This window comes from Chaetodon trifascialis, chromosome 16, assembly GCF_039877785.1.
Source record: "Chaetodon trifascialis isolate fChaTrf1 chromosome 16, fChaTrf1.hap1, whole genome shotgun sequence".
Lineage (NCBI taxonomy): Eukaryota > Metazoa > Chordata > Actinopteri > Chaetodontiformes > Chaetodontidae > Chaetodon > Chaetodon trifascialis.
In genome coordinates, this window is record NC_092071.1 from 21,914,157 (window position 1) to 22,058,335 (window position 144,179).

The window sequence follows — 144,179 nt, forward strand, 5'->3', positions numbered from 1 at the left end:
AATTGTTTACACCTCTATGGCCACAGGGAGCCGGAAGAAACCTTTTATTTAGACAAAGTGGGTGAATCTACAGTGTGTCAAATGGGGGATGGGCTCCTTGATTATGTTGCAAATTTGTGACCCACTTTTAGAAGATCAATGTATTTTTATATTACACCTTGTCTATTGTACCTTAAAGTCTGTGCCACCATTTCTTCTCCCTCGTTTGTTGTTTCTCCTCACATTTCTGGTTTACCAATGACACATTTAGTATAGTAGCAGTAATACAGTATGAACTGGAATGTATAAATATATTCCTTTTGCCATAGTTTCAGTTTAAAAACATCCTTCATCAAGTTATCTGTGTGCAAACATTACTGTGTCCATGTGAAACTTCCAATTTACATTGCCTATGGGTTCCACACTATGCCAAAAAATGTCATTGTTAAATGGAAAACAGCCCTCAGGTAATGAGTACATGGCTCTGACAGTACTATAATCAAGGGGATGTTATTAAACTCGCTGCAGCAAAAATGGGCTTGCACAAAGATAAATCACCAGAAATTAATATTAGATAAGACTGACTTTTTTTGTCCACCTCAATGGAAATTTGTCTCCGTTTATTTCAAAGTACAGTAGAGTAGCAGACACAAACATGATGCCATGAAAGCACATGCTGAAATCTTTCCAACTTCTTCCCAGCATATGGTGAAAATTCCTCTTTAGATGCCTCCTGGCCAACATCACAAGCCCAGCAGGATTTTTTACTTGGCCACCTGAAATCCGACCTGTATGCATCTGAGCATTTGTTAGCAGTTAAATATCACAGACAGGTGTGACGTTGGCTGGCAGGATACAGCAAACAAAATCAAATTTGGTGTGTTCTCAACCTGCTGTTGAATACGGCCATGCAGGAAATGCCAGTTCACTGTGAACCCCATCTGTTTCTTTCTAAACAGAGTGATATATCACTGTATGGAATTATCTTACAGTACCTGGCCTACAACCAATCATCTGACAGTGTTGATCAGTTGGAGGTGACAGTGCATTGGGTAAAATGAAAGTCAAATGTAGTGGGCTTCTTTTTAGCTGTAAATCTGTTATTTCGTTTATTTAGAAAGCTTTTTTGTCAAACTGAGAATAAAAAGTTTTCAGTACACAACAGTGAGGTCATAACCTCACAAAAGAAAGAAATATTCCCTTATGAAAATAAAATGAAATCTTCCAGTGCAACACTAATACTGGAGCCGCAACCTTTAGCTGTTCTTAATAACACCTCATGCAGTCAATAGGATAGCTAGCCATAGTTTGAATAAAGAAAGATCTGTGGTGTTGCTGTTTAAGAGCTGGGAAAAGTGACACTCCTGTTTTCTCATCTCATTTGGAATACAAATAGACACATGTTGTTGTGGTAAGGCACTAACTGTATGAGCATGTTTCTCCTGAATGTGATGTATTTCCTGCTGAAACAGGATGTTAGGATGTCCAGAATGCAGGGAGGAATCATTTAAAAATGCACTCACATAAGAAGAGAAAAAAGGCTTCTTCTTCTTTTTTTTTTTTTTTAATCTGTGATGATTGTACAGATTGTACAGTCAAACACTAATAATGACACTGTCCAAAGCCAGGGAATAACCTGACACAGCGGACAGAGACTAGTGTTGAAATACAGTAGGAGGACATATATTGATCAGTCTTTTTCCTCACTTCCACCAAAATAGAACAATTTATAGAAAATTTTTTGACAATGGAAGGGGACTAAATTTAATTATACCATCATCTTACAAAAAATAATAACAACAATAAAAAATAATCAGTTCCCAAGATCGTCTTAAAAACAAACAACAAACAACAACAACAAAAGTGCACAAATAAGTGCCACGGCGCTGAGTGCTGTAGTTTGGTCAGTGCAGGGGGGAATAAGGCAGTCAGGGTCGTGTCTGTATCATCACTCAGGGGAAATGAATGAATGTCTCCGCGCTGAAATGTCTGAAATGACTTCCGCACAAAGCTGGAGCGCCACCTCGGTTGTTTCCAGTGGAGTCATGTTTGGACTGCACGCGCTCAGTGGAGCAAGTGCACGGTGACACCACCGCGAGGAGGCTGCACGAGAACACACAAATGCTACGAGCTGCACGCACAACTATTCTGTCGCCATTTTCCCAAGCTAAAATACAAAAGACTTGACTGGGGGAGCACACACCCCTCTCTCAATCTCCTACCATTACACATGCCACATTTTCTTTTGTCATTCGTGTTACAAGCGCGGAATGGATTTGCTTGTAACATATATCAGAGCTACTGGTCGCATGTGGCAAATTGCAGAATTTGGTGAGGAATCATAATCGTTCTAACTGAGGCATAAGGCACATTTAAAGACATTTTTGCCCTGTTAACCAGATGGCTCCACATACAGACAAATAGCTCGCCATGTTTGCTGACTGACGTGTGACGTATCCACACAGGTAAGAGCCCAGATTTGAAATCGTGCTGCTAACCATGATATCATCCAATCAACAGACAGCAGGGGCGGGGCAAAGCCCAGTCAATCACACAGGAACTATAACGGTTTTAATAGGGAGGGAGGGGGAGAATCCAATCCGGTTTGAGCTAGTTTTTCTTCCAATGGAACATTAACGTCTCGCTGCGCTGTGTTAGACTGTACTGGCACAGCTTTATCTTGAATATACCACTGTATATTCTCCTGTATTGCGAAAACATTTAGCTCTTTTTTCTTTTTTTTTTTAAAAAAACACCCCACACAAACCAACCATGCCTAAAAGGAGCACAGTGAGTAGACCGATATCTTTAATGCATTTAGTAATACAACATGTATAAACCCCAACTGCGGTCTGTAAAACGGGCTTGTTACGCTGGCGTTCAGAGTTGTTGAAATGTTGCTGCAAATGTCTGCGTTCGTTCCGTGTGGATGTCAACAATGTTGGCGCCGTGCAGCCAAGAGTTTAGCCGCTGTGTGTCGGCTCTGTTTTGATTCTCTGAAGTGGCTGATTCTTGGTCTTATCTCTTGTGCAGTGATTATCTTTGTGCCAGTGATTTAATGTGTGCCGGGGTATTTCTTTCACCGCAGGACTGTGACATGCACAATTGCAAATGCGTATAAATAATTTAGTGTCAGTGTAGGACAAAGCGGGCTAATTTTCCCTGTCGATGGATGCCTTTTCTGCACAGAAAGTTGGCGGCATATTGATTGTTTCCTATGGGGGTCGACACGCTGGATACTAAAGTTTCTCTGAAAGAAAATCGGACCAACATCGACAACGTATATGTAACAGCGTGTAATTCGGTGGGGGTTTGGCTGTAATGTTATGGTTGTTATTTTCGTGTTGGCACTAGTTCTTGTTTTGAGCTTTCCTGTGGAGCAAAAAACACTTTTGTGATTTTGTGATTTCTTTCATAAACCGAGCGTGCATGTGTGCTTTTATTAAGACATGGCCGCCGTTATTTTCCCCGGTGAGAATGCGTTCGTGAAGGCGTTTGTCGTGTTAGCGGAGTGTCTTTCTGTGTATTGTCGGCTCAGGCCACTCGTGGGTTATGCAATGGCGAGCCTCCGTCAGCAAAGCGCTGCTCTTGTTGCTGGGGGTTCTGGTAGATTCTGCTACCAGATCGCTGAGCATCTCGGAGTGACTCTTTTCAAATTCATGGCGGGAACACTCACCACACTGCTCGGTTTTCTTCGTACACTGGCATTCCCATTTATTACCAATGAATGGATGTGTCGGGTAGGAGGCGGAGTCCGCCCCCTCCTCCGCCGGAGTTTTACAGTGGGCAAATGAGTTGCAGGAGGTGGGAGAGCACGATCACATGTAGCTGTATTAACTTCCATATGCTGTGATCTTACGACACGAAACTTTGTACTCAAGCACGCCAAAAGACACTTTCTTATCCCAGCCAATCCCACTGCGTGGTCTAAACTACAACATGCATGAAGCTGGATGTGCATCCATAGGCTAATATTCTGTCTGGAAACGCCCACTTTTTAGTTACATAACAAATGCTTAAAGCCCATAGCCCACCACCAATTAAACCCACCATAGCCACAGTAAAATGCAGGCAGTCTCTCTAACCTGGCTTTCTTTCTTTTGTTCTCTTGTAGCCAGCTGTAGGAGGTGATTCAGCGGTAAGGAATAATCAGACTACCATATTTATGTTTGGAGTAATTGTGTTTTATTCAAATTCAAAATAATGAGAGTTACTGTATACACCCACCAGGGGTCAGTAGCACCTTGTCAGTGAGAGCCTCTGTTTGATATTTTCAAAGTAATCATCCTGTCTGTTCTCCTTTTCTGCAGCCCAAGAGGAGATCTCTCAGGTTGAAAGATGTAAGCACAGGCATGCCCACAGTGTCACAGACAGTATGCATGCTGTTAAAGGTATACGTAGTGCTGACATCATTGTTTTTAATCCCCATAGAAACCTGCACCTGTAAAGGCAGAGGCCAAACCTAAGCCAAAGGTGGGACCTTGTTTTGATTACTTCTGATTAGATTCATGTATTAGACTCTCAGCTGTTGAAACAGTGACTAATGGGGTTGATATTGCTGTTTGCAGAAGGGACCTGCTAAGCCCAAGAAAGCCAAGGAGGTAGAGAAGGCCAAGCCTGAGGAGAAAGCACCAGAGGCCCCCGCTGAGAATGGCGAAGCCAAAGCTGAGGAGGAGGTAAGGGTCATCATGCCATGTATTTTCTTCAATATTACATATCTTTTGTCTTTTTCTTACCAAGCCTATGCATATACATGTTTTTTTAATATACTGAATTACATTTACATTTATCCACTGTGCAGTAGTGGAAAACACAGCTTAATTATCTTGCCATGTGCAATTTTCAATCACCACATGCAACTTTCAATTTTTCCCCCATATATAGTTTTTTATGTTCTATTTTGTATTTCTTATTCCCGTCTATGTCTCCCTTTATATTCCATGCTACTATTGCTGCTGCCTGTAACACCCTAATTTCCCATAGAGGGGATTAATAAAGTGCCGTCTTATCTTATGTCACATGTTTAGATGGAAAAATAAAGATCTTCTCCCTGGTGAAAAGACTTTGACACTCTTACACTTCTCTTACAGGCACCAGCTACAGATGCAGCTGAACAAAAAGACGAGGCAGCAGAATAACATCTCTCAAACCACGTCTTTTACCAGTGCTCCCTGTACCTCTTTTCTTGTACAATTCAGGGGAATATTTTTATCAACTATTTTCTAAATACAGGTTTTTTAGTAGTTTGATTGTAGAGAACACTTTTTTTTAATGAAAGAAAAAAGTCAATTTGGAGACGGGAATTTCATCACATCCCACAATTTTGCATCGCCATAAAAATTGCGGTCGTTGTTGTTAACTGTCAGTGGATTTCATTTCAGTTTTAAATGTGAAGGAGGGGGGGGGTGTAGGACAGGTTACCATGTCAACACGCAAGCACGGCGTTCACAGGAGCTAGGGCAACAACCGGAAGAGCTTGCCTGCGTGGATTACATTCCATATGCTTTATAAGGGACAGTGTGTGTAATCTGTGCTGGGGTGGGAATGGACAAAGTCACAGGGCAACTCATTGTTTTATTGTTTATAATGAAAAACAGTGTTTTAGAATGTTTGTAAGCTTTGTTCCTATATGTTAACTCTTGTACTCATGCAGTTTCTTAACGAATCTGATCAATAAAGCTAAAATCCCTAGTACTGGAGCTCTCCCTATCAGAACTGTGCATCGCGTGTGTTGGTTGTGTCTTTGTTCTGTGATAGCATCGCAATAAATTTGTATAGCTGCTGTGAAAAAGGTTTTCAATCTTTCTATATGCAGTGTGTAATGGTACATTGTAAGGTTGTAAGGATGGTAAAAATGGAATTTGTTTTCTTAGCCAAGCTAATGAGCTGTATAACCATAAAAAAGCTAACTGTTGAGACTGGCTTCTTAAAGGCCAACAGACAAAATGTACATTTATTTGAGATGTCAAATGCATACCAGCAGTAGCAATATTCATGTGAGTTTTAGGTATCTGTATCAAGTACAAGTGTGCAGTTTCTTTTTATTTGTTTATAGATGTACCTGTGTAATGATTGTTATCAACAAACCAATAAAATTTGGTTGGTAGTTGTTATGCGGTTTCATTCTGAAAAGTTGCTGATACAAGGGTATAGGAACATTAAGTGTGAACTAAAAGGCAATGCTTTAAAATACACCAAAGGGAAAATAAATTGTGCTCATGAGGCTGAAAAATACTGTACTAACAGAAAACATGTCAGATACACTGCAGGATTCAGCGCTGATACTGATGATGTACTAAAACATACCAGGGGGTGTTATAAACATTTAATTCATTGACAAGTATAGGCTATTTAAATTTTAAAATAATGCATTGTGGTCCAGGTATATAAAAAAAATGTGCTAGCGAGGAGGAAAAATTCATAGAAAGCAGATTCGGCTCAGTCCAACGTGAATAAAGACAGTAGAGAAGTAGCTGATTTCAGATATTCTGTCAGCCTCAAAGTCACTCTCCTAAGAGCAGATGAAATGCTTTCAGCACCATGGACAGCTTCTCTTTGCTTTCAGCTGTTTTTTTCTGCCTAACCTTTCACTTTTTCTCGCATTACGATGTATTCACGCAATTTACGCTACTTTTCCTAAAATAATATTGAGCTTCTATTACCAAACGTCGTGCCGCTCTTACGGGTCTGCTGCCACAGCGGCAGCACGTTCACTTCCGGTCCTGCTGTGATTGGTCTGCTGAGCAGGTGAGGAGGAAGGCGCACGGAAGATTCACTTTAACTAATGACTCTGGTGTCCACAAATATCTTTATTCCGTACATATTTTGTCCGTGTATCATACAAACTACTGCCTTTCATCGCTAAAATATCGACTGCCGGAACCGCATACCACGATCACTCTTCAGCTGGAAAAACAAATAAACGCATTTAGTCCATATGGAAGATTAAAAGTCAACCTGAAATGCAGTAATCCAGTAATCTGGTTGTAAAATGTTTCCCTCTTTTTGTAAAATCTTCAAATATACATGCCCAAGACATGCAGGTGCATACACTGTGATTTGGATATTGCACCTGGCCCTGTTGTGATTTCTATACTATTTAGATTACTTGTTCAGCCCTACCGGCCATGAAGAGACCCCTACCTATTGTTAATTTAATGTGGGTGATGGGGACAAATTCCATAGTCCGTCACACAAAGTTCAACTGAAGCTCCCTGTGTTCCCCTGCTGTGCTGCAGAGGAGTGGCAGCAACACAAAGAGAAGTTTTTGTAGAGAAAACTCTAACTTTGGAAGCTAACATGATGTGTGTAAGTCAGACTACTTAAGCATCTTATTAGCTTCAGCTGAACTTTGGAATGCATTTTTGCACATAAAGACTGCAGATTTCGTTTCTCATCACTTACACTGGAATTGCAGGAGGAAGGAAGCGGTTCATGGCCAGTATAGACAGGAGGAACACTTACTGCAACCTTGAACTGTTCCAATAGACGTATGGGCATGTGAGTATTGTTTTAAGACAGCAACTTTCCTTTAGCTGTCGACATGACATGAGCAGACATTCCCCTTCCAGCTTGAGGAATGTTTATGCATCTTTAGCGCAAATGCATTTTAAGATATTTTCAGAACTGGCTGAAGTAAGAGATCAAATCTTACTGTGAGGCTGTGGGTGCCAACTTGAATTCCTGCCAGTTTACAAATAAACATACACAAACAAGGTGATCTTCACATTTATTAGATGTCCTTAACCCTTTCAGGTCCATTGTATGATTCCAGTATAGATATATGCCAACATGGCACTGAGCGTAAACCCATTATTATGTGAAAACACAGATTTTAAAGATGAGAAAGTTAACTGCTGTACAAACTACCGTGGCAGTGACAAACCACCTGTTACAAAGGTTTCATGTTACTCAATCTTTAAAAACATGTCAGATCACCAAAGCTGACGTGGCCTAACAAGTGTGCATCATGTAGCACAGACTGTGTATAAAAATAACTTCAGTGCTTCATTTCATGATGAGCCCACTACATTTTTTCAAATACTTGAGGTATAAGTAAAATGTCCATGGAACATGCTACCACATTTGTGCAAATACCTAGACAAATACTAGTCTAGAGTATACAGGCCCATGAGTGCACATTCAATATGTTAATTTAACTGAAGGCAAGAGATGCAACGGGCAGCATAAATCCACCTTATCTTGCCAAAATCAACAACAACCTTTACATATTTTCATGTCTAGGGTCTTCTTTACATACATTTGTCATACAGCAACTTTTAAAAGTCTCGATGTGAAGACTGCCCATAGGATCAAGTGGAAGCACTAAATTGTTTGCTTGTGATTAACAATATCTACTCTGGTGAATATGAGGAAGGAGTATGCGACTGGATGACTGTGAATCTAAAGTGGTTTAATGGCTCACACACACCCTGAGCATCTACATCAACCCAATTAATCAGGAAAAAGTATCTGAGATGAGTCTGTGTCGTTTTGTTTGGTCAAATTGAAATTGAATTAATGTGCAGTATTCTGTATTCAGAGCCGTCGACAGTCAAAGAAATCAGTCCATATAGTCACATATCAGGGCATCAGCAGGTGGCTCATTTCAGGAAGTTACATTAGTCCATTTTCTCTGCGATCCGTCCCATTTTGGTGCGCATGTTGCGCACAAGGAAGAACCCAATGGTGGCAATGGCCATTATCACCTCGGCTATCCAGAAAGCCATGTCCCAGCTGTGCTGTTTGGCAATAGTGCTGAAGGGAAGCCCTGCCATAAAAGCCCCCACTGAAACAGAAGTGAGCTTGTTTTATCATATGAATGAGTCAAAGCAGGAATACTGTAGTCAATCACACAGATGTTTTTGCTGGTCATGCTGCAGCTTACCATTAGCCATCAGTGCTACAACAGCATGAGAGGTTCCACAAAAATTTGAAGGAGCACTTTCGCTGGCTATCACCCCAAACAAGGCAATTGGTCCGTATGAAGAAAATCCAAAGAGAGCACCGAGGAAGAGGATCCAGATCTGTGTATGACACAAAGAAAATGAGGAACAGTGTTCTTGAAAGCATTCCCAACATTCAGTACATAAAATGTTTATCCCCTACGAACCCTAAAAAATGTCTGAGCGTACCTCTTTTTCTGACACACCAATGAGGACAGAGACAGGATGAATGACTTGGACCCAAAGAGGAGCCTCCTAAGCAAAGAAAATAAGGTCTTATGACATTTTCAATACTGGCAACATGTACAGTTGTGCTCATAAGTTTACATACCCTGGCAGAATTTATGATTTCTTGGCCATTTTTCATAGAATATGAAAGATAAACACAAAAACTTTTCTTTTAGTCATGGTTAGTAGTTGGGTGAAGCCATTTATTGTCAAACAACTGTGTTTACTCTTTTTAAATCATAATGAAAACAGAAACTACCCAAATGACCCTGAAAAGTTTACCTACCCAAGCTCTTAATACCGTGTATTGCCCCCTTTAACATCAATGACAGCTTCAAGTCTTTTGTGGTAGTTGTGGATGAGGCTCTTTATTTTCTCAGATGGTAAAGCTACCCATTCTTCTTGGCAAAAAGCCTCCAGTGCTGTAGCCAATGACAGGTCGACTTGGCCTTGTGTTTTGGATCGTTGTCATGTTGGAACATCCAAGTACGTCCCATGCACAGCTTCCGGGCCGATGAGTGCAAGTTTTCCACCAGTATTTTCTGATAACATGCTGCATTCATCTTGCCAATTCTCAATTCTGACCAAGTTCCCTGTGCCTTTGTAGCTCACACATCACCAAAACATCAGTGATCCACCTCCGTGTGTCGCAGTAGGAATGGTGTACCTTTCATCATAGGCCTTGTTGACTCCTCCCCAAATGTAACAGTTCAATTTTGGTCTCATCATTCCAAATGACTTTGTTCCAGAAGTTTTGAGGCTTGTCTCTGTGCTGTTTGGCGTATTGTAAGCTGGATGCTTTGTGGCATTTGCGTAGTAATGGCTTTCTTCTGGCGACTTGACCATGCAGCCCATTTTTCTTCAAGTGCCTCCTTATTGTGCATCTTGAAAAAGCCACACCACTTTTTTTTTTTTTATTTGTGGGTTTTTCTTTGCATCCGGAACAATTTTCCTGGCAGTTGTGGCTGAAACGTTTGTTGGTCTACCTGACTGTGGTTTGGTTTCAACAGAATCCCTCATTTTACACTTCTTAATTAGAGTTTGAACTAGGGCTGGGCGATAAAACAATAACGATATGTCTCACGATAGGCACGTAATCAATATCAATAAAAAACGTGTTCGATAAAACAATTTTTCTTTCTTTGTCGGAAGAAACAAGAAGTTGCGAAGCAAGGTTGGTTGCATGAACAAAGGCACTCGCTCTCAGGTAACCGAGCAACGTAGGGAGTAATCACTGAACAGAGGGAGTGACACGCAAACACGCCAATCATGTAACAGTATCAAGTTTGGTTGCGCCATCTCGTTGTCTCATGTTTGATGCTTTCGCGAGGAGTGAGATGAGAAATAGAAAGTGAGTGCTGCAGCGAGTGAAGAAATTGTCGATAAAACAGGCAAAGTCAGCCAGTATGGCAGTTTTTTGGATTTTATAAGTCGGACTGTAGTCAGACCAATGTGGTCTGTAAATTATGCAAGACTGTCGTCCCCACCAAGACCGGTAATACCACAAACTTGTTTAACCACCCTAGCCGCGCTCACTCTCTGGAGCACAGCCTTAGTCACCAATGTCCAACAACATCTGCAACCGCAGCACCACCGCACAAGCAGCAAACCACCATGCAGAGGTGCTCTGCTTCAGTGCCTGATGACAAATCATCTAAAAGGCACAAAGACATAACAGAGGCAGTGGCATATCATATAGCTAGAGACATGCTTCTGCTGAGCACTGTGGAGAAGCCAGGTTATAAAAATTTCTTACATGTGCTTTTTTTTTTTTTAACACACTTGCAATAAAAATATAATTGAATAGTTCATGTATGTTTAGAGTAAGAAGAGTGACTAAAGTTGTTCGTATGTCTAGGCTGGTTTTAGAGTTCAAACAGTCTTACTGTACTGTCTATTGTGTTTGTTTGTCTGTTTGTATGTTACAGATGTCAAGTCTACCTCAGTTTCTGCTAATGTTTACAAAACACTGCACATATGTGGAAACATTTTATTCAACAGAAGGTGAATCAGCTTGTGAACTTCCTGCACTAAACCTGCAGAAAAAGGTTCTCAGGTTTCTCTCTGTTTACATTTTTACACTTTTATTTACATTTATTATTTGAGTGTTCTCCATGGTTGTGTTGACAGGAAGGTTAAATTTAAAATAAAAATGTTTAAATTTAATGTATTTTTCTCCTGTTCCTTATTTTAAATAGGTCACAAAAAATATCAATAATTATCGATATCGACCGATATAAAACACTTATATTGTGATACAGTTTTCAGCCATATTGCCCAGCCCTAGTTTGAACATTGCTGATTGGCATTGTCAAGTCCTTATCTTTTTATATCCCTTTCCTGTTTTATACAGTTCAATTACCTTTTTCCGCAGATCCTTTGACAATTCTTTTGCTTTCCCCATGACTCAGAATCGAGAAACATCAGTGCAGTACTGGATGAAAGATGCAAGGGTCTGTCAGGAGCCCAGAAACTGACCTTTTATACACACACACTTACTACAAGCAAACAGATCACAGGTGAGGATGGTTACCTTTAGTAGCCAGGGTATGTAAACTTTTGATCAGGGTCATTTGGGTAGTTTCTGTTGTCATTATGAATTAAAAAGACTAAACACAGTTGTTTGACAATAAATGGCTTCACCCAATCACTAACCATGAGTGAAAGAAAAGTTTTTGTGTTGTCATTCATATTCTCTGAAAAATGGCCAAAAAATCATAAATTCTGCCAGGGTATGTAAACTTATGAGCACAACTGTACATTCCACACACTTTACACAGTAACAAAAAACATTAAGGCGTAATTACCTTTGGGATTTCAGGTGTGATGGTGACTCTGAAGAGGTACATGGACACATACATACCAGCCATCATGAGAATGAGCAGACCATGACGAGGGTTGCCATGGGTGCCCAAGCCTTGCTGAAGAGAGTCAAAGAGAGGATGTTTTTAACACTGACCTTTACTCAATAATCCCAGTCACTTTTTCCCTGTATGTTACTCACCTGAGCTACAGCTCTGTCAGTGAGGAACCCGGAAGCAAGGCTGCCCACAAAACCTCCAACCTCCAAGGCACTCATGTAGGTGCTGCCTGTGAGCAACACAGCTCATATCAGCACCCCTGACCCATTCTATTGAGTGAAAATCAGTGAGAAGCAATGGACAGTTAAAATGCACACCCATGAGAGCAGTCTGGCCTTTTTCCTGCATGAGGAACAGCTGGCCCCAGTCAGTGGCAGCCGTCTTCACCCCAAACACAACCAAGTACCCCAGAGACAGCACCCACAGGAAAGGAGAGAGGAGGAATTCACTCAGGGTGCTCTCACTGTTGCCTGATGAGTACAAGTACAAACAGAGACACATTTACTCACTTTAAAGAACAAGAGAACAGCAACAGGTCAATTTACATACACTACAGTATACAGTAAGTGCATGAGTATGTATGGGTTATAAAACTATTTGAATTACTTAAACATGCCCAAACATGGTGGAGCCAAATCCATCGAAATCACAAAGTGTTATATCAATGGAGTGAGTCCTGCTTAAACTGTATTTCAGGTCCGAAATATTCAATCAGCCACACAGATCTGTTGAAAACTCCAGTAATGTCCAGCCATCCACACCGCCATCTTGTGGTAACAACAGATGAGAGATTTATTTGTCCCATACTCATATTTACAATATGTGCAGTACAATGTGGAGTGGCATACTGTCGAGCAGGAGAACTCAAACAAAAGTCTTAAGGTTCATTTCCACTGTTCCAAGAACTCCGCAACTGTGTACACAAAACACAGGCAGACACTGATCCACTGTGTGCATCAATGATTTACGGCAGGAGAAGGTTTTCACTGTATTCATAGTTGAACATTTTGCCGGTAGATTGACATGACGGTTTCAGCTGGTGAAGTTTTGCAGTTCTCACCTCTGCACAAGGTTGTTGAAAACAGGCACCTCCAGTGCCACAGTGGTATTTTACTACTCTTCAATTGACCAGCGGCTGGTCGCAGATTAAGTAAACTGGTCTCATGCTTTCCTTGGTAAAATGAACATGTACTTCTGTACTGACTCATGTTTAGACACAGTTGACCTTTATCGGCATCCGCTACTTTTGAACATGCCTTTTGACCTCTGAACTCTGATAACATTCTTGCTAACATCAGGTACTAGTCAGATTGCTTCAGGTCAAAATTAAATTGCATTTTGGTCCAGGTCTGGATCCAGCCCGGAGTCTGTGTATTATGAACATGGCCTCTAAGAGATAAAAAAAATACAAGAGGACATGTCATATTTGTATTAAAATGATAAGTGCATCATTTCATTATAGGAAAAATGTAGAATGTACATTAGGGCTGGGCGTATCGATCTAAATATCGATAGCATCGATACCAAGGTGGCAAGATACCAAGGTAATTCGCCACTGTGGTAACACCACAAACTAATACATTAAAGCAGCTCACCCTTGGGAGAACTCTGAGCTACAAAAAAAGTTAAGGAAGGAGAAGTAGGAGGGGGGAGAAACACAAACACACACAAGACCCCCGGCACAGAGACGAGACAGAGGTCTCTGGCAGAGGCTTTTCAGCCCAAAAATCCACGTATCCACGTATCCATGTAATCTCCAGCATTAGGTCACGTTTTTCACAGTGTAATTGGTGATCAGAGAGGCCATTTCAGCAGACTGATTTAACTATTATCATATGTTCAGCCAGTTGAAAAAAAATCTTAATTGTTTTACTGGAACTCAAAAATAAACACTTATATAAAGATATATACCTCAAACCTGAAATATGAATATGGCTGAATATAATAACCCTTGGTGTTAACTCTTGAAGGAAAATTAGTATTCCTATTTAGGCTACATGCAGATTACAGTTACAGACTTAATTATCTTAATCATTTTGTTATTTCACCTAGATAAGCCACAACGAGCCATGGATATTACAAGGACCATTGCTGATAGTTACATTATTTTATTATTTTTATAAATATATAGTTAATAAAAAACCTGATTATTTGTCAAAAATCTTTGTCCTGTGTTTTATCATAATCATAATCAGCCAACTAAAGGCAAAATCACAAAATTATTCAATGATCATGAAATTTCAAGTAAAAAGTATCGTATCGGCGATACTAGCCCTGTATTTACTTGGTATCAGATCGATACCAAAATTCCCAGTATTGCCCACATCTAATGTACATGTGTATCATTTATAGGCAGACAATTGCAGATGCTCAGAGAAAGGCACTCTGGACACCTGCAGCTCAGTCAAACAGCTCTGTGAGCGGCGTCAGGAGGCTAGTGAAAGCTATGGTGGAGCAACAGCAACCCACAAAGAAGAAACTGTCCATACCGCCGCTGCCAACAACAGCACATACGGCTAAGACAACAAATAACCAGAAAACTAATGTGGTGATTGTTACAGTAACGCTCCACAGCGCATTCAGTATGTTAGCGACTGTGATGTAGCGACTTGGCAGAGTTAGCTTGTTTCCGATGCTAAGGCTAACATTACTGGTCGTCACGGTTTTTCACTGTCATCTGATTGGAAGTGTAACATTGTGCACTTACTTGTTCATTATGTTGAATTTATATAAACTCACTGAAGCATTTGAGCTCATTTCAGCCATGTGTCTGTACTTGTGCATGCCATGAGATATACTTCTTAACCAAGCGTGTGCCAGTGAGCACTCATAAACCTTCACACACTGTGGTCTGGTGGGTACTGGTGCTGTTCCCAGAACTTCATCATACAGTTGGCATGTGACCACTCACAAATATTGCAAGTGTGGGAGCTGAGACAGACCCAATGTTGGGATGTTTTAATCAAAACGGAGCTAACTTGGCATCATGTGACCAGCATGCTTTGAGGTAACTGTCGTTACTTACCTCCCTTAGTCCCTTTCTTGGCTGCGGCCTCGATGCTGGGCAGGCCCACATCCTTTGGCTCATTCTTTACCAACACCAGACAAACAAATGAGAAGGCAGCACAGAAAATGCCTGACATTGACAGGATGGTCCTCCAGTCATAGTATTGCAGGAGCACTGTGACCAAGATTGGACCCAGACTCCCAGCCAGGTTCATACTGCAGGACAGGACAGACCACCATGTTCCAAACTGGGAGGGCTCAAACCACTGATGGACAGGAGACACAGGAGAAAACAGTGGTCAACACGTCCAAAATCCAACAATGCAGGCAGGGGCAAAGAATGTACACTTAAATTACCTTCATATGTATGTTTACTACGATATTGCACATATTACTGGATACTTTCCATGTTCCACTTTCCTGAAGCAAACCACATGGTCAAAACATGTTGATTCACTTTATTTAATTATCTTTAAGAGAGGATTAAGGCAAGAACCAAATAGAAGAAACATTCTGACCAAATAATGAACAGCCCTTCCTTTTTCCTAAGTGCGACACAGATTCTTCTCTTATTTTAGTGCTTCTGGCAACATGGCATCAGAACCACACCCCCTCATGATGTAATACAGCTGACCGCAGCCAGAAGCATTCCTCACACAGTATACCCAACAGAGCAACAGAATGACCAGTAACTTAAGAATCCACTGGGCAAACAGCTCACAGGCAGGTTTAACGCCATGCTGTGCTCCGTGCACACAGTGTGTGCATGTTGACTCAGCTGTGGATCAGGAGCTGCAGAGCTGTAGCAAACTGGTGCAGACTTGGAGCCATCAAGGATGTTCTTTCTTACCAGAGAGGGAAAACACCTCTGGTCAAAGTTGTTCTTCTTTTGGAAAGATCGACTGAGGATCATCTATAAATACATTCTACTGTAATTTGATCCCCTTCAGCAGACTGAACACATGTCAAAGCCTGTTTATTTATTCCCCACTTTGAACACTGCTACTTTTAAGGCAGCTTCTCACAAGCCTCAAGTTGTCTCAGAGCAGAGAGTTGCAGAATGCTTTAGGGTTTGCTTTAACGGTGTTAAGTCCCATTATGCATATCATTCAGCCGGCCTTGATGATCCAAAGCCATCTGTCAATGAGGCCTTGCAGATAGTTGGTCAACACTAATTTCTCAAATTGCCAGAACTGCCAATATCACCACTTTGGACTTGGACAGTCAGTGCCTCACACAGCTGCCACAGGCTGACACCTCCTCAAACCAGTGATACCTCTGGTCCACAGGTCAGTGCTGTCTGAAAGCAAAGGGCCAGGATTCCTCCAAACACTTCCAACAACCAAGAGACAGGTGCACTCTCTCCCCCACAGTTCAGAGTAAAAACACAGACGGTATGTCTGGCAGCAGATGGCTTACACTCCAGAGTTACACCCTTTCACTAGCTGCCCAGAATTATCACAGGCATCACAAACAGCCTGTGGGCTAAGAGTGGGACTTCCCTTGGCTCTGACCATTACAATTACTCTGAATAAGGGATCTGTGTTGCACGTGATGGCAGACGGATGATATTACCTTGCGCAGCACCTTCCCACAGGGGGGCCAGCCACAGCCTTGCCCCAGGCCGTTGATGAACCAGAGCAGTGAGAACATGGACACAGTGGAGGACCAGGAGAAGGCTACGTTGATGCTCCCCACCAAGAAGAGGCCGATGGAGAAAAGCCAGCGGGCGCTGATCTGATCCGACAGCACGCCGCTGATGAACTTACTGATGGCATAGGCCATGGTCTGGCTGCTGGTGATCAGACCTGCAGAGACACCATGAGGGTTACTGTTGCAGCAATGTAGAGAGAGACTATGCTACAGGAGTCATGGACTGAAGCTTCATACTAGTGAAGGCAACAACAGTTGGATGACATCTAAGAATCAAGTCATTTCACTGCCAAGAATACAAAATCAGAAACTGTGGAGAGAAACTCATGGTTCCCAGAGGATCAACCCTCCGGACTAAAGTGATCCCCATCAACTCCCTCTAGAACCACTGTGAGGTTGACATTTGTGGTTAAGAGTGAAGCATCTCTACAGCTGTCAGATGGACAGCCATGACCACCTATTATAGGTGGATGAGAGTGAAACTGACAATTCAGCATTTCTAATAATATACTTTTGGATGAATAACCTTGAAAAGAAGCAGTTTTATCTGTGTAAAGCAGTTTGCAGTTTGCCACAGTGCATGCTGACACTTTTGCGCTGTGTATGTTTGGCAAACTAAGGCAGATTTAGAATTATTGCAAAATGTTTCTGTCAAACATCATCACAGATCTGATCATTGCTTACGGAAATCTTTCTTCAACCAGACAAAAAGAAAATGCTCCATTAATGCCACTGTCTCACCTAAGTCATCTTTGTCCAGTTCAATCTCCTCCATCACAGAGGGCATGACGAAGGAGAAGGTCTTCCTGTTAAAGAAGTATAGCGAGTAGCCGATGAACATGCAGAAGAAGATGGCGGCACGATAGTAGCCATAGCCTGTGGCCCCCATGGTTACACTTGACAACTTCAAGGATGATGAGGAAAAACAAGAATTATTTTCTCAGTCTTTTCTTCAGTGGAGTCTTGAATTTCGGTCCTCTGGCATCTAAATTATAGCCAATCAAGGTGTGTTCTGTCTATCTGTGAGGCTGCTGCTTGTAGAAGCCAGGGAAGAGGAAGGAAACCTTACACCAGCCTGGAAAGGAAAACAACACAACAAAAATGACTTCAGACAGAAGCAACTACCACTGGTCTTATAGAGGTGAGATATTTAGCACTTTGGTTTAATGGGCTAAAGAGGCAGATAAAGATAATTTTATGATCTTATGTTTAGACACGCTGGCCATCAGGCTCTTTACAGAGAGACTTGGAACTCCGTATGTAACACAGTTCTGACTAAATAGTAGCCTACACACTTTCTGCTCAGGATAATATTGTATCTGGGTGTGATGCTGTGATGGTCAGCTGACCTGCCACCTGGTCATTTATGGTGCCACATGTCACAGGTTTAGGTGCAGGTCCAAAATAAAGTGGCATTCTGGACCTGCAGTTTGGTTTAGGTTACACTTGTCTAGTGGGCGGTCACATAAATGTCAAAGTTGTCCTTTAACTGGCTTGGGCATCCTGTTTGGAGGTGTCCAGTCAGCAAGTCTGCAAATATCAGGTGTCGTCCAAGGAATTAAACTGAGAAGGCTGGCGGGGTTGTAGTCCCGTTTTAAAGTAATTTAGAAGTTAAGATGACTTAAATGACTGGTAAATATCTTTTCCATCCAGCCAAAAACCAGTAGCAATTCTGCTCCATGTTCGTGTCAGCTTTTACTCTTAAATGATTTCCGTGCTGCAGCGTCTAATCCCATTTCAACTCACCGAGCTTCCCCTCTGACGGCAGCCTGTGACAGACAGTGAATACAACAACATTGCAGATGGAGATGGACTGATACATTGACAAAACAGGACGTTTCCTGCTAACTCTGCCACCCGCTCCCCTCAGGTGTCCGCAGCACACTGATTTGTGCGGCGCTCCATGTATCTGAGCGTCCTTCAGGCCTACAGCTAACCACATGCCGACATAAAACAACACATCGATGCTCTGTCGCCCATTACCGCCGTTTACCGTCTCGTGGCCACATTCAATTAGGAAATGCATGTAAAGCAAGCTACCTTTCATCGGCGCCCCTCTTGCTGATCCCATCCACGCAGGGAGACGACGCGCGTTCATGAGCGCGCAGCACATGAACGCATCACTGTGACGCACAGAGGCGAGGGGGACCTCAGCCACCGTGGCAGAAACGACACCGCGCTGCAGGCTACGGTTTCAAGCGCACCGAGATTCAGGATTTAATGCTGAAATGTCGAGTCATATTCCTGGTGCTGTCTCCAAACTCCTTAAGCTATATCTTTAAAAATTGCCACGACGGACGCAACAAGCAATCCATTATGACTTCATATCGTTTCGTAATCAGTTGGACCTGCAGGTCGATTCGGCCTACTCGACGATCGATTATTTGTGACTTTTCTACATTTATTAAATAAAAGCTCAACATTTAGCTCATGTTGCTCACTGCTGTCCTCTGTCGGATTCATAACGCAGGTAGTTGAAATGCAGCCGAAATGGGTTTAGTGTGTACATGTAGAACCAAGATTTGCATTATTGTAGCCCTGTTTCATGTCTGTGGATTTGCCCACTTAACTCCTTAGTCCTTAGTAGAGGACTGAGAAGACCTGCTTGAATAAAATGAATTTCAAGACACATTGAGATAACAAGTCCAAGACCTACAAGCAGCCTTGAAACATTAGGAATATTCTTCCCTCAGACAAAGATCTGATTTGGCATGGCTAAATATCAGCCTGAAAGAAGGATTACTGTGTTATGAGTGTTGTTTAGAATCTGGTTAGTTTCGTGTCTTTTCTTTTCCCCGTTGATTCCTAATTAAAAGTGACCGTCTACCAACCCAGCACTGAAGTCATTCATGTGACATTCAACGGCGGTGGGATTTATGACTTACAAAAGCTCATCAGTCAGAGCCCAGGAAACAGATCAGAGGTCAGTCTAAAGATTTTAAACACGACAATCACTGCCACTAGATGTCACACTAGAGCACCAGCATATCAGAAACAGCCATGATTTTGCTCTCCGCAAAGCCACCAGACTCCATTCACAAAATCAGTCCTTTTACCTCGCAGACCAGCATAGAAGACACTTCATTCAAACTCCACAGCATCAAAATAAAAGTATGAAAATGAGTATTTCCACTGTTCCAACATTCACCAGCTGAGAATATTCTGGCTCTGGTTCCACCTGTTTGTTGTACATTAGTAATATATTCAGCTTGGTAAGGAGCTGAGTGACTGAAATCCATGTAATGTAATTTTGAGCTTGCTTGCTACCCTGCTATTGCTTCCTACTCTGCCATCTAGCTGTTACAATGCTGTGGAGAGCGGGGGAGCTCTGAAAGAGAGAGTTGCTCTCACTTCTGAATCTGTGCAACAGCATCCTGGGAACAAGGTGCAGTAATAAGGAGGGTCTGTTGAGTGCTGAGAGCCATCACAACAGGAAATTGGGGTGGTGCAGCACCCAAGAATGTCTTGACCCTAACCTACATACTTCTTCTTCTTCAGCCCTGCCAAAAAGGCCACATGAGGAATTTTGTGATGCAGGTGGTAAGACAACCTTTTTTTTTGTTGCTTTTTTCCTTTATGGTGCCACCGCACAGCATGTATTTGTCTTTGGGGACTGGACTTGACTATTTGTTTTATGTTCTGGGAGCTGACACTTATGAGAAAGTTGCCAACCTAGAGAGTTGCATGTTTAATCCTTTTGTTCCCTCTGTGGGAAAGTGCGTGTTCATTCATGCAACTCTGGTTTATACAAAAAGAAGAAGACATTTGGGCTGAGATTTATTTAACATAACATAAAAAGGAAAAATTGATTGAAAAGGTATAGGCTGCTGTGACACATGTGTCCAGGCACTCAAGCCACGCTGGTATATTTTATCAGTGTTGTTAGTTAAGGGTCAATATACACAAACATTCCTGCAGAAATTCGCCACACTTTCTGTGCAATGTGGTGATGTGCCATGTGTGAACAAGTCAAATCCTTTAAAGTTCATGAAAAAAAAGGAGCTTCCTCCAGATCTGGTCAATCAATGACATTTCAAACTCTCTACCTCACTGTGGCTGCTCCCAGCTCCAGTGGTACAGTTATAAAGACTCAAATCAGGATATGATCTTACTGTACGTGTATGTTTCAGTCAGTTCAAGCTGTTAGAATGACTGATATAATGCCTTTATGATTTCCTCCCATCATTCAGAGTCTTGTGGCCTGGATGTCTGTTTGACATTTCTCATCTTCCTCCAGAGAATATTTCTGCCTTAAAAATAGCTTTTTTTAATCACACTCATATGTTTTGTGACCAAAATACATCTACCTGTAGGTGTACATACTTCATTTCTAATTGTTTGTTTGTAGATCAGCTCTGTGTTGCCTTGATGATATATAGACAGCGAGACTGCTGTAGATCTGTGTCTCTGAGAGGAAAACTATTCCGGTACATTGTGTTTAGGGGAGGAGTGAGAAGTCCACACAAGAAACCTCACAGTGTGACTGCATCATACAAGTTCTAGCTTGTATCTTCAGTCTGTCTCTTCAAGCTGTAACTCCCTGCAGAGAGTGCAATAAATGATGACTACAACACTGAAGTGAAATGCAATAGTTGATCAAAGTATCAACATATTCTTTGTCTTGTATTGACTCCTGATGTTCATCCAGGCAGGTCAGGATAGTGATGGTGGAAGTCTTCAGTCAGTCTCCTATAAATCTCCTATCAACAGTCCCAATCCAGCAGGCGCCGGAGACCCCCTCAGTGACAATGGGGCTCCAAAAGTAGTCAAAAGGAGAAGCTGGCTTGCTGTCAATGAGCTGACATTTTCCTCTGCACCCCAGCCAGAGAGGAGTCAGATGACGTGTCTTTCTGGATTTCTTCTCTGTCCTTTTTCTATCACTAAATCCAGTTGCTGATTTGTTAATTATTAACAGGGGTGATGGCACAGTGTGATCAAGTTAATTTCCTCTGTCACGTCACCTGTTTCACTCCCAGGTTACACCAAATTCTCCTGAAATAATTGGTTCCAGAGGTGGTTTTTATTTGGGGATGTATTTTCAGCAGCACAGACGCTACTGAACGATCAGAGAAATGATGTAGAAATGTTATTGGAATACTACAGGCAGCAGTGTTTGTCTTCTCTCTTATGTGACAACACATTGCTACTTGTCACTTTGATCATGAAGGTGACACTGCTCTATAGAGCACACATGGCTACAATGTAGATATGAACTGAGTATTTACAGTATTTGGTACAGAAAATATTACAGATCTAAGATGAACCTGAAAGAAGGACAGGACTGAGAGAAAAAGGCATTATTACAAATCAATCCACTATTTCAGCACCACAGACAGCACCATGGATTCATCAGTACAAAGCTCAGTTAGGCTACTGATATTTCAGTGCCATGGTCGGTGCCATAGATTCCAACGTGCACAAACTTCAGTCAGATCAAAGATCAATGAGTCAGGCAGACTAGACCAACATATTCAACTCAACAACCACTCTGTCCCTGCACTGTCTGCAACCAGGGGATGGATGCATTTTACTAACAGGAGGGATGGCATCCCCCTCAAATCATCTACTGACTAAATGCTCACATTATCACCTGGTGTGGCTTCTGCCCCTCCCATTTCTTTACCTTCTCTCCTTCAGGTTGGGATGATAGCTTCATATCATCCTGCCCCACGCCCCTCCCCACTCTTCATCCTTTGGGGAGTTCCCATCCTATCCATGAATACATTGGGACTGAGGAAGGCATTTTTTGTTCTGAACTGATCAAGTTGAGAATAATGACTGATATCACCTGAGCACTTTGGCTGTATGCTGGCCTCGACCGTAATGTAAAACCATAAAACACTTCAACAACTGTGTTTCGTCACTTTTTGCATGTGGGAAGGTAAAACTAATGTCAGTATATGAAAGAAACAAAAGCTTGATATCACAAACCATTTCTCTGCACCTCAACAGGCTCATTCCTACCACTTTGTGACCATTGAACATTTAGGTGTTGCTGTTACATAGTTTGTCCACCAGAGAGCGTTGATACGTTTATTTTTGCACTCAAAACTGTCCTCCTCAGTACACATGATCACAATCCTCTAAAAACATAAATTTATGGGACCCATGTCATGTTTTTCATATATAGGACAATCTGTCATTTTTGTACATTTAAAACCCTCAAATATTAATGCTGGTATGTATCTCAAAACTCCAGTATACTGACGTGAGCTGAATGAAATGCAGCAATTCATTTATTATTTCTGAATAGTAATAGTAGGGTAAAAAATGAACAAAGAAATAATTCATCTGAAAAATCTCAGTCTGTGCATTAAAAGAGGAAACAGCTGTGGGGTGTTTTTTGGAATCAGCCAAAGAAGCCTCGGTTTCTAGCCTCAGTCTTCATTTCAGCCTCATGCTGCCTGATGATATGGTTTTTCTGCTCTGTACTGAAGACTGGAGAGAGACGAGGTACTGGAGCCGTAACCACAGGAGAGTCTAGATCTCTGGTGGGCTCCTCACGAGGCTTAGCTCTGGGGATCTCAAGAAGCGGTGGAGCTTGAACCACAGCAGAGTTTGCTTCTGGGCTGTGTGCTGGTTTGTTCATTAGCAGCCACAGTAGAGGCTGGTTCTGGACTGGGCTCTGGTTTGTCCTCTGTTTCCCCCAGGCCAATGTTGGAAGGAGCTTCAGCACTGGTGAGGTCATCATGGACTGCATGGATGACTGCAAGCTGGTCAGGGTGGGTCTGAGTGGGTGGTGAAGCTGAGGCCACAGCAGAGTCTGGTTCAAGCAGAGATGGTGGCTGTCCCTCTATTTCCTCCACACTACTGTTCAAGCCATCATGAATAGCAGTGTGGGCAGCAGGTCCAGCACTGGAGCTCAGAGGAGCTGGTGGAGGAGTAATGACACCAGATACTCTTTCTCTGAAAGGTATGGTGTCTTCCTCCAGACCAGGCTCCTCATCTTCAGCAGGGCTGGTTCTGGCCTCTGCTCCATCCACCACGTTTGCTGGCTGGATGTCATCACCTTTCATACTGACATTCACAAACACTGGAGTGTGACTGAGGCTGAAATAGTGCACAGATCTCTCCTGCTATCTCTCTCCTCAGTTATGGTGTTGAGCACCTCCGCTGCAAAGCTGTTGAGCCTCTTCACCAGGACCTCTTGACTGTAACCCTGTCGAACCTTGCCTGGATAGACAGGACTGTGGCATCTCTGGTGGAGGGGGTGAAGGTGATCTGACGCAGCATGGAGGACAGAGCAGTGGACACCCGGTCCTCAACTGTTTTTGTTACTCCAGCAGCCATTTTACGGAGCTGCTTGGAAGGCATGTTCAAGACGGTGTTAGATGGTGGCAACCTGAAGCCCTGCAGGATTTTGGAACCACCTCCCGTGGGTGGAGCAGTTTGGAGCTGTGGACCTCCTGCAGCTGCTCTGTCAAGCTCTTGGTATATTTCTGAGCCTGGCTGATGATCTTGTAAGTTGTCTGTAAGTTAGAGTCATTGAAAGTTAGTTTTAAAATCACTTCAGAACACCACAGACACGTCACATCCACTGTACCTGACTGACAGCAACTGTGTGTCTAATATGACTCACTGAAATTGAGGAGGGACGGCCTCTGGGGATCTGAGCAGCCTTCTGGCTTCAAACGTCCCTCAACTTCATGCTGGTGTTCACTTCCCACACCTGAAACAGAGTGAGAACAGATTAGACATATTTAAAGAAGAAATCAAGTCTTAACTCCAAACTGTTATAAACTGTAACTTTGAATCTTTTCAAGATCATGCTCTTACTGTCTTGAGAAGAGGTTTGACGTCAGCCTCATCAAAGTCCTCCTTCAGACTCCCAGAGCCTTCAAACAGAAAGAAAACACATGCTTCATTTTCACTGTTACCCTCTTCCTCATTACAAGCAGGTTGGTGTAATGATGGACCGTGTGTATGTGTGTGTATGTGTGTAACGGGGGCACGGGGGGGGGGGGGGGTGTCGAATGAGGTGTAAATAATGACTCAGGTGTAGTTTTCCTCCATTTATTTTCTGCAAAAGACAATAAACAGACATTCATGTCTTCTGAGTCTGGCTCTCTCTCCCACACTGCTCTCCCTCATCAGTGTATGTCACTGTGTGAGGTCGATTGATCTCTTTTCTTAAAATACAATTTACAATACATTAAGATCAAACTAGCAGTAGTATCAGCCATTTAAAACATCAGAAAAACACTTATATTAAACAATTTCAACTCAAGGAATAATGAACAGGGATAACAGTGCCGTCTACTGGACAAAATAAGGACATACACGTGGGGGTAAGACTAAGCAAAATAATAGTAAAAATAATCACATTTAACAATTAAAACATACCTGCAAAAGACAACAAACAGACATTCATGTCTTCTGAGTCTCGCTCTCTCTCCCACACTGCTCTCCTAAGCAGGCAAAATAAAAGCATAGGGACGGGCAGCAACACGTTAGCTTTCCTGCACTAGCCACCTAGCCTGTTACCGCACTACAGGCGCGAAAACGAAGTATCAATAAAAGTGTATATAAACTATTATAAATAACACAAAACAGCCTCGTAGCCTTATTACTACTTATATATAATTAATTAGCGCCAGCAGCAATCTTAATAGATCGTGTTTCTTCTTACCCTCATCAGTGTATCAGCGCACTGTGAGGGGTTGTCGTGCTGTGGTATGGAAGCCCAGGAGGCACAGAAAGAGGTAAGAGCCAAACGCAAATAAAAATAGTAATGAAATAAAATAACACATTAAGATAAAATCCACAATTATACACCAAAATAAATACATAATAAATAAAATCCCCACATATACTCTGAACATGAATGAATTGAACAAATTACATTTTTCCAACTCTGTTACATGTGCAGGGCCGTGCAGAGACCTTTGGAGGGGCAGGTGCTCAAAGTTAAAAGGGGGCACATGGAGCACCAATTTGAAACACCATACAGAAACATACCTCGCAATATAACCGGTTGAATGGTAGCAACCCATATTCATAAAGAATATAACATGGAATCACAACATACCATATCATTGTCCACACCTCATATATCTGTTAGAGGCCAGCGCAAAGCAAAATTAGTCTCTGTTTTACCTGATGGGGTACATTGAACAGCTTCTGTTGAGGGGGTTGGTGAGGAGGCTGCTGCTGCTGATATGACATTTCATACCTTTTCAAAAATTGTACTGTATAGCCACAAATTTAATCTATTCATAATCTGCCCTTTATTATTCCTAGTACTAAATTAATAAAGTAAAAAAATGATATAGAAATCATGTATTTAAATATTTTGTGCTTTTTTTCAGTTTGACTATCAGTAGGTTCTGAAAGGTATGTCTGCATATTATATTTAATTTGTGTGTAAATGTTATAAACAAACAAGTACTGATATGTTTAAATGAGAGGTTGAGAAAATCAAAATTCAAATTCTTCTATTATTGTTGTATTTATACTGTAATAGTCCAAATTTATGTTAATATGCATATTGCATAGTTTTAGTAAAATAACATAGTCTATGCCTCATTGCCTCTAGAAACATAGGAAAAAACAGCTTGACAGTAAAATAACACGATAGCTCTCTAATGCACTTTGCCCATGACAAGAGAAACATACAGAAACAAACAAACAAAAAAGTCGGACATACTTTTCCCTCACAGAACGCTGTGTGTGCTTAACTAGGGGCTATAATTCGGGAGAGGTGTGTGTGCAGAGTTGGACGACACAGAGGATGCTCATTGCTCACTTCACGTCAGTCATCTTGCAAGAATACACCGTGCACAAGCAAATACGCTGCAAAACCTATTCATCGGACCAGTTGTTTGCTGCCTCGGGTCTTCTTCGGTTTCACGAGACTAGCAGTGGCCGTACGTCTCCAGCAGCTCAGCGATTAGCAGAAGGGCACGTCTGGGCACGTCAAGGCAGCGACGGCAGAGTGAGGGCAGGTTGTGGATCATGTGACCGACCAAGGTCTAAATTATTATTATTTTGTTTTGTTTTATTTATTATTGTTTTGGGCCACACAAACAGACTTTCACACACACACACACACACACACACACACACACACACACACACACACACACACACACACACACACACACACAAAATCACTTTGGCAAAAGGGCACTTTAGGCATCAAGGGGCAAAGGGGCCCCTTGAAGCCCCCCCGCGCACGTGCAGGCTGCCATCAGGCGCCTGGGGACCCAGTTCCTGTTCGTCACCATTGGTCAGGTGGTGATCTTCTCATGTTTTTAGTGGGGTTTTTTTGAGGAGGAAAGCCCAGGTGAACACAGGGAGAACATGCAAACTCCACACAGAAAGGCCCCATTCCTCGAGCAGCAGGCACTGAAGGCATGGTGGAGGACATGCCCCCGGCGCCCACAGCGGGAATCAAACCTTGATTGGGACCTTCTAACAGTGTTTCCACACTGTTAGAAGCACCATGCCACCTCACTTTTAACAAATATTATTGGTCATTATTTCAAACAATGACCAATTTTATATTGGATGATATTTCTCTTTTATTTAATACAAAAAGTTAACAGGTTCCATAATTTATTTTGCAAAAAATGCAAATTATATATTGGAATTTGCAGTTTTTGTGCTGTCCGATTTCTTAAATGTCAAGTTTGCTCTTTAAACTTAACAATAGAAAACATGTTTTTATATATTATTTCAGCATTAATTGTTCAAAAATAATCATTAAAATATGATAAAGCTGTTTTAAAATCTATTTGAAACATTAATATACATGAAGTTATTCACTTTATGTGTGTCTGAGAAATCATTGTCAACTGTGTTACCCACTGATAAAACTCGTATAAATCAGCAATGGTTTGCTCCAAAGTCACATGACTCACATTGCTGGAGGGCACATCCTTTTTGGCGGGAACCTTGAAGACAATGGGCTCTATTCTCGACTCCGCCACCAGCGCAGCGCAGGCTGTGCACCCTGCGGAGTGGTATTTTCGTGCAGTGCGGGCAGGCGCACGGCGCACTTGGTATTTTGGTACACCGAGGCATACAGAGGTGCGCCAGGATGGGCGTTGCGGCGCAGTAGGGGGAGGTGTCGGCATAATCAGCTGGCGGATTTGGATTTTCGTGCCATTTCGGTCTGTGCCGGCAGTGCAAAAGTGCGCTGAAAGTTCGCCACCACAAAGCTGGTCAACTCTGTGCACCAGTGGCCGGCGCCGGGCAAGTGGATTTTCATAAACTGGCAGAATCGTGCGCTCACTTCACCAGTACCTCACAGACAGGTTTCCACAGTGTCTGGCATTTCACTGCGATTAATAATTAGCAACGGCCACGATTCAATGCAACTATCTGAGTCAGCACATACAGTCAGACCTAAATTTATATATTTTGATTAGTATCTCATCTGACCACATCGCAAGCGCGTTCGGCATGCGAGATGGTCACTCAACCTGACTGAATGTACACAGGTGAAACAGGGATGTGAACTAATCAATTAACGTCGCTGTGCCAGCCAGAAACAGCCGTGGCATCCTACAGAGCATATATACTGCATCTATCTCAGAGCACTCAAGAGACAGAGAGAGACAGACACATGGAAAAAAACGTAAGTGAAGTGTTATCATTGCAATGGTTAACATTATCTACAAAGACTGAGTACATCATTGCTTTGAGGAGGATGAGGAGGAGGCCGAGGATTTACCATCTAAGGACCTCATATTTAGACATGAGTGGCGTCAGTCTCAGGGGTGGCTGGCCCATAGTCGGCAATAGTGCACCGTCCTCCTTAAGCCACACGAGAAAAATAGAGAGAAAGGAGTTTATTTTGCCAGTCTAAGTCTTAATATTATTGTCCAATCAGCAGCCTGAATATTGCTGTGACACTCAGCAGCCTGAATATCACTTTCCAACCAGAAGCCCCACCCCCCTCGGTGATTTCAGTCAGATTGAATGATTGAATCGCCCCAGGCGATCTCATAGACTTACATGTTGAGATTTTTTTTTTTTTTTTTTTTTCAATTTTTGGACCCTACAATTCATTTCTATGGGCTCCGGGAGGGCTTGCCCCAACGTGGTTTCGTCATACGCACTGATGCGTGCTCGGACAATACACACAGCGCACGCATGTGTCGGGACTCTGGAGACTGCAAGATAAACATGGCTAGCAACTGTAACATTGGCCATGCTTTCCATGGAGAGAAAACTTGTCAGGAAGATGCCTGATTTCAATGAGAGGGTAATTGATCACTGCCCTGCAATCGGCTGGCGACTGGTTTAGGGTGTACCCCGCCTCTCGCCCATTGACAGCTGGGATAGGCTCCAGCACCCCCGCAACCCCAAAAAGGGATGGTCGGGTATAGACAATAGATGGAGGGTAATTGATCACTTTGCCTGCTTGAAAGAGAGGCGAGCAAAATTTCAGTACAAGTGATGAGTGTGTTATTAAATGGTGAGTTACATTGTAAATAGTGTATTGATTGCATATTGCCAGCCAAATACTGTGTATGCTGAATATGTTCTTAAAAGATTTGATTAATTACAGTTTTGATGATAGTATAATTTGATTTGATTTGATTTGATTTGATTTGATTTGATTTGATTTGATTTGATTTGATTATTGCTATGGCATCCATGGTGCCTATAAATTGTAGACTAAAGTTGTAAGTTAGCTATCTGACTTTGACTTAATATTATTTTACCCATTGAACAGGTCATCTTAGCCATCATCGGAACAGTTGCAACCCCTGAGAAATTTGTCAGGAGCCGCCACTGGTCAGTCTCCTCCTGGAAGAAGTTTGGGCGTCAGACACTTTCCTGCACGGGCTCAGTCATCCTCGAAACTTGCCATGTGCCTGGCCAGCGGCGTATTTAAAGGTGAGGTGAGGAGCTGGTGTGATTGGTGAAGATTTTACTCGGCTGTGTCAAACCCACTCCACGCCTTCTCCCCTCCCTCTTTCCGATTGTGCTGCTGGGTGGGACTGAGATGAGAGGCGCGACGCCGGCAGCGAATTGGAAATAAAGTCCAGTGTGGTAAGTTTCACCTCCTCCTTGTCAAAATTTCATCAAAATGATTGTCTACACCTCACAGCAACAAGGTTGCCGGTTCGAGTCCCAGGTTGGGCAGGGCCTTCCTGTGTGAAGTTTGCATGCTCTTCCCGTGCATGCGTGGGTTCTCTCCGGGCACTCCGGCTTCCTCCCACAGACCAAAAACATGCTCATTAGGTTAATTGGTGACTGTAAAATTGCCCCTAGGTTCCCCCTAGGCTCCAGCACCCCTGCAACCCCGAAAGGGATACACGGTATAGAAAATGGATGGATGGATTGTCTACACATGGAGTGGATTATCAACATTTTCTTGTGTACTTTAGATGTTTTAATGACAAAAATGGAAAGAAAGCACACAGAAATATGAGTTGATAAACAACATCAGTTCAACCAACTCTTGTCTAAGTGGCAACATGTATTTTCTGCTCACGAAGAAGGTTATGGCCACACTAACATTGCTAAATATCACATTCCTACAGGTGACGCTGCCCCTATCCAAGAGAGGTTTAGACCGCTGCTCCCTACCCTCTACAAGGAGATGTGCACCTTGTTACAAGGTATGTTAGATAAAGGTGTTATCAAGGAGAGCTGCAGCCCCTGGGCCGCACCAATTGTCTTAGTACAAAAGAAATGTGGTGGCTGGCGGTTTTGTGTGGATTACCGCAAGCTGAATAGTGTGACACACAAGGATGCTTTCCCCTGCCACACACTGAGGACTTTCTCACCAGCCTGACGAGAGCTGAATGGTACACCACGTCAGATCTTGCCAGTGGCTACTGGCAGGTGGAACTGGAGGAAAGAGACAAGGAGAAGAGTTTACAACTCCACTTGGCCTCTTCCAGTTTGAACAGATGACGTTCAAGCTATGCAATGCACCAGCAACATTCCAGAGACTGATGCAAAAGTGTTTGGGTAATCAATTTACTGAATCTGCCTTGGTTTATCTTGATGTGCTAATCTCTTCCCCTGATTTTGCAACACATTCTGGAGACAGTGTTCTAGTCCCTGGTGCATTATAGCTTGAAGCTCAGACCAGAAAAGTGCCAATTCCCTCAGAAAAAAGTGAAGTTCCTGGGACATGTGTTGAGTGGACAAGGTGTTTCACCTGACCCTGAGAAAATGACAGCAGTCTAAGAATGGAGCCCACCAACAACAGCAAAGGAGGTACACTCCTTTTTGGGGTTTGTGGGGTATTACCGGTGCTTTGTTAGGGACTTTTCTAAGATTGCTAAGTCCTTTCATGAACTTTTGGTGGATAGAAGACACAGACAAAGGGGCGGGTCGCTGCCCATTAACTGGACTAATGAGTGTGAGACGGCCTTCCAATTGCTAAAACAAGAACTGCTTAAAGCACCAACATTGGCCAATGCTGATTTCACATGCCCCTTTACCCTTTACACTGATGCTAACCATCTAGGTTTGGGGGTGGTCCTAGCACAAAACAGGATGTCGTCCTGCAGAATGTAATGACTCTAATTACAGTTGATTTGAGTTTGAATTGCTTCCAATGCAATGGGCCATTGTGGAAAAATTTAAGGACTGTATGTGGGGTGCAAAAGTGACTGGTAACTGACAATAACCCACTCATACACTTGCAGACCTCAAAACTGGTGGCTGTTGAACAAAGGTGGGCTGCCCAGTTGGCAAATTTTGATTACACCATAAAGTACAGACCAGGGAGGGACCACACTAATGCAGATCTACTGTCCAGGCTGCCTATCTCACACCCAGAAACAGGACTCAGCAGAACCGGTACCCGAAGATTGTCCAGAGACTTTTTACTTAGATCGAGGCCCCAATTTTGATTCAAAAGTGATCTCAGAACTGTGCAACCTTTATGCCTGCTGCAAGAGTCGTACTACTCCTTACCATCCCCAGGGCGATTTAACGATTTAACCAGACCCTGTTAAATTTGCTTGGCACTCTAGAAATGGAGAAGCAAAACAGATGGCCTGAATACTTACCTGGAGTAGCCCATGCCTACAATAAGAGTATTCATAGTTCCACAGGGTATGCACCAACGTACCTAATGTTCGGCCGCCATATGAGGCTATTGATTGAGATGGTGACCAGCATAACAGGGGCACAGGCAGTAATCACTACTGTTGAGTGGGTTGCAAGGCATGCAGAACAGCTGTCATGCTTATAGCAAGACATCTGAGAACCTCAGAAAGGCAACAGAGAAAAATAAGAGACTGTATGATAAAACTACTTGAGATGCCCCACTGCTTCCAGGTGAACGGGCCCTAGTACTGGAAGAAGATAGGACAAAGGGAAGCTGAGTGACCGGTGGGAAAACCAAGCTTACGTGGTAGCTGCCATCAGTCATTATATGGACAATTTCAGTAACTTTGGACTGGGCTTTATTTTTTTTGAGTTGTAGTGGATTTAGTTTTCAATTGAGTGATTTATCTATTTGATTTATTTCCCCTTGTGTGGGACTTTTGACTTTGCTGTGTTTATTTGTATATTATTTCCCTACCCAAAAGTATTGTTTTTGTTTGTAAATTAGCCATAACAGCTGGAGACTGATAGGTCGTTGATTACCCTGATGGATATTTTGTTGTTTCTTTCTAAAGCAAAATCATTGGCAGAATGCATGACACTTTGTCCCTAAGCATGCAACTTCTTCTGGCTTCTGCTATTTTTCTAAATAAAAATATCTGCTGGATTTATGTGTGCATTCATTGTTAGAGGTGCATAAATGCATGTACATTTTCTTCCCCTTCAAGAAGCTATGACAGCTGTTGTCTTGCTTCTTTTTTTCACTTTGAAACTGGGAAACATGATCACTGTAATGAATCCACTGCCCCCCCCAGCACAAGTATGAGGAATCAAAGTGTGTGTGTGTGTGTGTGTGTGTGTGTGTGTGTGTGTGTGTGTGTGTGTGTGTGTGTGTGTGTGTGTCTGTGGGTGGGTGGGTGGGTGCGCGCGCCCATGTATTACTCAGGTCCCCATAATTTAAATCATTACATTTTAGGGTCAAGAGTGAGGATAGGGTTACGGGTTAGGTTCGGTTTAGGGTTAGGAATAGGCAAACAGTGGTTAGGGTTCTATGCAATGTCCCCACAAGTGATGAAAACCCCCTTGTGTGTGTATGCGTGTGTGTGTGTGTGTGTGTGTGTGTGTGTGTGTGTGTGTGTGTGTGTGTGTGTGTGTGTGTGTGTGTGTGGGTGTGTGTGTGTGTGTGCGCGTGTGTGTGTGTGTGTATGGTTTGATTTTTCAGACTTACAGTCCCTGACAAAAGTCTTGTCACTCCTCCATTTTGTAGAAACAACAGCTTAAAACCTGACTTTTAATTAATCCATTGGTTTTAGAAATGGCTCATATGAAAGCTAAAACCCTCCCAAATTATGTTTGCTTCACTGAAGAAAGATTGATCATTTAATGAACACAGAAAGGTCAGATTTTGGCAAGACAAAAGTTTTGTCGCCTACAGAGAGTAATGTGAAAAATGAACAAATAATGTACTTCAAATACAAAAATACATTGCAGATCATCAGTGAATTAAGTAGTGGTGCTGTGAGATCTATATTTATTATCTTGTATGACTTCCGTGAGCTTGAAGGACTGCATCCATGCGGTTCGGCAATGATTCATACAATTTATTGATGAAGTCATCAGGAATAGCAAAAAAAGCAGTCTTACACGCCTCCCAGAGTTAATTAAGATTCTTCGGTTTTGTCTTCCATGCTTCCTCTTTCATTCTACCCCAGACATGCTCAATAATGTTCATGTCTGGTGACTGGGCTGGCCAGTCCTGTAGCACCTTGATCTTCTTCACCTTGAGGAACTTTGATGTAGAGATGGAAGTGTGCGATGGAGCACCATTCTGCTGCAAAATTTGACCCCTTTTATGGTTGGGAATGTAGCTAATCCTTCTTTGAGGCTACTGATGTTGCCTTCCACCCTGCAAATCTCTCGCAAACCTCCATACTGGATGTAACCCGGGACCATGATTTTTCTGCCACCAAACTTAACTGTTTTCTGGGTGAATCTCGGATCCATGCGGGCTCCAGTAGGTCTCCTGCAATATTTGCGGCGGCTGTGATGTAATTCAATTGAAGTTTCATCTGAGAAATCCACCTTTTGCCACTTTTCCAGCGTCCATCCTTTTAGCAGGCTGTGGGCCTTGGCAAATGCCACACATTTTTTTAATTGCCTTTTGTTTAGTGCTGGTTTCTGGGCACTGATTCGACCATGGAGGCCATTTCGAGACAGAATTCTACAAACTGTTCTGGTTGACACGGGGACTTGAGGTGACCAGGCCTGGTGGAGCTCTGCGGCAGTGGAAAAGGGGCTGGCCTTGGATTTTCGAGCCAACAAACGGTCCTCTCGAGCAGTTGTCTTGCGGGGTCTGCCGGACCTGGGCTTGTCAAAAACATCTCCAGTCTCTTCAAATCTTTTCCTTATTCTTTGTACTTGACGCTGAGACACATTGAAGGTGTCAGCTACCTCAGCAGTGGATCTGGTCTTCAGCCTCTTGATAATCAATGTTTTGGTCTCAGGATGAATCTTAGGCATGTTGTCAGAGGTCAAGTTGCAGTTGATGTGAACGTCTGGTGTGCTGGGGTTCATTTTATACACACCCACTAATTGACTGATCACTGATTGATCACAGGTGAGGTTGTAATCTAGGAGTGGGTGCATCATATGACAACGCGACAAGACTTTTGTCTTTGCAAAAACTGACTCAGTGGGCTTTACCAAGCTGTAAACATTAGAATACTTTTCAGCAGTTTGATTTGGCACCAAAACATTATTTCAAAAGCTGTTGGGATTGAAATTAACCATTTCTTGTAAAAAAAGAAAAAAAAGATTAGAAACATATTTGAGGGGCACTTAAGGTCAACCTGTACCCAAGCGACAAGACTTTTGTCAGGGACTGTATATGGCAGTAAGGGCTATTTTTATCAGCCATATTTGGCAGATCAGGGCAGGCTTCCCTCAGACTTTATGCCATACATTTGTGATTCTACATTGTATGTTTATGTTGTCTATGGCATAAAATATTGTGAACTTTGTTGTGTCAGCAGACTGTGTGGGGGAAATACCTCTAGTGAAAAACGACAGAGGGGATTCTGGCAACCGTTGGCTAACTTTATTAGCAGGTGGTTAAAAACACAGTTCGTCTGCACTTCAGCAGTTCCCAGTAACATTGGCAACTCTATAGCCTGTTGGCGCCCTCTATAGGAATTAACAAGTTGCAACATAGCACCCTCAAACAGTGTGGCGCCCCTGTATAAGAACATGTTCTTCACAATGTTATCTCTTACTTGCTTCTTCCTTTTAAACACCACAGCTCCTCCCCTGTAGATTTAGATTTAACCATGTTTCTGTTTTATGTTCCCTAACTATGAACTTTTGTTTTTTTCATGGAAAAAAAATAACTGCCATTAACTGACACACCTACAAGGTTCCCAACTTAACCACCTTGCATACAATAATGGTGCTTATCCAAAATATGAGACTTCTATGCATAGTCTCTTCCTAACAGTTCATCATAAGTCCAAATGTTGAGGAGGGCGCACGTTTATTTTAGGGCGCTCCAGGCTGACTGATGTTGAAGAGTTTTCCAGAGCTCAGTCAGGGCCCACTGAGCTCTGGTGGTCGTCAGGCATCTGCTTACAGACAGGAGTGACTGTCTCTGTGGCACTCAAATCATCTCCAGAGTCAATATGGTAATCCCAGTCTCCTTCAGGGTTAATCACAGTCTGTTCTGGAGACACATTGTTTCTCTTTGCATCCAACATCTGGTTTACATGTCTTTTCACACGTTCCATTTACAGACACCATGTATGTTCCAAGACTCAACACATCAGTTATCAAACCATCCAACCACTTCTCTCCTCCCCTTGTAGTTTTTTTACAAGTACAGCCTGACCAACAGAGAAAGATCTGAGTTTTCTCTTCCTAAGTTTCTGGCTCGGAGCATTCGTTGGGAAAGACTGAGACACTTCTGGTTTCTCAAGGGAAAGTCTAGTATGGACCTGTCTCTTTAAAAACAGCTCTGCCGGCGTTTTCTTGGTGGTTGTGTGTGTCATGTTGCCGTAGCTAAACAAGAAATTAGCAGTACAATGCTGCAATGTCATGCCACTGACTGCTCTGTTCTTTTTAAGACTTTTAAAGACTTTTTAAGACTTTTTTTCGTTTTGGACCAACCTTTCAGCCAATTTAAGGCAGGATGATAAGATGGAGTTTTAATGTGGTTAACAGCATTCATCTTGAGGAATGTCTCAAATTCACTTGAAGTAAATTGGGGTCCATTGTCTGTCACCACCTCTTTTGGCAAACCGTATGCTGCAAACAGGTTTCTCAATGCTTCAATAGTTTTGCGCGCTGTTGTGGTTTGCATGTGGATTATTTCAGGCCAGCGAGCATATGCATCCATGACCACCAGAGACATGTGCTTATTGTCCTCTGCAAAATCAAGGTGTATTCTCTCCCATGGACCTGAAGCCCATTTCCATGTATGCACAGGCGCTGTGGCAGGAATGCTACGCTGCTGTTTACATATGTCACACAGATTCACCTCACTTTCAATGTCCTCATCAATTGTAGGCCACCAAAATAAGCTTCTGGAGAGAGACTTCATTTTCACCATGCCCCAGTAGCTGTCATGTAACTCTGATAATAAACTGCTCTGTAGTTTTTCTGGAATGACCACTCCAGTGCACCCCAATGCACACAACCATCTTGTTTAGGAAGCTAACCCCAATGCACACAACCATCTTGTTTAGGAAGCTAACCCCAATGCACACAACCATCTTCCACTGTGAGGTCAAACTTGCGTTTCACATTTGGCTGCAGAGCCTCATCTGGAACATATTTTGGCCAACCAGACAAAACGTGTTGTTTCACTGTAGCCAGTATTGGGTCTCTGTCCGTTTCTTGTGTGACAACTTTTGCAGTTAAGGGCAGACTGTCTAAGTAAGACACCCTGAACACTGCGTTTGGTTTAGGAAAGCTGTTGTCTGGTATTGAAAGTCTGGATAATGCATCAGCATTTCCATGCTGCTCAGATGGTTTTTACTGGATCTCATATGTATACGCTGCTAATATCAGGGACCATCTCTGCACCCTAGCTTCGGCTAAGGGAGGTACCCCTGTTTTTGGACCTAAGATCTTCATTAGTGGTTTGTGGTCTGTTATCAGTGTGAACTTGCGACCAAACAAATACTCATGAAACTTTATCACTCCAAAAAACACGCCTAATGCTTCCTTTTCTTTCTGAGAGTAGTTTTTCTCAGCTTTGGTAAGCATTCGAGAGGCAAAAGCTACAGGTTTTTTACTTCCATCTGGCAACTGGTGAAATCACTGCACCTACCCCTACTAGTGAAGCATCACAAGCGAGTATGAGTGGCAGCTCTGGGTTATAATGTGCAAGGACTCTGTGAGAGAGAAGCTGTTTTTTAGCTTCATCAAATGCAATTCTGGCATGATGCTTACCACTCCCACTTAGTATCTTTTTGCAGTAACTCTGTCATAGGCGCTATCAGGGTAGAAAGGTTTGGAATAAACTTTCCATAATAACTCAGCAATGAGAGGAAAGACTTAAGTTCAGTGGTAGTAGTGGAAACTGCTGCCTAGGCAATAGCCTCACATTTCTCCTGCATTGGGTGAATTCCCTCTGCATCAATGACATGTCTCAAATAAGACATGCCCTGCAGAACCTGATCCATTAGCGTCTGAAATATTGCAGGTGCACTGGCTACACCGTAAGGAAGTCTGTTTACTTGATACAGCCATTTGTGTGTGTTTATGGTCAAGTACTGTTTAGAACTTTCCTCCAGCTCTACTTGTTGGTAGGCCTGTGATAAGTCAAGTTTGGTGAATTTCTCACCCCCTGCTAGTTTTGTGAACAAGTCCTGCGGTTTTGGTATGGGGTATTGATCTACCTCAAGCCAGGGGTTGATAGACACTTTATAGTCCCCACAAATCCTCACTGTCTGATCAACTTTTGGGATGTTTACAGTAGGTGCAGCCCACTCACTGTAATTAACAGGTGTAATAACCCTGTCAGTCTCCATCTTGTTTAACTGGGCTTCAACTGCCTCCCTAAGTGCGTATGGCAGAGATCGGAGTTTCCAAAACTTGGGAATGGCCCCTGACACCACGTGGAGTTTTGCTTTGATCCCTGTCATCTGTCCTAGACTGGGCTGAAACACCTCTGGGTATATGTCACATAGCTCCTCGAAACTCTCAGGTGCTACTCTGTTTATAAAGGACCAATCCAGTTTTAACTTCTTTATCCAGTCTCTTCCCAACAAGGCTGGACCGTTACCTTTGTCCACAAGCAAGTTAAGTGCGCGAGTGTTCCCATTACACTTAACTTGAACAAAAATGCTCCCTCTCACTCTAAGTGACTGCTTACTGTAGGTTCACAGCACACAAAACCTACGTTTGTACAGTGTTTCTGAAGTCACAGACATGACTGCTCCAGTGTCTACTTCCATTTTTAGCCTTTTCTCATTTACTCTTACATACACATGTAGAGTTTTTCAATCTCTGTATCAGTTTCAGATGCAGTGTCCTCACCTTCAGTCACTATTGAAAACAGTTCAACATCTCTGACGTTACCTGCCCGGTACTCCATGACAAAACCCTGTGCTGGTTTAGTCTTTGATGTCCCGGCTTTAATTTGCTCCGGCTTGACAGGCAGGGCAGTTGGCTCCATCTGCAGTGAAGCCATGTCCTCAGGCACACCAGCAGGAAGGTTGTTCACACCCGACGGTGTCTTGCGGACTTTATCCCGGTCGCTGTCATCTGCCGGGGCTGTAGCATCCAGGTGCTTAGTCCACTTGGTCTGCTTCTCTTTTCCCCCTTCTGGTCATGACCGGCAAGCCTTGGCAATGTGTCATTTCTTCTTACATGACTGGCATTCCACATCTTTAAAGTGGCATTCCTCCGGTGCATGCCCCTTGCCGGTGCATCTGTAACATGGCTTCCTGTTCTCATCCTTTTCTGCGCAACCGTCATGGAGATTGCGTTAGCTTTAAAAGACTTTTGTGACAACTGCTGTGTATTTTGTTTTGTCACTTCATGTGACAGTCCTGTCATAAGCTCTGGTCAGTGTCAAGTCTTTTGTGTGGGCACCAGTCAACATGCGGTCGCAGAGCTCTGCACTTTTAACTCTGCACACGAATCTGTCTCTGAGAGCATCCTCTAAAAATGTCCCAAACTTGTTAGTTGCAGCTAGCCTCCTCAAACTAGCCATATACTCACTTATGGGCTTGTCTTCTCTCTGGTTTCTCGTGTTAAACTTATATCTCTCTGCAATGAAGTTTGTCTTCGGCACAAAGTGTGTGCGCATCAACTCAGTAGCTCTGACAACCTTTTTTCAGATTGCTTTAACAGCGCACACAAGTCCATAAGCAGGGTGTGGTTCTTTTTTCCAACCACACTCAGGAACAAAAGTCTGTTGTGTCAGCAGACTCTGTGGGGAAAATACCTCTAGTGAAAAACGATAGAGAGGGGATTCTGGCAACCGTTGGCTAACTTTATTAGCAAACACTGGCAACTCTATAGCCTCTTGGCGCCCTCTACAGGAATTGTGCCCTCAAACAGTGTGGCGCCCCTGTATAAGAACATGTTCTTCACAATGTTATCTCTTACTTGCTTTTTCCTTTTAAACACCACAAACTTGAACTCTGGCTAATTACTCTGCAGGTTTGATTTAGTGGCATGTTGATAAGGAGGGTTTGATTTGCAAGTTGAGAGCATGTATGGAAAGAAAACAGGAATTCTTAGTTGAAGGTGGCACAGCTCCAAGTTCTCTGGTGTGTAGCCAAGGGAATAAAGAAATGTTCTGCTCACAGTCAACGATTTATGCGATTCCAGAGTTTTAATGGTTTACTCTGACACATCTCCATTGCTTCATCACTGCCAAGGCTCACATGTTAATAACTTTATCCTCTTTTGGATCATAAAATGATCATAAATTGCATCAATTCATGTGTGACTGTCATGTGAAAGTCCTGTATGTGTTGTGGGCCAAGAGTTGAGCCATGAAGTATGCTAAACGTCAGCTGGCGTGACATTCAATATGTATTCCCTTTCTGCACGGGAACCATATGATCTTCAGATATCATCCATGTATGTTCTGATTTTACATTACTCATGAGTTTGAGTTGGAGTTCAGTGAGCAAAGACAGAAGGCCACAGTTCATTAGAGTACAGATTAGAGCAGTTCACAGGCAGCCATGAAGAGAAACAAGAAACTGTGCTCAATGTTAAAGAAAAGAGACTGACAGTGACTTCATGCTAAAGGTACTCATGACCTGGCAAGGTCAACAATTGCATTTTAAGGTAAGAATAAAGTAGTAGACGTGTGTAACACGTCCACTTTTCGTATTGTTATAGTGCAAATATTATGTTAACGTAACCGTAGGCTTTTTGTTAGGACTATGTTAGCATGTGACTTTATGGCTAACTGTTGAAGGTCTGTAGTGTGATGTTAATAAATTAATGTAACAGGGTTTCCGTTAAGTACCAGTAATTGCTGGTTTTGCATGGTAAAATGTATTTTAAAACAATAACTGTTAACAAACATGGAATAGATATGCCCTCGATTGTACTGGAGGAACTTTTATTTTATAAAACATGTCTTGAGTAGGTGATGGCCAGTCGTATGTGTTGATAGGGACATGTGATGCATATGTATAAAACTGTGTGCGCTACAATAAACACTATTCTTCCTTTAGTTGTTGAGCAGTTTATTCCTCCGTATTATTAGCCTCTAGGTTATACCAATGTAACTAGGTATGTACGAGTCTCTGTGCGATTCTACTCTGACAACAATAACGTCAAGTTAAAAACATGCCGGTCAAAAAGTCTGGTCATAGTATCTTTGCCTGCAGGCGCTAAGTTAATGTTAGCTTAGCTGCTAGTTCATTTGGTTCAATGGGATGCGCTTTAATTTGAGAATCCAACTTTTTCTTGAATATGTGACTTACGTACGTCATTTGCAAGTATTATCTTCATCCTTGGTTGAAATCAATAGCACTTCTGTCGAATTGTCCAGTCCTGTTGCACCATATTTTCATATGAAAATTATGTTTGAGAGCCTTTTTTTAAGGCCCAAGTGTTAGGATCCACTGACCTGTCTGTTCCTAGTGTTCTCTATTTCCCTTTTCTCTTAGTGTTATGTGTCTGTCTGTGTGTTCCCCTGTCTCAGCTGGGTGTTTCCCTGCAGCCAGCTGGCTCCACCTCTCCAGCAGCACCTGAGCACATGAGCCTGATTAGGGCTCAGTATATAAGGAAGACGCTCAACTTGGTTTGTTGCTGGATTATCCTGATCTTTCCCATGAGTTTCCAGAGCCCGTGCCTAGTGAGTATCTCCAGTCGATTGCCAGTTGCTGTCTCAGTATTTGCGCACTTTCTGAAGTGTTTTTTTCTTTTGCCCTCATGTGTGCTTCTGTCTTTTTTTTCTTTTTTTTTTTTTAACCAGCCAGTCCAACCTTTGCTCAGCCTCAACCTCCCACGTAGAGTTTTGTTTGTTCCACCTGTTTGAGTGTGCTTTTGGTTAGTTTGTTCCACTCCTTTTGAGTGCGCTTTTTGTTGTTTATTAATAAACTTGTTTGCTTTTTTACTCTTGTCTCCGGTCTGTATATTGAGTCCAACTACTTCCAAATTAAGGCCCAGCCTAACACCAAGGGTTTCGAAATAAACATGTCTGTTCACGAGTGAGTTAATTTATGGATTAAATTATATTTCAAAATGTATTTCAGCTTTTAAATATTTTGAACAAATATTTGTTAATAATGTTTGACTTGTGGGTATTGCTCAAATTATTGCCCAATTGTCAAGTGGAGCCTAGGGATGTCCATATATCTGTGTTGTGAAATATTGGCTCCAAACTTTTCTCCAGCATTTCTTGTGGATTGTCATTAGACAATAAACCTTTCAATTTTGGTGACTTAGTGACTTCTCCATGAAAGAATTTTTTTTGTCTCATACACAAAAAGCTCAAAATCTGTGGGGCAGATATTGAGTCCTGCTAATTTTAATTATTTCATGACCAAAATGTTAGCTTTATATGAAAGGTATCATAAAATGTAATACTTGATTACTCTTATATTTCACTGAGAAATATTGTGCTTGATTTAATTAAAATTAAGGAAACTTTTGCATGAGATTACTGTGCAGATCAAGCAAAACTGGGAGTTGTCTGAACTACTTAATTATTTGTATGAGAAAAGCACAATTTCAATTAAAGTAAGTCTGATTTTGGCTGCAAAATAACTTATTTTTTCAAATAAAATGTATATGATTTTTCTAGTAAAAATGACTAAATTTTACACACAAGTGTTTGTAAGTTGACTTTACATGGAAACACTAAGTTGATTTTACTTGGAAAAATTAAGCTTACTTAACTTAGACAATGTATTTCTCACTGAGAAACATTGAGTAGTTTATACAAAGACCAGCCTTGTGTGAACTACATAATAATCTTTTGCAAAAAGTTGCCTTAATTTTTTGAAGTAGATTTAGCGGGTTATTTTTCTCAGTGAACTATCTCAATGAATCACATATGATTCTGCCCCTTTGAGGTCAGAAATCATTGAAGCCGAGTGACATTAAAACAAGTATATAAATACAGTTTATACAGATACAAGATACAAAATACCAAATAAATTAAAACAGATACATACAGACACTGAGTGGTTCATGATCACGGATTTAACATCACTGAGGAGTACCAAAGTGTTCATCTTTTGGGTGCTTTGGAAAGAGTTCCAGGAAGTTGGGGCATAGTAACTAAAAGCAGATTTTCCAAGTTCATTACAAACTCGAGGGACTTGCAGTGAGTTTGATGTGGTCCAGAGAAGATGTGATGTAAGAACGCGACTTGTCAATAAACAAATACATATGCCTATCATGTCTCACAACTAGAGAAGACCAACCAACCTTCTCATACAACATGCAATGATGAGTGTTATAAACACTAAGAAAACCTAAGCGCTGAATGATTTACAGCATCCAAGGGCATGAGAGTATAGAGGCAGAGGCATGCCTGCAAATCACCAATCATCATAATCCTGTTCGGAGCTGCTAACTTGTCTGTTCCTAGTGTTCTCTTTTTCCCTAGTGTTGTGTGTCTGTCCCTCTGCTCCCCTGTCTGTCTCAGCTGGGTGTTTCCCTGCACCCAGTGAGTGCGTTTTGAGTTTACTTAGTTTCACTAGTCTGTGTGTTCTGTTCTTTTCTCCACTCCTTATGAGTGCGCCTTTTGTTTGTCGTTATTGTTAATAAAATTATTTTCTTTGCTACTATTGTCTCCGGTCTGCATCTTGAGTCCATCTACTACATATCTAAGGCAAAGCCTAACAAATCCAGGTGTACCTGGGTAACATCGGGTTGGCACCAGACAGGGTAAGGTGGGGACTCTTTCACTTTGTCCAGCTGTGAAAAAGCAGTAGCAGAAGTGGGGCATGGTGGTAGCTGCAATCCCAACTTTGTCTGGCTTGGAGTATAGATTCATGCTCCCAGATCTGTGACCACCTCCCCCAGCCAGATGCAGCTGTCACAGCCAGGTGAGATGGTGAGTAATTTCATGCCGTAAGAAAAGAGAGTAACACAAGTAAAATATGGGAGGCTCGGGTTGTTCTTGTGGTGCCATTATAACCCAGAAAATAAAGTAGTTTATGTCCTAAGACTTACTCACAAGAGCTCCACAACAAGAGCCCTCAGTGATGGAGAAGCTTGACAGCAATCACAGCTGGGCTTCCACAGGCAGACATAGACCTCTGTGATGCAGATAGGTCTATAACTTTTTAGCTTGTGACTAAAAGCTTTCTCCAGGTTAAAACATTGAAGTAAACAACAAGGATCTAAAAAGTGTAACACAAAATTATGGCTTAGAACTGGAATTTATATCCATTCTGTCAGATAAAGATCACACTGACACATGCACAGATGAGAAGAAAAATAAGTGCTAGTTATGGCAGTGGTTCTTGGTGAAGTTCCAACCACAAACCACCAGTTCCTTAAAACCTCTCAAATCACTGTTTTTATATTAGGTATCACTGACAATCTTTGAACTGCTGTTAAAACATGAAAAAGCTGAGATTTCTTTTATTCGTATGGTGTAGTACAAAGGAAGGCATTTAAAGCCATTACAGCTGTAACCCGGAATGCAAAATCAGCCACCCTTTGAGACAAACAGTAGCAGTAACCTCTCCTTGCTGTAGTCAGCTCTTACATATTTGATGGTAGACTGTTGTCTCAAGTCACTCATTGCACCATCCCTTTGTCTCCAGTTCTGTTTGGCAGCCAGAGAGAAGGAATCCAAGTAAGCATCATCTCATCACACCTTGTTCTGGGCTTTCTCTGGCCGAAGCAGCATAGCCCCCACTGACTGGCCTGCTGGAAACCTTGTCAGTTGAGTTCATTTTGCCACTCCTTCTGCCTGCAATTGGCTCTGCCTCCAGCAGAGGTCATTGATGTTCCTCCCAACCCTGAACCCCCAAATATGTCCATCATTCCATCTGAATATCTTGATCTGAGTGAGGCCTTCAGAAAGTATTTATTTCTCTCTTTGCCACCTGGCCTCAGCTGCCACCTCATCAGGGAGGGAGACAAATGTAATGACTTTCCCCCTTGCACACTTTGAGTATCTGGCATTGCCTTTTGGTCTCAGAAACGCTCCTCCTGTTTTAAAAAGCTCTGGTAAACGATGTACTGAGAGACTTCCTCAGTTGCTTTGTGTTTGTGTACCTCGTCTGACCACATCTCTCAGGTCATCCAAGGCTTTTGGGAAATAATCTCTAAACAGTGTAGATGACCCTCAAAGGTCGACCCTGAATTCAGTTCAGTGCAGTTTGAAGTTTAACCACAGAGTGTCAGTCACACTGTGGTTCATATGCATTCCACATATATAACAATATATAGCAGCAATTCGGAGAATGTCCACTGTTCAATAACAGTGCCCAATAATATATTGTACAATAGTAGTGCAAGTTAGTAGATAATGCAATATGCTGCACAATAATTTGAAAATTTGTCCTTCGATATCAAAGCCAAAAAAAATATTTTGAATCACCTACATTTTGCAAATGTATTTTTTCAATCGGACCAAGAAAAATATTTCAAATACATGTCATCCACACTTCACTGAAGTCCAGCCAAATACAAGCTGTTCACACTCATAAACACTGGGTGGCGTGCTTCACTGCAAATCCTGCACCCTGCTGCAGATGACTTTTCCCAACATTTTGGAAAGTTGTATTCATTGTTTATTGTTCACATCCGCAAACGTTTACCATGATTCCCTGCTTAGTGTGTAGCACATCAGAAATGAATCATGTAACATTGGTAAGTGGACTGTGTACTATATACTGTATACATGTATGTACAGTCCGTAGGCATAGAATAGCGTTTGCACAGAATCCACATCCAATTACATACTGTATATCCTACAGCTTATGCCTGTGTCTCTGTTGTTACTACAGGAGTGAACAATGGATAAAACACACTAACAACATCTTAATCTTATATTTTATTTTTAATTTGTTGAGTTAAGCGTGAGACTTTGTGGCCTCATTCGACTGTGGGTGTCTGGCACAGGCAACAAAAGACTGCCTGCCTACATTGGCTCCACCAACAGCTGTCTAAGTGAGACTGCACAGCGGACCGCAGGCTAGGGGAGGGGGAATGGGTCCGGGTCCGAGCCCGACGGCGGTGACTTCAGCAGCTGAAGCCTACAGCCAATGCCGCTCCTCCGTGGGTATCCAGAGAGTAAGAAGAGAGAATCAGGCTTTCATCGAATTTATTTAGCTTCCCTTTGTTGAGACAGAGTGAAGAAGAAAACGAGAGGCGAGGATGTCTTTACAAGAGCTACCAGGCTCTTTTGGAATCATGTTCCCAGCTTTCGCTCTGCCCATGAAAGCGGAGCGCAGTCGGAATAAGGAGCGGCTGGAGGCCAGCTTGGCCGGCTTGTGTGAGCTGGAGCTGCTTAAACAGAGGCAGGAATGCCGGGTGCTGAGCGCTCTCTGCCTCGGGGACTCTCCTGTTCCCGGGCGTCCACCTTGGGGAGGTCTACGGAGCTCACGTTGCGCCCTGGACGCACCAAAAGGCAACGCGTCGGGTGACTGTGGCCGAGGGGTCCAGACAGTAAGTTCTACTTGCTCGATGATTGTTCTTTTTACTGAAGGGGGTTTGCAGATGTAAAGGACAGTTTGGTGAGCTGTTTGTGCGCCATGGAATCTGTTTGCACACTAAGGCCCCCAGAGTGATTCTTGTTCAATAACAGGTCCCCTGCACGACCTGGTTTGTTCTCATAAGGATTTTTGTTGTCAGATGCGGTCATAAGTCTGCTGTAGGCAGGGAGGTGTGTGTGTGTGTGTGTGTGTGTGTGTGTGTGTGTGTGTGTGTGTGTGTGTGTGTGTGTGTGTGTGTGTGTGTGTGTGTGCGTGCGTGTGTGTGTGGGTGGGTGGGTGGGTTGGGGGCCCCTTAGCAGTCATGGATAAGTTCTATTTATTTTCAATACTGACTTTAAGGCCTTGAATGAGTCTCTCCCTGGAGCACTGGAGTTTCCTGGACCTTTCTGTGGTGACTACTGGATTAGATTACAAACACTAAATGTATGTGTTTTGTGTAAGAATGAAATGAAAAGAACTCCTCTAAGCCTGTCACTGACCTCAATGTGCAGTTATGAAAATGCAAAGTCAGGAGGGCCCGTAAAGGCACACCTTACCATTTAAGGGCAAATTTTGGGGGAGCTTCGTTACTTTATTCACTTCATGCTGCGCACATTGGATTATCCAGACATCTCTATCCCTTGTGTTTGGATAAATTATCACTTTAATGGAATAAATAATCACATTAAACATTGAGGTCATTGTTTTGCATGAAGACTACCTCACTCTTCCAGATTTGGGCTAGATTATCTCCAACCATTTGGGACTCTTTGAAGTAGATTACAAAATCAACATCAGTGTTTTCATATGAACGGATTTTCAATGTCAGATTTTTGGAGGGAAGGGGCCTGTTCCCATAACAAAGAATACATTAAGAAACTGAAGCCTACATTTACTCTAGTGCTGTACTTTAGTACACTTTCAAGGTAGTTGTACTTTACTTGAGTATTTCGGTTTCTGCTGCTTTGTACTTCTACTCCACTACATTTCAGAGGACATCTGGCTGTGAGCACTCACTCATTCATTTTATGATCACTGCTCAAAACATCTCCAGACACAAGAATCACAGTCAAATGCTTACTCATACAGTGATGGCAAGAACATTCAAACTCCACAACATAAGTAATGCTCCAGTCACCTGATTTTTTTGGTGAGAGCAGATTATGTCAGAGGCCCCAGAGGAGACTGGGTCTTGAGTCCAGCCTGTCGCTACTGGAGAACTGGAAGAGCTAAAGAAAGATGAAAAAAACAAGATTAATATATTGAAGGACATAAATACACGTTGAAAGCCAGTGTTTTCCAAACATTTTCATGAAGTTGAGATGACAGAAGTGAGAGTACACACCTACAGTCAGGTCTATATGTATTAGGACGTTGGCATGATTTCTTATTTTGCCTCTGTTCTCCAATACAAAATCTGAAATGAAATAATGACCATGGACTTAAAGTGTAAACTCTCATCTTAAATGTGTGGGTATTTTCAGATGTATCAAGTATTGATAGCAGTGAGACAGACTGTCAGTTCCAGTAAACCTAAATAAAGTGGTCACATTTGATGCTTGGCTGCAGACTGTGAATTTGATGACCAAATAATGAATACCTTCATACTGAAGCTGAAAGTCTGAAAGCACTTTAAACTCCTAATCATTGTTTCATGCCAAATACGTATTGACTTATCTGTAGAAATCCCAAACCAACCTCACGTCTAAAGGGTAGCCCAACACCTAAACTTCTCCTTCCTCGATTCAGACATTGTGGACATGAGTTGTGTTTGTCACCTTCAGGAATCAGGGGCTATCCCCTGGCAACATTTCAGCAGCTCCCTCTGTTTGTGACCACCACTAGGCAACAGCATGCAGTTGGGTCTGGTGACAAGAAATCTTCCTTATAACAAAAGTAACCACACAGAAACAATCCATTGTGCGTTTTGTAGCTCCATCGCTGTGAATATTTGTTGTAACTGAGATGGAGGGTTAGCCCAGTGCTTTGAGTGACCACTCTTTGAGCCACACAGCATACAGGGGAATCCTTGACTTGAGTCTGCAGGGATATACTCAGTTGCCATTTCATTGGGCACACCTGTACAATCAAATGTAATCAGCTCAGCCATAAATTCTGCTTTTAGGTTGCGTATAATGTTCAGGGGGGCTGCACGGTGGTGCAGCAGGTAGTGTGCGTGCCTCACAGCAAGACGGTCGCAGGTTCGATTCCCAGGTCGGGCCTTTCTGTGTGAAGTTTGCATGTTCCTCCCGTGCATGCGTGGGTTCTCTCCGGGTACTCCGGCTTCCTCCCACAGACCAAAAACATGCTCATTAGGTTGATTGGTGACTCTAAATTGCCCCTAGGTGTGAGTGTGAGTGTGAATGGTGTGTGTATGTGCCCTGCGATCGGCTGGCAACCGGTCCAGGGTGTACCCCGCCTCTCGCCCGTTGACAGCCGAGATAGGCTCCGGCCCCCCCGTGACCCCGAAAGGGATAAGCGGCATAGAAAATGGATGGATGGATGGATAATGTTCAGGGGTTTTTTAAGCCATAATTATACGTTTTCATATCAAGGTCATAGTTGGTGGTGGTGAAGTAGTGAGCTACATTATAGTCAGGGTTTTGAGTCCCTCGTGTATCTAAAGAGGGAGAAACACCTCTCAATATAATGTAGTTCAGTCCAACACCACCTATAAGTATGACCTCAGGAATAAACATTTAATTGAATTTACACATTTCCAACTGTCAACACAAATGGAACATTCTAAACTTCATAAAAGTACAATTCATGACAGAACTGTTGTACTGAATTACATTAACATGCACAGGTGTACCCAATAAAGTGCCCACTGGGTGGATACAATCTCCTTGAGGTGAGGATGTCCCATCCCTTGTAATGAACTAGCCTCACAGAAGGGGAAGACAAAAGGGGAAGATGGAGGTGTAGGGACATGGGACGACAGCATTGGAGGCGCAATGAGAAGGGAGAGAGCTGTTTCTAACAATTACATACTTTGTTGCTTTTTGGATCCTTTGTAGATAACTGGCTTATGCACTTTGTACATGTCCCATGTACAGTCCCCTGGGATGTGTGGTGGAGAGTGTCACATGTCAGGTCTTCAACTGGAAAATCCAAGAGATAATTACCTTTTGCTACTTATACTTTACTTTTAGGCCAACTGTGATTATCCACATCCACATAACAAACCATGTGTAATGACTGAATTAGTGAAAGAAAAACCTTGCTAGATATAAGCTAGCCATGTTATCTTGTTGAGCTAGCTATCATTATGATCAGGTGAACAAATACAGTCACAACTAACAACAAACCTAATAAGCGAAGATAAATTTAGTCTTTAATCGAATGCCAATAACTTCAATAAATTTCAAGTAAATGCAGGGCAACTGTCATCTGGTTAAAGTAGTTTGTGACTGGGCCAGTGCAAAACTGAGGCAGGCAAGGCTCAGATAGTTCGTCCATATTTATTTCTGACTCGATTATTTTCATACAGCATTTACACTTGTTGTAATAGCAAAACAGACACTTTGGGGGCCAGACCTTCAAAAAAAAAAAAAAAAAAAAAAAAAGCCTAATTAGCCTTATTGTTTAATAGTTTCATTTTCTTATAAAATGTACATTATTTTTATGAGTCTATATCAGTATGCACAGACTCTAATAATATATGTAATAATAATAATGCATAATCCCTAATAATGTGCAATAACCTGGGCAATAATCTGTGCAATATTTCAGTACATAAAAGCCTGTAATCTGTGCAATATTTCTCTGTAAACTGTGCAATATTTTTGGACATAACTGTCTGTAAATACTATTCCCGGTACACCCTTTTGTATATACTTTGTGTTAATTGCATGCACTTTGTCTTTTAATATTCTATTCTGTTATTGATGCTGCTGTGAAATTCGGGATTTCCCCTCGAGGGACGAATAAAGGAATATTGAATTGAATTGAATTGAATTGAATTGAATTGAATTGAATTGAATTGAATTGAATTGAATTGAATTGAATTGAATAACTAAATAATGAACTAGAAAATGCTAAATAATATAAAACCCACAGTTCAACTATCAAATGAGTCCTTATCTTAACAAAAAACTTCTCTTCAGGATCACGGGAGGAAAACAAAAATACTCAGTATGGGACTCAATACAACAGCTGGCCAATGAAAACCCAACAAGCTTAGTGATTCTCTAACAGTTTTTGAGTTAACTCCAGTAGTGCATATTGAATTAGTTTTCCTAGGCGCAAGTAGAAAAAGAAAGATTGACCGAAATGTTCAATATGTAATCTGATGACTAAAAAAAGACTAAAATGTCCAGACTTTTAGTCAACAAATTCTCTGCTAAGAAACACAGGATGAAGTTGATTAACTCTGATACTAACAAATAAGAACACAGCACTAAGACTCAGTTGAAAAAATGAACAATATTGTGCATATTTGCAAAACATTCTATATTTTGTGGATATGACTTAACAGAGCATATTTAAAAAGTCCATGTTTATGGTTAATGAGATATTTTTGGATCACGGTGCACATTTTTGGATTCGTCCGACAGATCTGCTCTGGTACAAATTGGACAAAAATCTGCAAACAAATAGGAGGGAAGTCACAAATTTCTCATAGCCCACAAACCAACAGGAAGCGTCCCACAAATGTGCAATGTGCACTTCTCATGTTTTTGTTGTGGTGAAACAATTTACATTTGCGAAACCCATAACATTTTTATGTGAAATTAAAACATGTGTTTATGGTGTAAGTTGTGTGTAATTGAAAATTACTCTGTATTTTTGTGGATATGACGCTACATAACACAAATAAAAAGTTACATGTTTGTGGATAGTGAGGTATTTGTGGATCATGAAACACATTTGTGGATCTGTCTGTGGATTGTAACTATGAAAGTCCAATAAAAGCTTCCATGAATATTCAGTTCAATTCAGTAACTCCGGTTTGTGACTCCATGAGCCTGCAGTACATCAGCCTTGTGCAGCAGTGACACAAGCGTGTTACTGAAAAGGGATGCAGAGAATACAAAGATGTACTGTGAGCAATATACTGTCCATATGAATCAAGATGAAGTGAATGTTGAGTATTATGAACAACATAATGCTTTTTACTGAGATTTGGACATGACCCTGTTCTCTGATTAGCCAGCACACATTTAGGAGTTCCAAAACTTCAAACTATAGAAACAACAATACAGAGGCTTAGAAAATCCAGGAGCCTGTTTCTGTGTAATCACTGGTGGAAAAGGATGCATCTTTAAACTTTTCATCTGTCTAGAGAATTGGGAAAATTGACCAGCGATAACACGTTTGCCCAATTCAGGGTGACAATGTATAAAGTTCTACAGTATGAAAATGAGCATGAGTAGACATTGTAACACATTCAAGTGCTGTGATACTGGTCATGGAAACTGGTGCTTGGGAGTATTTTGCCCACTCACATCTATTTTTTTCCAACCTTTTGCATGGACCATAAAGCATGACACACGGTCCAATTCAGTGGCATTAAGTCCGCCTGCAAGGCTGCAGAGTTATTAACTGTGCACTGATGGATACTTGAAATGGCAGGGATTCTGTCTGCTAAGACACTAAGACCACCAGCACTGTTTGGAAACAACCATAAGCTGATAGAGATTTGAAATGCATCATATTTCATGGACATGAAGTCTGAAAAACTACAAACAAATCTAAAAGGCATGAGCACAAAACAACTGAGCGTCATGATTGACGTCTAATCATCATCAACTAAATATTTGTTTAGAGAGAGGGATTTGTAGCAAAAGCCCATCAACCCTTCGATTATGCATAATTACTTCAAATGTAAGTTTTTACAGCCTTTTACAGTATACAGCATTTATTTATTTTGATAATCTGTTGAGGATGAATTTTTAGTCATCTGTTCTCATATCTCATATACCAGCTGTGATGTCAATGCTCTTAAATGCCATATGCAAACCTATACAAAGGAGGAGTTGAACTATGTAAATTGTTTGGGGACGCGATAATCTTTGCATTAAGATCGGAAGCAGGGGGAAACAGTGAGCCTCTGAGCAAAGGAATAACATACAGCCATCAGCTGTGCACTGTGTTTTCCAGGTCCTGCTTTAAAGCCTTGCTGTGCCTCCAACAGCTTCTTTATTGTCTCGCTCTGCAACTGTTGCAAGTCATCAGTGGACCTGATTGAGTGCTGTGTTTCCAGTTGTGAATTTCTTGTCCCCCATTCCTCAGTTGTCAGGTAGCTAAATTACTGAGTATGGTAACTAAATGACAAGAAATGATCAATGACTAATTTCTTATTTCCAAAAAGCACCATATTCTATGATTCCCCTCTGTCACGGTTGCTTCTTCCATTCTATCTGCCTATCTGCCTGCTCTAAAATATGAACTAAAGACCTTTCCCATCCCATAATTTGAATGATCATTATTAGTATTTATCAGTGTTGTTCTTGAGGTGTGCAACTTCCATGAAGTCTCCATCATCATAGAATTATGCCAAAGGGTAAATAATCTGTTTCTTTGGAGCACATGTTTGGCATGTATGTGAGCTACATTGCTGGATCATTTTAGGCATCTGTTGATATTGCTGCATATGCATGTGCTTCCTACTACTTGTTGGAGTGTTTCAAGTGACACATAACCTTTCAGACCACTTGAAACTTGTAACTTCTAAAGGTTCATATATGGCAACTTAAATATTCTTTATTCAGTTCTAGTTCCTCTGAGCCTACATATGTGTGTCCACGTGTGTGTGGGTAAGGTGAGGAAGTGAAAGGACAACGACAAAAACCTCCTGTCTGTGATCCAGAGTAAAGGCAGACAAAGAATGCATGTTTGTGTGAGTGAGGGAGAGTGAGTGTATTTATTCCTCAGCAGAAGCTGCTGACAGCCATGTGACAGCTGACAGCAGCAGGGGAAGCAGCACAACCTTCTCTGTGGCCTCCCGTATGTCAAGGGACTAATGAGAGGCACGCTGAAATGTGGACTCACAATGTGTGTACGTGTGTGTCAGTGTGTGTGTGTGACCAGGTATTGATCACATTGTGAGGACAAAAATCTCTTTACACAGTCACATTGTGGGGACTCACCTCCCTTATGGAGACAAAATGCAGGCTCCCTTAACGTAAATCATTAAATTTTAGGGTGCAGACTGAGGATAGGGTTACGGGTTAGGTAATGTGAGGTTAGGTAAAGGGTTAGGAACAGGCAGATAGTGGTTATGGTTAGGGGTTAGGGTAAGGCTCCAGGAAATGAATGTAAGTCTATGCAATGTCCCTACAACTGATAAAAACACAACGTGTGTGTGTGTGTGTGTGTGTGTGTGTGTGTGTGTGTGTGTGTGTGTGTGTGTGTGTGTGTGTGTGTGTGTGTGTGTGTGTGTGTGTGCTCTGCATAGTCAAATAGCTATGATAATCATAATTAGAGAATTGGGTAATGTTGATGGTCTGTGAGTTTATATTTACAATGTTCCTGCCAGGTGATGAGGTAAAATGAGGTAAATAATAGTGAAGTGATAATGGAGGCATGGTTAGCATAAGAGGATTTTGGGTGTTAAGTTGCATCTTTAAACAGCAGAGTGGCTGACAAAACAAAAAGTGAGAAGAAACACTCCTCTCAACAGCTGCTGCTGAATTGCCCTTGAGCAAGGCACCAATCCATCAATCGCTCCAGTGGCTAACAGCCAAACACCGAGCTTTCCTGGATTCAGTGCATGTGTACATTTGGTATGGTGGTGTATGTGTTTACATTCTGTAAGTCTCCAATGGAGGCCTTTGCAGCTGTGTGACCAAATTGTCACTGAAGGCAAAGGCAAACATTCTCAATTGTAATGGATGTATTTTGCTTGCATTTGGCACCTCGCTGTGTTAGGCAAACACAACATGTCTGTAGCTGCTGTTTAAACTCCTGGTGGGGTAGAGAGATCAAACTGGGAAACGTCACTGAGGTACATGGTCACTTGTGAGGTCTCCAAAACAAAAAATACCCCTTGGTTATTTTAAGTCACAGCTGTAGAGCTTCAGATGAGTCAATGGAAAAAATGCACTTATGACTGCAAGCCAGGACACAATGGCCTGCACAATGTAGATACCTTTTTCCTCTTGCTCCTTTTTCTGACACACCATTCTCAGATTGCTAATTGAGGTGAAGATGTTAAAGAGAAATCAATGACTGAAACGACATATTTTCAAGTCAGACAAGACAGATTGAATGGTCTTTGAGATATTTTACTCTTCTTTCCAAAGCGACAACATCTTACTATGGTTGCCGCTAAGAGTAATGTAAAGGCAACTTAGGAAACTTCGAGAACACAAAGCGGTTAATCGTAACTCTCAATGTTATTGCTGAGACGCATTCTTTATTAAGTTTTCCTTGAAACTGATAACTATGTAAAACATCTTCAAGTAAACCTAGTTCATATTTAGGATTAACCACCTAATCTAAGCAACAACAGCTTCTCTGAAGACTAATCCTAAACCCTCACAAATAAATTAATGAACAGTAACAAAGTAAAAAATACAATACAGTATGGACTAGAAAAAGTCTGTCACAGCACAATTCAATCCATGTGTAAATCGAAAATGGTCACAGGATCTATGCATCTGACAGTAAACCAGAACATGTTTTCGCTCTCTGGCTTTAATCACAAGCAAATGACCGTAATCTCTCCAGGACACTGAAGGAGATTTCCTCTGGTAATCAATTTGTGCTTTTCAAAGAAGTTATCAATGCATTTCAGTTGAGGAAGAGAAGAAGAAAGCATCCCTTAAACAGCTCCATCTGGGTCTGATAAACCCTGAGCAGCAAAAACACAATCACTGAATGGATCCTGGGCAGAGTTTGTCCAGAGTTTTACAGCTGGCAGCTTTCAGTGGATACCCAGCCAGCACAGCCTGATGTCTGCTCGCTCTAGTTCATCAAATTCCTCCAAAAGTCCTCTGATGGTGCGGCAGTCGTTCCACTTCTCATGCTTTTGACTGTATAGGTCACAGTAACAGCTGTCAACTGCCTCCTTAACCTTGCTGTGAAACCTGAGGTGGACCCATGGACTTTTAATTTCATGGTTGTTCATCATCTGAAAATATAATACCAAGAGCATAGGGCGATGAGGAGCACCATGCTCACAAAGTTGAACAGAAAACTAGTGTGAGGGTGTCTTCAAATCTTGTTTAAACAAAGCTGTACTGGCCAGCAGTCCAAACAAGCCAAGATGACATTGAACATGAGCTCTCAGCCATTCCATGTGCGCTGATCTGCAGTCTGTTAAATGACACTGTATGGCATTTATAATATTTAATTTCAACAAGTGTCTCAGTCAACACTTTGCAGACATTATTGAATATTGTTGCTTTAAATTGCTTTTAAAACAGTGGTGGCCTAAAGGTTAGAGAAGCAAGCTTGTAACATGGAAGTCAGCTTTGACTGGCAACATCAGTTCATTTAGATGATAAAGCAATAAGATCTTAGTCACTGCACTCATTATATTTTGGTTGACTGAAATGACATACAACATGACAACATTGTTGTTTTTATGTTTTCTAACAAAGCTGCATGATAAAATGTGATAAATTCCACCATATTACTGTTTGACTGCCACTCCAATAGTTATTTTTTCATCATCATTCACAGCATTATGTTAATGTGTAAATTTTCTGTGCCCTTGACAGCAACAGGAGTAGAGATGGCAGTTTAATATGAAACCTGAAATAGTGACATTGGGTGTGTTTACTGTCTATAACAAGAGTAGCACAATAATGTGATTATTGCTACAGTCATGAAAACATTTAATGTGAGTTATTTAACCTCTATTCTAATTTTAATTGGAGAATAGAGTACAATTATTTTCTTAACAGAGCTTCATAAACAACTTTGCCATTATAAGTGACATCATAAGTTAGACCTAAATCATCAAACAACTCATAGAATCTCAGGGCACTGGGGGTATCAGACTCCTGTGAACCATTCAAAGACCCTGATCCTTTATCTTGACATTCACACTCATCATCAACATCAAATAATTGTGTGCATGTAAACAGACTCTGTATGTGTCTGTGGTTTGTGTGTGGTGAGGAGGCAGATAAAGCACATGTGAAGAACCAGTGTTTTTGTAGTGTAACAGGTAATGGTTTAAAATATTGATCATGGGAAATGAAGACTTAAAGCTCTTAAGGGGGCTGCCAGAGGACTCTTTGTTTTCAGTTTGTTTGTTTTTACCCTTGTGAATCCGTGTTTCCTGTCTCTGTTGCCCTCACATATTTTCCTCTGTCTCTCTATGCCCCTTACCTTAGAAGAGAAAACTTTTCTCCTCTTTCATCCCAGTTTTTGCCTCTCTGTCCTTTTCTTCATTGTCATGGAAACAGCAGTTGCTTTCAAACAGTTCTTAAATACTTTTGGTTATGGAGTCTAATGTTCAAGGCTCATGCCCGTCTGAAAGTCAACTTCTGTGAAATGATCTTCATTGAGACAAAAAGCATTCCTGTCCCCATACTCTCTACACCATAACACACACTGACTCAAACGGTTTATCCATTTATCTGTGCTCATATTTCAAACGGGCATATGTCTGGATTTACATTTTATATTTAATTCTGTGGAAAGCACAGCACAGCATATCTCTGTGTCACGCCTTAATTCTTGTCCTGCCCATGAGGGGTCAGGTTTCATGTTAAAAAATAAAGCACTATTGCTAAATCATTACACCCTTACATTCCTAAGAGGTAATAGCTTGTACGAATTCATTCTTCAAATGCATATATCTTTTTTAGGCTAGTTTGAGCATGAAGTCACTGGGCAACTCAGCATAATCATATCTTAATGTGCAGAGAAATGAACAAATCAAATTTGTTGCCCAAATAAGTACTGTTGACAAATATTCCTGTGAAAAGAGAGTGCTTGTGCTTGTGGAATGCACATTTTCAGTCTTTGTCATAGTTCCAGGTGTTATTAGTCAGCAATGTCAATGTAATGAATGCATGAAGTCACTCGGAGTGTTGTTCATTTCAGACCAAGGCTGCATATTATCACAGCTTCAAGGCAGAATTAGCATTATTCTTGTCAACCAGACCAGACAATCAGACGGACTGTAAAAGGATTCTATGTGGAAAAAACACACTTATTGAAAGCAGGATAGAAAACATTGCAAACTCTCCACACACATTTCCTTTCTTGCCAAGTATTACTTTGTTTCAGTCATGTACACAATGAGCTGAAGTCAGCTAGACCATACAGACTGTTAATAGTCTGGGATGCAGTGGCACCAGCACTTTAGAGTTTGAGCCTCATAGAACCACTGAAGGTCTTACTGTCGACTTTATAGCTGAAGGCTTCAGCAGAGCTAAAAGTGCGTACATGTGTGCATGCACGAGTCTGTGCATTCATGCATGACTGCTTGTCTGCGTATGCAAAGACGTGACCGTGTGTGTGAGAGTGTGCACTCACATGAGGGAAACAAGCAGCCATTGAGCCAGTGTGGTCTCACATAAGTAGCTGCTTTAAACCCACACACAGCCCCTTTCATACAGTGCATGCCTGACATAAGCCCAGCTCAATTTTGCATGCATACGTATGTACATCCACACAGACTCACACACACACACACACACACACACTGAAATATGGCTGCATGTGTTGCAAAGTCTGTAAAGTTAATTTACAGTTTGAATGTTTGAGGACAAAGGAGAGTTCCGGAAATTATTTGCAGTTACTATTCTTCAAGTGAAAAAAAGAGCTCTTGAGCTCTTGAGGAAAAAAAGATGCTTATGGTGATAAGTGGGTGAAATTATGCAGATGCTGATTATTTTTGGTTTGGTTTTCGAGGTGTGATAAGCTTGGATTTGTTCCAATTCGATACTCCTGGAGAGAGGAGTGTTGTTTCTCTCCTTGCTGGAGTTCATGCGTATGCTCTCTGATATCTATTCCAATCACCATTCTTCAGCTCTGATGCTGATGATGTAACTGTTAGATAAACCACAGATGAAAGCTCTCCAACTGAATTTATTGTGTGGGGGCTGAATGCCTTAAGTGAATATAGCAGGTCTTTGGAGACTGGCCCATTGATGAACTCACCCATTAAAATGACGGAACACAAACACTAAAATCACCAAATATGTCTCTGTAGTGGACTGTTGGCTGGTGTGGTACCATGTGATATGGCAATCTCAGAAAGGTTTTAATGCTGTGTAGGTCTGTACATTGTAAAACTAAAAGTGTCATTAAGAAAAAAAAAAAAAAAAAACTACAAAGAATTATGCAGCAGAGCTGTGGCACTGACCCTTGAAACTTGAGACATGGGGCTTCATTTTCGATTCCACCGCTGGCGTGGCGCAGGCGCAGTGCAAAGTCAGGTCCGCTTCACCGATGGGGTGTGGTGGCGCAGACTTTGGTATTTTCGTGCACTGCGCCGCCAGCGCAACTCCTCCCCCTTCTCATCTCAGTCCCACCCAGCGGTGCAACTCGGAAGGAGGGAGGGGAAAAGGTGTGGAGTGGGTTTGACACAGCCGAGTCCAATCTTCACCAATCACACCATCTCCTCGCCCCACCTTTAAAAACGCCGCTGGCGAGGCGCATGGCAAGTTTCGAGGATAACTGAGCCCGCGCAGGAAAGTGTCCGACGCCCAAACTTCTCCCAAGAGGAGACTGACGTTCTGGTCCGGGAGGTCCAGGCTCGCAGTGGCCATATCTACAGCCTCGGGACATTCATTTCATTACTGTCTATCTGTTTAGTGTGGAAAGTTATTGATCGTCAGATGTTTTTTGAACTGATGTAACCGCAAATACTCACTTAATGACAAAGCTGGGCGGCGAGGTGCTCCCTCCTCTCCCGTGCGCTCTGCTGCTCTCCCAGTCGGCACACGCAGTTCAGCCTCTCTCCGTCTTAAGTCCCTTAATGTGTCCTCCGTGAGTTCATAGTGACATCCACATCATACAGCCATGTTGTGTAAAACGCAACACGCCATGAAGAATGCAGCGACACTCTGAGGGCTGTATGTTAATGAACCACCTGTCCAGTCCAGACATCTAAAACGCATTTTGAGAACCCCAAATGTGCGTTCGATGACTGACCGAGCACTGCTGAAAACACTGTTAAAACCACGCTGCCATCTTATTGACGGTGTGATATATGGCGTCATCAACCACGTTTTCAGTGGATAGCCGTTATCACCTAGCAGCCACCCATTCAGAGGGGTGTCCCCCTGAAAGACTGTAGGGATGCTAGAATTTGCCAGGATGAACGAGTCATGTGCCGACCCGGGGAAAGTGGCATACACGTTTGTCACCAGGCAATTTGAGTCACAGATCACCAGACATCCCTGTGTCACCTGTGTTCATTCGGTCAGGGTGAGTGACCATTATGCGTGCCGAACGCGCTTTCGATGTGGTCAGATGAGATACGGATCAAAATATATAAATTTAGGTCTGACTATATGTGCTGACTCAGATAGTTGCATTGAATCGTGGGTGTTGCTAATTATTGATCGCAGTGAAATGCCAGACACTGTGGAAACCTGACTGTGAGGTGTTGGTGACGTGAGCGCACGACTCCACCGGTTTACGAAAAATCCACTTGCCCAGCGATGCGCCACTGGCGCACAGAGTTGACCAGGTCTGGGGTGGCAAGCTTTTAGCGCACTTTTACGGTCCCGGTGTGGACCGAAATGGAACGAAAATCCAGATCCGTTGGCTGATTATGGCTGACACCTCCCCCTACTACGCCGAAACACCCATCCTGACGCACCTCTCTGCGCCTCGGTTTACCAAAATACCAAGTGCGCTTTGCACCTGCCTGCGCTTCTTCCAACTTTTTTTCTGGTCTCAGATGTGTTGGGGAGATTGGATTGGATGTAAAGTTTGCTTCAGCAGCTTCAGCCACCACTATTTACTGAAACCTTCCCACAGCAATATCTATCCATGTTCTGAAGCAGCTAGACAGATGTGATTATGCAAGGAAAAAGCCTCTATATACGATTCACTTCTAAAGGCCACCCAGTGGATAAATCATGGAGGCTGTTATTTTGTGTTTGTCTACATAATTTGGAACAGCTGCAATGCTCACAAAACTGGTGTGAAATAGTACATGACATGAACCAGTATGGTTTAAGGGGAAAATTACCTCACTGATGTGAAGTATGCTGCAAAAGAAAATGTGGATACATATTTTGATTTACTGGTTTTCTAATTATACTGAAAATACTGAATTTAAAGGTTTCGTGACCAGTAACAGTTCTTCCAGAAATGACAATAACCACTGACCTTCAGCTCCCTCAGTGAAATGTAGAACACACCTATAGGGCATCTAAAGGGCAGTTTTTTAAGGTCAGAATACTTGGACTTTGTGGCACATGCTACTTTGGAGTACTTTTAGGGCCTTCTAGAAATAAGTATCCGTCATTTGTTTGGGATGTGGTTGCTAAAACAAGTTTTAGCAACACAGATTTTATTCTCTGTTTTGACTAAAATGATGGTGAAGAGATAATGCAGAAATATTTTTCTGGTGAACTTTTCCCTTCAGTATAGGGGTCACACCCTGTGCCTTGTTCCAGCTAGCAGTTCTCTCTCACTCTCTCTGCCTCTCTCTGTGTGTTTGTCTGTGTTGAGCTCTTAGTGCAGCAGTGGGATCGGGTGTCCAGGTGTTGGGCAGCCAGCTGCTAATCATATCCAATCTTCTCTGCTTTAAATACCGGGCTTCAACTCCACCATACTGCCAGATCATAGACTCAGCTACACATTTAGTCTCATGGCAGCCTTCAGAATCTCTTGAATTAAGCTCTTGCTAATTCTTGTTCCTTGTCTGACTCCTGCCTCCGACCCATTTCTGAACTACCTGGAACCTTCTTTGGATCAGTACTCTCCTGCTGGGAGTCTGAACTTTCATTGCTCAGTCTTCCTTTCCCAGTTTATCTGCCTTGCCTGGCTCACCCAGCGGCTTACAGCTCAGTCTCTACTAAATTCCTTGTTGCACCAACTCCCTGCTTCATCTTCTGTGTTCTGCACTTGGGTTCACACACTTTTGCACAGTTTTGCGTAACAATAGGCTAAAGTTCCCACTTTGTCAGTGTGAAATGACACATGTACCATATAGTTTTACCACAGACAGTAGAAAACATGGACATAGTCTCTGCGATGTTACTTACTGCTCTCTGAAGAGTCATTATGAAGCTCAGTGACAGTGGCTCCAGCTGTCTTCATCTTGGCAGTGCCTGACTCCGCCTAAATCCCAGCTAATCCAAAAATAGGCAAAAAGGCGGAGCATGGGTACAGCTAAGACTGGGCCGAATGAAGCCTGGCTGCTGAAACCTGAAGGCTAGCTGTCACTCATGGCCATGCCCTGAATATAACTTGCATACATATCTACATCAACACAGACTCACACACACACACACACACACACACACACACACACACACACACACACACACACACACACACACACACACACACTGAAATATGGCTACATGTGTTGCAAAGTCTGTAAAGTTAATTTACAATTTGAATGTTCGAGGACAAAGGACAGTAGTGGAAATTATTTGCAGTTACTATTCTTCAAGTGGAAAAAAGAGGTCTTGAGAAAAAAAAGATACTTGTGGTGAGAAGTGGGTGAAATTATGCATATGCAGATTATTTTTAGTTTGGTTTTCAAGGTATGATAAGCTTGGATTTGTTCCAATTCGATACTGCTGGAGAGAGGAGTATTGTTGAAACCTGAAGGCTAGCTGTCACTCATGGCCATGCCCTGAATATAACTTAGAGATTGAGTTATATAAAAATTCACCCCGTACAGTTGCCATGAACAGGTAAATTAGCCATAGAGACCAAAATGGGCTGTAAACATGTTTATATTTGCTGTAAAGTTGGACATTTTTAATGTGTGATAATATGGTGATTGACTTGCTTTTGGAGCGAGGCTCAAATGGCCATTTGAGGGACCGCAGTGTTTGGCATGTCACATTTCATTTTTCAGCCTAGAGGTTGAGTTTTATAGATGGCCTCTGGAAAACAGTTTTTTTTTTTTTTTTTTTTTAAATGTCCTGCAGTATTACTACAGGATTCATCATTTTTTGCACATAGTAGCTGTACCACAAAACAAACTTGTAGTTGTACAGTGTTGTTCTTCTGTCTGATTTCAGTGCTATAAAGCAGGAGACATGCAGATTTTTTGCAGTATGCAGGTTTTGGAATTTGTCTACGTATCTCAAAGGTGAGACATTTGTGTTTGGTTAAACATCTAAACATGTAACAGAGCTCTAATAGAAATCTGCTGACCAACTGCTATGTCTCATGGGTTATCTGAAGTCTTTGTGTCACTGTTGACACAAGTTGTTTTATTTAACAAATGGCAAACTTTCATTGAATACATGCAGTGAAAAGTATGCTGAAAGGGAGCGGTCTTTTAATACCAGTATTTCTCTTTAATGAGGTCAGTTCTCCTTTTTCCCTTCTATGTCTCTGTCCTCTGGTGTTTATACAGCTTCAACTCCTACATAACAGATTTTGTGAGTGCGTGTGTGTGTGGGATGGGAGAATGGCGTGTTATTGTTCCAGTGTTTTGATAATAAGTGCTTGTGGTCGTAGCTGTCTGTGAATGTGAAGGTTGTTGCTCTCTGTGTCTCTACCTCTCATCCTGGTAGATGAACAGGGGGTTGATATGTATATTCCAAATGAATCTGCATTTTAAGTGTATTCACACAGTTGTTCCATTGCAATTTTGGGGTGTGAATGAGTAGCTGTTCTTGTAACTGAAGCCAAATTGATGGGTAGGACGAAAATTGAAAGAATGGATAATCCTTATGGTGTAATACCACTGAACTGAGTGTATGATGTTGAAGTGCTGAAGCATAGAACAGTGGAATGAATGTAGAAAATGAAGGGCCCTCAGACTAGTTTCTGTTTTGTGTGCATGCTCAGTAGGGTAGTATTCCTACCCAAGTACAAATTCTTGACTCTCACTCTGCCTCTCTGTGTGTGTTTCAGAGCAGTCTCCAGTGTATGCCCTGGGGCATAAAGGCGTCTTTAGAACAGCAGGTCGCAGAGCTGAAGGTGAACACTGAGGTCAAGCCAACAGATTCTCATACTGATTTGGAGGACAGCCAAGTTACTTCAGGTGAAATCATCAACTCTCTCCAAAGCACTTCTCCAAAACAGAAAGTTTCACTGCAAACCACATCCAATTTTTAAGGTGTACACTATGGATGCTTATTTTACAATATAAAATGCATTGGTTTCAGGACTTTTTAACCATTATATATCTCAATTTTGTACATAGCTAATCTCCAAAGGCACCATAGTAAATGCATCTCTCATTATTATTTTTAAATAATAATGAGTGTCTGTTATTATATGATATATAATGACAGAGCAATTCTTATTGTGTGCTCCATTTGCACCAGAACATAGAGCACCGTGTGACTCACAGTCATTATGAAGAGCAGTGAATCTTTCTCCCTGCTGTAGACACTGAGGTCATTAAGAGTGCGGTTTAGTGTCCAGCAAACTGACAAATCGATTGCATGTCCTTGGTGGCAAAGCACAAAGACTCAAATCTGAGCACTTTGGGGTTTAGTCCTTGAGTCCTAACTGTTGCACTACACAAGTAGTAATCTCATGGTGCTGGTTATACATGACCAGAATTAAACTGCACTTGTGTCCCGTAAGAACACAAATGGCTTGAAATGTGTGTTTGATATACTCAAAGACAATGTATTTCTGCGATGTAGCAAGTGAGAATTATTATTATTATTATTAGAATTATATGTGAAATATACCTAAAATATTATTAATACAACTGGTATAATTGCTGATTTATCAACTGTACTGTTTTGCCATTTAGGTCAGAGTCCTGTAAAAAAACTGATGTTGCATGTTTTTGTATGTTAATCAGAGAAGTGCAATTTTTATATGCAAATGACACCCCAGATCCTATATTTTGTGATGGTTTAAAAGTAAACAATTGAAACACTTCCCCTTCTCTATGGATGCAAATCGTCTGAAGCGCTACTTTTTATTTTTATACTATTTAATTGTGGCTAAAGTAATGTTAACTGCATAATTAAAAGAGTAATAACATGACTCAGTCATTACTATTCTTATTATTCTCACTCTATTATTCTCAAACTAATGCACTTAGATCATATTTATTCCAAATGTTTGTTGTTAATGTTGGTGAGAGGATTTTATGGTTAAATCTTCTCCATATTTGTCAGCACAAGCATCTTTCTCATTAAGCTATAGATATATGGCTATCGCTCATGAATCCACACCATACCATAATGGTCACATTGATGCACAGTCTTTGCCTTCCATTTGCAATGGTCAGGATTTGTCAGCTCAGACAGTGTGTTTTGTACATCAAAGGGACACAAATTTTACTAAGTGGACAGTAAGGATGATTCTGATCACTTTCTTTGCCTTTGCTCTGTTTGTCAGGAGAAGTCCTTGTAGCCAAGCAAAATAGATGTCCTGAATTAAATTACCACCCTGTGGTCCCACGTTCCCTCTCAGCCCCTGAGGGGACTGGAGAGACAGACACAGGAGAAAAATGGCTGTCAGACCCTACAAGACGCGCAGTGGTTTCTGAGGCTTTTGGGGAGATGAAGGATGTTGATCCCTGTCAGGAAGATTGTCAACAAGCCCAAAAGGTGGAGACTTACATATTTGGATTGATCCAACGCAGAGCCCTACCCACACGCCCCTCAAAGCCCCGCACCAGCCTGGCACATGATGTCCGAGCTGTCAGTGTGGTGAGGCAAAGTAGTTTATGCAAGGAGGAGCACCATTCACCAAAGCATGTGCCTGTTCAAGAGATCTCTAGTCCGTCTCATTGTTTAGAGGAAACTGCTCCACAGGCTTGCCATAACCTTGATCAGGGGCATTATCTTGGGACAGGGTTTCCTGAAGATGCCTCACACCCATACCACCAGCATCTTCCGCAAAGTGTCCAGCATCAATCAGGGCTTTATCACAGGCCTAGACAGGCCTCCATGATGAACACCTCTCGGTCAACCTTGCTGGAATATTCATCTTTCAAAGTGTTGCAAGCCCACCCAGATTCCAGCAATAGTGAGCCTGATTCACCTCAACATTTCCACAACTACCCTTCCCCTCCAGCTGTGTCAAAGCCTCAAAAACCACCTTCACCTGATGAGCTTCTGGTCAGCGCAGAGTATATTCCAGCCCAGCCCTGCCGAGCCTCCACCAGAGCTTATGCTCATCACCACCCCAACCCCCAAAAGGGCTCTGTGGTGCCCAAACCCAACCGAAGCACATATTCTCCAGAGAGAGTCCATCATCATCAAGGGCAGCAGCCGACAGCATCTCAGATCCAACCTTCCAGATCCAGAGGGGGCCCAAAGAAGTGTCGCTCAAATGAAGACAGATGTGGTGCCAACAGAAAGCCAGGCAAGAAGGCATGTAGGTCTCAGTCAGAGAACAGCCTGCAAAGGGTTCCAGAGCGCAAGTACAATACAGTTGAGAGAGATGGTGGAGGAAGTGGAAGCGGCTCAAGGGGAAGCCGCAGTAGTCAATCCAGGAGCAAGAAACAACAGCAAGGAGGTGGTAGCTATCTGCGCTGGCAGTCCACTCTGGAGCTCAGCCAGGATGAGGCTGACCAGCCACCCATGCAGGCATCCATGCAAGGCTCCTCAGCTTCAAACCAAAAGGACTATTGTGGAAGGCGTACACGCAAATCTCGGCCTACACATGCATCATATGCCTACCCACACCATCACTCCCACCACCATCAGCACATGGAGTACCAGTTAGAGAGGGACCAAGTGCCACCATGTCAGCCTAGTGATGACTACGCTCACCCAGGTCAGGGTGAGTCTGAGTCCAGCATGAGTGAGGCTGACTCTCCAGATTCCAGCTCCTTGTCCAGTGACTCAGATGAGAGTGGTGGCCTGGTTTGGCCCCAACAACTACCCCCTCAACTTTCCCTTCCATCACCTCCTGCTCCACCTGGTGCACCTCTGCACCCCAAGGCTTTTGTCAAGATTAAGGCCTCACATGCCCTTAAGAAGAAGATCCTACGCTTCCGCACTGGTTCACTGAAAGTAATGACAACTGTGTAAAGTGAAATACAGGCCAAACTGAAAGAGCATGAGATGCAGAGCTTTGGACCTTGCAAAACAATTGACCACAAACTACAGTGAATATAAAGATCAATGTGTGCATGAAAGTACTGTGATCTGAATTGACTGGATAGTTTTAGATCAGCCTTAACAAGCAATGAAGGAAAAGGGTATCACCATATCAGCCTTTTGGTTTTTGAAATGTGTGTTACGTTTTACTTAACTTTAATCTTATATGGACTCATGTTTTGTCAAAGGGCACACTAATTTGGCCACATTGGCCCCTAAATATCCCAACCCATCCACATGAACACATTCACTGATAAGAGAATGTCACAGACCATGCTGACATTGTCTTTGAGGCCAAAGTGAACTGAAATTGCATGATTTTAATTTCCAGCCAGGCATGGATTAATCTCCAGTATGCCCCCATTATAAGGGGCATTGAGCATCATGCAAGAACATTTTTGCATTATTATGGTAAACTTTTCTTACTTTTCTGTGTGGCATGTTGTACAAATGTTCCAAGTCAGAGTCACCAAACTGTCTTAACTGCACAAATCACGTGCAGTTAATCATTTGGGAGATTTGATAATTTGCATAACCAACACTGTGCTATATACAGATACATGTTCTGCTTATTGGAAACTTTATTGTTGAAAATAAAGTGGTCTACAATGCTGAGACAGGCTACGGTTTCCTTATATTTGGACCGTGAAATCCTCTTTTGTTGCTAAAGCCATGCATACCTGTAAATAGGCTAACTTAAGACAAACAACCAAACGTTTGTGCCTCCTACATTTTTTTTATTTTTTTTTCAATGACGTACAGCTATTAAATATATTGTGGGTAGAAATGAATTTATCTGTTGGACAGGGGAAATGTGACCACAGTACATGACAGTTATTGTGAAAGTGTAGATTGTTAATACAGTACAAAGTGCCATTTAGTCAGGAATTTGTGGTTACGATCATAAAACTTTCAAATGAAAAGATATCCAGGATTCTTTGAAATTTTACAATAGCAGCAGAGACAAAAAAAAAAAAAAAAAGCTATATTTAAACCATCTTTAAAAATTTTTGGTGAGATCACGTCTCGCTCACAGAGTAACTAACTATTCTCGAAGGACCTTTCTAAAAATGTTAAGTAACAACAGTTTTGACTGTTTTAAATCTTAATAGTAGACTACTTACAGACTAATACACATTTGCCTGGCCAGAGAATGTATTTAACATTACCGTGTCACTTTGAGTATTTGACGGTGTCATTTAAAGTGCACTAGCCAACTCACTATTAGCTTCTTTTTGTATGAAATTTGTTTGACACAATGCAGTATATGAAATTAAACTGTTTTAAACCGAAACAATGCTTGTGTGTTTAAAAACATTGTTACATCATCCATTATTTCATAAATGGAGGTTTTTGTTCAATGCTTGCTGTTACCAAATAACCAGCACACGTTAATATCTCCATTCACAGCACCCACCATGACACAGGTAAAACACACACATATACTCCCTCTCAAACACACACACACAAGGCTTTGTATTGTGCCATAATTCAGTTGTCTAACGTGTGCCCTGTGTGTGCTGAAATTTGATTCTAAATGTAGGCCTATTGGATGGAGAAACTGATGGTCCATAACAGCGGCAACATAGCTCTAATTTTGTCATTTGTTTCTTTGCTCATGCTTAGCTTAAGTGAGGATAAGTGCAATAACTTATGTGTATGTGTACATGAGGGTAATTGTATGGTTAACTTAAGTGTGTGTGTGAGGATACGCGCATGAATAACCCATGCACAGACGTACATTTCCCATCAGATATTAAATTTGTTATTTGGTTATGTTAGCAAAGTCTATCTTATTACAAGAGCATGCTATCAGTTAACATAAATTTGCTGTTGCCAGCCTTCCACACTGCCTACCAGGTGGCCATTAACCAAAATCCATTCGTCATACCTCCATACCTTTTTAAAGAGTGTGTAGCCTCTAACAATTCAAATCTAATTAGATAAGAATAAATAACAACCGTGTTGACAGTCAGGATTCAACGTTAGGTTGGTCTTTGTACAGTAGGTTGCCAGGTAACATGATGGATCTTACTAAGTAGCATGCCTTGATGGTGACTAAGAAATGGAACAGCATGCATCCATTCTTACTATATTTTCCTCAGAATGGAGAGTGGATTACAGATAATGAAAAGGAAAAAGGCAGTGTAATCTGAAGTTAAAACAGGGAGACTAAGAGGCACATTGTCAAAGTAATGGTGTCACCACACACACACACAGGTGTAGTTTAGCTGTAATGAAGACTAATTACGGCATTTAATAGATTGTTACTACCTCCAACCAATTCCTGGTAGCAACCTATGCAATAATCATTATAATATCTTCCATTTTCTAACATCTTTAAAACTGGTTTACAATATGGCTGTGTCAAATAATGGTTCAGAAAATGCCCTTCAGTGTGCCGAGACAAATTACAAATGAATGGTTTGCCAACAGTAAGTCTTTGATTAATGGACTTAGTGTTAATAATAGAGAGTGAAGATGAATGTATCTTGACCACAGAGAACACAATACATCTGTTTGCTATGCTAGCCTACATGGAAAGGGGATTAATATTCTCAGGCTGCAGCTCTGAACTGTCAAGTTTGGACCAATGAAATTGAAATTGGGCTTATTAGAACCACAAGGACTTAATCTTTACTATTAAAAAAAATAATGCACACAGCTTGCAGTGTCAAGTTAAAATAGTTATATAGTAGTTATATAGATGGAGATAGTTTTCTTGGTGACACCATTATTTTAAAATTGTGCCTGTTAGCCTCCCTTTTAACACTACCCTTTTCCTGTTGATTATCTGCAATCCACTCTCCATTCTAAGAAAAATGTAGTGAGAATGAATGCATGCTGTTCCATTGCTTCCCGTCAACATTACAGCAAATCTTTTTTGTTGTTGTCTTGTTTAAAAAAGTTGCGGGAGAGGAAAATCTGGGAGATTTATGGGAGAAAATTTAAATGAGAGGTCAGCGGGAGGGGTGAGTAAAAGACAGGAGAATCGTGGGAAAAACGGGAGGTTTGACAGCTCTGAATACAGTTGGAGTTGAATGGAGTTGAATTTTTCAGCATGTACAGGGTGTACGTTACATGACCTATCCCCTGTGTCCTATGTGACCCTTTTCACCTCCCATACATGTCTTGTTTAAGAATAATGATGCCAGTATTCCTCTCTTAAGTGTCACCAACAGTTCAGAAGAAGATGAGCTGACTGAGCCACAGTGAAAGTTCCTGGTCTTCTGTTTGTCATGAGCCTACTACAACTGCAACTGCAACTGAGATATTTTACTATTACTGTTACTACTTTAGTATGTCACAACAATCAATGCTGATTATACTACTACTAATAATACTAGTACTTCTGTACCATTTACTATTACTATTGCTACGAGTACTACTAATACAACTACTGTGACTATTACTGCACAACTACTACAAACACCACTACATAAACATTATAAACCCATCTGAAAAAGTAATTGAGCTAATATACTACATCGCCCTTGCTAATTCACACACATATACGGTATAAATACTCATATGTATGCCTGCACACACGCACGCACGCGCGCACAGTCCTTACTCACTCAGACCACTCATCCATCATACTCAAGCCCACTCTCATGCAGAAAGTTCCTCATCTACAAAGACGTCTATTGGGTGAAGAGGGGACGTGTGTGTGTGTGTGTGTGTGTGTGTGCGCGCACGCGCACGCACGCGCACGCACGCACAGGACAGAAAAGGGGAGCACAGGGATTCCAGTGCTATGGGCTTGGATGTTTTATGACATTAAGATTCAGCTCCAGCTGCCTCAGTTCATTAAAGTGGAAAAGAGGCATATAGGAGAAAGAAGAGAAAAAGCAGACAGAGAGGAAGAGGAGGAACAGCTCATGTAAGCCACCCGTACTCAAATGGCAAAGAACAAGACCTCTCACTTCTGCAACATTTGAAGCTCTTTATCATCTCATAATCTATCTTAGTATTACCGGAATTTTCCCAGACACTATCCTTTCACTCTCATATCCATCCCTTCCCTCCTTCATCCCTCCATCTGTTAGTGGTTAGAAGAAATTTACTCCCTTCAGGGCCAGGAACCTGTAGTATTTCCTGCTTTGCCAGAGAGCAAGGGGGAGAGAGGCAAGAGAGGAGGAGGAGTAGACGAAGGGGAGAACAGAGAGGCACTGAGCCTGAGGAGGAAACCCACACAGAGAAAAAGAAACAGAGAGACGGTGAGAGAGGGAGGGAGGGGGAAAAAGAGGAGAGGTTGAATGCAGGCCTCGTGCGCATACATCTGGCTTTGATTAGCCAGACAGAGAGGGTGATGGTGAGAGAGGAGACAGAGGGGCTTTTATTTTTGGCACTTTTGGGGATATAGAGTGATTGACCTATTTTTTCTCCTCTATCCTCTTTGATTTTTCCTTACTTATACCCAGTTTATTCACTCGAACTAACTTTTTGGGGATTGACTGTTGTCTCCGTAGACAAAGCAACAGGATTTAAGATGGAGTCCATTTTCTTCCCCATTATTTTCTGTTTTCTTTCTCCTTGCTCAGGCCACCTCTCTTTCATTTACATATACGGTCTCTCAGTTTCAAATGTCTCTTCACTAATGCCTTGTCTTTACCCAGTGTTGAATATCAATCATCAAACATGATTAGCCTGAAATGATGCAGTATTTTATCATCTCCCCTCTGTCACATAAGTGGACCTTATTTTCAGGCCCTACAATGAATGACAAAGGGAGTATAAAATCATCCATACTCCATCCATGGTTTCCAGAGAAAAATCATAGATTTGTCATCATGGATCAAAATTACTATGGCAACAAGCTAGCTAACATCCATCTGTTACCTAGAAAGTAGCAACAGAAGGTGAATGAACCAATTTGGTTTCAGAAAATATATAGCTGCCAATTATCTTGAGAATGTATGACACCTTCCACATAATGATTCTAAAACTTGATCCATTATGCATTTTGGATATGCTGAATAAGAGCAACGACTGTCACAGTCTTCTTACTTTGATAAAAGCATGTAGCTGTGGTTGTAGAGCCTGGAAGTGTGTCAGCCAGAGCTGCAGTCTCTACATTTTCCTCTTAAGTACATATGTGGCCCAAAGTTACAAGCATCAAGATTAAATCTAAGGGTCTAATCTTGGTGCTTGTGGGCATATAGCCTCAAAGTCAAGTCAATTTACCAATGTATCTGTTGCTGAAATACTGATTTTCCCATGGGTTTGAGCAGCAGTCTTCCAAATGTCTTGCTTTGTATAGACCTCAGCAGTTGAGCCTGATGTTTAGTCTAGGATTAATACAAAAACAGTCAAAGTCCCAAAGGGACAACAGAATCATCAGACTAGACAAAGAGAGATTTTTTTTTCTTTTTTTTAAAGATGCAAACCGCGTGTGGCTCAGTGTCAGGGTAGTTTCTTAAATCCCTGGGAAATGTCAAGCTACCTTTGACAACTAGTCCCCAGGGGCCCCCTCCCCCCAGAAATTTAAGTTCAGCTGTGATAAATGTGAGACTGAATGAGAGAAGTTCATGTATATCACACATAACAACTTTTTAGCATTTATGAAACATGGGCACATGACACTGTCTACAGTGTAATTGCTTGATATAGTCAGATGTCACACATGTGAGGAAAGAAACTCCTCCTCAATCTCCCCTCAGTGTTTCACAGCCTCTCTGTCAGGGTTTCTTGCTGTGTGTAGGGAGTGTTATTAATTTCTGCTGTCTGTAGAGATATCAGTGTGTGATTCTGAAGGGAAAAAAGTGAAATGTCATGCACAATGTAAAACATATTGACTGTGTTTTGAACCATACACATGATCCTTAAAAAAGTCTCTGCACATTTTTTTCTCCAGATTTCTTTTTAATCTAAATTGCTTAGTTATTCCAGGTCTCTTGTGCAACTCATCATGCAATGGAAATTTTATGCTATGTCTGGTTTTCTGATTATTGGTAACAGCTGTAGTTTTTCTTTCTTTTTTTTTTCCTCCTTCTGAGACATTCTTAAAAAAAAAAAAAAAAAAAAAAAAAGAGTCCTGAAACCTGCTTATGGATCACTTTCCTGCTCTGACATTGAACATTGCTTCAGTTTATTGTTTTCCTGATGGATGCTCAACATGATAAAAATTGTACTTGGTCAGCATAACTTTGTGGTGGCCTGTCATCAGCTATGTGATAGGTTAACCAGAGATTGGGACTCATTTATCATCGTCAATGGCTGACTTAGACTTATATGGTTGGCTGACTAATAAAAACAACAAGATAATCTTTGACATATTCTAAATTCTTAAATTGGACAATATGAAAATGCACAGGATCTCGCAGTCAGCTTTTATTGCAGAGTGCATATGCAAACTTTAATATTCAAGAAAAGTGATTGTTGTTCCAGATCCACTGCTGTCCTTTTACGATGGTTCTCATCACAAGTGGAAATGGTGAACTGCGGCTAATGGTGGGAAGTAATTACAACCCTTTCTTGGACCATTATACTATATTTTATGTAGAATGAATATTTACACCAAGGGGACTGTGTTATGAGTTCTATGTGTTGCTGTGCTTCCCTCTAGAGGTAAGATGTTGTAATTACATGGCCACTCGTGTAACTTGATAGGGTCTCTTATTTGGAGAGGTTAATGGCCCCTCTAGTTAACAGGAGGTGAAATTAACGACTACAGACCCATATGATTTATTGAAATGTCAATCACTGGAAACAAGAGAGTTGTAAGAGTAAAAAAGGTGTTTCTAGTCTGTTGTTGCAGTGTTGTTCATCTGAAAGTGTTTTAACAACAGTTACATATTGAAATAAACACATTAAGAGTTCAAAATAATTAAAAATTACATCAAGTAACTTGGACTTCACTTTGACACCCATAATAGTGTGATATAACTCTGGTGTGCAATTGAGTGTTATTATTGCCATTTTGCTGGTTAGTCAGCAAACAGGATTTAGTTGTCTGCTATAGCAGCAAGTCCCATATTTGTGCAGATAAGGAACTAGACATGGTCTCTCTCTCTCTCTCTCTCTCTCTCTCTCTCTCTCTCTCTCTCTCTCTCTCTCTCTCTCTTCCCTTCTAACCAACTGGTCAGGGCAGACAGCCTCCCACCCAGAGCCTGGTTCTGAGTGACATTTCTGCCTGTTAATTAAAGTTTTTCCTCACCACTGTTGCCAAGTGCTGTGATTTGGTGTTATGTAAATTAAACTGAATTGAAATGAAATTAATCAACATTGAAGTTGCAGTTCAGACATATACATATATTTATTTAATAGGTTTTTTTAATGGCTGTCAATTGGGAGTCAAACACAAGAATCAAACTGCACAGTGTCTCTTGCAGACATTTTGTGAAATATTTGGACAACTTCATTGCAGTACAGTAGCCCTCCAGACTGACCTCGAGCTATTGCCACAGAAACATAAGACAAAAGTTCTACATTGGTTTCTTTTCTTTATGTGGCTCATATTAGTAGCAAAGGACTTCTGGATTCAACTTTCACTCAGGTTTGTCCATCTGGAACTGTACCAGAATGTACTATTCAATGTTTCATGATATTCAGGAATCCTCACCAAAGTCAGTCAACAAAGCAGACATAAAAAGGACATGATGCAAATAAAATGAATGCATTCGTGAAAAACTAAAATGTTTTGAAATAATTCAGGATCTTCTGGATTAATTCATGTAGCAGCAAGCCAAACAACTTAGGTTATAAAAACAATTAACACTGAAGTTCTCAACACTTGTACAGCTTTTATATTCTTTTCACTTTTTTAAATAGGTGTGGACCTACAGTACAGGTGTTTATTAAACTTTTTAAAGTTGTTGAGACATCCAGCAGCATTTAAGTAAATAATAATAATAATAATAATAATAATAATAATAATAATAATAATAATAATAATAATAATAATAAAATGGATAGCAACTAATCACTGTAACTGTTTATATACAGCATCAATATTACAGTGGTGACTGTCCAGAATGAATTTTAACGTTTTGAAGGGTTTGCGTTCACGCATCCAAGGATAACTGTCACAGTAAATCTTTCTAATGCTGAGGGTTTAAATTTAGAAATATGGTGTCCCAACATGATCTTAATTCCATTAAAGAGGATTGTACACCTTGATGGAGTAATTTAACAATATTTAATGATACTGTTAAGAGCTTAGTTCAAACATGTAACATTCAGTCGTATCCCTGAACATGACCATGGGGCAAATTCCCTAAGCTCCCCCCTTTAAACACCCACATAGGCCACTATAACTATTCCCTTTGGAAATGATGGAGGTGTCCTCCTTTTTGTTGGTCCACTAATGTCATGGCTGAGTAATTCCATGACACAGTTGGAGCTCTCATTACTACAGCAACAGCCACAACAGACATTTTGAGCCTGGGCCAGTCTTTCATGCTAGTGTTTAGTAAACTGGCCCTGATTGTCATTCATCACATGCTTATTTGCTGTAGGATTAGATTAGATGAGTCACAGAGGAAAAAATTCACCCTGAGACATCTTGGAGGCTGTTGCTATAGTATCTGGTTACCCTCTGTCCACAGTGCCAGATACAGTAGCAGCAAAGTGCAGTAGTTAAGCACACATTATTTTAGATTAGTGGTATTAGAATCTTCTTAGTATTGCTTATTTTGAAATAGCCCCTACTTAGTCCAAATGTTTTTACATGTGCAAGCATCTCAACTTTCCCAAAGGGTTTTTCTTTTATTGGGATAGTCAGACATGCAGTGGTTACATAATATAAAGCTTACACACAGTTCAGATGAACTGCAGTGGTATCAGTTCATACTGGTTGTACTGGTTCAGCTCCTCAGGCAGGGTGGGGCAGCCTCAGGGGGGGTGGGGGAGGCAGGCGGGGTCAGTCGAGAGAGAGACAGTTGACTCTGGGATGGTCCAATGGAAGACTTTCTGGTAACTGAGCTACAACAGTGGAAATCAAAAAACAGGGTGAAGTGGTACATTAGATACAGTAATCAAGGTATGGAGAGAGATTATGACACTTTGGTCCTCACCCTTCCTCCATTCCCATGTCCTCCTGCTGCTCCCCATCCACAGAGCTCTCTGTGTGACTGGCACTGCTGTCCTCCTCTTCATCCTCCTCCAGACTGTTGCTCATTAGGCATCGTGGAGGCCAGGACAGCTCCCCACTCTCCATCTCACTGGGCTCCGTGGGCTCCACAACTATTGAGGGGAGACGCTCCCTCCTGTAGAGAAAGTCTTCAGGATAGGAGCTGGAGTCTGACTCTTCATTCATGTTGGCTTCAGGGAAGATCTGGACCAGAGATTTAGAATGATTTATACTGGACATAAATAAACTTGATATAGTTATTCAAGTTTTATATGGTCTAAAGTTTTTGGAATAAAAAACAAAACTATCTTATTAAAAAATACATATTTTCACATTTTAAACAGCATTTTTATGCAGGGTCACTTCACATCCTTGCTAAAGCAGCAACCTGCAGACAAACCTTATAAAACAGGTGGCAACTGACATATCATTAAAACAAACACATCATCTTGTTTTGAAGACAAATCATGCTATTTAAACAAGGCAAAGTGGGGTGAAAGATACTTGAATAAAGACGTCAGTTGTACCTGGTAGGCTCTGCTGCCTCTTCTCTCTATGGGACTCTCCTCCAGTTGAGATTCCACTTGACTGAGAACAGTGTTCATACTGCAAACACACACACATTTTGGGTTCATTTTGTTATGTTTTGTCAGTGGCATGAAATATTTTGGGTTCATTTGGTTATGTTTTGTTAGTGGCGTGTATGTTATCTAATGTCATCAATATTCAATGAATTTCAGCAATACAGAATCCATAAATGCCTTCTTTGCCCACTCAATTGAGTTCAAGGTTTTAGCAACAACTGAAGCTATGAAAGAACTGCATGCTGACCATTTTAATATGAACTAGAACTACAAACTAGAAACCATTTCACAATAATCACAAAATACAAGTTAGACTAGAGCCAAGATGTGTTATCAGAGCAGCGTGAGAAGCATTCATCAGGTACCGTGGAACGATTTACAAAGACAAATGTACAAATATTACAAATTGACACAGGACAAAAATAAATAAATAGAATTATGGTTGTAGTTCTTTTGTATTCCTCCACAAATCAGTCAAGTTTCAGTTTACACCCATGTCTGACTTTGACAGAATTTCAGAAAATTGAAATGGACTTGTATAATTATAGTGAATAATTTCTGGTGAGAAACATGATGTCTTCACTTAGTCACTATTTTTATAGAAGAGTAATGTAACATCTGCTTGACATCTACCAAAAGTAGGAGTAACACTTGAAAACCTGGAACACTCACAGCAGCATTTAATAACGTGCTCTGCACTGAACACGTCAACACAGAAACAACCACACGAAAATCTCATACCTACATCTCATGACATGTGCTGATGTGTTCAAGGTACCATTACTGTTAGAAATGAAGATCTATTGTACCTGGATGGAACACACAGACTGTCAGCAAAACAAAAAAGTAGATGCGGAATGTTTCACTTTATAAGAGAAATTGGCCATTCCAGTGAGTGCATTTGATCTGATGGGGATCAGAGACATGTGGAGCACAGAGCAAATACATGTCACATACGCAATGTCACCAATACGCGCCTGGTGGAATTCCCTGTAGTTTGTGGGGATGTGCTCATAGTGATGAAAAAGGCAAATCTAAAGAGTCACTACAGCTTGCAACATACTGAACTGGTTGAGCTGCAGGGACAAATACACTTTGATAAAGTTAGCGCTGTTCAGCGGAGTTAGGATGCCCAACATACAGCTTTAAAAGAGAAAAAAGAAAAGATGATGGTGATGATCAGTACCATTTGACATCACATGCCTCGACAAAGAGAAGCAGTTCTAATGTGTGCAGAGGTTTGTGTGATATATGGGTTAAATAATTTAGTAGGGCCAGGGTCACTGATAAGGAGAGGCGCTTTGGAAACACTTAGAAGTACTATGACCTGGATGAATGAGAATCTTCACAGACACTCCATTCTCTCATCTCTCCTGATTAAGATATGCCTGTGAAAGATGTTTTTATCCATTATTATCCACAAATCATGGTTGGTAAAGTTATGTGGTTTCTGAGATGGATATAAAATTATACATTTTGGAAAAAATATTTTCTTTATTAGTAATTTTCATAATCTTGTCACTGAGCTTAGAGGGTTGTAGTGTGTTGTTGGTTCTGTTAAGTTTGGATTTAATTATGGATTTTAATTATTGGTAGTGGAGCAACTGGTCTCTTCCAACCCCTTACTTCTGTTTTAGTATACTGAACAGTGCCGTTGCTAGGGTCTCTTGGGCCTCCAAGCAAGAAATCCCTGGGCCCCCACCCCACCCGTACACACCCCAAAAATTAGTTTTTTTGCACACATAAATGCACAATTTCTGGGACATTTGAGATGAATACTGAAAAAAACAGATTAGTGGTTCTCAAAGTGAGGTCCAGGGACTAACAGAGGTCCCTGAAAGCCCAGGCCTATCAATAATCATTGTTGTAAATAAGTGACCGGGGCTGGGGGGTCCAGGCAAATGGCTTGTCTGTCCACAAGCCCCGCCCCTGATACTGAATGATATGAATTTGTTGTTTTGGAATAGGTGATGAGGGTGAGATTCCCCTTTCTTGCCATGATGTGAATTAGACATGGGTACTCTGCAACTAGGTTTTCCACCATGCTGTGAGAGTTCAGGAGATTTTGTTGTTTTTGCAGTAATCCAGTTTCTTGATTGATTGTGATTGGAAGGGAAGGTCTGCAATTGAAATGGTTTTACATTGATTTTGTTCTAATTCTAGCCTTGGGTTGTTGAAGTTGTGCTTTTGGATCCATTTGAACAAATATTGTAGTTGATTTGATAGGAAATAGTGTAAAAAGTTTGGTGTTTCTAGGTTGCGATTATCCATTCTGTAATGTTGAAAGTGTGAATCTGTTCATTCTGTCTCTCTTCTTCTTCCTCACAAGTCCAGCCAAGGCGTGGTTTACTCAGTTGGCCTGAGCGCATGACAGTAGTTGTCCCTTCTGTGGGTGTAACAGTTGCTATGTGTTTACATGATCGTTGTTCGCTTCAGTCCCAGAATCCTCGGACACCTCTGCAGTGACTTGTCCAGTTTGATGAGAACACTATCTCCTGGGTTCAGCAAAGGAGAGTTCTCACCATGGTTCCGTGATTATATTGGTGTGCTTGTCTCTGCTGGTGGCTGCATCTGCTCACCTAATTTCTTCCTTGTCTGGCCAGTTTGGGTCTAAATTCTCAGACAGGATAAGTAAAGTTGTCCAGATTTACTGCCTGATGGACTCCTGAAGAGGAAGGAGGCATGGCCCTATATATCACCAGATACAGGAGGGAATTTTCCAGCCTAAGAATCCCTTTTGCTACCTGCACAAGCCCTCTGGGCCTCTCAATTACTTTGGGCATAATGCAGACTAGATGCTAAAGTAATAAAATCGTATTTGTTACTGAACTGTCTGCACCCCAGCTGAAACTATGCAATGTAAGTCTGATGTGGTGTCTGCTTGACATCTAGCAAAAGTAGGAGAACACTCACAGTGGTGTTTAATAACTGCTCTTCTCTGAACAGGCCAATGCAAAAACAACCACAGTGTCATTTCATACTTAAGTCTCAAGACACGTGCTGATACCTTCAAGGTACCATTACTGTCAGAAATAACATTCATCACAAGTGCAGAAGACTGATAGAGAGTTGTGACGAATGACCGTGACGTTGACCTTTGAACTTTTTGATATCTGAATCTGGGGATACAAGGAACCCAACTCTCAGCTTGTGAGGGACTGACAGTGGGCGAATTTTTTCTTCAGTAGACTTTATCAGTCATCTGACCCTCCCCCTATTCAGTCCTCCCTGCCGCTATCTATATCATGTGGAGCCCTGCCCCACCCCCACCCCCACCAACACCCACAACATTCAGCACTAGCTCAAAGCTTTTCATGTCCTGTGCAGATCAGTTGTGCAAAATAGTTAAGCACATCTTCAACCTGAGCCTGAAGCTGTGGATACATCCTGTGTGGTACCAGTACCAAAGACCCCCAAAACCCAAGGACCTCAACAGCTACAGGCTAGTGGCAGTAACATCACACCTGACCAAGACCCTGTAGATGCTGACCCTTGTCCATCTCCCACCCCTGGTGAGACAATCAATGGAACCTCTACAGTTTGCCTATCAACCTGCCATTGGGGTGGATGATGCTGTCATCTGCTTCCTACATAGATCCCTTTCTCACCACTGTGAGAATCATGTTTTTTTTTATTTCTCCAGTGCCATCAATACCATACAACCCACCAGAGACAAGTTGGAGCAAACAAGGGTGGACCAACACCTCACAGTACGGATCATGGACTACCTCACCAACTGACTACAGTATGTGAGGCTATGGGACTGTGAGTCTGACGTACATGTCTTCAGCGTAGGTTCTTGCAGGAAACACTTACTGAGTGTAGGAGGCACTCCTGAGGACCTTTTTTTGACTGGAGGCATCAGCTCTCTTCTATGGAGTGATCTGCTGTGGCAGCGGTATTTTAACTGCTGACAGGAAGAGAAGGCCAGCTCTGTCCTGGGACACCCCCTCAACCCAGTGGAGATGGTGGGAGAGAGAAAGATGATGGCTAAGCTATCATCCCTGATGTCCCACCCCATGTAGGACACTGTGACAGCACTGGGCAGCTCCTTCAATGACTGTTTCCTTCACTCAGTATGTCAGTTAGAGAGTCTGCATGTCTTCCTGCTGCTTTAAGACTTTACAATCAACATTGCTCCCAGTAGACCACACACACTGAAACTGACAAATTCACTAATTTTTTAACAACATTGTATACTAAACTGGAAAATCTCAATATGTCCTCTGGACAATAATGTGAATTTAACCAATGTCTGTTTACTTATTGTATTGTTTACTTATTCATCATGATTTTTTACTGATGCTTCTTACTATTAAAGGATAATCTTGTCTGTAAAATGTGTTTTGTGTTGTCACAGTGACCCTGACATTTGACCTTTGACCACCAAATTCTGGGATTATATATTGGACGGACGTGATGTCAAAATGACCTTGACCTTTGACCACCATAATATAATCAATTCATCATTGAGTACAAGTGAACATTTGTGCCACATTTGGAGACATTCCCTTAAAACATTCATCAGATATAGAGTTAACAAAAATATGGACAGATGGACAACCAGGAAACCTTCATATAAATCCAGATGGTTAAAAAGTCAAGTACACATTATTTATCCTAAATGACGATTTACCAGAATTCACAGTTTTTCCAGCTGAAGAACAACCACATCTTCGTAAAACCTGGGTTTGCTATGGTTTATTGCCAAGCACACTGAATCAACAACATTTTAAATTGAGGTCAGTGGGGCAGAGTTTTATCATATGGAGCTCTGTTGTCAAAAGTGATGGCGGCTGAGAGTTTGTAATATCAAAACTTTATCTACTATAATGAGCTGGATTGACATTTCTACACACAAAAAGAGATGCAATGAGATGTTACAAAAAAGTGATCAGTGTTAACAACAAGTGCAGAGTTTGGTGGGGGGAGGGCGTTCTTCTGCGTTAATCTGCAGGTAAGCACTTAATGACATATTAGGCTTAAACAAGTGACTCCTCAACTCCATGGATGGGGGAGGATGAGGGAAGGTGGAAGGAAAAAAAGAAAGCCTGAGATTGGATAAAGATTATGAAGAAGAAAGTAAGAGAACATTTAGTTTCATTAAAGTGATAGTCTAAATGATTACTCAACTGTAACTGTAAGAAAATAAGAGAAAGACCAGATGTTGCCATTACATTCTTATTTTTATGACTTCCAATTTGAACTACTAATTAATGAATGTACAGTGTGTTTATACTGTATATGCACACTGGCATGTTATGTCACATGGATCATCTGAACTAAAACTTGACAAGGAAGGGACACATAAGTAAGATTAGTTTTTATGTTGGGCACTCTCACCATTATCGTATTTAATTTATATGATCTTAAATAGAGTCAGTGGGTACTTCAGCACCACCACATTGCTCAGTTGAATTACAATACTAAGAGGACCTACTGTATGTTGAAATTGGGGCATTGATTGACGTGACTTTTATCCCAGGTTGTTGGTGTGTAATCCCATTTCCACTTCAATGTTCAACAAATTTAGTTTCAGGTATAAGAAACTTCTCGAAATCAATTATCTTGTTATTAAATCTGCCCTGTGGGCTACCATTTTATTCTGGTAATATTATATGCCACACTTAATTTGTCACAACTATGGAAGTTTGAGCAGGTAGCCACATCATGTAAAATTTCTCTTTAGTGATTCAGTATTGAGTCATGAAGCTTACCTGTGTGAGGCGGGAATACAGCTCATCTTAACTTGGGACTTAAAAAGACCTAACAACCCCGAGTATCAAAACAAAAAGTTATTCCAAATGTCTTATTTTACAAAAATGGCTAAGAAACTGGACTATTCCTCTTGAACGTTGGCCACACTGTGCTGTCAGTCACTTTTCTTTCCTTCCTACCAGCCACAGGTTCAGCTTCTTTTCTTTTCTTCCCCCTCCCCTCCTCCTCTGTTTTTCTCCTCCCCTCCCTTCATTCTCCCACAGTGTCCCATACAGTGACGCACACAACACTGCACATTCAGACTAACGTGCAAATCAGCTTTCCGAACTGACAGGCTTAGTGCCATCTTCAATTACAAACAAAGCCTTGATGTAACATGTGAGTGTGCAGGAACACAGGACCTCATACATACAAATTAGCAGGTGAGCTGTCCTGGTACCACACATTCATCACATCTTGGAGATTATCTTACATCATGATTAATGCCAGAGGCTTTCCCTGACAAAATTCCTAACTATTCATCATTCAGCAAAGTTGCTGATGCCATGGTAGATTACGAAACTGGTAGATAAGTCTCCCTAGTATGGAATTAAAGAGGATTGTGGGTTGTACATTTCCAATCAACAACATTTTAAAGTAAACACATGACTTTCTGTGATATTTTGGGATCAGAGCTTATGTCTTCAGGAAATAGTGGTGGATGTAAGGCAAACACTTCAACACTGTGGTAACTCACTGAACTTAAAAGTTGTCTTAATATAAATATACTGACACATAAATGAATCTGTAGTATATCTGCTTTTGTCTTTATTGTTCCCCAATTGCTACAGTAAGCCCAGGAGTCATTTTGTACTTTAACCAGCAGGAGGTGCCAACAAATCTGGGGGAGTGCTTTTGTCTGTACTTTAACTTGCATTGACAGCTTCATCGAAAACATATAGAAACAAAAATAGGAGCTAGTGTATTCAACATGTATGTTAAATTTGTGTGGTCTGATCCAGAACTGATTTCATAGATGAGCCATTGCTAAATCTTGTCTTGCTTCATGTGTCCTTAACAGAGATTTCTAGGAACACTACAATATTATTCTCCACTATAAACCAGCTACTCAGCTCTACCCCCACCTGTCCACAGCTCTCTACATTCAAACTTTGAAGAACTTGCATCGTTCTTTAATAACCAAATAACCTCACTCAGAGCCAGTGTTGCTGCTGATTTGAACACAGGTGAGCTCAACAAACACTGTCAAACAGATCAATTCATGGGAAAATTCACCTGTATTGCGTTAACTGAGATCTGTAAGATTGCCAGTGAGTCTTAATTGTCCACCCCAGATGGGGTTGCTGGTTAAGCCTGGCCTAAACAAACACTCTCCAACTAGTTTTGCAATGGCTGTGTGAAGCAGACTCAGGTCTTTTTGGGTGCTTGGTACAAAAGAAACATCTGATTAAATGTTTGGTTAACATTTGAAAATTGTTCACTAAATTTAAAATAATTGGTCCATATTGGTATCACATTTAAAGCCATCGCCATGTGGCATTGATGATATTGGATAGTATGTTTGTGATTTGGATCCCCTTATGAAAAATAAACAGTAGTTATGTGCACTTAGTCTAGTTCTATGGTTCTTCTGATGATCATAGAACGGAATTTGCCAATAAAAAACCTTCTTTTTTGGAAACTGAATAAAAATACTAGCAATATTAATTAATGTTGTCATGCTTATGAGCATCACATTTGAAATGATATCACTGCATTAAGGCCCTGACCAGACTTGATTGATGTCAAACCAAACAAATATTAGAATGGATGCACAGAAGGATTCACAAATGTATGTCAGGATAAATGACTCTCTCCACATAAATATTTGTCATTGCAACTAAAATAATTATTGTTGTATACCATTATATAGATTGGTATAAATGTAAAACAGTCCTCATATAAAAAACTATTATGTTTGCAAATGTATTACTGATGCACACAGAATTGTTTCTTGTTTTGAATAAATGTAGTAGAAATCCACATACACATGTATTTAAAAGTATTTGTATTTTTCATCAAGAACATATTTGGATGTTACATTTAGATACAGACTTTTGAACCTGCATTTCCAAACTGCTTGTTATTTCTTTTTTGCTTTTTTTTTTTTTTCATTTTGAGACTTCCTACCCGTGCCTTGACTCACAAATGTATTTCTTTTAACAGGGAATTATCTGTAGCCAATTAGCACTTTCCATTTCAGGCAATCATATAAGTGAAGAGCAGGTTAACCTCAACATCAATTCACTTCAGCTGTATTTTTTAAGTGCCAAATCACAACCAAAGTTGTCTCAGGACACATGGAAGCTAGAAACTTTTTTAGTGCATGCACCATGTGAGCAATTCTCATTGGATGAATAGGTGCCATCAATGGGTCCAATATCCAGCTCTTATTATACATTATTATCCATAATAACATCACACCCTTGAATCTATGCTCAGATGATTGGCTGAAAAAGAACAAGCCCTCTGATTCAATTCTTTGTATATAATCTTCTTTGTATAATCTGAATATGTTTTTCATGAAAACTGAAAATGCTTCTAAATACATAAATTTGTGGATTTCAACTACATTTATTTCTAGACAGAGAAATACATTTATGCATCTTATGTTTTATATATGGATTTGTTTTATCTATACCAACGATAAATACTTTTGCAAACACTGAAAAATATTTATGCACTGAGAATCATTTAAATTATTCTCACTGAATAAATCCTGAAATTCCTTTTTAAATTCTGTGTCCATTCATTAACACCGACACGGATGTGGCTCCATAAACACAGCATGTCTGTATGAAATTCATTAATCTTCGGGGTTTGTCCACAAGTCAGGAGGATACATTCAGTCACATATTATATATAAATACTTTTCCTACGGTCTGGTACAAGCATAAAATCATAACATTACCATTTTAAGCTGTACAAATTGATGGTTGTGTCTAATAGCTTTTTTTTCTTTTCAGTTGTGTCCTTTAATAACAGATAGCTTTGTCATTCTCATGTGATATCAGAACACCTCAATCAGGAATAGACAAAGCATACACACTGATAGACTAGCTTGAGAAAAACACAATTATACTCATGTGGATGTGAGGCGCATTAGTTTGATGCAGAAAATAGAGTTTGAACAGCTATGAAATGGAGAGATTAAAAGTTGAAGGCTGTGGTGTGGCAGCTGTGGTGTATTTATAAAGACAGAGGAGGAAGGAGGTAGTTCACTTACGGAGCAAAAACAGAAAAGTTGGGGAGGAGAAAGAGGAGTGAGTGAAAGAGAGCACAGATACAGAGCTACAGATACTGCAGCCGAGGAAGAGAGAAGGACTGAGAGAATAAATGGATAAACAGACAGAGTGAAGAATTTTCAAAACCAGTGGGGTGGACGAGAGGAAATGATCTCTTCTGTATCCTTAAAAAAGAGTGAGAGAGGGAGACAGAGGAAACCCTGACATGAGGAGGACTGAGGGGGGTGACTGAGGGGAGAGAAGAGTGAGGCACTGGGGATATAAAAAAAAGAAATCAAGGAAACTGAAAACGATCCTTGGATGGTTGACAAAATAGGAGATTTGCGCTCTTCAAAACATGACTGAATATAACAGCAACAGCTAGCACTGATTCAGGTCAGTGGTTCCTGTTTGCTCTCTCACAGGGAAGAAAAAGAGAAGCAAAGCAAACAAGGAAAGGTAGTAAAGAAGAATGAAGTAACATGGAAAAGGAAAAGAGAACTTGTGTCAGAGCTTGTGGATGTTTCTCTATCAGGCTTCACTGTTGTAGTAAAAAGTTTAGAGTACTTTGAATAGAGGGAGTGGGGAGAGAGGGAGAGGGAGACTCAAACACCAAAAAAGGTCTGGAGTCAGAGCTGGAGAAATTACAGGCTTGACAGATGCTGCACACCCATGGGGAGAGAAGAATAAGGAGAGAGACAAGGATAGACAGACAGAGAGAGGAGGGGACTGAGACATCATGACAAACAGCACAGAGAAAAAAGTAAGTGACTGTAAACTAGAAGCAGGGAAGAAGAGAGAGCATGGGCTGTGTAAAGAGGATGTTTGCACAGAAAAGTCACACTCCTGCACTGTGATCATGCAGAGTGGGTAGACAGAAAGTCACAAGGGGCAGGGGGTGGGGTTAGATGGTGATCCAGAAAGAGATCCAGAGAGTGAGCGTGGGGGGGGGGGGGGGGGGGCAGACCAAAAAAGACAGCAAGGGTTGGCTTAACTGTAAATGTGATTCTCAAGAGACCAGCTGTAAACTGTAAGTCTAGAGGTAGAAGAAGATCCAGCTTGTCTCTCACTAAATCAAACACACCATGGATGCCAGGGTTTCACCACAACTCTAAAGCAAAAGGACTCCTCAGCCACTGGGCGCCATGTCGAGTGGGCCTGGCCTTGATGGACCTGACCTGGCCGAGGGTCCCCGGGCCACGGGACCTGTTGGGCTCCAGACCCTGTTGGACCTTCTGGTAGGCGTTTACCAGGAGTTTTACTCCTCGTCCTTTGCAAGGGAGAAGTATGTCTCTGGTTTCCTGCAATGGGGTGAGTGATTTCCTCTTATTTCTAACTCTGTGTGTGTGTGTGTGTGTGTGTGTGTGTGTGTGTGTGTGTGTGTGTGTGTGTTTTCTTTCTTTTTCTTGACAACTGACATAATAACATGACAAATTATTCATCCCACTATTGACAGTACATGTTGCTCGAAAACCACTTTGTTTGGCTTCTGATAAAGATCAATCAAATGATACATTACCCAAAACTCATCGCACATAACACCATGTGTGACTCCGCAAACGAGTCACAATCATGTCAGTCCTGGTTTATAAATATAGTACTAACTGCAGGCTGTGGACTTTTACCAGCCTCCTATGGTACAAATGTTCAGATTGGCAGCTCATAGTTAACATCCAGTGCCAGTGTGCATGTCTTTTTCATGATCTGACAGCCCCATTGGCAGGATGACATTTGTCTATGGCTTCTAAAACTTTTACAATGTTACACATGTAAAAGTGATTTCTGATCTGACACAACTATGGTTAAGGTTTTGTTAGGTTTGGACAAAGATCAAGGTTTTGAGAATGGTCATGGTTTAAAGGAACTGTTGTTGACCGATGGTTGGAAACAGGAAATGAACAGCTCTCTCTCGTAGTCTGGTGTTTTGTTGATTCATCCATTCACCCCAACTTCCTCCCTCTGTGGATTTTGTGGCTCTATAACAATGTCACAGTACTTACAAGTGATTATTGCTATTCTCTACTGCATGAGAAATCTTCATCAGTTTTGTTCATAGACAAAATATCTGTTGTTTGCTGGAATGACTGATGTTTTCATTCTTTCGTGGTCTCAGCAATTAACAGTCCTTCTTCTATCAACTATAATGCCTATCTTTCCCTGTCCTTAACCAAGACTGTTATTGCGGCCTAAGGTATCTGTTGCCTATAGATACTGTTCCTTTTATACAGTATTGTTTATTTGCTGTAACCAAGATCTTTCCCTAATCTTAACCATACCAGAGTGGCTATGCATAGATATTGTAGAAGGCAAGGATTTAAGAGAACATTTTGCATTGAATGTAATCTATCTGGCTGGACAGAGTACTTGGGTTTGTGTCAACCAGAAGGCTTCCAGGATTGATTTGAGACAGACAGATACTCTTAATGTATTATTTATTATTATTCCTGAAAACTGTCACTCGAGGTTCAGCCAGCATGAACATGAATCTTCATACTGTACAATAGTGACTTGATATGTTTCAGGCTTTTCAACTGAAACAGACTGCAGCCTATCAGAGCCAAAACTTGTTTAAACCGCTGTCATGATTCAATACTGTGACTGTTTACTGTTGATTGACTCTTTCCCAAACTGTTGGCAGTCTGCTGTGCTTTGCCTATAAGTGGTCAGTAAAGCTTTAGGTTTTATGTTTCCCAGTGCATTTACAATATTGATGACATTTCTACCTTGATTTTTGTATTGAAGTGTGATTGTTCAAACACATTTAAGATGTATATAAACATTTGAATTTATCTTTAACAATGAAGTTGACATTTCAGCATAAGTTTAGAACTGTCAGTTGAATGTTTAACATCATAACTTAATCAAATAAAAGTGGAAAATATATTTCTTTGATAATACAGCAGTTTTAATATGATTACAGGAAAGTGGTCAATAGTAATTTTAATATCTTTACTCTGTTCATATTGTTCATAATGGATGCAATTTGTCTTGGCTTGTGTTTTTGGTCCTGGAACCAAAATGAACTGTTGTCCTGATGGGTCGCACAGTTTCTTTACAGTAAGAAGGTTCTGGATTTGAACCTGCCAGCTGACTCGGGCCTTTCTCTGGGTGCTCCAACTTCAGAGAAGACAATGAAATGCACTCTAAGTTAAATGATGACTCTGGTGACCTGTCCATGGTGCCATGACCCTCCAAAGGATAAGCAGCTACAGATAAAGGATGAACACGCCGTTTCCTACAACCCTGTTGTGTTTCTACAGTAGCCCAGAACAGACAAATCAAACACTACCTCCAGAAAGAGCCTTTTGTGTTTTTAGCAGTCACTGTAGGGGATGTTGAGGCAAGGCTTCGATCTGCAACCTCACTGCTTGATGCCACTGAATACTGCTTTTCATTCTGATGCAAAACTCCGTCTTAAACAAAGGCAAATCTGTGGACACTGTATGCTATATAGACATGGGTCTATGTTTGCTGTATACAGCATGCATATTTTCTTTTCCTTTTGTTGTTCTTAATTTTTAGTCATAGCATCAATTACTGTTTGTAGTGGTGGTTTGTTTATGTCTGCATTATGGTGAGTCTCTTTGCCTGTATTTGAGTGCTGTATTATGTGTTTTATTCATTAAAAGCCTGACCAGGGGCATGGTCTGCAAATTAGCTATGACTAGAAGTCCTATATATATTTCATCAGTGACATATTATTTCAATGTAACAACACAACTTGTATTATAAAATTAATTAATGAATTACTGTATGAATGATATGCAGTTTCAGCTGCTCAACAGTTTAGGCTCTCCTTTGTCATATTTTTCATAATGTGTCAAACATTTTCAATGGCTGACAAGGGACTGCTGGTAGGCCAGTTTAGCACCCAGACTCTGTTACTATGGAGCCATGCTGTTGTAATACGTGCAGGATGTGGTTTGACATTGTCTTACTGAAATAATCAAGATCTTCCCTGAAAAGGATGTTTTCTACTTGGCAGTGTTTGCACCAAAACCTGTAAATATCGTTCAGCATTAATGGTGCCTTCACATATGTGTGGGCCACTGATGCTATGGGCACTAAAGATCCCCCGTACCATATCACAGATGCTAACTTTTCAACTGTTCGCTGATAACAAGCAGGCTGGTCCCTCTCCTCTTTAGCACGGAGGATGCAGCATCCACGATTTCCAAAAAACAATTAAATATTTTGACTCGTCAGACCACAGGGCACTTTTCCACTTCACATCAGTCCATCTTAAATGAGCTTGAGACCAGGGAAGGTGTTTCTGGATCTGGGTTGTATACTGTGTCCTCTCAGCATGGCAGAGTTCCAGCTTACATTTGTGGATGCAGTGATTAACTATGTTCACACACAATAATCTTTGGAAGTGTTCCTGACCTCGTGCAGTGATGTCCACTACAGAGCTGTGTCTGCTGTCTGCTTCAACTTTTACTTTCTGAATTTTACTATGGTGTGATTTTATTGGCTTCTGATCCAATATTTTCAAAGCTTGTTTATATAACAGTGTTGGTGTCATTGCTGATATAGGGAGATAAACTGGCAAAGAGTATGATACTCATGTGTATGTTTTCATTAGTGTATGTAGGTTGGTTGCAATCTGCAACCTTATTGCTGGGTGCCTCTGAATCTTGCTAACTGGTCCTTTAAAATAATTCTATTTTATATTTATTATTCTAATATATATATATATATACACACACACACACACACACACACACACACACACATATATATACACATATATACACACACACACATATATATATACACATATACACACACACACACACACACACACATATATATAATTAATTCATTAATTCATTATATATATATATATATACATATACATATACACACACACACACACACACACACACACACACATATACATATATATATATATAAATACACACACACACACACACACACACACACACACACACACACACACATACATATATATATATATGTCTGCCTAACTCTACTCTCCTGACACTGCTGCTTCATCCTGCCTTATCGCCCGAAAACCTTAAAATATGACTTAGGCAATTATGCTATTAGGCTAACGATTTGCTTTCCATGCTGTTGAGGTTATGCAGTGTTAATAATATTACTATTAGACTGCACTGACCTAATTAGTTAATTTAAATTGTATATTCATCTAAACCCACTTTGTGTTCCATTTAAAGACTGACCGACAGACAAGGTCGACATTTTCCATGGATTATAGTGCCATGAAAGCGATGGGCACCACAACCCTAAAATGAGTCTCACGGTGTTGGTCACAGATAAATTCAGAGCCGAGCTGAGTAACCATCCATACCTGCCCCAGTAACCTCTGTGTTATGACCCAGAATGCATTGGGCTTAGACCACAACAAGGTCATGAAAGGCAATACTCTGTTGACTTTCTGCCATACTTCAGGAATCTCCAGGAGACTTTTCAGATGGTGTCATGTCACTAAGACCTCTATGGCTCAATGACAGGTATATTGTACAGAAAATAAAAGATGTAAGAGGACAACACATTCACTACTCACATTTTGTTGTGGTTATTTCAGATCGTGTCTTCTTGCCATGCCAACATTTTTAGTAATTATAGACAGTTGCACACATACATAAACACACTGAACACATGCTCATAAATGCTGCCCATTGTAGTTCTACTGGCTGCTTGCCAACACTCTGTGTGTGCATCTGCTGACATGTCATCACCCCTCAACTTCCCCCCGTCCTTCTTGTCTCCTCCCTCTTTCTATATTATTGATAGAATCCATATACAGTATGCATGTGACTGTGTGTGGACCTATTGTAATGTCTAGTAGCCAAGGGGGGCTATCATGTCTCCCCAGTGATGGGGCATTCCAAATTTAACTACACCATGTGTCCAGGCATGAGGATCAAGTGTCAGAGTTGGCTGGCCTTCATCTGTGATGAAGCAGATTTCTGGGTTTAGCTGGACTTGAGGCCTGAGCTGCAGAGTAAATCTTCTTCACACAATTGGCAAGGATGATAGAACCATAACAGGCAAGGGGAAAATAATGCTTTACTGTTATATGCCTTGTTACTCCTTCCCCCTTCAATGCAGAAACATGTTCAAGACTTCTGTGCAATGTAGTTTAGAGCAGCTGCACTGCTACAGCTGAAGTTAATAAGAACCAGTTCAAAAAATAAAAATCTTGACTTGATGATGGCACAAGATGAAAAGTTAAGGGGTCACCTAAGTGATTACCATTCATCCTGAGAAGTACATGACTATCTGAATTAAATTTCATGACAATCCATCCAGTATTTGTTGAAATATTTCAGTCTTGGCCAAAGTGGTGGACTGACGGACTTACAGACAGGCATTTCCATCAATAGTGAGGTTATAGCAGAGCGTAATTCTGCCGAACATCTTCACACTGCTACATTTTTTCAACCAGTGGTCCAAAACTCTGCCACTACACTAGCCAATAATTGACAAATGGTTTTGGCGCTAGTTCAAACCCCAGTATAAGCAAGCACTACTAGCTTGACATGTGGCACATCAACTAAATGGCTGGCATTCCACACTCGAGCAGCAGTTCTTTGTCACTCTCAGTCTTTTCTCTTCTTCAGATGGTAGAATCGATGCCACTGTTCAGTTGGTGTTAAATGGGTCCTCTTGTTGTTGTTTGTAATTTATCTTAATGGCTGGCCACACCCAGAGAAAATACTTCACATCCCAAAATTGCAGAATGTCACTGAAAAGGTGAAACAGAGAACAGGTGGGGAACCGGACTAATTATGTTGAACACTTTATAGCATTAATTTTCTCACTCAGTGGTATCACACCATGCAGAGAGTTTTGGAATTTGCTCAAGTTTTAAATAATCTATTTTGGAGATTTATGTCTCCATTTATGCCCAGTACAATGGAGATCAATGGAATTTCTTATTGGTGCTGCTCACAGCATTGAAAATTTCAACAGCAACATGTTTTTCCAGAAGTGAGAAAATGTGTTTGCAATTTAGATGGACCATCCGTTTGATGTGGAAAAAGTTGCACAATGCAGTGTGAGTACTGAATAACTGTGCTGTGCCCTCTGTGAAGCTCATTGTAGGCCTTGATCAATCAAGTTTTGCTATGACAAGAGGAACTGGTGGATTAAGAGGAAGGCTTTGAGCTGAGCCAGACAGTCAGGAGCATTTCATTGAAGATTGTACTGAACACTGAATTCAGTAAACTGGAGGATCTTATAGTCTTCTGGTAACAAATAAAAAATTCTTCAAACTTTTCTCACATTTTGCACAGCTTTCATGTTGGTTTCCTTCCAACCCCTCTATGTCTGGTTTGCTTATGGTCTGGTCACGCCGTACATGGCTTTTTTAACAGGAGAGGTCAGTGATGGGTACAGAGCCAGAGTCAACATTCACAGGAACTGGCAGTGACTCCATCACTGTTTTTCTTCTTTCCCTTGTTATGGCCTCAAAAATATCATTAGCAACAGCAAGTGCCAACAGAGTTTACAAGTCATCTGTCCAAGTGTATTGGTATGAAACCGGGATTCAAGCAAACACCTTCATTGGCACAGAAAGACCAGTTAATCTACTCAGGTATTGTAATAATGATATATTCCTATAGCAGTTTATGCACAAAATTGCAGCAGCAGTAGTCTGAGTAGGCAGCCTTTCAGCATGATACAAAAGTGATAGAAATCATTTGCTGTCCACGTATGACTTTATGAATGGCCTTTAGTTATCAGTATGTGCCGTTATTAGACATTATCACAAGGTGTTCACATCTACATTTGCATGTCCCCAACTGTCACTTAATGTCTTATTTTCCAAAATCTACATGCTGGAGGAGAATTATGCAAATGAAGGTAAAAATATCAGTAACACATTCTGTGCAGCGAAATTTCATCTTCTCAGCTAACTGTTCACCAGCATATTTGATTAATTTCTTATTGATGCATCTGGATAGGAGTAATTTCCGTTCATCATGAGAGGAAGCTGGCAGAGGGTTTGGCAGAGCACTTACCGTGGCAGTCTTGAATAAACATAAGCAGGCTCACAGGCACAGGATATACACGCATAATGTATACACACACATACACACAAATGCATGTTCCACAGATTTTGATGTTTTGGAAGGACATAGTTGCAGGAGACATGGGGAACAGGATGGACAGTGATGTCCATTTCCTGCACAGAAACAAAGAGAACTAGGATTTTCATTTCCTGAAGAGTGAGAGCTGGAGCACTAAGCTAGCTTCATCGGCATGTAAATATCTTTAGCTTGCAAGCTAAAGCAATAAGTATGTGAGTCCAAGAAATGTATGTTGTATAAAATGGTTCGATTTTATTAAATCAATAATAGCTATGCACGTTATTATTGACATTACCTGTGAAGTCTCTCCGGGGCTGTTGGCGTTGCCCTGCATGTTTGCGTCTGGGGCATGCGCATGTGCAGTTGGAGGAGTCGCCGATTGATTACTTTCCCCTGTGACTTGACTGTGACCTCAGTGACGTCGTTTCAGCGCTTTTCAAGTCAAAAAACATAATAATAATCATAATAATAGTAAACAAGCATGAAGATGTCATGACAGCTTTCACACTAACAAGAGAAGGTCATTTTTGAAGAAATAGAGGTTTGAATGCTGGAAGTTGAAAAGATGATGTCAAACCACATCATTGGCTTTAAAGGTTGAATAATATCAATATGGAATATTTCAAGGTTGGTTGAAAAGCTTATATTCAACTGAACTGGTGACTTTAGTTTATATGATGAAGCACCTGCAGGAGTACAAAGAATATGAACAGAAGTGCCAACATGACATAAAAGTTTTCTTTAGAAATAACCTGATGTTATTCTACAATTCTGTGGTTGATCAGTGAAGTGTAGGAACACCACAGCAGATTGGAGTTTCTGTTAACAGTGACAAAGAGAAAGACCAGCAATTAAGCTTCCCTCCTCCCCTCCATGAAACATTTGTATCTTCACTGTGGTGCATTGCATGCAACTGTTATGGTTTTGGGGTTTGCTTCGTCTCATCTATAGCTTTATTTTGAAGGTTACTGTACTTGTGTGCCATGTATTGTTTTACTTCTTGTCTTTGTGTGTTTTCCTGTCTTTGTGATTAGGATAAGTTTCATCTGTCCATTATTGGCTTTACCTCCATAGTATATTTTAGTATGTATCTTTCCCTCACTCCTTGTCAGTTTGTCTTCGTACCTTGTGTGTCAAGCACTCCAACCCTTTCCACTGATTTCCAGTATTTTTTGACCATTGCTTTGTTTTTCCTGGGCCTTGCCTGCTTTTGTGGAGTGCTTTCTCTGGTTTTGACCCTTTCCTTAGCTAAAGGAACTGGGTCACTGACTTCCTTAATACCCCAGGTTCAAACCTCAGGTCCAGGTTCCCAATCTGCCAGCTTTCAGCCAGCTAGCATCCAGCATGCCAACTTCCAGTCTACACTTCAGCCCGCTAGCACCCATCCCACTAGCAGCCAACTTTCACTTCTGCCTGCTAGCACTAAGCCCACTAACCTCCAGTCAATGAGCATCCACCCTTGCCTTCAGCAGCCGACACCTACTCTTGGTTCTTAGTCGATGGCCCGGCTGATACCTGCTCCTAGTCCCCAGTTGGTGGTCCAGCCAACATCTGCTCCAGGTTTCCTCATGTGTCATGTATCGTTTTACATCCTGTTTTTGTTGGTTCACCCACCTTTGTGACTGTTGATTAGTTTCACCTGTCCCTCATTAGCCTTTCCTCCGTGGTCAGTCTTTTTCCCTGTACTCCTTACCAGTTCATCTTAGTACCTTGCATGTTAAGCATTCCATCCCTTTCCAGTATTTTTGGATCATTGCTTCATTTTTTTTCCCTAGATCTTGCCCATTTTTGGACTGATGGATTCATGTCTGCTTATTGGGTTTGTTTGCCTGTTTGGACTGCCTTCTCTGCTTCTGACCCTTGCCTGTCCTGACAGTCTGCATTTGGGTCCAAGCCCTTGTTTTTCTGTACCCTGTATATGCAAGTATGACAAACTATGATGAACTGGTCATTGCTTGACCGAGTCCAGGCACTTTATCTCCCTCTTCATATCCTTGCAGTTCTCATGCATTAGTTCCATATTGTTCACTATGTGTTGCTGTGGCTGCTTTGATATACAGTATGTTGGTGTTCAAGATTGCTATCTACTGTAGTGTAAAGCATTTAAAAATTATTATGATTTTTATTTTTTATTTATTTTTAAATTTTATTTTGCCAGATTAACATTGTGTGTCAGGCCTAACAGCACATATCTGTTTGATGATCAGAGTGTATGCAGGTATCTCTCTTGTTTACAGGTGAGGTGATTTTGTGTGATATTGGACTTCACCAAATATATACACTACTCACAAAAAGTGGCTTTCGGGTGAAATTTCAAAATGAACTTAAAATGCACTATAACCTTTAAAGGGGAACTTAATTTGACCTTTAAACTTTTGAATGCAAATGTCCAACTGTTAAATATTTCAGTACTTGTTGTTCTCTAACAAGGAGCTGAATGGCATGTGTTTGATCCATGAATCGACCAATAAATTTCCTGGTTCAACTGGAATTGTTATTTAAACAGTCCTCTTTATCATGCTGTTCACATTTTGACATCATGAGACCAAGACAACACCTATCAATTGATCAACAGTACCTCGCCATTGCGAGGCTTCAAACAGGATGTTCTCAAAGGGAAGTGGTGATGATCGCTGCCCTACGAACCGGATGATGAATGCCACTCAACTCCAGGCACATTTAAGGGAAGTGAGAGGCACCCAAGTGTCATGTCAGACAATTCAAAACCATTTACATCAATGTGGTCTGCGTGCTAGACGACTCTCAGGTAAGTGTACCTGACCTGTACATCAGCATTTATTCTGGACCAGGGACCAGTGGGCCTCAGTGTTGTTCTCTGATGAAAGTCGATTCATGTTGAGCAGAAATGATGGCCGCCAACGAGGTTGGAGACATCGAGAACGCTATGCATCAGCCACTCTTGTCATCAGACGAGCCTTTGGTGGTGACAGTGACATGACAATGCTCCAGCTCATCGAGGTCACATCATTAGGGGACGGCTGCTGGAGAGCGGGGTACCTCAAATGGAGTGGCCTGCACTTTCTCCAGACCTGAATCCTGTAGAAAACCTATGGGATCAGCTGAGTCACTGTGTAGAGGCTTGTAACTCTGTACCTCAGAAGGGCCGCCCTTCAAGAAGAGTGGGATGCCATGCCTCAGCAGACAATAAGTTGACTCGTGAACAGCATGAGATGTCGCTGTCAAGCTATAATTGATGCTCAGGGGCACATGGCAAGTTATTGAGACACTGACATTTTTTGTTGTGGTATACCCACCACTGTTGTTGGCTTTTGTTTCAATAAATTGTTTGAGATGCATGCTCTATTTTCATGATATAATATCGCTGTAGCGTGACCTTTTTACATTTTCCATAAATTTCACCCAAATATCTCTATCTATCTATCTATCTATCTATCTATCTATCTATCTATCTATCTATCTATCTATCTATCTATCTATCTATCTATCTATCTATCTATCTATCTGCGTGTGTGTGTGTGTGTGTGTGTGTGTGTGTGTGTGTGTGTGTGTGTGTGTGTGTCTATGAATACCAACTGTTTGTCAAAGCAGTCACTGCACCTACCCAATCAACATCATGGAACACATTTGTGACAACTGCAAGGAGATGAAGAGAGAGAGATATTGCCTGTTGAGATGTGACTGGCAAACAGATCATTATAGTTTATAATAATGCAGTGCAGTGAGGATAGAGATGTTTCATAGGTGAGACAAGCATATATAAGGCAGATCTATCTGTCTGTTTGTTGCTGTTAACAGAGACTCCAGTCTGGAGTGTAGTTGAACTGGAAAAGCAGCAGGTAGAGACTAAAGGAGCACTTTACAAACTGATTGTAGAACAGACTGTATACAACACACTAGATTTCAGAACCAGGAAAAGAACATGTAACTGTTGAAACTTGCATTTAATTAAGTTTGCATGTCATAAGGTATCTTGAACTGAATTCAATGTCGTAATGGACAATATCCAAATGGCATGTGAAATCCTAAATCAAACCAATGAACAGGAAAAACTCCAGAAGGAATTAAAAGTGCGAAGGCTGTCATTACAAGAAAAAGATAATGCACAGCCTAATGAACACAAACATAAAACCCCTGCAAGAGCCAAGATTCCAGGAAAGATTATGGTTCCAGCACCCCCTAATGGCTGCATGTGGTGCAAAGGTTTTATGATAGGCAGATTGGTGAGCTAAGCCATCACACCAGACCTGCAGTTACAGTTACCTTGAAGGGAAAGGCAAGCTTGGGCTTTGCAGAATTCTCAGCTCTCATTACCAAGGAAAAAGTGCCAGAGAGTTAAACAACTCAATGGTCCAGACCAGTAAAGAGAGCCTTCAAAATGGCAGACAATCTTATTTGCTTCTCAAGCTGATTCAAGCTTTATATATCACCCAGCACTAGTCCAGAGTCTAAGGAGATGACAAAAAGAAACATGCTGCTCTATCATGAGTAACTAATGTGAATACAGTCCAGTCAAGTAAAGTTCAAGTGGAAAAGAAAAGCACCACCCAGAAAAGCACATCCTTTCTGCCCCTTCATCTGCTGTCTGAAATGAAAGAAATACACTCTGACATGGATGGTGCAGTTGAAAGTCTTGAAAGCTGAGGTCTCCCGAATCAGGGAACTCATCCACAGTATCCCCCACCGAATAGTAAATGTGTCGCCTGCTTAATGTTTTTAACCTGCAATCTCACCTTCTAAGAATAAATCAAATACCATGCCATTGTACCACTGGCATTCACCATGAGCAGTGCAAGAATACCAAGTGGCATTTGGCCTGGGATGGATAAGGGATGGATAAGGGAAGTGAGTCAACAATAGTTTGCTCCACAGTGATACTACCCAGTACCACACCACCACCCAAGACTAGTAGAGCCCACTAGGAAGAACTCTGTAAACAAATGTAGGAAACATGTTGGAAACATAGGTAGTGCCTGGCCTACACACAAAAGACACTGTAAGTCATCCACATATTGAGCTGTTAAGAACAAGCAGCACAGTCATGTCAAAAGTCAGTCATTCCAGAGGAAACACCAACTGTAAGTGAGTTAGTAGGGAAGAAGTATCTCATCATGTGTTTCCTGCACAAACAAAAGATTCAGGCTCTTTGGGATATGGGCTCACAGATTCATGCTAAAGATGAATTATGGAAAGAAAGCCATAGCTGAGCTAGTTGACCGACTTGACCGATTACAAATTGAAGTGACCAGTGGCACATAAATGGCATACAAGTGTCTTTCAAGCTTACTGGTAATGATGATGAGCTGCTCATACCGATGCAAGTGCTTAAAGGAAACCAACAACAACGTCCTGTTATTGGTTTTCATGTCACCGAACACATTATGTAGGCAACCTGTGAAGGCTGTAATAATGGCTTTTCCTCATCTATGCAAAATATGATAACAAACTGAATGTAATGCAGGCATGTGACCATAATGTGAGGATAGCAAATGGCAGGGTCACTGGACCTAAATGTTGCTCCATCCAAACAGAGTGTCGAGTACAAGCCGCCCCTTTGCATCAGCAAAGGCAGGCATAACCCCAAATATCTTTCTGCAAAATCCTACAAGACATGACAATACAGTAAAAGTGAGGACCGCTGTTTGAACTGTACAGTCAGTCAGGCCACTGTATCCTGCTAACATATTTAAAACAGATCACCTGCCAACTTTGTCCATCCACCATGTCCAGCCGACAGACATAGAATGGATCGCCGATACTGCTGCAGTAAGGGCCCTGAGAAACAAACAGCCCGGTACTGTTGGTGAATTAAGAGCAGTATTGGGACCACTGAGCTATTCCCAGCACTATATGACAGATTTTTCATGTATTGCAGCCTCTTATATGACCTGTTTAAAGCACCAGTAGACACCAAACCCCTGCTACGCAAAAACAGGAAGTTGCAAAAAAAATTAAACAACAGACGATTTCCATCCTACACATCCCTTGAGTCAACTGAGGTACATCAGTCAGTGTAGGAACAGTCGATAGACTGTCTCATTCAGGATCCTGTTCTAGTTTTCCCTGAGTTTCCACCACCATTTATCCTCCATTCTGATGTGTCCAACCAAGGACTAGGTGCCATATTGTAGTAAAAGCAGAAGTGATTGCTTAAAGGTCCCATACTTTAACTGGAGCCAAGAAAAATTACCAGATGCATTCAGCCAAATGTTAAAGTTTCTACAGATTACAGAGAAATTTCATGGTTATCAGGTTATCAGAATCAGAATCATTTTACTGGCAAAGTCGTTGCACTCAATCAATGTACGTGTGTACGTGTATGTGTATGTGTAGAAAACAAAAGGACATAATGCTCAACAAGGACACCCCCCCCCCCAAAAAGACAACAAAACACTGGACAATAACTTAACAATAAGTGTAAAAATAAAAAATAAACAATAAATAATATACACAAAGAATAATGAGATGATAATAATGAATACATTTACAATAGAAATAGAAATTTAGAATGTGCAAGAATTAATGTTGATGGTGACTGTGAGTGGCAAATGGACAAACCAAAAACTGTGTCAGTGCATCATAAATTGCCAGTCCGTGGATGTTTTGCTGTCAGAGGGTTACTGACAATGCATGACTAGCCAACTACTCATCAGGGTGATGGCTTATGGAAAGAAATTGTTTTTGTGTCTGGTTGTTTTGGCGTTCAGTGATCTGTAGCACTTACCAGACAGAGGAAGTTGGAACAGGTTGTGTCCAGGATATATGGGGTTTGCAGTGATGCCATTTTCTGCCCGTTTTCTCAATGTGGAGGAATGTAAGTTCTGAATGGAGGGCAGAATGGCACCTATGATTTTCACAGCAGTCCTTGTAGTCTGTTGCAGTCTGTTCTCGTCATGTTTGGTAGTAGACCCAAACCAGACAATGATGTACATAGATCAGAGAGGATTATTGTTGTGTAGAATTGGATCCGCAACTGTTGAGGCAGGTTGAACTTCCTTAGCTGATGCATGAAGTACATCCTTTGTTATGCTTTTTTCATATTTGGGGCTATGTTTGAAATCCACCATTAGTCCCAGGAGATAGTGGATCCCAGAAACCTGAAGGTTTCCACAGTGGAAACAATGTAGTTAAGGACGGTGATTGAGGCAGTGTTGAGAGGCAACTTCTGAAGTCCTCTGTCAGCTTAAAGAGTGCACTGGCTTGCTTCCTCCTCTTGCAAAATCCCATGCAGAGCTGCTGCTCCTCCAACACGGAGTTAAGAAGTTAAGTGGAAAAAAAGGTCCAACCAGTAGATTTAGCAATGTTTAACAGTACCCCAGACTGTATTGTATTGAAGAGGGACGGCTCAAAACATGACAAACCAAAACAAAGCAAATACTAGAGAGAAGAGCACTGAGGTGCCCATCTGCTGCGCCTTCTTGCCAACTTGTTACCTTTGCATCTATGCTATATCTATAGGATGGTTTCTTCACTGTGGTCCTGACTATAGTGATGTACTGTCCACTGCCAAACTGAATGCAACAGGGTGCTAGTGGGTAGCAGAACTGGAAAATGTCCATTTCCATTTACCACCATGACAAGGAAAATGTTGATGCAGACAGTCTGTCCAGAATGCCATTAGATGTGGAAACATTCATGAAAGAGTATTCAGAGGGAATGTCATGTGGTATGATTGGAGCAGCTACACAAGCAGTGGAAAAACAGAATGAATCTAGTGTGTCATGATCCAGACAAATGTGCAGCAGTAGCTGTATTCCTCATTCCACAAACAATAGGACAAATCAAGCATGTCCAGAGGAATGATCTCACTATTAGACCAGTGATTAAGGAGGTCTGGGAAAAGTGCATGGTCCTGATGTTTGCTTGCAGTCTGTTTCCTGTTTTATTTTGAAAGTTCACTCCTATTATGTGTCATGTTATGCCTTACTTCCTGCCTTTGTCTCTTTCTCACCTTTGAGATCGCTGATCAGTTTCACCTGTCATTTATCAGTCAATTCAATTCAATTCAATTCAATTCAATTCAATTCAATTCAATTCAATTCAATTCAATTCAATTCAATTCAATTCAATTCAATTTTATTTGTATAGCGCCAAATCACAACAGAAGTTGTCTCAGGACACTTTCCATATAGAGCTGGTACAGACCAAGCTCTTTTATCTACAAAGAAACCAACAATTTCTCAACAGTCCTCCCTCTCTTGTATGTTACGTCTGTGCTTTTCCTTACAGTACCTCCTTGCCATTTCATCTGAGTACCTGTGTCTAGCATTCCAGCCTTCACCATGTTTTTGCTCCTGGCAAATTTCCTGGTGTTTATTTTCCCAATGATATTGGATTTTGCAGTCCTCAAAAGTTGCCTGTTTTATTGGACTTTGATTCTTGTGTGCTCCCTGTTGGATTTCCATGCTTGTTTGGACTGCCTTATCTGATTTTGACCCTCACCTGCCCCACCACTGTAAGCCCTGTATGCACAAGCATCACAGTACAAACTACCAACAGTGGACCCAGCAGGGTCATAAAGCAGACTCTTTACGATGTGATCTCTGACCTCCTGTGGATAAAGGCTGTTTGAAGGAAGGCTTCTTGTGAGGAACAGAGAGAGACAGCTCTGTCTTTATTGGAAAGTAACATCAAAGCCTTGGCCAAGAAACTCCATACCTGTGGGTCATGGACTTTCTTCATAGCCCTGCTTTTCAGCCAGCTTGTGTTCAGCATGCGGGTCTCAGACCTGTTTTCCCGCCTGCTAGCATCCAGTCAGGTAGCATTCTGTCTGCTTGCTTTGAGCAAGCTAGTTCCCTGTTGGAACTCTGGTCAATAAGGCTTTGGTTTCTGAGTCTGCAGGCCTCCTGTCCTGAGCCCACGGGGCTGCTAACAGTGGTAATTCTGTTATGTTTTTACTGACAGTGAGACTTGGACTGCACTTGGATTGAGATCCCAACACACTTGCAGGAGTGGGTGGTTTAAATATGGCTGCAGTCAGCCTGGAACAGTGGGCAATAGGTGGCGTTCAGTTTGAATGGAACTTCGAATGAAATGGCTCTCCATAGGGAAACGTTTTGTTAGCACTTCTAACCTCTAAAGCTGACTACTTTACATTGGATCTTGTTTTTTAAATCCATACAAAAAACTAAATGTATAAATTGCAAGTTGTAGATTTAGGGGAGTTGTGTGCTGGAATCATTTCTGTCCATGAAAGCTGTTTCCCCCTGCTTCCAGTCTTTATACTAAGCTAATCGCCTGTTGAATTAACTTCACATTTAGTGTACAGACATGACTTGAACTTGATTTTATTCATTCATTTATTTTTGGGTTCACAAATTCAGATAATTCAAGTGCTCATCTTTTTCCTTTTCTTGGATCATATGACTGACAGAGAGCTTATCAATTTCATTCAGCTAAAACAATTAATCATTAGTAGAAAAATATCCAAATTTGAATTTTTCATTCAATTTCGGTGTCTGATGTCAAATTTGAAACTGACCAAACCTTTCACCAAGACTCAATAGACGCTGTGTACATTTGTCTGTTACATAGCATATTTTAGATAAAACAATGTTAAATTCATCCATCCATCCATTTTCTATGCTGCTTATCCCTTTCGGGGTCGCGGGGGGGCTGGAGCCTATCTCAGCTGTCGACGGGCAGGAGGCGGGGTACACCCTTGACTGGTCGCCAGCCGATCGCAGATATACACAAACAACCATTCACACTCACACTCACACCTAGGGGCAATTTAGAGTCACCAATTAACCTAATGAGCATGTTTTTGGTCTGTGGGAGGAAGCCGGAGTACCCGGAGAGAACCCACGCATGCATGGGAAGAACATGCAAACTTCACACAGAAAGGCCCGACCCGGGAATCAAACCAGCGACCTTCTTGCTGTGAGGCGCGTGCACTACCTGCTGCGCCACCGTGCAGCCCCAATGTTAAATTATTATAGCAAATAACTTTATTTTGCTAAGATCAATTAGAGGATGTACACTCACTTCCAGCTATTGGATCAGTATTTGTGTTTAATAGTAGAGCTTGACTTGCATTAAATTCCACTCAAGGCACCTGAAAGAGAAAAAGTGATACCCAGAGATCTTGACTTGTGTACAGTGACAGTAATATGCTTCATCCACACAAGCTCACATAACTAGGTTCTGTTACACAAATAATACTCTCTCTTCTCTCCTCCAATCACAGCTGAACCCCTGGTGAAGCAAGTAAAGAGGACTCGCATCAAAAGGGAAGACTTTCACATCCTGAAGGTGATTGGCAGAGGCACATTCAGTGAGGTGAGCTGGTCTGGAACAGGGATTATACTTTTTCAGGTATTTTAAATCAGCATGATCTGACTAAGTATTGATTAGAATTGATTCCAAGAGAATATGAATTACTTATTTAGCTGATTTTACACTTTTGCACTTTCATTTTCATATATTCTTTTTCTTATCCCAAGTTTTTGTTAATAATTTGTCACTGAACTCAACAGTATTTGTGGTGCACACAAAAAAATCTCCAGGATGACCTCACCTCTCTTAACATCAGCAAAGAAATCGTTTGTTATTTTGGGTGCTGGTGGTGTACATTTATCTGGAATAATCATTGTCTCCTTTTAGTTTAAATAATCATCATTATCCTACATATCACAGATTCACTTCACCAGAATTTATTGTGTAAAGGTTTTTAGATTCAAGCTCAGAATCTAAAAACCCTATTGTTTTATTTTTTCTTCTTCTTCTTTCTTTTCTTTTCTCTCTTTCTCTCACTCTCACTCTCACTTAATTGCCAGTTTATTAGGTATGCCTATAGAATGTAATGTAACCCAATATAATGGCCTTCCTCAACCACAAAAAATCATCCCTACCCACTGCAATCATGCTGTACAATGACTCCCCTCCTATGACTCTGCACATTCAACTTGAATTTGCACTGTGAGAAGCTCTATCTTATAATAATTCTATTTATTCTATTCTATTATTCCTTTTTTTTTATCCAGTAGGGTAGTTTCTGTGCACATGTGTATATCAAACAGCTTTAAATTACTCCGTTTTTAATTTTGTTTTTAAAAATTAATTTTTGAACTTGTTGCTGACTTATAATGGATGGATGGAAGTCTTAAGTAATGCATACTGCCCTTTTGTGTGGGCATGCTTCATGTGGTTATTGTGGTTTTAATATCTTGGCACTGTTGCAGGTTGCCGTGGCGAGGATACGAAGCACACAACAGGTGTATGCTCTGAAGATTATGAATAAGTGGGACATGCTGAGGCGAGGAGAGGTATACATATTAACACAAACCTATACTCACTTCACAAGACTACGGCTATGGCCAGTGTTCTTACTGTACAGTATATACTGGGATGAGATGGAAGAAAAAGGAAACAAAGCCAAATTGAAGCGCATGCTTTTTGATTTAAGCTGGACGTCCTTCAGTTGTTTGTAGCTCAGAGGGACACTTACCTGGGCCATCAGCCTTTCTTACTTTTCTGTTTTTTGATCCAGCTGTCTTTGTGTTTGTGTCTTAAATAGACCGCATGTTACCAGGAGGAGAGGGAGGTTTTATTGAGAGGTGACAGACGCTGGATCACAGAGTTGCACTATGCCTTTCAGGATGACAACTATCTGGTACGTACAAATCAATTATGTCAAGCTTTGGACAAATTATGTTCTGCTAGTCTATCGCATATATTGTATTTAACTTAAATCCCACTGCAAGATTCATCCACCTCTTCCTCCCTCAGTACCTGGTGATGGATTACTATGTAGGGGGGGACCTGTTGACCCTGCTCAGTAAGTTCGGAGACCGGATCCCAGAGGATATGGCTCAGTTCTACCTGGCTGAGATGGTCATGGCCATTGACTCTGTCCACAGGCTGGGTTATGTGCACAGGTAGACCATTCTCTTTGAAAATGGTGCTTGTTTTGTTTTACAGTTTTTTGAGTGTGGTCACATACAGTTCCCAGAGAAATCATAACTAAAGTATTAACATTGTTTTTCCACATGGTTTAAATATTGGTGTTCTAAAAAGCCCAACATAACCCATAAAACACGTCTCCATGCTTTCCTGGAACTGTAAGATGAAGTAGATAACAACACTGTGAACAACCTATGATATGCTGTTTTTGATGAATGAAATCTGAAATCCTCTCTATGTGAAGCCTCCTCTACCCCGTTTCTTACACAGAGACATCAAACCTGACAACATCCTGTTAACAGCTGATGGACACATCAGACTAGGGGACTTTGGCTCCTGTATGAGGGTCCAAGAGGATGGGATGGTGAGTTGACTCTGAGGAGTTTCATGAAGAGAGGCTCTTTGAGAGAAAACATGTAACATCAAATCATGGTTTAAACATTTTTCCATGTTAATGACAGTTTCACAGTACAAATGTTAGAAACACAGGTCATGACCTTTGGATACGCTTTTTTAAAACTCCATCAGCCTACTGATTTTGTTACAGGTTCATTCGTCTGTAGCAGTCGGGACACCCGACTATTTGTCTCCAGAGATTTTGAGGGCAGTAGATGGAGGTGGAAGTTATGGTCCTGAATGTGACTGGTGGGCTCTGGGTATTTGTGCCTATGAGATGCTGCTGGGGACCACTCCCTTCTATGCAGAGTCCATCGCTGAAACGTACGCAAAGATCATCCACTTTCAGGTACACAAACGGACTGAAAATGTCAGTTTATTTAAAATGAAAATCATCCAACAACACTTCTCAGATTAAAGAATAACATCAGACACACAACTGTAAGACCTCACTTTTATGCTTGTGTGATGGTGGTAATAACACTATGAACGCTCAAACTGGTACAGCCAGCAGCAGTAATACTAATATCCATAGTAAACAAATAAGCACCGGCCATTTAAAGAATTTTGTTTGTTTTTTTTCATCCCAAGGAGTATTTTGAGTTCCCCTCTTCTGGCCCTGAGATTTCAGACAGGGCTCGTTCCTTCATCACTGGGCTTATCTGTGAGAGGGAGGTCCGTCTAGGGAGGAAAAGCTTCAGTGATTTCAGGAAGCATCCATTCTTCTGTGGACTAGACTGGGGTTCCCTGGACAAACTTCCTGCCCCCTTCCTGCCTGAAGTATCTAATCCCACTGACACCTCCAATTTTGACGTTCTGGATGACTGTCTCAGTGAAATGGTATTCTCTTTTGAAAATGTTTCTCTTCATATCACATACTTATGTTGGACCCTATGTTGTGTCTGAAAGAAAATTCATACTTATACTGTGAACAACTTGGCTAATGGTTCACACTTTTCTATGAAAGAAACCCCACATTATTTCATGTATTTTATAAGACTGATGTAAGAGTGATGTAAGTATTGATCCAAATTGTGCATTTTTGTTGTTGTTGTTGTTGTTGTTGTTAATTAAATAAGCTGACAGAGTTAGCAATTATAAAAAAAATCACCCTTACAAACTTCATGCCATCAAGCTGGGTCATAGTGTGGGTCCAAGCAAAATGTATGTAATTTCTAACAAAATAACACCAGCTGGTGGTTGTTGGTATCTGTTGCGTTCTGCAGGAGATGCTATCTGATGTAATGGACAGAGCTCCAGTAGGAATACACTTGGCTTTTGTTGGATACTCTTACACTGCTACCAGGTGAACTTAAATTCGATTAACATTTATGTCCCTTCATGTCGCTTTAAATGCAGTCTTCCTAACTATTGGTCGATTGGTCTCCCTTTTATAGCCAGACAGGTGCCATCGACCGCAGTCAGGACATCATGATGCAGATTGACCACACAAGGCTCAGGAACTGTGATAGTTTTTACACACCAGAGAAACTGGTGAGACATCATCAGAACTTCCATTTGTCTGATTTCATCAGTTACTTCATAATCCCATATGCAGCATTTAGAAGACAGAGATGTATCTTCATCAATGGCAACAAATTATCTTCAGCGTATTGACCTTCTTCTACTGGGCCTGGCCCTGTGGTTTGAGTTTAGAGCCAGCTGTGGAAGCTCACAGACACTTTACCAGGCGACATGCCTGCACTGCTGGAGCTCCCACTCACTCTGGAGCAAGGTCCAACATCCACCCACACCACCACCAAGGAAATGGAGACTGACCAAATATCAAGACTCAATGAAGACTTGCAAAGGTAACAACTGACACTAATACCATCTCTGGATTGGATTGGTTATCCACACTGTTCATTAGGTAGAGTGGCCAATGCTGAGTGCCAATTCTGTTTAATCAGTATCTCTCATATTACAGTAGTCTTTATTCATTGAGTTTCTTTGAATGGTGAGCCTTAAGATGCTCATTTTTTTTAACTGACCTGCAGTCCTCAGGTAAGCCTCCGGACTCTTGACTGCCAAGACTGCCTTAGGTGACTAACCTTGACATTGTGTTTCAATAAAATGTTAGAATTACATAAAGAACAACTACTAAAACAGAACTGACATGCACTTATTTCCTAAAACTGGTTCAAAGCCTTAACAAGATGTGAGAAGTTGCTGAGGCAGGAGCATAATACACTGCAGTAGACAATTGACAAAACTGGGATAATTACCACATTTACTGAATTTGAGTGCATGAGAAAAGTGGATTTATCCTTCAAATGAAGATAAGCATCCATTGCAATGACATTACATCACCTAGCTTCACTGAACTTGAAGAAATAAAGAAAGCATTAAAAGGATTTGATGAAAGTACGTCTTTCCTTTTTTATCCACCAGACGGTTACAAGACGCAGAGAGGAAATATTGTGAGCTGGAGAAAGAAATGGCGCAATTGAAGGGGGAGATGAAGGACTGGAGAGCTCCTAAAGAGCCAGGCAAGAGATCAATACCACTGCTTCCTCATTACTCCGTCATCTCTGTTTCACTTTATATTGTATGACACCATAGGAGCCAATGTCACTTTGACACAGTTAAGACCATGGACTGGCATTCATTATATGACAAAGGTTCCTACTGATGTTACAGTAAAGCCAAACATAAATTACCAAAAATCCATGCAACCATGCATGAAAAGCAATGAAATCCACAGGAGAACATGGAAGGCCATATGACAGCAGAGATGTGGCATTTGTTTTCATCTCTAATATAATCCATTGGTTTAAGAAATCTTCTCAGGCTGATTTCAGAATGCCAGGTATTTCAGTAACACTATCTAATCAGTAACAACATCTAGACTGTAAAGTATCACATAGACAGTGTGTGGACCTTTGTGTGATACTCTGATATCCTGAGGCTTTATCACAGATCTCTGAAAATGCTGTTGAGTACCTGCTCTGAGAAGGCTATATAGGAACTTGGATGTACATTTCAATAACTCAGTACAGGGTCACGATCTTTAATGATCTTTTATGACCTTATGTTGAGGGTCTTCCTGCTGCTGGACTGATGGATGAAAATGTTATGAATAATGATCACAACTCCTGTTGTTGCAAAAGCATGTGGACAAAAACACGTTCTTCGCTCAGCCAACAGCCTCCTTTACTTCAGACACTGCCTTCTTCATCACTTCTCTCTCTCCTTTCACATTCACTCAGCTATCCCTTTCATCACTGCAAATATGTACTGTGCACCCCAAGACTGAATGCCTGCAGCAGCACTGCAGCACATCATGGGCTCTGATGTTCCTCTTTCTCCTCCAATCACAGAGCTGAGTATCAGCCCAGCATCTCTTGCTCTGCCTGCCCACTGTGTGGATGCACCAGGGGATGTAAGCCTATCTTTAATCCACATTCATATTCTCTTTCTCTGTCTGACATGGAAAAGAAGAATTCCTGTAAAACACCATGTAACCTATTTTATTCTCTAATTTTTTTTTTAGAAGCTTTGCAGCTGTTGCGTGAGTAACTAAGACTTCCTAATGGGCAAACAGAAAGTTGTTCTTTATTTGGTGAAATGTGTACAGCTGGCCAATCTCTTATTCAATAAGCCAACCTCAATTCATGTTTCTACAAAGGTGCTGTTGACTTGTGTGTGTTACAGAGGGAGAGATCGCCCACAGCTTGCCATTACCCACTGGTGATACCTCTCCACCGCCACCTGGTCCTGTTCCACAGGGTATCATAATCAGTCATTTAGGATTAGACTGGTGTGGAGTTTTGAATGCAACACTCACATTTTTATTTCATTGATGTGTTTTGTAGCTATATGTCAGAGATTATTTCATCATCAATGGTAGTATTCACTTCTTTTACCTTCTTAAGTAAAATCTTAATCTGAAACGTGACAGGTAAAAAGAGCTGTCAAATACATGGAATTGATGAAAAAGTGCAATATTTATTGAAATTTAGCATTGGTACTTAAGTACAATACTTCATTAAGTAAAATTTACTTACATTTAATGTCCCTTGACCCTACCTGTCTGAGCATGCAACACAACACCTAGTACAAGTGCTGCTACTATCACGCCTCGACTATTGTAGTTCCTTACTGGCAGGGCTCCCAGCATGCTTGTTAAAACCCTTGTAGATGATTCAGAATGCGGCGGTGTGTCTGGTCTTTAACCAACCCAAGAGAGCACATGGCACCCCACTGTTCATATCCCTCCACTGGCTTCCAGTTCCTGCCCACATCAAGTATAAGTCCTTGATGCTCACCTGCAAAACTGACACCAAAACTGCTCTGACCTACCTAAACTCCCTCACTCTGCCCAGGAATGGCACTTGGTGTTGCCAACTCAAAAAGGCCCTATGTTTCTAGCTAGACTCTTTTTCTGTGGTTCCCCCGTGGTGGAACAAGTTACCAAACTCCATTCGTTCTGTAGAGTCCCCCTCGATCTTTAGAGAACGACTAAAGACCAAGCTCTTTACTGAACACCTTCTTTCTTTAAAAAAAAAAAAAAGCTCTCTCTTCACTAATGGCACTCTATGCATTACTTTGTAGCACTGTCTTGTAGCACCTATGTTCAGTTGGACCAGAAATTTGCATTAGGGCACTTATTCTTGCTGTTCTCTCCCATCTAGAAACTTGCCTGTGACGCATGATAATCTCATATGTACGTCGCTTTGGATACAAGCGTCTGCCAAATGACAAATTGTATTTGTAAAAATATACCTGATTACATTTTACCACTGGTCATTATTATTATTTATCTGAGCATTCAAAACTTCAAATTCAACATGTCACCTACATGTAAAAGCATTAATCTACACTGGAAAGGAGATATCTGAAAAGGACAGGAAGACATTTGAGCATTTACAGTAATAGCGTTTCACTTCGGCTGATTAGGCCAACGCTTAGGAGTGTGTGTACTGTAGGTGTGTGCACGTTTATGGTGGTTCATGGTGTTTGGTGACCAGGCAATTCTCAGCATAGTCCCTCAGAAACTAGGGTAAAATAAATTGACACTCTACTGTTTGTACAAATACTTAATATTTTTCTGTTTTTCCATTTTATGCAATAAATAAATAAATAAATAAATAAATAAAATGTTATCATGGTAGAAAAGTTTCTGAAACTTAAAGGCCAAAATCAACTCAATGTTTTATTTTGTTTTTTTCGTCCTCCAGGTTCGCTTGCCACAGGTGAGGTGTGAGTCATACCTGCTGGTGTGTGCAGAAGGTGGGGAGCTCCAAGCCTGGGAAAGACACTGGTATACTGAGCTATCCTAAATGCACCTCAAGGTGGCGCATGCTGACTTCTCCCACTATAACAGGACAAAGGACTGAGCCCCATCTCTACATTCACTCCCTGCCACACTCCTCAGTCTCCTAAATTTCCCAAGATGAAGGAAAAGCAGGACCAAGGCACTTCTGATGAGATCTGCTGAGAGTGTCATCACTGTATGAGATTTTCAAAATGATGAGGAAGGCAGGTTAGACTGCTGGGATAAGGAAGAAATGATGAGGACATCTTCTGATTACTACCTTGCTCACTTACTAGACTGAATGTCACGATGGAGATGCACTGAGTTCAGAACTTGCACTGTTTGACAATGACAATGATATCTGAGTAATGCAGAGAGGGGCCAGAAAAATCGCTCTATGAGCATATACTACTATCTTCAGGCATTTCAGCCCATATAGGTGCGGGTGTTACAGTGAACATGATTTCTCTTTACCTTCTCTCTCTACTGTGTATTTGCACCCAGGGTGGTTTGTACTTTTGTTGCACTACTATAGGCATGTTTGTGCTGTGCCTGTGTTCAGAAGGTTACTCATAATTACTAAGATATCTGTACAGTATATTAACTTATGCCATGCCACCACAGGCTCTTACAGTGTGACAGGTGTGCTGCATAAATTAAGTCAAGCATGAAGTATAGAGATAGAGAGAACACCAAAGACACACTTGTATTAGCTGATTAACATCAATCCTCATTCATGCATGTGTGTGTTGCAGCTTTCTTCAACATAAGGTTGAAAAAAATATGCAAGTGTCTCTCTCTCATATCTGTAGGTAGAATTAGAGGGTAAGAAGAGGATGTGGTTTCTTCACTTGACAGTCCATGTTTATGGTTTACTGAATTAGATAAAACAGCAAGCAGGCAAGCAGACATTGCACTCGTGTTGCATTTGCACTCTGTTGTATAATTAATCAGCTACTTTTGCTCTATGTATTGTGAGACTCAACAAAACTCACCATTGACAGAAATGTAAAACATCACTTCTAATACAAAGGAGAATTTTCCCAGAGGACTCCACACATGTTGGTGAGAACAGCAACCCCTGAAGTGCTCATGGTCTGGCAGAGGTTTCAGTCTGATGTATTTGCTTTGGTTTGTCTTGGTTTGTCCTCAAAAATGTGTAAGAGAAAAGAAAGAAATATATTCAGAAAGTACTTCAATAAACAGGTCACAAAGTGTTTTGAGAATGGAAATTGAGTTGCACATTTAACATACCCCAGCACAGATGGAAAGGAAGACTATAAGGAGGGAAATAAAAGGAAAAAGAATGGTTGATACAGTGGAATGTAGAGTGTAACATGTACAGTAGGGGTGGACCTACAATGGTGGTATGGGGTGGCAGATGCAACCCCTTAAAAATGCTTTGCCACCCCAGCTGCTGACCCAGGCTTAGAAACAAACAGCCTTCCCACAGCTGGAAGAGCCATTGTTAGCTACAACCCATAAGTTCCGATGAATATTTGAGTTCATTCAGTTTAGCGTACTCTTCAACAAAACAACCCCGCCACTATCCATCTATGGCTGTATTTTTACCAGTGGAAGTTGACAACCCTACAAACAGAAAAAAAAGTGCAGTTACCCACAAGACTTCCGTCCTTAAAGGGGAAGCTGGGCTAGTGACACCTAACCCTCATCCCAAATTAGTGGTGGTGGTGGTGGTTGATGACTCTGCTGAAGATGGACTGGCTGATGAGGATGATGAAATGATGAAGCCGATGAGTCTGCAAAGATTGTCCAGTGATGGGAGATGGAGGGGTGCATAGTCATACTAAGGCAGAAAGAGAATCATATTTGAAAAAGGCAGCAGCGAGACGATAGGCTAATGATGAAAGTGTGCTACTGTGCTATTGGATAGATGTGACCAGCTGATGAGAACAGCTGATATCTCAATGACAGCCACTGACAATGATGGCAAGGAATTATGAGTGAGCCTGTGTCAGAGTGAATGTGAATTGACTGTGCAATAATGACATGCTGCCGGCTTTGTGATGATGAAAAAAGTGTGTGATCAGTCTCACTGCTTGTTTAAATGGAATGAAACAAGTTGAAGTGACTTTCTAAAGTCTGAAACTCCACTTGTTGCTGCTCAGAGCTTTCATATTGGCTGACTGAGCTGCTTCCTTCAGTTGAACAATAAAGGGCCTGAATCCAGAATCATTGCTTGCGGCTATATTTTTGTTTGATATCATTTCTAAAGTTACTATTTGTTATTTTAAAGGTCTATAATTTGTGTTATTTGTTTTCTGGCAATGGATCCACAGCGAAGTTTGACAGTTTAGTAGTAAGGTATTATAATGATAGATAGATAGATAGATAGATAGATAGATAGATAGATAGATAGATAGATAGATAGATAGATAGATAGATAGATAGATAGATAGATAGATAGATTGTTATTAGGTTTTTCTTTTATTGATTTCTTTTTTTAAGTCATAATGATGCTGCACTTCAACCAGCAACTGTACAATTGTATTTCTGGATAGAAATGGACATAACAAAGTGACATACCACCATCTAATCACGAGGATGATCACTCAGCAGATGCAGCCACACTACAATAATCATCAACCACTGGCAGTTCTGCAGTGTCCAGTAATTAAATGGGAACTCGTTGATGTTACCAGTAAACTAGCAAACGAAGCAGGCACAAGTGCAGCCACTATCATGTCATCTCTCCCACCATCTCCTCTCTCTCTCTTCTCTCCATTTCCCTCAGGAGTGTAACAGTGACATTCACTGCAACAGTGAATGAATATTTGGCACAAATCCAAATGACTGATAATGTCCATCAATTTAAAAGGTGACGATAAGTCAATAGTGTGTTCACAACTTGTTTCCACTGCCTCCAAGTGGCCAAAAATACCCACTTGATTTCTAATTTTTAAGAGGAAATTACAAATGTTTGTCAGAAGCCAAATAAACCAAAGAAAATCTAAGATGTGTTCAAACCCACATGGCCGTGTTCCTCCCAATCAGAATAGCAGCATTTTAAACCTGTGGGGTTTTTTTTACAATGTTGGCTTGAGAGGTAGAGCAGAGCATCCTGTAATCTCATGGTTGGTGATTCAATACCTGGCTCTTCCTGTCCCACTTGTTGAAGTGTCCCGGGGGAAATTTTTCCTGATGGCCAGGCCTTTCTTTGAGTTGCAGTGAATAATTTGGTTGGTCAATCGATTCCTGGACAATGCCTGGACACAGTATGTAATGAACATAAAGAAAATCCAAACGAATATTTTTTTATCCTTCACTTTTATTTCAACAGTAAACAAACAGCATGGAAAATAACATAAAGTAATACAGGAGTATTGAAAGCACAAGTGTTGAGTCATTGACACTAGAACGTGATGAATGAAAACTGAAAAGGTACATTCATCTCCTAACTGTTAGATGAATACTTCATTACAACTAACAAATGTTATTTTCACTTATGAATGACTTATGTTACAGCTACAATATAATGCAGTTCAGAATTAGTATGAGCCTTGCATGTAGTATGCAGGTGATGAGTACAGCAAATAGGGGTTGAGTTTACGGTCTGCGGAGGCAAAGCTGCTGCTCTCATGGGCCTGGCGGCGGTAGTACCTGCGGAGGGCGGGACTGCCAGGGTGGCACTGTCTCACATGGAGGAAGTACTCATCAGGGCGGCTTGAGGTGTAACCACAATCCTCACACACAAAGATCTTGGAACGTCTCTGTCGGTACGCGTACTGTTGTTGGACGCCGTGAATCTTCCTCATATGGGACTCCAGAGAGCAACGCTGTGTGAAGGCTTTCTCGCACAGCTCACACTTGTAGGGACGGATACCTGGAGCAGGGACGTACAAAGGAGGGTATTTGTGTCCATGCACTTATACATTCAGATTGGTATTAGTGGCTTTGCAGTTGTGTAACTGCAAATGTTTCAATCAAGGCTGCCAACCAATAAAGACTGAAAGAGACACGCCTGAAAAAGATTATGAGGATATGACCCTTAGACACAGGTCTGCTGACTACATCCTACACAAGCTTGTGGTCTTTTGGGGACAGAGCCTTCAGTGTGGCAGCCCCAGCCTTTTGGAACTCTCCTAGCAGAGATCCGCATCCATGGACGTTGTCACCTACTTATTCACCAAGGTCTATGGTCTGGGTTAATTCTCTTTTGCCTGGCAAACATTACTGTTATTATTTTCTGTTCTTGTGTTATTTGTTTGGTCTGCCTCTATGTAAAGCATCCTTGGGTCCCTTAAAGATGCTCTAAAAATGTTATGTTTTTAATGTTTGTACTTCTGATTTTAGGCTTTGATCCTTTCCATAACTCTGTCTGTCTGTCTGTCTGTCTGTCTGTCTGTCTGTCTGTCTGTCTGTCTGTCTGTCTGTGTGTACATGAGCAATGTTAACTTCTAACCTGTATGTGTTCGCATATGCCTCTTCAGGTCGAAGGTGTCATTGAATCCTTTGCCACAGAATCGACAAGGATGTCTCTTCACCAGGCTGTGGCACTTCAGGTGGCGAGTCAGCATGCGCTGCAGAGGGAATATCTTGTGGCACACAGAGCACACAAAGTCGCCTGAGCCAGGGGAAGTACGGGGTCGTGGCTGGTAAGAAGAGATAAGTTCACAAATCTGCTTAATGACAAAATGACATCAGGAAAACATGGCCTGTGCAATCAGACATCTACTGAGTCCTCAGACAGGCAATACCATTCTCTAGCCCTGACCTAACCTACTTTTGAGCTGCCTTTAATCTTAGACTTAGACTTAGAGATCAGTGTCTGAAGATACCAGCCAAAAATTGTTGTAATTGAGTATATGAATTGAATACATTAACTTCTGTGTGTAAAACACTGTTCCTACCAGGAAGGTATGGTGTTTCCCAAATAACAAACACTGCGTGTCCCTCCGAAATAAAAGACCTATTGAATGTGCAGAGAGTGAAAGGGGAGATAGCACTGTAAGGGTACTGTTTGTTTTTTACTTCTTGAGTGTTTTCATCAGAATCCAGCCATCACTGATCAGGGGGAAGCTGGAAGGAGCTGGAGTAGACTGCCACCTGGCTGCATGGACCATCAACTACCTCACCAATGGACCGCAGTATGTTGAGGATTCACAACTGTGTGTCTGATGTGGTAGTTTGCAGCAGGGGGCTCCGCAGGGGACGGCGCTTTCTCCTTTACTCTTCATCCTCTACACATCACAATTCACTGATTCATTCATCAGTGACACGTCATCTCCAAAAGTTCTCCAATGACACAGCCATCATTGGACGTGTATCACAGTGGAACAAACTGGAAAACAAGGAGGTCATCACTAACTTTTGTCAACTGGTGCGGACTGAGCCACCTGCACATAAGCACCATCAAGACAAAGGTGGTGGTGATAGACCTCTGCAGGAATGTGCAAAAAAACTGCACCGGTGAACATCCACGGCTTGGAAATTGAGATTGTGGGCAAGTACAAATACCTGGGTGTTCCCCTCAACCGCAAACTAGACCGGACTTATAACACAGATGTCCTGTACAGGAAGGGCCAAAGTCATCTCCTCCTGCTGAGAAGACTGAGATCCGTTGTATGTAGGACACTGTTAAAAACATTTTATGACTACTGTGGTGGCATCTGCAGAGGAAGCTCTGAGAGGGACAGAAAAAGACTGAACAAACTGGTCATGTAAACTGATTCAGTCCTAGACTGCCCTCTGGACACCATCAAGGAGGTGGGTGAGAGTAGGATGTTAGCCAGGCTGACGTCAATCATGAAAAACCCCTCTCACGCCTTGTGATGGGGGCCTTAAGCAGCTCCTTCAGCAACAGACAGCTACATCCTCTATGTAAGAAGGAACACTACCACAGGTCCTTCATTTCATTGGCTGTAACTAACTGCAAAATGATTTAACATAGCACTGTGTTGATGTTTCACATCACAACATCACAAACCGTCTTTTCGCATAATTCCATTATTTATGCTAACATTTGCTAATATGCATTAGATCTGTGCAAATATGTTGTGCCATACTACATATTTTTTAACTTTAGTTATATACATGTTATGTACAAGTTTCAACATTAATGGTTTGCAGAAACATGCAGTGCCAACATTTTACATGTGATAATAAGTTGCGACCACAATGATTGTCAGTCCATGTTTCCAGTCCAGTTCATTTCCTCCTGTCAGCTGTTTTCCAGGATGTCACTTGGTCTCTCTAGTTGTCTGCTGCTGTTTTCACATCAGTCACTGCTTTATGCTATTTCGTCATATTATAAAAGTGACACTATACGTGATAAGAAAAGCCTGATCTTACCTTTGCTCTGCTGACAAGTGCCAGTGTACTGGGATGGTAAAAGGGGCCCCGGAGCATAAGTGTAGACCAGTCTGACCTGGTGTCAGCCCCTGGTCCTCCTGATACTGCTAAAGGTCCTGGCACTCTCATTCCTGCTGCTGTCCCACATCCTATGGCTACTGGCTGAGGCACAGTGGTGGGCTGCTCGGTGTCATGCTCCTTCACATTTTCACTCACTAAAAAGCAATAAAAGGAAATAACAGTTTATACATAAATTAACATGATCAACAACTTAACAGGAATACACTAACTTGTATGTTACTGCTTACTTTTGACATCTGAAAAGAATTTTGAAGATGTGAAATTCTTACCTACTATATTATCTTCTTCTCTCTTCAGATGTTCTGGCTCTTTCCATTGCCATGCTCCACACACCCCCCGTTTTTTTTTCACAAGGAAAGACCTCGGCATCCTTTGAAGTCTTATTTTTCTTCTTCTCCAGTAATTCAACTGAACTGCAAAGTCTGATTCTTGCTCTTGAATGATACTGCTTTAAGTTTTAGATCTGTTATGGATCAACCTAGTCCTCACCTTACTTCCAACCCTTATATCCAACCCTCATCCCTCAACAACCTGTAGGTACAGTAACCCAGCAAAATCACAGCGCTTATTTCCATAACACTCTCTGGGAAGAGTGATGAAGGTTTAGAGCTGTAGAGAAGAGGGGCGGGGGTAGGAGGCTCAGTGTTTTGACTGGAGTCCACCTGTGTTGACTGTGCGTGTGCACCATTTTAACTGGTCCCCCACGGGTTTTGCATGTCAGGTAGTGAGAATCCGGGGAGCTCCGCATTCAAGTGGCCCTTGGTATGCAAATTTTTGCCTCTACCAAGCCATGGCCCCAGACAAAGGGCACAGTCTGACTAACAGGAGCAAGCAGAGGAGCCACAGCCTTAACTGCTAGGTAAATCAGGCCTTTCTCTTTTTTTTTGGCCTCTTTTTGTTGCGATTGTTTGGAGGGATTACAGAGCTTCTAAAAATGCTTACAATGGCCATTCACACACTTAGAAAAGATGTTAAGCACTGTCCATTGACTGTGTTCCCTACATAATTGCACATACATGGTGACACTTTCTTTACTGTTGTGTTGGTCCCTGCTGTTTGTCCAATGCATGCTGGGATAGGCGCAGCCCCTACAACTCTGAATATATAAAGGTGAAAGAAAATGAATGGATGAATGGATTAAAATTTCCAAAACATTTAAATCTCCAGAATTTTACCAATATATTACTTATTCATGTATTACTTTTCTTCCTAGTGAGAATAACCTTGTCCAGCTGTTTGAACAGTCAGTGTAAGCTTAAGAGTAAAATTAACTGTGTGCATATTATTTTACTAAACTCTGCATGGCAAATACAAATGCAGGCCAAGACTAAACCCCATCATGCAAATTGTAATAAAGGTCACTCCAAGACCATCAAGGGATCATGTTGTGCAAAATGTAAGTAGTCTTCATCCCTGCCTTATTGCCACATTTGACCCACTGAAGAAAAAACTACAGGAAAGTTACCAAACACTTTCTCTTTCTTCTGCATGTTAAAATTGAGCAGTTACACAGTTTTACTATCACTGGGTTCAGTGAGTTAGTAACAGTGGAAATGATGTGTTGCTACAATATTCTGATTGTACACAACTGACACTAAACCAAACACTACTGCTCCTTTCAAGCGCTGCTCAAGGCTCACTGTAGAACTCCTCTTTGCTGTTCACAAAATTTGGGTTTTCATATATAATCACTTCGAATTTCTGCATTTGGTTTAAATGTAAAGTTTACACAACACTGTTATTCCATAGGTAGACATAAAGGGTAAAAAGTTATTATATATCCATGATGAGCTGCAAACATTGAAAGTGATTTTAATGAGCATGTATGGCAAGTTTAAAGTATGTTTTTATTTCTATAAAATTCAGAATTTTCAAACGTGTAAGTGTAAATAATAATGTGATAATATGTGTAGATATGTGTGTTAGCATTTCCTAAAATGCCTGCAGGAGACTGACTGTAGGCCCACTGTGTGTTGTTGCCTTCCGGAGCTCTAACTGTATGCAAAGCAGCAGCCTGTGTGCTGCAGCATGGAAATGAAATGGTAAAAAGGTAACTCCACTTTACTTTGTCCTAGACAAAAAAAAGGCCCTTCAAGTGACACCTATCTAATTTCAAGCTCTTTGTCCATTCACTGAAGTTTCACCACTGGATACAATGAGCTATGTTGACTTTGGATAGGTGACCAAAGAGAGAACTGAATGGAGGATGTCTTTTCAATAAATGCTGTTGATGATCACACTGACAGGAATCTCATATTTTTCAGAAATGAAGAAGCAGAAATGAACTCTTGTGCAGTCACTCTTCAGTGATAGTCGACAGGCTGTAAGTCAGCAAATGCTGATTGAATTTTAAATAACATATTTTCACAATGAAATATGAGCTTTCCTGAGGCATCTACGATGACATGAGGAAACGTTTTCTTTTTTTCTTTTTATCTTTTTGGTTTTTCCTCAAGGGAAATGACCTGTCTGGACATGAGCAATGAGGTCATGTTTAACTGTTGACGTGCTGACGATTGGCCACACCCTCGTTGCCTCTGTCAGTTAGACAGATAAAGGTCTGTATGTGCATGTGTGTGCTGCAGAGTCGGATGGTACAATAAGTTAACGCACACCTCTCAACACAACATAGTTAGAACACTTTACATGCAACCATGATTCCAAAAAAGTACCAAGTAAAACATAAATAAAACAGAATGCTAAAATTTGCTAATCCAGTTTGACCTACACTCAATTGAAAACAGTACAAAGACAATATATTTAATGTTTTACTCAAAAAATTCATTGATCTTTGTGAATATATGCTTATTCTGAATTTGATGCCAGCAGCATGATTCAAATGAGTTGGGACAGTGGTAACAAAAGACTGGGAAAGTTGTGGAATGCTCCAAAATTATGCTTATGAAAGCAGGATCCTTGCAAAGGCTCAGTCATTCACAAGCAAGGATGGAGCAAGGGTCACCCCTCTGTGAACACATGATTGTATAGAGGATATTACTTCACAGGCTCCGAAACACTGTGTAAAAATGTGTTTCATAAACACACTTCATTTGTAAACGATTGCATTTTGTTATTATTTAAATTTTCCACAGCATCCTAACTTTTTTAGAGCCCAGGTTGCACTAGGAGCTTTGTAACAGCTGCAGTTGAGCTTTCCTTATATCATCTTTCACTATGTGAGTATTGTGTGACGGCTCTCCTTTATTTCAGCCAATCATTTATTCTGCTCAGTTTTTTGTCATTGCAGAATGTTTTTTCCCATTTAGTGTATTTACATCAGGCCTCAAGTTGCAGAAATTAATTCTCATTGTGAGACAATATCAGGTAAAAGTACCAAAATGTCCATTAATAATTTCCAGATAATTTTCACTCCACGTTCACAACAATATGGTAAAATACACTATTATTCTTCATTGCTCACTGTTTGTGCTGTCTGCATTGGTTGCTTGTGTGTGTGTATGTCTAAGATTCAAAGATTCCGAGGTTTATTTGGTCACATGCACAAGCCATATGTGTAGTGAAATGCAACATGGCATGCTCCTAAGGTTCTAAAATACTAGTGTAAACTCTAAGAATTAGAAAAAAGAAATATAAAAGAAAACACCCATCCATCCATCCATCCATTTTCTATACCACCTATCCCTTTCAGGGTTGTGGGGGGGCTGGAGCCTATCCCAGCTGTCAACGGGCGCGAGGCGGGGTACACCCTGGACCAATCGCCAGTCGATCGCAGGGCACAAACAAGACAAACAACCATTCACACTCACACTCACACCTAGGGGCAATTTTTAGAGTCACCAATTAACCTAATGAGCATGTTTGTGCCGCCCACAAAAGAAAACAATTCAAAGAAAAAAAAAAAAGAAAATTTGTTGAGTTTGAGTGTTTATATTGCATAGGTTTGGGTGTATAACTGAAATTGCACTTAGTATGATATTTTTAACTTGGATTTGTATTAAATGTAGTAAATGGCAAAATGGCAAATGACTGAATCTATATAGTACATTTATCCAAAGCGCTTTACAATTTTTGCTCCTAGTTCACGCATTAGTATACATCGATGGCAGCAAGCTACAATTCAAGGTGCCCCCTGACCAGTGGGAGCAATCTGAAGTTCAGTGTCTTAACCAAGGACATTTCATTATATGGACAGGAGGAGCTGGGGATGAAGCACCATCCCAGTGATGAGTGCACAATCCGCTCTACCTCCTGTGCTGTGTTGTGTGTCCACCACTCAGGGACTGCAGATAGGGAATATCTAGTAGCTGTACCTGGTAAAAATTTAACATCTCTTGTACATTTTTTACTGTTTGCTTGCTTGTTTTAAAATTAAAATTACAATTAGAACTTCACAGCTTAAACCAGCACACACAGCACACAGTTATCAGAGTGTTATTAAGCTCACTACAGATGTAAACTATGCCTCTTTTTAACCAAATCAACCACATGGCATCTAAATCTTGGCCAACATGTACAAGGCTAGTAATAATACTTCATTAATCCCACAGTAGGGAAATGTGTTACATCATCAAAGGGGATAGTGTGATCTGATAGTAAAAGTCAGTTAAAAAATGAGGTCACCATATTATTGACATTCAAGGGATTTTCTTCACTCAGAGGGGACTCATGATTTACTGTCTTAAGGAATAATCACTCTTATCACTCATAGAACCGCCAGTAGCTACACTTAACAGACAGTTGCTTGGCTTGACTCTTGCTGTGTTGCTGTCATACTACTTGTCCCCAGGGGCTCACCTGAAGACCATGCTCAACCACCTGTGCTGCTGCAAGTCAATGTGCTGGGCAATTGCAAGTGAAGCTGCACCAGCTGCAGAGAGACTTCTATTGTTACTCTTCCTCACTCTATGATCTGGTATGAAGTAAACAAAGCATAGCGCAAGTTCAGGCAGGCCACAGCGGTCAAGCTCAACTTGCATTCTAGCTTCACTGGCTGATGGCTCAGCTGTTCTCAAACCAGCCCACATCAACTGATTCTGATTCTCTGCTTTGCACTCTTTGTAGTTGAACAGTGAATGTTTATTGACTGAAGTATTATCAATCCTTAATCAGTATTGCTGAAGTTAAATAAACTCTGTTATCCCTTTCAGAAGCTGTCTGTGACTATGGGTTCTATTTTCAACTCCACCGCCAGCGCAGCGCAGGCACGGTGCAAAGTCAGGTCCGCTGCGCCGATGGGGCGTGGCACCGCAGACTTTGGTATTTTTGTGCACTGCGCCGCCGGGGCATCTCCTCCCCCTTCTCATCTCAGTGCCACCCAGCGGCGCAACTCGGAAAGAGGGAGGGGAGAAGGCGTGGAGTGGGTTTGACACAGCCGAGTCAAATTTTCACCAATCACAGCAGCTCCTCGCCTCACCTTTAAGAACGCCGCTGGCCAGACGCATGGCAAGTTTCATGGATGACTGAGACCCCACAGGAAAGTGTCCGACGCGCAAACTTCTCCCAGGAGGAGACTGACGTCACTCATATCTCATGATATCCATTTGTATTACTTTGCACACCCCTTTGTATATACTGTTTATTTTTTCTCAGTATATTGTTTTATATTGTGTTCTATATTTTGTGGTATATTTTGTTTATATAAATATTCTTAATATAAATATTTAGTTTTTATATTTGCTTTTTATATATATAGTTCTCTCTCTTTTCTTTATTTTCTAATTTTATTCTAATTCTGTTCTTGTAAAGAGCACTGCAACAAAAACAATTTCCCCTCTGGGATAAATAAAGGATTTCTGATTCTGATTCTGATATGAGGTCCTTAGATGGTAAATCCTCAGCCTCCTCCTCATCCTCCTCAAAGCAATGATGTACTCCATCTTTGTAGATCTCTCTCTGTCTCTCGAGTGCTCTGAGACAGATGCAGTATATATGCTCTGTAGGATGCCACGGCTGTTTCTGGTTGGCACAGCGACGTTAATTGATTTGTTTGCATCCCTTTTTCACCTGTGTACATTCGGTCAGGGTGAGTGACCATTACGCGTGCCGAATGCACTTGCGATGTGGTCAGATGAGATACGGATCAAAATATATAAATTTAGGTCTGACTGTATGTGCTGACTCAGATAGTTGCATTGAATCGTGGCTGTTGCTAATTATTGATCGCAGTGAAATGCCAGACACTGTGGAAACCTGCCTGTGAGGTATTGGTGACATTAATGCACGACTCCGCTGGTTATCGAAAATCCACTTGCCCAGCAGTGAGCTGCTGGCGCACAGAGTTGACCAGGTCTGGGGTGGCGAGCTTTCAGCACACTTTTACGCCGCCGGCGCAGACCAAAATGGTTGAAAATACCAAGTGCGCTGTGCACCTGCCTGCACTGCTAGAAAATACCACTGCGCCAGCAGCGCAGCTTGTGTCGTGCCAGCGGCGGAGGCGAAAGTAGAGCCCTAACTGTGATATTTGCTATTAACCAAACCGCTCCTACCAGTTCCCAACAACACCTGTTACCAGTGTACCTGTCTTCCTGTGGAATGTTCCAAACAGCTGTTTTTGTTCCACAACTTTCTGTTAGGACCTGGCAGGGTGTCTCTCCCTTTTGTTTCATTTTCCCCTGTTTTCCCCAGTGTGTTTTGTCTGTCTGTCTCCCCCTGTCTGTCCAGGACCATGCAGTAAGGCTGCGCCTGTCAGTCAAGCTCCACCTGCCTGCCTCCTCTCACACCTGCAGATCATCAGCTCATCACCACCTAATCAGCTGCTGCATATAACCCAGGCTTTTTCCCTCCAGTACTCGTCAGATCGTCTGCTTACCTCTGTGGTATTCAGTCCTTCCTCTGCCAGTCGACTGATCCCCTGTGTCTGTCCGGTCCATTCTGACCTGTGTTTTTGTCTGCCCTCTTCCAGGAGCCTTTGCCCTGTGGATAAGCCCTCAGCCCAGCCCAGCCTCGGTCGTGAGAGGAGTTGGAGTTGCTAGCAGAGTGTTTTTTGTGCTCTCGCCTTTAGTTCTTTCCCGTTTTTGTGGACACCTTTAGTTGATCTGTGCAGAGTGTTTGTTTGCTCTCGCCTTAGTTTTTTCCCGTTTTGGAGGACACCTTTAGTTGGACTTTGCAGAGTGTTTTTGTGCTCTCGCTTTTTGTTTACCCGTTTTTGTGGACACTTCTGGTTAATAAACCTTCTGTTGAATTTTACCAGCCTTAGTTCTGTGTTCTCTCTCAGCCATCCCTGTCAGTTCACCTTCATCTTGTCTCTGCGTGTGTACTCACAAAACTTTCCCAGTTTTTTGTTGCTTTTGTCCCAACTTGTTTGAAACATGCTGCTGCATCAAATTCAGAATAAACATATTATTAAAGTTGATGAGATAAAACATTAAGGTTGAGTATATGTCTGTTACGACCCCCTAAAAAGGCTCACCCAAGGAGGTCTAACATAATAAAAATGAGGAGGGTTTTTTTTTAGCAGCAGCAAAAAAATAAGTTTATTAATACAAATAAACCAATCCACCAAAAAAAAACCATCAACCTCAACCAAACAAAAAAACTGATGGGCCAGCCAAACTAAACAAAAGGGAAGGAAGGAGCTCCAGACCAACCCACATAGGGCCGTCGGATCCAGGATTCTTCCTCTACCCTACAAACATAACAACTAAACCCTCAAAGGAAATAAAGCCGCGAAAACAGGACTACTGGACCCATCAGAAAAAAACGAACTGAACACAACATATCAACACAACTGAAATCTGCTGCAGCTCCTGCTGCTTCCCAGGAAGGAGAGAGTGAGACAGGTCCCGCAGCGCCTTTTAAGACCTGCCCCCAATCAGGAACCCTCCGTCTCCACCTTAAAAGGGGCGGAGCAAAAGAAAAAGATTAGTCACCTTACAGCCCACCACCAGCAGGCTGAGGAGCGCATAACACCCCCACTGTAAGTTACTGGACAATGTGCCCTGTAAAAGAAAGACAAAGGTGAATACAAGGATGTTAGCTTTTGTAGACATTGTTCAGTAAACTGCCTATAGGCGCGACAAAGCGTCGGCCAGAACATTATCTTTGCCACGGACGTGTCGCACTTCCACGTTAAAGGCCTGCAGCCGTAAACTCCAACTCATCAACCGTCTGTTTTTATTTCGCATTCCATGCAAAAAGACGAGAGGGTTGTGGTCGGTGTAAATGACTACAGGAACACTGGACGAACCAACGTAAACTTCGAAGTGCTCCAAGGACAGAACTAGTGCCAGCGCTTCTTTTCTTCGATTGTGGAGTACCATTTCTGATGGCGGTCCAGCTTCTTCGAAAAATACGAAATTGGATGCTCTACCCCATCAGAACCCTCCTGCAACAGGACAGCGCCCACGCCGGTGTCACTCGCATCTACCGCCAATTTAAACAGCAGATCAAAGCGGGGTGCCGCCAGAACCGGGGCACTCAACAGCAAACTCTTAGTTTGTTCAAAAGCCAACTGACAGGCATCAGACCACTTGAAACTGACTTTCGGGCTCAGCAGATCAGTCAAAGGAGAGGCTACAGCAGAAAAATTGTTACAAAAGCCCCTATAATAGCCTACCATAGCCATGTAACTGTAACTGGAAACGTTATGATACTTTCCACCTTCGCCTGAACAGGACAAACCTGACCTCTCCCTACCACCTTACCAAGATAAGTTACAGTGGCTTGCCCGAACTCACACTTCGACAGGTTAACTGTCAAGTTAGCCTCCTTCAGACGGGCAAATACTGCCTGCAGATGATTCATATGTTCGACCCATGAATCCGAACAAACAACCAAATCGTCAAGATAGGCTTCAACGAAAGACAAACCAGATAACACTACATTTATCAACCGCTGGAACGTGGCTGGCGCATTACACATTCCAAAAGCCATAACAGTATACTGCAAGAAGTCATCTGGCGTAACAAACGCTGAGATCTCTTTAGCTCGCTCAGTCAGTGGGACCTGCCAGTACCCCTTTAACAAGTCCAACTTTGTAACAAACCTGGCACCCCCTACGCGATCCACACAATCCTCCATCCGCGGAAGAGGGTAGCTATCAGGTTTTGTCACGCCGTTAACTTTTCTGAAGTCGGTACAAAAGCGGTCTTCACCGTTAGCTTTATCCGCCAGCAAACATGGGGAACTCCATGCACTGGAACTGGGCTCCGCTATACCGTGTTGCATCATGTAGTGTACCTGTTTTTTTAAACGACGGCGTTTGTCAGGATTGACACGATAAGGACGCTGCTTAATCGGCAGCGAATCCCCAACATCAATATCGTGCATCAAGACATTAGTCCGAGAAGGAACATCAGAAAACAAGACTCTGTTAGACTCCACTAAAGCAACCAAGTCTGCCCGCTGCGGCTCAGGAAGATGGGCAAAATGAGTGGCAAGATTCTCTAGAATAACAGAGTTTGGCAGCTTCCCATGCGTGAGAGCCACAGACAGCGGACTGTCATCTGTTTCAGGACTAGACAGCGCCCCCGGGGACCTGTCTGTCACCAGACTGACGCGCGGCGCAGTGACTTCAGCACCAGACAGCGACACCGAGTTCAGAGTTGTTTTACCTGTCTCAGACCTGAGCTCTTTAACCTGGCACGACGTGTCCCTGTCACAGTAGGATTTTAACATATTAACATGACAGAGACGCGTCCTACAATGGCGATCAGGAGTGGCTACCAGGTAATCTCTGTCACCCACCTTCTCCTTAATCAGGTAAGGCCCACTATAACGTGCCTGCAAACTACATCCAGGAATGGGCAACAACACCAAGACTTTATCACCGGGCTTGAACACTCTGTTTCTAGCATGGACATCAAACCATGATTTCATTCGAGCCTGGGCTGTCGTCGGGTTATCCCTGGCTATCTCACAAGCCCTGCGTAGTTTGCATCTGAAGTCACATACGTACAGATTTTTTTCCGTCCGTTCAAACAGCCACTGCTCCCTCAGCTCTTTCAACGGACCGCGAACCGTATGAGCAAAAACCAGCTCCGACGGACTGAAGCCCAAAGACTCCTGAACGACTTCCCGAATAGCAAACATTTGTAAGTGCACCCCATCATCCCAGTCCTTCTCAAATTCCAGACAGTATGTGCGCAACATCATTTTTAGCGTTTGGTGGAAGCGCTCCAGTGCACCCTGACTTTCAGGATGGTATGCACTGGAGTAACAATGTTTAATATTCAACTGCTTCAACACCTGGGCAAACACATGAGACATAAAGTTTGTCCCCTGGTCCGTCTGCACAACTTTGAATGAAAAAAACTTAGTCAAAGCTTTTACCACCACAGGGGTTGTAATTTTTCGCAGGGGAAATACTTCTGGAAATCGGGTGGACGTACACATTACCGTCAAAAGGAACTTATTGCCAGACTTCGTTCTTGGAAGCGGACCCACGCAGTCCACTAGGACACGTTCAAAAGGTTCACCTACAACCGGAATTGGATAAAGCGGAGCAGGAGGTATGATTTGGTTAGGCTTCCCAGCTACCTGGCAAACATGACAAGATTTACAATGGCGGACAACATCTTTCTTTAACCCCGGCCAGAAAAAATGACGCAATATGCGAGCATAGGTTTTCCTAACGCCTAGGTGTCCAGCTAAAGGACTGTCATGTGCCAAACTCAAAATCTCCTTCTGATATGGAATAGGAACAAAAATCTGGGTCACACTACTCCAGTCATCCTCAGCAGATGAATTCAACAGCGTCCATTTCATAAGTACTCCATCCTGCATAAAATAACCTGTAGACAAAACCTCAACCTGGTCACCGGCTACTACAGCGTCAAAGAGAGGAGAGAGAGAAGTGTCTTTTCGCTGCTCAGCCGCCAGCTGATCTCTAGATAGAGACACAGATTTACTACCAGGAAAAGTGTCAAGCTTATCCGAGCTCTCCCACGGAACATGCAACACTTTCTCATTGGGCTCACACAGAAAGGTGTCACTCAAGTCAACGTCTTCCCTCTTACTCATAGACCGAGTAACAGCGCAACTGGCCAGAGCACTGGGACACTTTTGAGGCTTCTCAACTGGAGACTGCTGGACATGAACTAAAGTCACCCCAGGTGTGACTAGCACCTTTCCGCCAGCCAAATCATTCCCCAGCAAAAACGAGATTCCCTCAATTGGAAGACTAGGACACACGCCCACAGATACTACACCCGACACAAGAGCTGAATCGATAAAGAGTTTATGTAAAGGTACCATTATGTCCCCACTCGTGCCAAAACCAGACACTGGAACCTTCGAACCCACAGCAGATGTGTCACTAAACGGCAAGACCCCCTCCAAAATCAAAGACTGCGAAGCAGCACTGTCCCGCAACATTTTCACTGGGATCTTCACGTCACCGTCATTCAAACAGACCACGCCGTCCATAAGAAATGGCACAAAATATGACAGGTCGGTTGACTCAGATCTCACAGGTTGATTCACCTCCTCAAGCGTTTTAACCACTGCCACTGGTTTCGCATCCCGCTTCTTCAACACTGGACAACCCGCAACAATATGCCCTCTCCGTTTGCAGTAGAAGCACGTCACATTGTCTTTCGTATTCAAATCCTGCTTCACAGGCTTAACTTCACTCTCAGGCGAGTTTGGACTCCTAACGCTCTCAGACGCCACAGCTATGCCCCTGACACTCTCCACATTACCATTAAGGCTCTCAAAGGGCTTAAAATGACTGAAAGTGCGATCTCCAAACATCGATTTATGAGTGAGGACATAATCATCAACTAGGATAGCGGCTTTACTTACATCCGAAACTTTATTTTCATTTAAATAAGTTACCACTTTATCCGGAAGGGAGGATTTAAAGTCCTCCATCAAAATCAATTGCTTCAGTTTCTCAAAATCCGTCACTCCAGTAGATGAACACCAACGATCAAAAAGAGCCTCTTTTTCTCGGGCAAACTCAATATAAGTTTGATGCCCTTGTTTTCTTAATTTTCGAAACTTTTGACGGTAAGCTTCCGGTACTAACTCGTATGCGCTGAGGATCGCAGCTTTCACCTTATCGAAGTCTAAGCTGTCTTCAGCTGGAATAGAGGCGTAAACTTTCTGAGCTTTCCCACTCAACACACATTGTAGCAGTAAACTCCACGCGGATTTCGGCCACTTCAAGGCAGACGCTACCCGTTCGAAAACGGCAAAGTATTTGTCCACATCTTTCTCAGTGAAAGGAGGAACTAAGCGGATGTTTTTGCCTACATCAAACTCGTTGGAATGAACAGCACCCGGCGAGACAAAGCCAAGCTCTAACTTGTGCAAACAAACCTGCTGCTCAAGCCTCTTCATTTCTAGATCGTTTAAATATTTGAGTTCTTTATCTTTTAGTGACAGACGCTGCAACTCAAGTTCGAGTTCTTTAAGTTTTATTACCTCGTCAAAAGATTTATTTGATCGCTCAGGTGACTTCGGCGTACTTTCCAACTGCTGTAAAATACCCTTATCCACTAAAGCCGTATACAGCCCCGCCTTCATCTCTTGCTTTTTCATCTGTTTAGACAGAGGTACGTCATAGTGATCAGCAAGTAACAGCAGGTTATCTTTGGTACACCGGTGAAACAACTCCAGAGTAGGAGATTCAACAAAATCTTCCAGTTTAAACTCCATTGTAAGACACTGGAACCCCAACTCACAAATGCAGCCACAATTATCCCAACACTATGCCTCCACAGAGCCCCAAAAACTGTCCACAAGTCACCCAAACTATTCTATGGGCAACGCAGCACAAATGGCTCATAGGGCATAGAGCACCAAGGCATTCAGATTAACCAGGCCTACTGCCACTAAGCCACAAAAAAATCTGAATTCCACAAACCAACCTGAAAACCATAAGTATTCAGCTTGGGACGAGCCCCCAAATTGTGTTACGAGCCCCTAAAAAGGCTCACCCAAGGAGGTCTAACATAATAAAAATGAGGAGGGGTTTTTTTTAGCAGCAGCAAAAAAATAAGTTTATTAATACAAATAAACCAATCCACCAAAAAAAACCATCAACCTCAACCAAACAAAAAAACTGATGGGCCAGCCAAACTAAACAAAAGGGAAGGAAGGAGCTCCAGACCAACCTACATAGGGCCGTCGGATCCAGGATCCTTCCTCTACCCTACAAACATAACAACTAAACCCTCAAAGGAAATAAAGCCGCAAAAACAGGACTACTGGACCCATCAGGAAAAAACGAACTGAACACAACATATCAACACAACTGAAATCTGCTGCAGCTCCTGCTGCTTCCCAGGAAGGAGAGAGAGTGAGACAGGTCCCGCAGCCTTTTAAGACCTGCCCCCAATCAGGAACCCTCCGTCTCCACCTTAAAAGGGGCGGAGCAAAAGAAAAAGATTAGTCACCTTACAGCCCACCACCAGCAGGCTGAGGAGCGCATAACAATGTCAAAAGGAGTTATCAAAGTATCACATTCTGTTTTATTGATGCTTTACACAGCTTCCCAACTTTTTTGTAATAGGAGTTGTATGGCTGTTTCCAGTGAGCTGTAATTGTAAGGCAAATTGTGAAGAGGTTGAAAAGGATGTAAACACAACTCCAAACCCCAAAACATCTCCCTTCATCAATATTACACATTTGGAAGTATTTCCATGAAGAAAAGCACTTCATGCCTTAAAATGACTTAGATGTAACTCTACACCTTTGTCTTCATTTTGTATGCGTAAATGTAAATAGTCCCCTTCTTTATCTCCACCCACCCCTCCGCCAATATCCTCCTGCGTGAGCAAATACACACACCTCTGTTTTCTGTTTTGCTAGCTACTGTAGGCTACACAGTGGCAACCAGTAATATAGGATTAGTTCAACCATACATGTTCCATCCATCCATTGTCTATATCCCTTTCGAGGTTGCGGGGTGGCTGGAGCCTATCCCAGCTGTCATTGGGCGTAACCGGTCGCCAGCCAATTGCAGGGCAACATACAAAGACATACAACCATTCAGGCTGACACTCACACCTAAGGACAATTTAGAGTCACCAATTAACCTAATGAGCATGTTTTTGGTCTGTGGGAGGAAGCCGGAGTGCCCGAAGAGAACCCACACATGCACAGGAAGAACATGCAAACTTCACACAGAAAGACCTCCCACCCAACCCAGGGATCGAACCGGCGACCTTCTTGCTGTAAGGCACGCTCACTACCTGCTGCGCACCATGCCGCCCTACCATACATGTAGAAACCAGAAAGAGATTCCAAAAAAAAATCCTGTGTCATGTGAAGTTTTCTGTCAGAAATGAATATAGCCTCCATCTAATTCAGCTGCTTTGCTATCTGACAAACTGTTTTCAGTAAAGTTGGCTGATTTTCTTTATAAAAACCCCTAAACCATATAAAGAATAAAAAAAAAAGGTCCTGTCAGCATTTGACATAAATCATCACATGGCACGCTAACAGTGGCTAACATTATCTAGCTCACTACAGATTTGTTGGGATGCAATCAATAAGTAAAACAATAGAAATCAATAAACCAGCATGCTACAGCATGTACTTGCTGTGTCCTCAGGAAAAATGGATGGAAGAGCATCATGCTTCAATACGTTTTTGTGTAAATCTTTCAAAACAGTGCTCTGGAAACTTTGCTCTAACAGAAATGTCTGTTATGGTTTTGAATGGTGTTATTTAGATTGCCTGCTTGGTCAGCCTAAGTACAACAATTCTGCCCAACAGTAGCAACACCCTCAGCAATCACCTTCAGAAGAACTCTGTAACCACACATAGACCGCCCGTTATATAAGGGTGTCTGCTCATCTAATTGGCTGGCACATACCATTTACAGAGAGCAACACAGATATCTATACGTATAAATACAATAAATATTTACATAAACCCATCACCAGAAACATGCACCAGTCATCATAAATATTTACACTTAATAAATACCAAAATATCTTACATAAATAAATACATTTAAACAATGCAGCCAAACTCCCCTCTACCCACTTCCCATTTGCTGTTAGCCTCTCAGAACTGATAAAAAAGGTGGGCGAGCCCCTGTGGAATTCATTTACCTGAAGAGAAGCAGAACAGGCAGATGTAAGTTTGAGCATCGCACCAGCTGCTTCCAATTTACCATTACAATTAGCTGTAGTTTGAATCTCACTTAAACATTTCAACATTCTTGAGTCAAACATTACTGTGCCTTATTTCCTCTTTCACAGGGGAACGATGAGGTGGACCAGCCCTGTGTCACCACTGTGCACATGTGACACAAGCCAAATGCAATGTCACACAAATAAACGTCTGCTAAAAAAATCCCTTGTCTCTCTTGCGCTCATATGTACTGTATATGCCGATCACATTAACATGGTTGCTGGTGAAATATACTGTTACTGGACATTAAGTAACAGCAACTCACTGTTACACTTGGCTTGCAAATTACCAATACATGGCTATACCTGGCTTCTCTGATACCCCTTGTTTCACTGTAGCCCACCCCACAAGATGATGGGATTGGTTACTTATATGTTACACATGAAACCCTGGCTGTTGGAATCTGTATAACTGAGACTATCACTGGCACACTACTGTTCCAAGGTGGAAATGCTCAGCCATGGAGTTGACTTATTTTGCTCATGATATGTCTTGTAGTATCTAAAAACACCATATGAATGCATTAAGAAGGTTAAAACTTTGATTTTCGTTGGTGGCGTTTTTATGGAAACAACCAAAAATTTTTATTTTTATTTATTTATTTATTTTTTACACTACTACTTCCAGTAATGCTCTATTACAGTGACATTTTGGAAAGTGGGCTTGTGCTGTCTTACCAAGAGTTGGATGGATGGGTATCAATTTCATTTCTAAACATTTGGTATTTGGGTTCAGTTCATCCACTTGCCAGTTTTATTAAGACCTGCTAGTTATATGGCAGGTCACACAGTGGCAGGAAAGGAAAATCCACCAATATTAGACAATTTCACCATTTTTGTAGACACGTATGGGTCAACGTCCAAATGCAAACATTACCTGCTATGTAGTACAGCTAATGTCAAGCTGATGAGTCAACTGAAAATAACAGTGCCATGCCAAAATTTCATATCAAGTGTCAGTGATGACTTTGGGGGACTGACAAAAATTGTACACAATATAATGAAAAAATGAGTTAGCACATCCTTGAGTGGCCCCTGTATTGCTGACTGATATCTCTCTATGTATTTGTATTTATATTTATATATTTTCAGATTTTTCAAATTGCTGTTCTATCAGTGGCTCTATGGCTCCAATTCTGGCTCAACTCAATAATGAGCTTTCACAGAGGTATACCATGCCCTTAAAACCAGTAGAAATATTTGCAGCAAAACCAGGAAATGGTAGTGATAAATTTGTTCACTTTTTTTTATAACTGCATAGTGTATGATGTATTATATTATATGTACTAATATCAAGTAATGCTACATACTGCTGCACATTCTGTCCAGTCTGGTATAGAGACATTTAGAGAATGAGGAAATACAGATTAATGGTGAGAGGTAAGAGGAAATGAACAACACTTAGATATGGTGAGAGAAGGCTGTCAGAAGGACACAGCTAGTGACAGGGTGACAGTTTCACACACACACATGCGCACACGCACAGACATACACACACACACAGCTTCTCAAATACACTAGCCCAAGAGGCCAAGTCTTTGTAAAATATACAATAATAATACCTGACAATCATACAAGGCAAGATGAAAATATTCAAATTTTATAAAAATGTGTTCCTTCTTTCTTTTGAGCTAACATTTATTGTGAGTTTTTTATTGAGTCCCTTAGAAGCAAAAATATTGAAGTTCACAGTTCTTCTTTCATTGCTACCACAGCTCTAGGAGGAAGTGCAGTGCTAGACACAGTGCCTGTTGCTACATTCATCAATCAATCATTAAGAGTGATCTATTTTAAGAGTTTGCCAGTTCCCTATTTCCGGGATGTCTCAGAATATTTTGATGTGGCTTCCATTATCCCTCTTCACTCCCCCTCACCAAAATACTGCAAAGTGTTGTTACGACATACTACTGTGACTGTAGTAATGCTGTTTGTTACTATTACTACTACACCTACATCCAGTTCTACTACAATTTTTAAGTTGATTTTGCAGTCTAAATAATTATGTGATGAGGACTAATGATCAGTGTACGAGTGTTGTGAATTTTGTTGTCCTTCACCCCCCAGTACACACACACACACTCACAAAGGAGAGATGTACAGCCAGGCATCCCTTGAACTAAAAACTATCCCCCTCCCCAAATAAACAGACCTGCATGAAAGAAAAGAGAAAGCAGACAGAAATCAGAGCTATTCAGGGAGACGGAAAAGGGGGAGGTGTGAAAATGTGAAATTTAAATGAGTAAGTAGAAGAGAACAGGAAGAGAGAAAAAAAAACCTGTCTAGGAAATGAAAATACAAAGGCAGAAGTGCAAGTGGCTGGTGTTAAACAATGTCATAAGAGTGATGGAGGTACGCAGGCAAGAATGACAGCAGGTTTGATTGAATAGACAACAAAGATACGAGTGAGACGGAGGAGAACGCCATTCAGGAGGAGGAGAAGAAGCAGACTGTTAAAAAGAACAAGTAAGACATTGGATTGTGACTGGAAAATGGGGTGAGTAATTTTCTGTTTCAGTGATCCTCTCAAAACTGTTTTTTTTCCCTCCTAAATCATTTTGAATGTCCTGAATGCATGGATAACTGACAAAATGCCTAACAATGTTTCCTATCAACTATATGTGACTTTGTGTAACAAGTTTGGTAGTTCTAACTACATTTCCTGCTGTACACAAGTGTATGGAGCTTACAGAAGGTGTTTTTACAGTTGTCATACAGAAAATGAACATATTAGAGGTGGAGTATCTGTATTTGCTGTTGACAGAGCATATTGTTAAAAGTTGAAAAAGATTTTAAGGCAAATCATTTGGAGAAATCAGCATATATCACTGACAGGTGACTAACTGTAGTCCATATTAGGCAAACTTGAGCACAGGAAGTGGTTGAAACATGAAAGGTTTCTTTGGCAGGAAGTAAAGATTTCCCACAGGCTACAGACTTTGCAACAAGCTGTAGAAAATAATTCACCATCACAATGCCTCACAGAAATAAGTCACCGCAATAGTGCTGCAAATGCATCTCTATTTTCTGTATCTTTATTTTTTCCTTAAAACATTCAAGCTATTATAGTACAAATTATACAATAGAGATACATGAAAGGCCTAGTTGCATATGAAACATCCTACACCAAATGTCTATGTACAACCCCAGAAAGACCTTTAATGATATAATCCACAAATAATTTATAATAATCATCTTTGTCTAGTTATTTTACAGCAGTTGAATGTAAGCACATTTACTGAAGATCTCTACTAAAGTACAATTAGGAGGTACTAGCCTTGAGTATTTGTATTTCATGCTACTTTATATTTGTACTTAAGGATACTTCAGAGAGAAATATTATACATTTTACATTGAAAATAAACTAAAATGTTGTTCCTTATATTAATATCAGTGACAACCATCATAATTTATCAGCATAATGAGTACTCTGACTTTTGATTTTTAAATTGTTTACAGACAATACTTTTAATATTCATTATTATTTTATTCATTGTGTATATTTGCTTTTAGTTAAGTAAAGGGTCTGAAAACTTCCTCTGATAAATCATGTCTAGTCTATGACAAGTACAGCACAATAGGGACATACCGTGTATCAATCCATATTTGATTGAGAAAGAGTTATCTTTTGAAAACAGTCAGTGCTGAACAGGGCTCTGAGTGGCATTTGTCAATATGAACACTGAACCCAACATTATTCAATGATGTTGGACACGTCCTTCTTGTGTGTTATGGGTCCAGTTCATCAGAAATACGATTGGTTAGCATGAGCAGTTTCAGCATCTACGCCTGAACAGACAAATAAAAGCTTTCCAAGTGTCTATTCAGACCAGTCTCCTGGGATTTATATCCATATTTTGTTTTGTTTTGTTTTGTTTTGTTTTGTTTTGTTTTGTTTTGTTTTGTTTTGTTTTGTTTTGTTTTGTTTTGTTTGCCTGACCTACTATGACCATATAATTATTTAAAAAGATGGAATTGGACACAAAGAATGGCCAGTATCAATGTTCTTGTTTGTGGTAGAGCTGATCTCTCCACCAGTTCATTTACAGTATACCATGGACAGATGACCATGAATCTCTACGGGATGTCCATTAAAGAAACACTCAGTGAAAACTAGAGACAAAATATGACTATTCATGGACTGCCTCTTTAAAGCCAGGTGTCCATATCTACACCATACAAATCTTACACTCTACAGTTCTTTAGTCGCTCTCGGTTTCCTTCCATTCTATGATCTTTTCTCATACTCTGCATCTCATCATCTCTCCCTCCAACAGTGAGTCCAGTATCTGCCAGGTGAGGGCGACAGTCATGATGTATGATGACACCAGCAAGCGATGGGTGCCAGCGGGATCCGACACTCCTTCTTTCAGCAGGGTCCAGATCTATCACAACCCCAAGACCAACACCTTCAGAGTGGTGGGCCGCAAAATGCAGGCCGACCAGCAGGTGAAAGACAAGTGTACACAGCCACCATGAACAGACATCACCTTCACACATAGTGCAGTCTCTCCGGTGGAAGGTCACACACACCAACCTGCATGAATATTTAATTTGCCTGTAATTCTCTTTTCTCAGAACACACTAGAATGAAAAACAGTGTAGTTTGGCAGTGTCGCTAAATCATCTGTACTTAGAGCAGATTTCAAGTTTAGTGAATTCTGACCACCAGAGACTCATTTTCGCTTGCACTCAAAGCTCAAAATTGTCATCTATTAAACTGTTGGATTCAAACTGGAGAAGTTTAGTCTCAGCTCTCTTTTGAGCTGATGATTTTCAGCTATTAGTCTGTGAAATACAATATGTCAGCAGCTCTCTAATATAAATAGTCACCCTCTGAACGTTTAAACAATTACTCATCACTGAGAAAGTCAGTCTGTCTGTCTCTGTCTCTGTCTCTCTGTGTTTCTGTCTCTTTTGTTTTACAGTCTAATGCAATTCAAGCATATATAAAGTCACAAATGTTAAAAAAAATTTGAATCACTATCATTTGGACTCACTTGCTTACTATCCTGTCCATCCTGTTCATACCAGGTGGTCATCAATTGTCCCATTGTCAAAGGGATGAAGTATAATCAAGCCACACCGAACTTCCACCAGTGGCGCGATCCCAAACAAGTGTGGGGGCTGAACTTTGGTAGTAAAGAGGATGCTGCTCTTTTTGCCAACTCCATGACACATGCATTAGAGGCGCTTAATGCACCAGTGGGCACAGGTAAAGACAGCAATGCAAGAGTGTACTGTATATAGTGACAGTGTCACGTCTAAAGCATAAATCCAAATCAAAGTCTGATCATGTCTTTTGAAGTGTACAGTAACTACTGATACAAATAATAAATGTAATTTTTTTGTCGTTATAGTATATTGAGAGTTGCAATCAATTAATTGTGTGTCAGCAGTTGTTTCCAATCAGTGAAAAATGTAAGTCATCCCAGTCATAACTGTAAAGTAAAATCAAACATACTTTCAGAAAATGATTTACATGAAATTTAATCCGCTTCAGATCACCTAATACAAAATATACTACAAATGTGTGTCACAATTTTTCAGGTGGGTTTTCTCTGGACACCAACACTTCTTGAATCTATTGCTTGCTATGAGTTTAAGTGGTATGGTTTCAAACGAGAACACTTGCTAATTACATTCAATGACAATGTTTTTGCTCAGGCCCAGCTCAGAATGAACCCTCTGCACAGGAGCTGGAACACAAGAGAAGGTACCATTCATTCTAAATGATATGAAGGCTGCAACTAATGTTTATTTCTGTCATTGATTGTTGTCTTGATTGATTTTTCAATACATTGTTGTACATTTTTGTACATTTTCAGAAAACAGTGAAAAATTCCACCATTTGCCAAAGCTCAAGCAGACATTCTCGGATTTTTTTTCAATGCAATGCAAATATGCAAATACTGATCACAAGACAATCTTGACATTTAAGAAGCTAGAACCTGTTGGGCTTTTATGCTTCATAACTGACTTAAATGGTTAATCAATTATTCAACCAATCCTTCCTGTCACTGTTACATGTTTGTCAGCTGTGGGAAAAAGCTGCAGGGTTTTCCCACGAACAGCAGAATATCGAAACTATGAATTATCTGTCTATTTCTGTCCAGACAAGAACGCCAGAGACAGGAGCAGCAGGAGAAGGAGCGCCTGGAGAGAGAGAGGCAAGCCTCTGCTGCTGCATCTGCCCCTCCTGCCCCTCCTGCTCCTCCTGCTGCTCCTGCTGCTCCTGCTGCTCCTGCTGCTCCTCCAACACCACCAGCTGGCACACCAGCACCCCCACCACCTCCAGGCCCACCGCCTTCCTCAGGAGGGTGCCCACCTGCACCTCCACCACCTCCTCCTGGGGGCATGATCCCATCTGCACCACCTCCACCCCCTGCTGAAGGAGGCAGAGGTGGTGGAGGAGGTGGAGGAGGTGGAGGGTCAAGTGATCTAGCTGCAGCTCTGGCGGGAGCCAAACTGCGTAAAACAGTCAAGGTAAAGTTCGTATCTCCTTTGTGTACTCCACCAACGCAATTACAACTGTGCATCCTTACCTCTACTCTACTCTATAAATAATGGATGATTTGATGTCCGTGTTCTCATAAATGACAGACTGACAAACTGACCAATAGACTGAATTCCTTTGAACATAGTGAATGGAGGTGTTTTTTGTGTCCAGGATGAGGGAGAAGCACCACCCCCCAAACCAGCACCCTCATCTGGTGGAGGTGGAGGAGGTGGTCTTATGGGAGAAATGAGTGCCATCCTTGCTAGGAGGTAAGTTATGAGTTTGAGACATATAAGACAGATATGTCTGTAATGAGCTGATATTAGGGAATGTCTATAATACAACTATTTCAAATAGGAGGAAAGCTGCTGATAATCCTGCTGCAAAAAAGGTAGAACCTCGCAATGTAAGTCTCATGCCAGTGATTGCATTATTATTGGATTTCTTCTCATTATTCTGTAACATTTGTAGATTGGCCATTAAGATTTATCATATGACTGGATGCTAACATTGGAATGTTTGTACATTACGACAGGAGGAGGAGGACTCCTCACCATCAAAATTCTCAGGGCCAAAAGGTAAGTAATGCTGTGAACTGTGATTCAGCTATGTAAATGAGTTTTCACTGTATTTGTAGCTTCTTATTGTCACACTATAGCACACAATACTGGGGAAAAAACATTTTCAAATTAATAAGAAAAGACAATGTGCTCTCGGTCAAACACCAAAACATTAGCTTAATTTTAGAATATCAAATGTTTAAAATTTCAGATTCACATCTTCATTCTTTACACCATAACATAGCACAGTATGAAGACCTGAAGTACATTTTATGCTAAAACATACAGAGACTAGTAAAAACATTTAAGTTGAATTTATGGCCATGTATTTCAATAATACATACAATGATATTTCACCAGAAATCAATGGGAAGCCCAAGGAAACTTCTGGCACCATGCCAAGGTAAGACCCTGATCCACAAAGCCTTCACAATCCACATGAGTGATCATGACATTGCAATATGTTCCACAGACGCCTGTCAGATTTGCTGCTAAATAACAATCTCTGAGCAATCTATCCAAATTTAAAAACCCACTCAGCATCTGCCTCAAGGGGTCTGCATGTTTTTCCGAACAGGTCCAAGTCCTTAACCAACAATCAAAGGGACTCCAGCTCCTCCACTTCTACCTCCTCTAACTCTGCCACTACCTCTGTGTCCAGGTATCAGTCCGCCCTCTGCCCTCACCTGACGCCAAGCTTCTCTCCTATCTTCTCAGTGCTCTCTGCTCTGCTCTGCTCTCTTTGCTGCCTGCAGTATGAGCCAGTGAAACGTGCTCTGTGCTGTTTTTGTCAGTGGTGTGTGGCTTGTAAATGACTCACTGCAACAAATAAAGCACTCAGCCTTTGGTAGTTTCTGTCTGATACCTTTATAATTATAGTAAGAGACTGAAACGTCTTTCTCAGCTACTGTGGTGACCTTCAGTCTTCTGTTTCAACATGTTACCATTTCGACATGTTGCCATGCATCTGCATACATTAGACTTCTTTCTTCAAGGAAAAAGCATGAAGTGGGTGAGTTTTCATGTAGTCTGAATGTCAGAGCAGTAATGAGTATTAGCATTGTCTTCTCAAGCAATACATTACTTAAATAATATCAGTCAATGCTTAACTTGCACCACGAACTCCAGTCAATGTGGCGGAATTGGGCACTTTAAAGGTATTTAATTATACCAGCTGAAGAAACTTTGCTCAACTGTCTTTATGCAGACTTGAGGAAGTGGCTGCCAATGTTGTGCAAGTTGCTGTAAATTAGTAATTACTTACTGCTAGCAGTTTAGCTCCCGAATATTAATCAAGCAAAGCTGTTTAGCTCTCTGCCATTGCTAATGAAGCAATGCAAGTCATTTCCCAGCTGTCCAGTATATCAAATGTACACCACACCATGTAAATCAAATGCTGATTATCACCTAGACTTACTTCCTGTTGCCAGTAGGTGGTGCAGTGAATTTTGACTCCGCAGTTCATCCTGTACATCATATCCCAAAAAACACAACCCTCCTGCCTAAAATGAGCCGACACACAACTGTGCTACAGAGGCAGTACTGATGTACGTTCACCTGCATGAACATGAGGTGCTTCTTTTCCTACTAAGAAATGGATTTTAAGGCCTGACAGGCTGGAATATGTGCAACCTGCACAAACACAATTATTCACAATGATCAAATGTAACAAATCACAAAAACAGAACGAGTGAAAGAAAATGTAAATTCTAAAAATAAATGATGACCACTCCCCAGTCTTATTACTACCTAGTATCACACTGTACTGCAGCTTGGAGAGCACCCTTCTGTGGCGATACATGATGTGTTGCTGAAAAAGCTAATTTTAGGAGTGCTGCTTAAAATACTAACTTTTTCTTATTAATTTCTGCCTTTGTGGCTTGTTAAAGTACTAAAGTTGTAAATTAAACGTTCAACGGATAATTTTCATGATACATAAAACTAGAAATCCAGTAAAATAGTCAACTTGTAAGTATCTCTTTAAGACATTGCTGACCACATAATGAGCTGGATCTGAGGTGGTTAACAACAACAAAAGAGCAATTTGAAAGAGGAGACTGCCTGTAACTTCCTGTTGCCAGTAGGTGGTGCTATGACCATGATTCAATATTGGCCTATAGATGTCTTCACGGCGGGACCCTTATCAACAAAGTGAAGTTTGGGGCAGATTTGACCATGTGCACTCAAATTACAATAACTTCCTGTTTCATGGCAAGACAGAAATTCAACACCACACCATGAACACACTGTTCAATGAAAACTCAGAAGCTTTACAGTTTAGCATTGCAGAGTCTTTCGATTGTCAATCTGGTTAAAGTACAGCTAAAACTCACAGAAATGAAGACTACATTCAAAATTGCTAATTTTCTGTTGGCATGAGATTAGCCTATCAGGCTTCATATATGCAAAGCATGTCATAAGGGGTGCTCTTGAGCCACACCTGAGACCCATATCGGATTTTATGAGTTTTTGATTATTCGAACCCCAGAAAAATGTGTTTTTGCAGCACAACCATAATAATCTCCACAAAAACAATAGTTTGTTTGCTCGTTGTCCAGCAGCACGTCTAAAACACTCACACAAACACGAATGCTTCATATTTTATTCCCCGGTTTGCTAAAAAAACCCAAATTTCATTTAGTTCTAATATTTGGGTATGCTGTAGAAATTTGGCAGTAAGATGTGTGTAATTTAGTTCAGTATGTTTTAAGTGTTTGATTTTGGCACTAGAGTGACAGCAGGTGAAATTAAAAAACATTCATTTTACCAACATAATGCACAAGCCATGAGTGAAGCAATGCAGTTCATCTCCAATCATCCATTATGTTTTGCATCCTTCATCCCTTTCCCACTTTTCCAACTTTCATACTGTCATTCAAACCTCATAATGTTCCACATCTTTCATACAAAATAAGTTTAATACAACTTTTAAATCCCAATCTTAATTAGACTCGCACTTCTCCATCTTCAGACTCATTCAGCTGCTTCTTTATACAAAGTAATTCAGTTTAACATGAGATTTGAAACAAACTTTGAAATATACCATATTTTTCAAACCATATTGATATTATTCATTTTAAAGGCAGCTTTTCAACATCCAGCATTCATAGTTTCTTCAGGAATGGCTTCTGTAGTTCTATTTACTGTTCTTGATCGCTGCTGTTCTGTTTCTCTCACTCTTCTAAGATTTTTTTAAGAAGTGCTTTTGTTGTTTCTGTTTGAAATTAATTGTGCTGCGTCTCCTGGCCAACTCTCTCTTGAAAAGACTTCCTTGAGTCTGTTTTGTCTCAGGGTAAACATGGATCTTTTTATTTTAGGACACAGGTGGTGAAAAAGAACTCAGATGGTGCAGTAAGTGATACTTACATGGAACAAATCAAGCAGGTTGGTTGCATGCGTTTCCCAATCCATTGTAATTCGCAAGCACTAGATAGTAATATCATCAAAAGTACAACAGACTGCATTTGCAAAGTAATAACTTTCTATCCAGAATGCCACTACGGTGTCATTTTACCACACAGAGCTTAAAGGCTGCTTACTGAGATACTGATTTTGATAGTGATGTAGGATTCATTCAGTAAGAAGACATGTATCTGTGTGTTTGAAGGAAATTATTGAAGAGGTGAAAAAAGAACTTCAAAAAGTGAAGGACGAGATTATCAAAGGTGAGTTCTAACCTGTACGCCGTCCGCTAGCATTATGTCAATTTACCTAGATGCTAGATTATAGAGCATTAATAGTCAAAGAATGATTTTGTGTTCATATATTTCTCTGTGTCTCTTCCAGCGCTGATCCAGGAGCTACAAAGTGCACAGCCAAAGGATGAAGACTCCTGAAAGACTAATGAACAGATGTGAATGTTTTATCATGCAATGCTCAGGCAATTTCCATCTTTTTCCCGTCATTTTTTTGTTTGTTTGTTTGTTTGTTTGTTTGTTTGTTTTTGTCAGTATATCTGTACCACAAAAAAGAGGGAACTAAAATTGAAATTTAGAGAGATATCTTGGCATGTGTTTGTAATGGAAACAGAGTGAAAACTTAAGCACTGCAAATACTCACAACACAACCAAACGCAGAAACGCACTACAAGTACCACAGACAACAACAATCTGTTTCACAGACACAAAAAAGTGATGACCGCAGCTGGAGGACGCTTGCTGTTGTGAGCATTTGCAGTCTGTTTCTGTATTTGGTCATGTTTTGAGTATTTACAGCTCATTTCTCTATTTGGTTATCTTGTGAGCATGAGTAGTGCGTTTGCAGCAACCGTGTTGTGAAATTGATGAAGCTGTTTTCTTAATTTGCTTGTGTTTTGTCTATTTGCAAGTGTTTTTTTAAACTGCAGTGTGTTGAGCTCTCTCGGCCACTGTGAATATCAATCTCTCTTGATTGTGTTATTTGAATATTGAAAAGATTTGTGGATGAAATTCCTTGTTACTTAAAGAGGAACCAGACAACTTTTCAACTCCCCCTAGTGTTTAGTGTTTGGGTTTTCTGTTTCCTCAGAGTGCAGCAAAGACTAACATCATTGTTTCGAAATCATAAGGCAAAATTCAAAGCAGCGTGTGATGCAAAAACAAAGAACACCCTTTCAGCTGCTGTGAAATATGGTGGTTGAAGCATCATGATGTGGATACACTTTTCATTCAGTGGGGTTATGACATGTAGTTAAAAGTGAACTAGAACGGAACAAAGCCAAGAAAGCCACAGCAATTGCATTCTGAGCAAACTTTTCATATGCAACACATCCTTCTTGGGTCTTGCAATGGTTATCATATTATATATGGCAGAATAAAGCAACGCTGACATTGTGCCAGGAAGGCTGAAAATAGAGGCCTCACCAGGTTGGGGATCAGTGGGTACCTGCCGGGTAACCCACAACCCACACCTAATGTGTAATCATCAGCCATGTGTTGAAATATGACTCAAACAAATTAGGGATATTGATTTGTCTAAAACTAGTTCAAGAAGTGTTTGTTTAACATGCCAACTGTAGCTTTACGGACAGTTCTGGCTTTGCTTGTCCCTCTAGGTTAGAGACAATTTGAAGACAGTGGGAAGAGTTAGAAAGAAAACTGAGCTCAGAGGAAAGAAACTGGCAATGACTGGTGGAATAGAAGCTTTGGTCAAAACAATGAAGAGTGTCAACACTCCACACAGAGATACAGGTAATTCCTCAGAAATCTGGTCTGGACTCTCTGAAACTCTATTCAATCGAGATCATAAGAAAAACTGTGGCTCATATGGACCAGGATTGAAATGGAGTGAGGGATTTGATTCGTAAATAACAGGAAAAGTATTCGAGATGAATGAAGCTCAGATATCGGAGAAAAATATTCTGATTGCGAAACTGAGAAATCATCAGTATGCTAGACAAAGCAGACTAAGGAAGACAGCCATGTACTCAAAACAGTGGGACAGATGACCTGCCTCTGAGCACGATTCACAGTCAAACCAGCATC

At 41.3% G+C, this 144,179-nt stretch overlaps 7 protein-coding genes across 8 annotated transcripts; 4 read left to right on the plus strand and 3 right to left on the minus strand.

The window, feature by feature from the left end:
* Positions 1-2,530: 2,530 nt before the first annotated feature.
* Positions 2,531-6,092, plus strand: hmgn1b (high mobility group nucleosome binding domain 1b). Its single transcript, XM_070983776.1, has 6 exons — positions 2,531-2,769; positions 4,094-4,117; positions 4,290-4,319; positions 4,411-4,452; positions 4,548-4,655; positions 5,070-6,092. The coding sequence occupies exons 1-6, from the start codon at positions 2,752-2,754 to the stop codon at positions 5,115-5,117; spliced, it is 270 nt and encodes an 89-aa protein (XP_070839877.1). The 5' UTR covers positions 2,531-2,751; the 3' UTR covers positions 5,118-6,092.
* Positions 6,093-7,691: 1,599 nt separating this feature from the next.
* LOC139345142 (glucose-6-phosphate exchanger SLC37A4-like) lies at positions 7,692-19,064 on the minus strand. Its single transcript, XM_070983639.1, has 10 exons — positions 18,713-19,064; positions 17,414-17,747; positions 16,595-16,827; positions 15,039-15,285; positions 12,331-12,483; positions 12,157-12,242; positions 11,960-12,073; positions 9,114-9,179; positions 8,867-9,005; positions 7,692-8,767 (listed from the first exon to the last, which is right to left on the minus strand). Exons 2-10 carry the CDS (start codon positions 17,559-17,561, stop codon positions 8,601-8,603), a joined length of 1,353 nt encoding a protein of 450 aa, XP_070839740.1. The 5' UTR covers positions 17,562-17,747; positions 18,713-19,064; the 3' UTR covers positions 7,692-8,600.
* A 26,188-nt stretch (positions 19,065-45,252) lies between these two features.
* LOC139344239 (dapper homolog 3-like) lies at positions 45,253-67,253 on the plus strand. Its single transcript, XM_070982201.1, has 3 exons — positions 45,253-45,802; positions 62,800-62,929; positions 64,252-67,253. The coding sequence occupies exons 1-3, from the start codon at positions 45,512-45,514 to the stop codon at positions 65,892-65,894; spliced, it is 2,064 nt and encodes a 687-aa protein (XP_070838302.1). The 5' UTR covers positions 45,253-45,511; the 3' UTR covers positions 65,895-67,253.
* A 7,319-nt stretch (positions 67,254-74,572) lies between these two features.
* Positions 74,573-81,546, minus strand: LOC139344925 (protein LBH). The gene is made up of 4 exons (XM_070983364.1): positions 81,338-81,546; positions 75,564-75,642; positions 74,981-75,240; positions 74,573-74,888 (listed from the first exon to the last, which is right to left on the minus strand). The coding sequence occupies exons 1-4, from the start codon at positions 81,361-81,363 to the stop codon at positions 74,771-74,773; spliced, it is 483 nt and encodes a 160-aa protein (XP_070839465.1). The 5' UTR covers positions 81,364-81,546; the 3' UTR covers positions 74,573-74,770.
* Positions 81,547-85,421: 3,875 nt separating this feature from the next.
* Positions 85,422-112,402, plus strand: LOC139344469 (myotonin-protein kinase). Its single transcript, XM_070982689.1, has 16 exons — positions 85,422-85,912; positions 102,854-102,945; positions 103,848-103,931; positions 104,183-104,278; positions 104,395-104,543; positions 104,839-104,932; positions 105,116-105,313; positions 105,556-105,804; positions 106,191-106,270; positions 106,362-106,458; positions 106,621-106,775; positions 107,356-107,453; positions 108,285-108,346; positions 108,458-108,475; positions 108,619-108,693; positions 110,145-112,402. Exons 1-16 carry the CDS (start codon positions 85,747-85,749, stop codon positions 110,244-110,246), a joined length of 1,815 nt encoding a protein of 604 aa, XP_070838790.1. The 5' UTR covers positions 85,422-85,746; the 3' UTR covers positions 110,247-112,402.
* A 1,328-nt stretch (positions 112,403-113,730) lies between these two features.
* Positions 113,731-116,983, minus strand: LOC139345052 (putative transcription factor ovo-like protein 3). Its single transcript, XM_070983509.1, has 4 exons — positions 116,884-116,983; positions 116,534-116,748; positions 114,645-114,834; positions 113,731-114,065 (listed from the first exon to the last, which is right to left on the minus strand). Exons 1-4 carry the CDS (start codon positions 116,981-116,983, stop codon positions 113,731-113,733), a joined length of 840 nt encoding a protein of 279 aa, XP_070839610.1.
* A 16,992-nt stretch (positions 116,984-133,975) lies between these two features.
* On the plus strand, positions 133,976-143,095 carry LOC139344707 (vasodilator-stimulated phosphoprotein-like). Of its 2 annotated transcripts, XM_070983056.1 has the most exons (13): positions 133,976-134,155; positions 135,936-136,107; positions 136,693-136,873; positions 137,326-137,374; positions 137,775-138,144; positions 138,329-138,426; positions 138,515-138,563; positions 138,693-138,735; positions 139,078-139,120; positions 139,295-139,378; positions 142,035-142,101; positions 142,325-142,382; positions 142,504-143,095. In XM_070983056.1, exons 1-13 carry the CDS (start codon positions 134,151-134,153, stop codon positions 142,551-142,553), a joined length of 1,269 nt encoding a protein of 422 aa, XP_070839157.1. In that variant the 5' UTR covers positions 133,976-134,150; the 3' UTR covers positions 142,554-143,095. The 2 variants fall into 2 exon arrangements, with proteins under 2 accessions (XP_070839157.1, XP_070839158.1); XM_070983057.1 differs by lacking the exon at positions 133,976-134,155 and having other exon boundaries at positions 135,943-136,107; positions 138,515-138,548; positions 142,504-142,684.
* The last annotated feature ends 1,084 nt before the right edge of the window (positions 143,096-144,179 follow it).

Coding starts and splice junctions, on each gene's coding strand:
- hmgn1b (XM_070983776.1), top strand. Junction 4,453..4,547: donor AGGCCAAACCTAAGCCAAAG/GTGGGACCTTGT, acceptor TGCTGTTTGCAG/AAGGGACCTGCTAAGCCCAA. Junction 4,656..5,069: donor AAGCCAAAGCTGAGGAGGAG/GTAAGGGTCATC, acceptor CTTCTCTTACAG/GCACCAGCTACAGATGCAGC.
- LOC139345142 (XM_070983639.1), bottom strand. CDS start 17,561: ATGGGGGCCACAGGCTATGGCTACTATCGTGCCGCCATCTTCTTCTGC. Junction 15,286..16,594: donor GTGGGAAGGTGCTGCGCAAG/GTAATATCATCC, acceptor CCTGTCCATCAG/TGGTTTGAGCCCTCCCAGTT. Junction 9,180..11,959: donor TCACACCTGAAATCCCAAAG/GTAATTACGCCT, acceptor TTCTTTGCTTAG/GAGGCTCCTCTTTGGGTCCA.
- LOC139344239 (XM_070982201.1), top strand. CDS start 45,512: ATGTCTTTACAAGAGCTACCAGGCTCTTTTGGAATCATGTTCCCAGCT. Junction 45,803..62,799: donor GTGGCCGAGGGGTCCAGACA/GTAAGTTCTACT, acceptor TGTGTGTTTCAG/AGCAGTCTCCAGTGTATGCC. Junction 62,930..64,251: donor GGACAGCCAAGTTACTTCAG/GTGAAATCATCA, acceptor TCTGTTTGTCAG/GAGAAGTCCTTGTAGCCAAG.
- LOC139344925 (XM_070983364.1), bottom strand. CDS start 81,363: ATGAGCTGTATTCCCGCCTCACACAG. Junction 75,643..81,337: donor TGTATTCCCGCCTCACACAG/GTAAGCTTCATG, acceptor GTGTGTTTGCAG/TATGAACACTGTTCTCAGTC. Junction 74,889..74,980: donor GACATGGGAATGGAGGAAGG/GTGAGGACCAAA, acceptor CCACTGTTGTAG/CTCAGTTACCAGAAAGTCTT.
- LOC139344469 (XM_070982689.1), top strand. CDS start 85,747: ATGTCGAGTGGGCCTGGCCTTGATGGACCTGACCTGGCCGAGGGTCCC. Junction 102,946..103,847: donor GCAGAGGCACATTCAGTGAG/GTGAGCTGGTCT, acceptor GCACTGTTGCAG/GTTGCCGTGGCGAGGATACG. Junction 105,314..105,555: donor CAAAGATCATCCACTTTCAG/GTACACAAACGG, acceptor TTTCATCCCAAG/GAGTATTTTGAGTTCCCCTC.
- LOC139345052 (XM_070983509.1), bottom strand. CDS start 116,983: ATGCCGAGGTCTTTCCTTGTGAAAAAAAAACGGGGGGTGTGTGGAGCA. Junction 116,749..116,883: donor AGAAGAAGATAATATAGTAG/GTAAGAATTTCA, acceptor ATTGCTTTTTAG/TGAGTGAAAATGTGAAGGAG. Junction 114,066..114,644: donor GCATATGCGAACACATACAG/GTTAGAAGTTAA, acceptor TCCCTGCTCCAG/GTATCCGTCCCTACAAGTGT.
- LOC139344707 (XM_070983056.1), top strand. Junction 136,874..137,325: donor TAATGCACCAGTGGGCACAG/GTAAAGACAGCA, acceptor GTTTTTGCTCAG/GCCCAGCTCAGAATGAACCC. Junction 139,121..139,294: donor ACTTCTGGCACCATGCCAAG/GTAAGACCCTGA, acceptor TTTTCCGAACAG/GTCCAAGTCCTTAACCAACA.